Source organism: Pleurodeles waltl, chromosome 3_1 (assembly GCF_031143425.1).
Source record: "Pleurodeles waltl isolate 20211129_DDA chromosome 3_1, aPleWal1.hap1.20221129, whole genome shotgun sequence".
Classification (NCBI taxonomy): Eukaryota; Metazoa; Chordata; class Amphibia; order Caudata; family Salamandridae; genus Pleurodeles; species Pleurodeles waltl.
The window spans coordinates 305,654,082-305,798,260 of record NC_090440.1 but is presented as its reverse complement, the minus strand read 5'-3'; positions in this window follow the sequence as shown (position 1 = coordinate 305,798,260).

The window sequence follows — 144,179 nt, the reverse complement described above, 5'->3', positions numbered from 1 at the left end:
CAGGCAGCATAAATAATGGATAGGTACTGGTCAAGTACATATTATTCAAGAAACAGGTTTCATGGCTTTTCGAGTTACCGGGTGAATAAGACAGTGATAAGCTCTCCCATCAACTGGGAAATTGTGGAGAACCCCTGAAGCTGTGAAAGTAACAGTAGCATATTGTTAGCAGCAACCACAAAGAGAAAGTACTCTTCCAATATTTAGACAATTGACCAAAGATAACCAGGAGAAAATGAAAATAAGAAACTGGAGCAACACAGAGCTAGACGACAAGCTAAATCGCATGTGTAGCAGCCATACAAGTGATTGAAGCAGTGCAGGCAGCTTCCTTAGAGAGGTAAGGAGTTTAAATGCTCACATTACCTATGTCATCCTGGAACCTCACTCAGAATTTAATATACCTAAGCTACTTAATGATCTAGTCTGCCTTCTAAAACTCCACTGCCCTGTGTTCAAAAGTTTCTGTTCTTTACCTGCCAAACCTATGCATGTGAGAGGCTAAGGGGAGTGAGTTCGAGTCTGCTTCTGTTTTGTGATTGAACGTCACACGTGGACTACTGCGTAGATTTCTACCTCCTACATGAGATAAAAGCATGACTTCAGCCTGACACTGCAGTCCTCGAGTGCAGGATCAAACCTATAGCACGCATTTGACATGTGTAAAATCGTTCTTTTCACATTAGATAAGTTGCCTATTAGTAATGTATTGTCACGCAAAATGTGTGAGCAAATAATGTGTAAAGGTGAGATAGGCAAAATATTTAAAGGGTATGTTTCTTCAGTAACAAGATACAAAAGCAGTTTTTTACCCATAGGCCGTTGCAGCATTTTTTCGATAATTAAATTCTACTTGTTAATAAAAGGCATCATTTTCATAAGGTCACATAGGACATAATTACAGATGCTATCTATGCACCATTTAATTATTCGATAAAAATCCAATTCAGCAATAAACATCGACTTTGGATAAATATGCTGCAGCTATGTTTTTTTTTTTTTTTTGTGTTTTAACTTTTCTCTTCCTGATATTCATGACAGGAATTAATTCAGGATGCAAGCTCTATCTTCTCAAGTGTGAGTGAACAACTTTTTAACAAGCTGCACAATATATTTCTTGAATAGCTCAATAGGGCAGGCCTGTTTGATGTCCCATGACAGGAACACAGGAAGAGTTCATTACATTTCATTCATCCTGGGTTATTTTGGAACAAGGGTAATGTTTGTGGATAGGAAAACGGACCTGTAAGTAGGCATTATGTGGCAAACAGGGTCCTAATGTGAGGAAGGCCTTTGAGGGTGGCCTGTCCTGAAAGCCAACCACAGCTGGTTTTCGAAGGGAGTTCTGGAAACCTCTTAGTGAGAAACTAGAGTTTTACACACATACTTTGGGGTATTGGCCTCTTGAAATATCCCTCTATAAAGATTCAAGGAATTGTTCACAGTTAAATAACCGGAAGAGCTGCAAATTAAGGTTGGTTTTATATTATGGCAGTACTCCAAGGACTGGATTGGAGTTCTCATTAACCACTGGCTAGAAGCCCCACCATCAGTATCTCAGAATCACAAGAGGCCCTTGAGAATACAAAAAGAGGGAAACACTGACATCTGTATCTGCCCGAAGAACACTCAAGATCTTGGACCCGACTACTCCTTGTCCCTTTTGCTTTGGAAATACCCTTTAATGGCAGGCCATCTGGATTTCTGTAGCCCTAGCATTAAAAAGCAAAGAAAGGGCATCTTGGAAGGAGGGACATCAGACCCGTTGGGTTTAAGGCCTGAGTTGGAAGACCTGGCTAGAGACTATGTTTGAGCCTGCCTCCCACCTCTAACTGTGGTCCAGTACATAAAACTGTTTGTATCCAGAACTCAAAGAAAGTGGGAATCCTGGCTATATCAGTAAACTGAGATAGAGAGGTCACCTCCTCCTTTTTTCTAGCATCAGTGTTATCCCAAAAGAACATCAAGAATATTGGGAGAATTTGAGACAATCAAACATGGAAAGTAACTCATACTGCCTTACCAACCTGTGCGGGGAAGAACAGTTTGTTAGTAACTCATTTTTTGGCATTTTGAGTATGAGAATGGCCTCCAGTGACTTAATTTGGTATCACATCGTAACTTACATTTTACACCACCTTTGCATCGTATGGATTTTTTTTTTTTTTTTAACATTTTCCTCAAAAACTAGTAAAAATATAACCTGGTTGGTGTATGCACTTCTTCGTGTTCATTAAATTCTGCTATCTCTAATTTTACATAAAGGACCATATGTACGAACACATTTTCACATAGACACAGAATGGGTAAAACCCTTTGCTACATCTGGCCCAAAATGTCTTGGAAATGTAATTGAGTGTATTCATGATTTTAATTTTTTTCTGGAGCTGCATAAATACTTAGCATGTATTTCTCTGTGTCATGATCTGTGGCTTGAACTGACCTTTCTGTGCTCAGAGTGCATGTGAGGGCAATATTCCAAACTCACTGAAATTCCAAACTCATTCCTGCCCGGTTTATACTGAGGAGGAAAAAGTTTGCAGTGCTGTCATAATGTCTTAGCTGGTTGGCAAAGGGTTCTCAACTCTGGAGGGTACACTACTTATAAGTGCCCATACACAAACAATAGTTTAATCATTCATTGAACTCTCACTTTATTTGGAGGAGGTGGCATCCAGTTTGCAGTTTTGAGTGTATGTTTCCTCGGGATTCACAGTGTGCTTAGTAGGCAATGGGGAAAATTTGTAGCTGCAGCAACCAAATTGCTATGAAAACCCTTGGCGATTGTTCATTCTTTTGAAAATATCTTTGGAAACTGAGGTTGAATACATAACAGCATTCTAACGATTTCAGTCCAGTTTTGGAAACAAATTAATATTTTAAAATAATGATTCTAAGTTTACCTTGAAGGAGTTTAGAGCTAATTTTTTGTTTCACTTTTTCACATCCTTTTTACCCAGTGAAAGGCAAATGATCCACTTCACCTTTATATGCTGTGTGAACGCTTTCCAATGCTCATGTTGTTTATAAGGTAATGGTAGTGTTAAAGGAAGCGAATAATTGCAAACAATATCACATACATGCAGTCCACAAACCACAGACATCTGCGAAAATTCGTTAACTTTGGGCTGGACTTTGGTCAAGTACTACAAGACCATCTTCTGCAGCCACAGCTGTCCCACCACTTCCTACACTGGGACCACCTTCCACAATCAGAGCTGCTGGATCATAACCTCTGGCCTCCATTTCAGAGATATCAATTGAAGCCTGAGGCACATGGCTGTAAGGCATTTCTAATTGCCTACAGAGAGAGAAATGGACTCCCAGTCAGTCTTGAGAAACAATAAAGACTCCCTAAGTGACCACCTCCATGTGACAGAGGGGGAGGCATGTTCGGACCAGTGACATGGACTGAGATAGTGCATAAGGGTCATTCCATCTCTGGTTTCTGAACCACAAGACAGCATCATCCATTGGCAGATGGTTGAGGGACAACTAGTAGCAGTATCCTTCATGGTCAAAACAGATCCTACCACTCATGGTCCAAAACAGATCCTATCAATCATGGCCCACTTCAGTGCAAGGGGGTGGCACTAAACCCTACATCTGTCCTATCAATCTTGTCCCCCTCCATACCTTCCCATGTCTGCTAATCTCGGCCTAAGGGACAATCATTCAATTTAATCCACATACCAGGGACAGGGAAACCGCCTTTAACCCCTTCGCTGCCAGGCTTTTTCCCCTCTTGTGCAGAGCCTTTTTTTTGCTATTTGGGACAGTTCGCGCTTAGGCACTCATAACTTTTTGTTCACATAAGCTACCCACGCCAAATTTGTGTCCTTTTTTTCCAACATCCTAGGGATTCTAGAGGTACCCAGACTTTGTGGGTTCCCCTGAAGGAGACCAAGAAAGTAGCCAAATTTTTATTTATTTTTTTTAAATGGGAAAAAAGGGCTTCAGAAGGCGGCTCGTGTTTTTTCCCCTGAAAATGGCATCAACAAAGGGTTTGCGGTGACAAGATCACCATCTTCCCAGCTTTCAGGAACAGGCAGACTTGAATTAGAAAACCCCATTTTGAAATACAATTTTGACATTTTACTGGGACATACCCCATTTTTACTATTTTTTGTGCTTTCAGCCTCCTTCCAGTTAGTGACAGAAATGGGCGAGAAACATATGCTGGATCCCAGAAAGCTAAACATTTCTGAAAAGTAGACAAATATCTGAATTCAGCAAGGGGTCATTTGTGTAGATCCTACAAGTGTTTCCTACAGAAAATAACAGCTGAAATAAAAAAATATTGAAATTGAGGTAAAAAAACTGCCATTTTTCTCCACGTTTTACTCTGTAACTTTTTCCTGAGATGTCAGATTATTTAAAGCAATATACCGTTATGTCCGCTGGACTCTTCTGGTTGCGAGGATATATAGGGCTTGTAGGTTCATCAAGATCCCTAGGTACCCAGAGCCAATAAATGAGATGCACCTTGCAATGGGTTTTTATTCTATACCGGGTATACAGCAATTCATTTGCTGAAATATAAAAAGTTAAAAATAGGTACCAACAAAACATTTGTATTTCCAAAATGGCCACAAGATAAGGTGTTGAGAAGCAGTGGTTATTTTCACATCTATGAATTCCGGGGTGCCCATACTAGCATGCGAATTACAGGCCATTTCTCAAATAGACGTCTTTTTTACACACTATCTTACATTTGGAAGGAAAAAATGTAGAGAAAGACAAGGGGCAATAACACTTGTTTTGCTATTCTGTGTTCCACCACGTCTCCCGATAAAAATGGTACCTCACTTGTGTGGATAGGCCTAGCACCCGCAACAGGAAATGCCCCAAAACACGTCGTGGACACAGCACATTTTCAAAAAGAAATCAGAGCTGTTTTTTGCAACGTGCCTAGCTGTGGATTTTGGCCTCTAGCTCAGCCGGCACCTAGGGAAACCTAGCAAACCTGCACAGTTTTGAAAGTAGACAACTAGGGAAATCCAAGATGGGGTGACTTGTGGGGCTCTGACCAGGTTCTGTTACCCAGAATCCTTTGCAAACCCTTAAAATTTGGCCCAAAAAACATTTTTTCCTCTCATTTCGGTGAAAGAAAGTTCTGGAATCAGAGAGGAGCCACAGATTTCCTTCCACCCAGTGTTCCCCCAAGTCTCCCGATAAAAATGGTACCTCACTTTTGTGGGTGGGCCTACTGCCCGCAAAAGGAAATGCCCCAAAACACTATCTGGACACATCAAAATTCTAAAATACAAAACTACCTCTTTTTGCAAGGGGGCACCTGCGTTTTTGGTCCTGGGCTCAGCAGCCTTCTAGGGAAACCTACCAAACTCAGACATTTCTGAAAACTAGACGCCCGAGGGAGTCCAGTGAGGTGTGACTTGCATGGATCCCCCAATGTTTTCTTAGCCAGAATCCTCAGCAAACCTCAAATTCAGCTAAAAAATCTAACTTTTCCCACATTTCTGTGTGCGATCACCGCAATGGGACACATTTCATACCACCCAATGTTCCCCTCAGTCTCCCGGTAAAAATTATACCTCATTTGTGTAGGTGAGCCAAGTGCTTGTGAAAGGGAAGAGCCAAAAACATGTCGATATTGAAGGGAGTCCAAAAGGGCAGTTTGCAAAAAAACATTTTTAGGCTGCCAAGTGTAGCAGAATTTTTATCGGTATAGATGAGACAATGCTGGGTGGTAGAAATTTTGTGGTTCCATCACAAAAACGTGGGAAAAATGTGTGATTTCCAGCAAAGTTGGAGGTTTGCAGGGGATTGTGGGTACAAAAACGGCGCGGGGTGCATGTGAAACACACCACCCTGGAATCAGCCAGATGTTTAGTTTTCAGATGTGTCTAGGTCTTGTGGATTTTTCTACATGGCAGCGTCCCAAAGTCCAAAAAGTGCAGCCCTCACCATTCCAAGTGGGACGATTTTGAGAGTAAGTCAAGCTCTCATGGCCCAAATGTAAAACTAAAACCCAAAATAATCAAATGTCTTCTTGCTTGCTGTGGGATAAGATGTTTTAGAGTGCGGGGAGAGCTGAAAGACTATTACCCCCGTCAGTTGAGGTGGGGGCGTAACCAGGCCCATACTGGTTGGTAGCCACCACCCAAATATTTTTTGTTTTTTTTTAAATCCCTGGCATCTAGTAGACTTTCTGCCCCCCGGGTTGTGGATCAGGGGGAATTGGCCCATCTGCCCATTGGTGGGCAGAACAACTTTGGTCCCATTTATTTGGGGTGGGGGTATGGCCATACCCCCACCCTCTTATTTAAAAAAAAAAAACTTTCCTGGTCTCTGGTGGGCTTTCTGCCCCCCCCCCCCCCCTTTGGGGGCAGATGGGCCTTCCAAGAATAGGCCCATCTGCCCCCAATGGGGGCATATATGGCCAATAGTAATGTGCCCCCATGGGGAGCGACCCTTACCCAAGGGGTTGACCCCCCCTAAAGAAAACACACGCATACACACACACCAATCCCTGGTGCCTAAGTGGTTTCTGCCCCCATGTGGGCAGATTGGCCTAACAAAAATCATCCGATCTGCCCCCAAGGGGAGCAGAAATGGTCTAAATACAATTTGCCCCCCAGGGGAGAGATCATTGACTAAGGGGTCTCTCCCCACCTCTAAAAAACAAAACAAAACATTTTTTTTTTTATCCCTGGCGCCTAGAGGTTTCTGCCACACCTGGGGGCAGATCGGGCTATTAACAATAGGCTGATCTGCCCCCGTAGGGGGGGCAGAAAAGGCCTGAAATAAATTTGTCCCCCCCAGCGGAGCGACCCTTGCCTAAAGGGTCGCTCCCCACCTCTAAAAAACAAAACAAAACAATAAAAAAAAAAAATCCCATTTTTTTTTATCCCTGGTGCCTAGAGACTTCTGCCCCCACTGGGGGCAGATCAGCCTACTAACAATAGGCCGATCTGCCCTAGGGGGGGCAGAAATGGCCTAAAATATATTTGCCACCCTGCCCCCCACCCGCCTGGGGAGCGACCCTTGCCTACAGGGTCGCTCTCCTTGCGTGACATTAGCGCAAAAAAAAAGATCCCCGGTGCCTAGTGGTTTCTGCCCCCCATGGGGCAGATTGACCTAAAATTGGCTGATTGGGGGGGGCAGAAATGGTCTAAATACAATTTGCCCCCCAGGGGAGCGACCCTTGCCTAAGGGGTCGCTCCCCATCTGTAAAACAAAAACAAAAAAATCCCCGGTGCCTAGTGGTTTCTGCCCCCCTTGGGGGCTGATCAGCCTAATTAAAATAAGCGGATCTGCCCCCCAGGGGGGCAGAAATGGCCTAAACAAAATTTGCCCCCCAGGGATACGACCCTTGCCTAAGTGGTCGCTCCCCTTGCGTGAAATTCACAAAAAAAAAAAAAACTCCCTGGTGTCTAGTGGTTTCGGCCTCATAAAAATAGGCCAATCTGCCCCGAAGGGGGGCAGAAATGGCCTAAGTATAATTTGCCCCCTAGGGGAGCGACCCTTGCCTAAGGGGTCGCTCCCCACCTCTAAAAAAAAATATTAAAAAATAAATGATCCCTGGTGCCTAGAGGTTTCTTCCCCCTCCTGGGGGCAGATCGGCCTAATAAGAGGTGGCAGAAAAGGCCTTCAAAATAAAAGCCCCACTGGGGAGCGACCCATTGCCAATTTCCTGTATTGAATAAATCCCTGGTGTCTAGTGAGCATTTCAAAAGCCGGATTGCTTTACAATCCGGCTTTTGAAATGATCTGAGAGACTTCAAAGGGAAGGAAATTCCTTTCCTTCCCTTTGAAGCCTCTCAGGCCTCCTCCACGTGATCGGAGGAGAAATGCTGAGCACTTCTTCCAGAGCGATGGGAGGAGGCCTCTGTGATAGCGCGTGATCGCGCGCTGACGTCACAGGGGGGCTGGGGGGTCAGGGGTGGAAGGGGAAGGGCTTCCCCTTCCATCCCTGCCTTGGGGGGTGGGAGGGAACCCCACAGAGGGAGCGCTAGCGCTCCCTCTGGGCTCTGTGCCCAGGACGTAATGGTTACGTCCTGGGCACACGAGCACTGTGCCGCAGGACGTAACCATTATGTCCTGGGCACAGAAGGGGTTAAAAAGAATCAAGTTGTGTAAATAGCTTATTTTAAGCTATAAAGAACATGCTAGGTTTGTGGTCGGCTGTGGGATAGTGTAGATAGGAGATAGAACTGTTTGCAATATGGTGGTAGGAGAGATCTGTCAATGGAAAGAAGATATTGCAGTTAGAGTGGGTGGTGGGATAATGCAGCTTGCGGGTGAGATAGTTGTGGTTGGGCTGGACGGCAGGAGGGAGCTGCTGTGGCACAGGCATTATTTTCACAGTAGATGTTTTGTGTTAAATTATATTTACAAGGACAGTGTTAAATATAGTATCATCATAATACATATTCCCATGAAAAATCCATGTCATGATCCAGATCTGTATTCCATTGCGAGTGTCATGCTGCTGTTCATCACAATCATGGATTCATCTGTAGAACCAGGAAACTTGTCACAGCTATTTATAAAACACAGGTGTATGTCATGCCCTTACAATTGTGCAGCACTGTGTTAGAAATGGGGTCTTTGGTTGGCAGTCAGGTTACCACCTATCCAAGCAAGGACCCTCACTCTAGTCAGGGTAAAAGAGAATCACCCTCAGCTAACCCCTGCTTACTCCCTTGGTAGCCTGGCACGAGCAGTAGGCCTAACTTCAGAGTGCTAGGTGTAAAGTATTTGTACCAACACACACAGTAACTTAATGAAAACACTACAAAATGACACAACACAGGTTTCGAAAAATAGGAAATATTTATCTGAACAAAACAAGACCAAAATGACAAAAATTCACAATACACAAGTCAAGTTATCAATTAAAAATCAAAAAGAGTCTTTAAGTAGTTTCCAACACACACTAACACTGTTAGCGTGAAAATGTACCTTGGGTGCGTCAAAAATAACCCGCACGGGCGAGTGGGCATCAAAAAGGGCTTGTGATGCGTCGATTCCACTCACAAGCCGGACCTTGCATCGTTTCTCCTTATGTCGGGTCAGGACGCGTCGTTCCTTCTCTCTGCAGGAGAGCGATACGTCGAGCCGGTCAGCACTCTTGGGTCCGGGCTGAGCCTGCGTTGTTTTTACACTCCCAGCGGTACTTGCGTCGGAAATGCAGCCACATGATGATCCGAAAACCACGCAGCGCGGGATGTGATCTCCCATCCTCCATCAGTAATGCTGCGTGTCATTTCTCCAGCTCCGTGCGTCGATTCTTCGGTCGCGTTATATCGATTACAGCCGTGAAGCCGGTGGCGCATCGATTTTTCAGCCGCAGATCGGAGTCACATCGATCTTTTCCCCGCATGGCATCCTGTACCTGGATTTCTTCCTCTTAGGCTGCCAGCTTCTCCTTTCAGGGTCCCAGGAACTGGATGGGCACCACAGGGCAGAGTAGGAGTCTCTCCAGAGACTCCATGTGCTATCAGAGAGAAGTCTTTGCTGTCCCTGAGACTTCAAACAACAGGAGGCAAGCTCTAAGTTAAGCCATTGGAGATCATCACAAGATGGAAAGCACGCAAAGTCTAGTATTCGCCCTCTTACTCTGGCAGAAGCAGCAACTGCAGGATAGCTCCACAAAGCACAGACACAGGCAGGGCAGCTTTTCTCTTCTCCAGGCAGAGGTTCCTCTTGGTTTCTAGAAGTGTTCTAAAGTGCCAATATTTTCCTAGGAAGTAGGCCTACTTCAAAGCAAAGTCTCTCTTGATTGTGAAATCCTTCCTTGCCAAGGCTAGGCCCCAGACACACACCCGGGGGCTGGAGACTGCATTGTGTGAGGGCAGGTACAGCCCTTTCAGGTGTGAGTGACCACTCCTCCCCACCCTCCTAGTACAGATGGCTCATCAGGAAATGCAGACTACACCCCAGCTCCCTTTGTGTCACTGTCTAGTGTGAGCCCAACTGTCAAACTGACCCAGACAGGGAATCCACAAACAGGCAGAGTGTCAGAAATGGTATAAGCAAGAAAATGCTCACTTTCTAAAAGTGGCATTCTCCAACACACAGGGGGTTATTCTAACTTTGGAGGAGTGTTAATCCGTCCCAAAAGTGACAGTAAAGTGACGGATATACCACCAGCCGTATTACGAGTTCCATAGGATATAATGGAGTCATAATACGGCTGGTGGTAAATCCGTCACTTTTCCGTCACTTTTGGGACGGATTAACACCTCCTCCAAAGTTAGAATAACCCCCACAATCTTTTATTCAACTTTACCAAAAGATGTATTTTTAAATTGTGAGCTCAGAGACCCCAAACTCCACATTTCCATCCGCTCCCAAAGGGAATCTACACTTTAATCAGATTTAAACGTAGCCCCCATGTTAACCTATGAGAGGGACAGGCCTTGCAACAGTAAAAAATGAATTTAGCAATATTACACTGTTAGGACATTATGGGGGTTATTCTAACTTTGGAGGAGGTGTTAATCCGTCCCAAAAGTGACGGAAAAGTGACGGATTTACCACCAGCCGTATTACGAGTCCATTATATCCTATGGAACTCGTAATACGGCTGGTGGTATATCCGTCACTTTACCGTCACTTTTGGGACGGATTAACACTCCTCCAAAGTTAGAATAACCCCCTATGTCCTACCTTAACCATACACTGCACCCTGCCCTTGGGGCTACCTAGGGTCTACCTTAGGGGTGTCTTACATGTACGAAAAGGGAAGGTTTAGGACTGGAAAGTAGGTACACTTGCCAAGTCGAATTTACAGTTAAAACTTGACACAGACACTGCAGTGGCAGGTCTGAGACATGAATACAGAGCTACTTATGTGGGTGGCACAACCAGTGCTGCAGGCCCACTAGTAGCATTTGATTTACAGGCCCTGGGCACCTCTAGTGCACTGTACTAGGGACTTACTAATAAATCAAATATGCCAATCATGGATAAGCCAATTACATATACCTTTTGTAAAGGCACACTTGCACTTTAGCACTGGTTAGCAGTGGTAAAGTGCCCAGAGTAACAAAAACAGCAAAATCGTTGTCCAGCACACATCAACAACCTGGGAAACAGAGGCAGAAAGTTAAGTGAGACCACGCCAAGGATGAAACGTCTAACACATGTCCACCCCAGCTGAAAGTGGCGAGCAACTACCCAACCTCATGGGAGTTCTCATCACTAAGGCGGAAGAACCTGGACAGACCATCAGCATTGGCATGCTCTGTACCAGGACGGTGTTCCACCATAAAGTCTGTCCCCTGTAGGGAAATGGACCACCTCAACAGTTTTGGATTCTCACCCCTCATCTGTATTAACCATCTGAGGGGCCAGTGGTCAGTCTGAACTCGGAAGTGAGTCCCAAACAAGTAGGGTCTTAGCTTCTTCAGTGCCCAGACCACAGCAAACGCTTCGCGTTCTATGGCACTCCACCTAGGGAAGTAACCTCCTGCTAATGAAGGCTATGGGTTGATCTAGGCGCTCTTCATTAAGCTGTGAGAGTACTGCTCCAATACCAGGCTCTGAGGCATCCGTTTGCACAACAAACTCCTTGGAATAGTCACCTCCTGTAGTATCCTGTGAGACCTAAGAAGGCTCTCACTTCAGTCTGGGTCTTGGCAGGCTCCCAAGCCAGAATTGTGTCAATCTTTGGCTGTAGGGGTGCCACCTGGCCACTCCCCACCTGGTGTCCTAAGTACACCACTGAACCCTGCCCTATTTGGCACTTGCTTGCTTTAATAGTGAGGCCTGCCTTCTGTAGGGCCTCTAACACTCTCCAGAGGTGTTGCAGGAGTTCCTCCCATGTGGAACTAAACACAGCAATGTCATCCAGGTAGGCGGCACTGAACTCATCCAGCCCAGCCAACACCTGGATGCCCAACCTCTGAAAGGTGGCACAGGCATTCTTCATCCCAAATGGCATCACTTTAAACTGAAAGTGTCCCTCTGGGGTAGGGATTGCTGACCTCCCCTTGCCCCCTCAGTTAAGGCAATCTGCCAGTACCCAGATGTTAAGTCAAATGTACTGAGGTACTTGGCAGCTCCTAACTGGTCAATGAGTTCATCAGCTCGTGGGATGGGGTGTGTGTCATTCTTGCTGACAGCATTGAGTCCCCGGTAGTCCACACAGAACCTGAGTTCCGGAGTGGCACCAGGTGCAGCAGCCTTTGGGACCAATACCACTGGGCTGGCCCAAGGACTGCTGGAGTGCTCAATAACCCCTTGGGTAAGCATATTGGATACTTAATCCTTAATGCATGCTGTCACCCTGTCAGTCACCTTGTAAACTTTTTGTTTAATAGGTGTACTGTCCCGAGTGTCCACATCATGTGTGTGTAGGAAAGTACCATCTTGCCTGGCATGTTACCCCCATATTTCACTGTATATATGTTGTTTTAGTTGTATGTGTCACTGGGACCCTGCCAGCCAGGGCCCCAGTGCTCATAAGTGTGCCCTGTATGTGTTACCTGTGTTATGACTAACTGTCTCACTGAGGCTGTGCTAATCAGAACCTCAGTGGTTATGCTCTCTCATTTCTTTCCAAATTGTCACTAACAGGCTAGTGACAATTTTTACCAATTTACATTGGCATACTGGAACACCCGTATAATTCCCTAGTATATGGTACTGAGGTACCCAGGGTATTGGGGTTCCAGGAGATCCCTATGGGCTGCAGCATTTCTTTTGCCACCCATAGGGAGCTCTGACAATTCTTACACAGGCCTGCCACTGGAGCCTGAGTGAAATAACGTCCACGTTATTTCACAGCCATTTTACACTGCACTTAAGTAACTTATAAGTCACCTATATGTCTAACCTTTACCTGGTAAAGGTTGGGTGCTAAGTTACTTAGTGTGTGGGCACCCTGGCACCAGCCAAGGTGCTCCCACATTGTTCAGGGCCAATTCCTCCGGCTTTGTGAGTGTGGGGACACCATTACATGCGTGCACTATACATAGGTCACTACCTATGTATAGCTTCACAATGGTAACTCTTAACATGGCCATGTAACATGTCTAAGATCATGGAATTGCCCCACCAATGCCATCCTGGTATTGGGGAGACAATCCCATGATTCCCCAGGTCTCTAGCACAGACCCGGGTACTGCAAAACTGCCTTTCCCGGGGTTTCACTGCAGCTGCTGCTGCTGCCAACCCCTCAGACAGGTTTCTGCCCTCCTGGGGTCCAGCCAGGCTTGGCCCAGGAAGGAAGAACAAAGGACTTCCTCAGAGAAGGTGTTACACCCTCTCCCTTTGGAATAAGGTGTCAGGGCTGGGGAGGAGTAGCCTCCCCCAGCCTCTGGAAATGCTTTGATGGGCACAGATGGTGCCCATCTCATCTCTGCATAAGCCAGTCTACACCGGTTCAGGGATCCCTCAGCCCTGCTCTGGTGCGAAACTGGACAAAGGAAAGGGGAGTGACCACTCCCCTGACCTGCACCTCCCCTGGGAGGTGCCCAGAGCTCCTCCAGTGTGCTCCAGACCTCTGCCATCTTGGAAACAGAGGTGCTGCTGGCACACTGGACTGCTCTGAGTGGCCAGGGCCAGCAGGTGACGTCAGAGACTCCTTCTGATAGGCTCCTTCAGGTGTTACTAGCCTATCCTCTCTCCTAGGTAGCCAAACCTCCTTTTCTGGCTATTTAGGGTCTCTGCTTTGGGGAATTCCTTAGATAATGAATGCAAGAGCTCATCAGAGTTCCTCTGCATCTGTCTCTTCACCTTCTGCCAAGGAATCGACTGCTGACCGCGCTGGAAGCCTGCAAAACTGCAACAAAGTAGCAAAGACGACTACTGCGACCTTGTAAAGCTGATCCTGCCGCCTTCTCGACTGTTTTCCTGGTGGTGCATGCTGTGGGGGTAGTCTGCCTCCTCTCTGCACTAGAAGCTCCGAAGAAATCTCCTGTGGGTCGACGGAATCTTCCCCCTGCAACCGCAGGCACCAAAGAACTGCATCACCGGTCCTCTGGGTCTCCTCTCAGCACGACGAGCGAGGTCCCTTGAACTCAGCAACTCTGTCCAAGTGACTCCCACAGTCCAGTGACTCTTCAGTCCAAGTTTGGTGGAGGTAAGTCCTTGCCTCCCCACGCTAGACTGCATTGCTGGGAACCGCGTGTTTTGCAGCTACTCCGGCTCCTGTGCACTCACCGAGGATTTCCTTTGTGCACAGCCCAGCCTGGGTCCCCGGCACTCTAACCTGCATTGCAGAACCTCCTGAGTTGTCCTCCGGCCGCTTGGGACTCTCTTGTGCAACTTCGGGTGAGCACTGATTCACTCCACTTTGTAGTGCCTGTTCTGGCACTTCTGCGGGTGCTGCTTGCTTCTGAGTGGGCTCTTTGTCTTGCTGGACGCCCCCTCTGTCTCCTCACGCAATTGGTGACATCCTGGTCCTTCCTGGGCCACAGCAGCATCCAAAAATCTTAACCACAACCCTTGCAGCTAGCAAGGCTTGTTTGCTCTCTTTCTGCACGAAAATACTTCTGCACGACTCTTCACAACGTGGGACATTCATCCTCCAAAGGGGAAGTTTCTATCCCTTTTCGTTCCTGCAGAATCCTCAGCTTCTACCATCCAGTGGCAGCTTCTTTGCACCCACAGCTGGCATTTCCTGGGCATCTGCCCACTCCCGACTTGATCGTGACTCTTGGACTTGGTCCCCTTGTTCCACAGGTACTCTCGTACGGAAATCCATTGTTGTTGCATTGCTGGTGTTGTTGTTTCTGGCAGAATTCCCCTATCATGACTTCTGTGCTCTTTGGGGAACTTAGGTGCACTTTGCACCCACTTTTCAGGGTCTTGGGGTGGGCTATTTTTCTAGTTTTCTAGTTTTCTTACAGACCCAGCGACCCTCTACAAGGTCACATAGGTTTGGGGTCCATTCGTGGTTCGCATTCCACTTCTAGAGTATATGGTTTGTGTTGCCCCTATCCCTATGTGCCCCCATTGCATTCTATTGTGACTATACATTGCTTGCACTGTTTTCTATTGCTATTACTGCATATTTTGGTATTGTGTACATATATCTTGTGTATATTTGCTATCCTCATACTGAGGGTACTCACTGAGATACTTTTGGCATATTGTCATAAAAATAAAGTACCTTTATTTTTAGTATATCTGTGTATTGTGTTTTCTTATGATATTGTGCATATGACACTAGTGGTACTGTAGGAGCTTCACTCGTCTCCTAGTTCAGCCTAAGCTGCTCTGCTTAGCTACCTTTTCTATCAGCCTAAGCTGCTAGACACCCCTATACACTAAAAAGTGATACCTGGGCCTGGTGCAAGGTGTAAGTACCCCTTGGTACTCACTACAGGCCAGTCCAGCCTCCTACAGTGTACACAAGTGTGTGACTCCTGGGATCAGGGAGAACAGTGAGACAAACTGTCCCAACATGTGGCAACAGTCACCTTGCTGCTCCTCAGTCAGGGAGGGGGAGCGAATCACTCCCTCCACAGACCCATCTTTTTCTCCTGCAGACAGGAGGTCACTCTCCTCCTCTACCCCATCATCTGTCGCAAGGATCATGGACAGTTCAGTCCGCTCAAAGTGAGGTTTGAGGCGGTTGACATGCAGGACCCTTAAAGGGTTCCTTGGAAACTGCAAGTCCAATAGGTAGGTGACTTCATTCTTGCACTCCACCACCTCAAATGGCCCAGTCCACTTTTCATGGAGCGCCCTAGGCTCCACTAGTGCTATTACCCACACTTTCCGACCAGGTTGAAACTCGACCAGAGTGGCATTTCCGGTCGTATCACCATTTCATATCCTCCTGGCTTGCTTCCAGGTTCTCCTGAGAGAGACTCCCAAAGCGGGCAGTCTGGTTTCTCAAACCAGCATGTAGCTAAATACATCCTTGGGGGGTTTACTAGAAGCTTTCTCCAAAGCCTCCTTTACAAGACTCTAAGGTCCCCTCACAGGGTGGCCATATATCAGCTCAAAGGACTATACCCAAGTCCCTTTTGAGGCACCTCCCTGTAAGCAAACAAAGGCATGGCAAGAGGACTCCCACTCAAGTGCTCTAACAGGCCCTGAATCATGCCTTTCAAGGTGCGGTTGAATCTCTCAACCAGACCATTACTTTGGGGGTGGTAAAGTGTGGTGAACTTGTAGGTCACCCCACACTCCTGCCACAGAGACTTCATATACGTGGATATGAAGTTGGTACCCCTGTCAGATACCACTTCCTCTGGGAACCCCATACGGGTAAAAAAAAACATCAGTGCACGACCCACCATAGGGGAAGTGACTGACCTCAGAGGAAGGGCATCTGGATACCGGGTGGCATGGTCACCAACACCAGGATGAACCTGTTGCCCAAGGCTGTCTTGGGGTCCAAATACCTTTGAAAAAAGACACCCTTCCTGTGTTGCAACAGGGAGAAAATAAATTGCCATGCAGGTATGGGCCAAAGCTTAAGAATCAGTATTTATGAGGTAATAATCTACATGACATAATTTAACAGGGGAGATTGCAGAGAATTGGGCCATTCAAAAGTAGGCAGAAGGTCAAATTGTACTTTTTATGTTCACAGAGAACTGGGATCTTATCAGTGACAGACCAAATCAACAAAAAGGAACTAAAACTATCCAGAAGGGCATTCTGGCCAAGAACAAGCCAGATTCTCTCAATCCTCTCTACGCCTAACCTCGACTATCATGTAGACGATACTGTGATTCCACTGCAAGTCAAAGACTATGGGAGATGGATTTTGCAGGAGCCACGTCGCCTCTGCTGTGCAGTAGCCAACATATGTTAGTCTCATCAATATGACGTATAGTAGTAGAGCGTTATTCCGAGTTAGAGACCATACATAGAGTATGATGTCCTTAATACAAATTCGAACAAAAGCTAAAAAATACTCATCACAGTTCCATGCTTATAACAGTTTTATACATTCTTTACTATCCCCTTTCTTTCCTCAATACAAACACGAACAAAACCTGCCGGCCGGCCTCGTGACAACATGCATGAGGTCATAGTGGCATAATGGAATGTTGCCTCGAGGTCGGCATTATAACATTTAGCTACGACATCAAACTTGCCAGCAGAGCTATCTTTAGTCAAATCGTTTAGATTTTAAATGTATGGTTGTAACACTTTTCAACACAGATTGAAGTTCAAGATTTATTCTAAGCCAGGTACATGTGTTGTATTAATCAGGAAAATCTATACTAGACTCTTCAGTGTGAAATGGGCCAAAATTAGGCTGACCTAGAGGTTCATATGACCACACAGGGTTGAAGAATGTTCTATTACTTACCGGTAATCTTCATTACTCCTGGTCCTGTTGTCCTCGTCCCATTCATCACAAATTGGAGATAACTATCTCCACGACAGAAAAAAAGAAAAAGAGGAATGCTGGGATATCCCCTCCCAGCCCCTCCCTCTGGTAGTACATAAGCTGTACTCACCCAGCATTCTGCCTGCACTACCAAGCCCTCCAACAGAAGGCCAGTGGCACAGGAGGATGGGATGGGCGTGATGAATGGGACGAGGACAACAGGACCAGGAGTAAAGAAGATTACCAGTAAGTAATAGAACATTACCCCCAGGTCCCTCTAGTCCTCGTCCCATTCATCACTAATTGGAGAATAACCAAGCAGGCAAAACCAGCCTTCTGCAAAAACCGAACAGAGCCAATCCAAGACCTGAAGAAGGGGAACCAAACAAAATACCAGACAGGGAGGCACCCCAACAAACAGAGAGATCCCCAGGCCACAACCGAGGCTGAGTGCAAACCAAAAAAGAAGTGAATAGGCCAACCCAAGAAGCAAAGGAACGGCTGCCAGCAGCATGGAAGCACACAAGGGGAACAGACAAAGATGGAGCCCAGAAGACCAAAAACAAGCGAGAAGACCAGCAACAGAACCCCTCAAAAGAGGAATACCAGAAACCCCAACAGCCAATGCAACACACAGCACTGGAGAGGGACCCAAAAAAAAAAAAAACACTCACAAACTAAACCTTCCCAGGCAGGACCCAGCAACAACCAAAAAGGCCAAGGCAAAGCCAGGAAGGAAGAGGCTGACTGGAGACATCCAAACCTTGAAAACCCAAGGTAGGAAAAAGACACAAAGCAAGCAACGGAATCAAAGAAAGGCAACCACAAGAACAAGGAAGACCCAAAGCACAAAAAGCACCCCAGAGGCAGAAAAGAAAAGACGGGGACCCCAGACTCACAAGTGCACATGCCCCTTGTCCCCCCCAACTGAAGACAGTGCCCATGAAGAGTGCCACTGAAAACAACCAAAGCGGAACAGCAGACACCTCCTGAGACCCACGGGGTCCAAACCAAAGGCACAGAGCACAAAATACCACACAGTGACAACCCTAAAACTGGGAAGCCCAACCAAATCAGCCCAGGCCAAACAACAACCAGACAGAGAGCTGCTGCAGGCACAACGTGGAAGGAAAGGTAAACCGCGAAGGCCAAAACCACCAGCAACCCCATGGGCAGGCAAAACCCCAACCTCCGCAGGAGAGCACGAACCAGCAGACACTACCCGAAGGACATCCTGGATGCAAGGTAGAAACAGGGCAACAACGCACCCGGTGAAAAGAAGCAACAGAGACTAGTGCCAGGGCACCTACAGGGTCCCTCAGCCCCCAAAACCCTGGGCACAATAGGAACAACAGGGGAAGCAGACCCAGGAGCAAGCAGAGAAACAAAGGGAAGATCACCCCAAGCACACAGCAGCAGAGGCATGGTAGAAATTAACCAGCACACAAAAGAAGGAAACCCCAGACAACGGGCAACCTCCAGGCAACAGCACCACCAATAAAAAAGAGGGGAGAGGGATCAGGAATTACAGCGCCTGGTAGACCCCAAAAACCACTGGCATGCCTGAGGCAGAGAGCAGGACCAGAGGCCAAGCAACGAAGCAGACAACCAACTGCCCCAAGCATGACCAGCGGCAGCAAGGGCATCCAAGAGAAGGCCCCCAAAGAAGAACCAGAAACAACAATGGTGACCACCCAAAACAAAGAACAGGCAGGAGCCAGGGCAGGGCCCGAAGCAAGGAAACGCCTCGCAACAAAAGACATCCCGAAAACAGGCCAAATAACAGCCGCAAAGCTGCAGGACATACCAAGAATAAGAAGGAAAAAAAACCTGAAGCGGAAGCAACAGAGAATCCAGAGGTGACGAAGAAGAAACAAGCCAACACCCAAAAAAAAGAATGGTGAGGGCAGAACACCAGCCACGAAACCCCATGGCCAGGGTCCAGAAACAGAGGCACCAACCCTGGATGGGGACCACTGCAACAGCCGGTTCTAAACAAAAGACCCAGCCAAAAACAGGGAGCAACAGGAACCAGGCCAAGGAGCCCCACACAACTCCAAAGGAGCATGCCAAGGACCACTCGGGACAGGGCAGGAAAAGAGCATCACAAGGGGAACCACCACCCCTGAGAACACCAACTGTGGAGACCGAGGAACAAGACAGGGAAACCCAAGAACCGGTACCCCGTCAAACAGTACCCCAAAAAAGAGCCCCACAGCACCTGAGGAAGACTCCCACGCTGAAAAGCGACACCGTGCACAAACAGGGCCAGAAAAGCCTGCGAGGCCAGAAGAATGCAACCGAACACCCCACACCGTACCAAAGCAGACAACAACCAAGCCACAGGAGGCCACAGAAGGGAGCAACACAATGCAAAAAGGCCCAAAAGCCAATCCGGAAGCATAGGCAAAGAGCATATCCTGCGGGGGACGCCAACATGACAACCCCCCGCAAAAAGTAGACCGCAGGCAGGCTGGGGAACCCCGCAAGACAACCCCCCCCCCAAACAGGAACAGGAGAAGGACCCGAAGCAAGCAGGAAGAACCACCGGGAATGCAGATATCGAGGAGAGACACCAAAGAAAAGGGTCTGCCAACTTCAAGAAGACCCAGAAGCAGACCCACCACACTGGCCACGAAAGAACCAGCCATAAAACAAACACCAAGCGGGAGCACAAGTGTCCCACAGAGCACAACTAGTCATGAGAAAGGACAGGCCCAAAAAAGAGATGGCAACAGAGAGAGACAAAACAATAGCCAACACCGGAGTAGAACCCCAGGGCACGGCTCAAGAGGCAGGAACCAGAACAACAAGGCTGTGTACCAAAAAGAACAAACAGTCTAATTAGGAAGGAACCGCAACCAAAAACAGACACAGGCCAACCAGAACTCCAACTACACACCGGGAGGGAGCACAACTGGAACAGACCAGGACAGAAGACACACAGCAGAACCAAGGCCACAATACCGGCCATGGGAAAAAAAAAAGAGGCAGCAGCCGGTGAACGCCCGACAAGAGGGGAAAGGAGAAAACAAACAAACACCCCCAAAACAGAAGGAACAGTCCTCCATGCAAGCACCTGAAAAGGAACCACTCCTGGGGCAACTTCAGAAAGACAAGGAAGCGAAACCCAGACACTCCAACAGCAGGGAACAGGGACCCTGAAGGAGACAGAGTCCCGGAAGGAACATGAGGGAAAGGAGGGGACACTGACAGAAAAGCCAGGACCCTCACCACACAGAGCGCCAAAGCAAGGCCAGGAGCCACACAAACCCGGTGGGACGTGGGGAAGGCCGGAAAAAGAAAGAAAGAAAAATGAAGGGGCACCACAACAGGCACACCAGCCACCAACAAAAACCATTGCGAACAAAGCAGCGCTGGCAAAACCAGCACAGAAGTAGCGGAGACAGCAGATCACAGGTCCAAACATACCATGGCAAGCCAAGAGCCAAAGGCAAGCATAAGCAGAGGGCCAAACACAAATCAATACCCCCCACTTCAAAAAACTGCAAAGAATGCAGTGCAGCCGGCACCAACCGAAAGAGCCAGCCAAAACTACTACAAAGAACTGCCAGCCCAAAAAAACAAGGGGGGTGCGGTAACAGACCCCACACACCCAAGGGGGATGGCACAAGGCCAACGCAACACTCAGTGCAAACCTCCCAAAACAAAGAACTGGGAGACATCACAAACCCAATAGGCATGGCAAAAGAAACTAAAAATGGTGCGCGGAAGCGCTGCATCCGGAGAGGTGGGGGGAAGAGGTAACGTAATGTGGTATGAGTGGAAGCCATATCCAGGAAATGAAGCACCTGGAGGACGAGACCGACCTGGACCAACCTCCGAGCCCCGTGGGGGAAGGGGCGCTGGCGCGGGGAAGTCACTGCTGCAGTCCATCCCAAAGCACAAGTGGCAGGCCAACAGAACGAATAAGCAAATGGAAAAGAACAGGGGGACAAAAAAAATGGGACCCCACTGGAGCCGTCCCGCCAGGGAGAAGGTATGCACAAAAGAGAAAGCAACAACATCGGTCCCCTGGCACCTGAGAAGAGGCGTCATCCCAGTGCTGCAGCACAGCGGGGCCGCAGCAGACACCGACAGGAATACGGCCAATAGAACAGGAAGAAACCGCCAAGCGGTACTCACGCCAACAGCTGAGCCAAAAGCATGCCTCCCCCCATGCTCGGCAAAACAGCATCCCAAGCAGGAAGTCAGGCAAGCGTCCGGCTGCCTGCCACCACTGCAAGGCTCCCAGCCGCCCAGCTGACCGGGAGACCCTGCAATCAGACTGCCACCACCAGAAAAAAATAAGGGACTGAAACCCACAGCATCTCGGGGGAAGTGCAGGACCCAAGCGGCGACCGGCAACCTACCATCCCACCACAGAGTCCCGAAGGACAACATCCTAGGACACAGGGGCCCGCCCAGTGCCCACAGCAAGAGAAAACACAGCCACAGGGAAAAACAAGCATTTACAATGCAACGGGTCTCACTTTTGCTCATGTTAGAGCTGATCGCGTTGTAAACTCCTAACCTGACTTTTCACCTATCGGGCAAAAGTGCATTTATGTACATAACCCGAAAAAGTGAAATTAACTATGTAAAGCGCTCGACTTCTGCCAAGCGAGATCGCGCTCGTAAATTAGAGAAAAAGAAGTCCACGAGCCCGATGGAAAACAGCGAGCCTCGCATGTTTTTTGTACTTGGTCGCTGCGCTCGAGGAGGGCTAGCCACCGGAAAAGGCATGACGTATGCGTGCCTTCGACTAATGAAAGCAAGCAGATTTTATTAGGCAAGCCCACGAACCAATAAAAAACACTGACGTGAAGTTGACAGGGCTCCGAGCCCTTTTCTAAATACTAAAGCGTCTCGCTGCGATACGCATGCGCGAGCGCATGCAACACAGGCTCGACCCTAAAAATGGCAGTGCCCCCACCAGAAGCCCAGCAGACTGCAGGGAAACGCGGAAGACAGCAGTCGTCCAAGCCCGGCAGGGACAACATCCCCAAGTCCTCGTCCTGTTGGAAGACAGAAAAAAAGAACAGGCGGAATGCTGGGTGAGTACAGCTTATGTACTACCAGAGGGAGGGACTGGGAGGGGATATCCCAGCATTTCTCTTGTTCTTTTTTCTGTCGTGGAGATAGTTATCTCCAATTAGTGATGACTGGAATGAGGACTAGAGGGACCTGGGGTAATTAGTTCTATTGCACAAATTTGCGCTCTTGATAAGTAACTCTTCCGAAGCTCATACGTTTTCCAGCGTATCGGTTTGCAGTACTTCATCTGGTAAGAAATGTACAGGTTTTATTGGGCTTGCTGCGTTATCTCTCAGAGACTGAAAAGCTAATATGCAAAGACTCCACGAAGTTAAAAGCGTCCCTCAATGGCTAGCAAGGTGGTTGGATTCTCTGAATGGCTTCATTTAGGCCGGGTTCAGGGCATGCAGGACCAGCAAGCTAAAGTCACACTCGGCTCCACATGCTCAGATGGCCGGCTGTAAACCTGCGTTGGAACAGTTTGCAAATATTTAAATCTCCAACTGGGCACTGTTGCTAAGAAATTCTTTGAAGTCATAACGTGTCAGTTCTCAGGCTAAGATGTCAACAAAGTCATTTACATATGGTCACACTTTTCTATCTTTTACAGGTACTGATGAAATGCCTTCAGTAACCCGACCCGAACTGCTTTTTAGAGGTGTGTGAGTTGCAAAGTTTGCCGGCTTGTAACTTCATAAGCTCTCAAGCATAAAACAAAAAGAAATGACACAGCTTCAGCAGGTCTCTGCACTTACTGGAAATGTTTCCAGAAGGGACACCCCTGGTAATTGGTGGACTGACAACGCGTCTCAGCCAGCCACTTCCCGGCTGCGTCCTCACTCTGCTACTCCAGCTCACCACAGCTTTTCCTGGCCTGCTTAGCCATGAGATGCATCCTGCCACATCATTATTCCATCCTAGCATTGCAGCCCCCTTGAAGAACCCAGACTACACTCTCTTGGACAACTTGCTGGGTGATCGTAGGAGAGCTAATGAGAGCTACAAAAGTATGCCCTGTGCAAGTGACCTTCTAAACCAGGACAACACCATTGTAGGGTAGTCGGAGGTGGGGAGGGGAGGTTTAAACCTTGCATAAGATTTTTGGTTGATTTGGCAAACAGTTTTTCTTGCTTACCAAGGACAATGATTCCCATTTCATTGATGAAGAATACATTTCGACCACGCATACTATTGTTTGGACTTTGATTCCTGCAAATTAGGTAGAGATAATCAGGCACAACTCTTTTTACTCCAATAGCAGAAGGGTATTTTAGATCTCAGCTCCCAGGAGACTGTAATTAAATCTCAAGTCCGCCTGTTTTGCACGAGAAGCCAGCCATTCTGATAGTCTAACAGCAGACAGGCAGGTGAAGCAGCATAAAAAACACCCCAGCAGTTACCGAAGGTGCTGAGGAGCTGGCATCTGCTAACGTGGAAATTATATTTAAATCCAACAGTATCCCCGGGTAAATGGAAAACAAGCCTTCTCTTGCTCTCCGTTCAGGAATTCAAACGTCTTCAAGGTCGACAACTACTACGAAGCCATTGGCCACTAACATGGCACTACATAGAGAAAAGCAGAATCTATATTGATGTACTTTGCAAGACCAATCATTAGCTGTCCCAAAGTAACCTACAATCATTTTTACTAGAAAGTGGCCAGACCATGCTTTTAGAGTATCACGTTGAGGTAACTAAAAGCTCATAAATTACTGTTTCAAATTCCTAACATGGTAGGTGTACTTCCTTAAAACAACACATAGCTGAAGTATCAGAGTCCATCTGAATTAGAGCCAAGTATATGTTGAATCATAAATAAAAGCAGAGTCTCCGTGCTGTTGTCTCAATAAGAAAAAGAGGTTCACCCATGGGAAATTAGAGGCAAGCAAAGGGTCTGAGAAGCTCCATCTAATCTCAGAGCTCCAATTCAAGTCAAACGTAGACATAACAATGTTTGCCAAAGCTAGCGTTTATTTAATACTCCTTGTCAGAAAAAAAGAAAAAATGGGAACTAACAAAGAAATATTGTCCTGAATCCCATGTAAAAGAGAAAAATAATTTGCAGCAAATACATTCCAATAAAGGTTAATTTAGGAGCAGATTGGATTCTTGCAGGTATGGTTCACAGAAAAGGCCTCTCTCACAGCTTGAGCTTCAAATGCTTTGTTAGTGATACATGCATAAGCTCTGGATGTTGACCCAAGAAAGGGAAAATATTAGCAATGCACAAACTGCATTAGACATGATTTGTGGTGGCATTTTCAAACCCAATTATTCTGCTGTGAGGCAGTTCAAGGTTCACTACCATGTCCCCACAAAAACACCCACGTTTCACTGATGAGGAGTTGAGGGTCATGGTGGATGAAATTGTCAGGGTAAAGCCACACCTGTTCGGAGAACAGGTCCAACAAACATCTATTGCCAGGAAAATGGAGTTGTGGCAAAGGATAGTCAACGGGGTGAATTCTGTAGTTAGTTATCCACGTGGGGGGAGGACATCAGGAATAGGTGGAATGACCTCAGGGGGAAGGTACGTTCCATGGCATCCAGGCACCAGCTTGCGGTACTGAAGACTGTCAGTGGGCCCCCTCCTTCTCCCTCTACTTCATCATTTTGGGAGGAGAAGGCCTTGGACATTCTGCATACTGAGGGCCTGACAGGAATTCCTGGGGGAGTGGAGTCTTTTAAGTACCCACAAAATACATATCACCCAATTGTCTAGTCCTGCATCATCCCTCACCACCTAAACCCACCCCAATTGACAAACCACCCACTACAACCCTGTCATAATCAACTTATACCACTCTGCGGTATGCCACATGTCCACCAAATTCATGTGGCCCCACAGCCCTTGGAAATGGCAAATGAGGTACTGTCTAATTATAGCACTACAACTCCCAGAATCCAATATCCAAATTTTCAAAACCTGGACACTGCACTAAATATTAAATGTCATGCATGTTAAACCAATTTTCTACCTACACCATCTTGATTGTTCTAGTGTTGAACAGTACATGGCAATGGCAGCAATGCAATGACTCACTCACACTAGCAGTCCTAGCAAAACACATCTATAGCTGCTTGCCCAGTTAAAATGGCCACAGATTAAAGATCCCAACTAGAAATATACTCACCTGGTTTGGAAATTCAGATGGCTGAGTGGATGCACATTTAGTACATCCTGATACAGGTCAATGTCCAATGCTTACTTACAGACAGTGTTCCTACAAGGATACCAATGTGCATTGTACAGCTCTTATGTGTAACATATATCATGGCAGACAGTTCACTAGGTAACAGAGGTGTACAGCCATGTCAATAATCAGATGATATCAGATGCTATCGGCAGTACAAATAGTACCAACCTAGTATAACAACTATATAATGGAGCATGGAATTCAAGTCACAGAGTTGTATGTTGTACTAAGTTATTCTGTGCAGCAACTGTCATTGTCATTGCTGGGGATCATGTTAAGGCACTGACTGCATCTCACACAACTGCAACAATTTAACCTGAACTCTGTCTTTCACTCCTTCCACAGGTAAACTTGCCATTTTCACCATGGAGAGGACACCAGAGACTGTCACTACCCCTCTGGATGAAGGTCCCAGTGAAGACAACACCCCTGGATGTTTGGACACTGACAGTGACCCTGGCCCACCTGGGACACCTGGTCAGTCAACAACTGTAAGTCTTACCCTGCCCACATCAACTCCTCCCAGCCCTGTTGCATCCACATCACAGGCAACCATTTGCCAACAAACCTGTATCCCAAGGACTGTTTCATCCATTGTGTGCCCGACAGTACAGGTACCTGAGTCTCATCTTGCAACTCCTGCCACCACTGGAAGTGGGCACACTGTGCCAGGGGCACAGGCACGAGGGGGTAAGGTGTGTGGTAGGGACACTATGGGCCAGGTGATGTGGTCCCAAAGGGACAATACTGACCTGAAAAAAAAATCTCCCAAATCTTGGGGGCGTACCAAAGTTCCCAAGGCATGATGGGTGAAGTGATCATCATGTTGGGGGAAATCCAAAAGCTGCAGAGAGACAACCACCAGGAAGTCATGCAGCAGTGGCAGGCACAAAATGCCCACTTGGCATCCATTGCAGGGGCACTGAGAGACATGAATACCACACTGAGCAGGTTTTGTACTGAAAATCTGGCCCCTTCCACTAGCAATGAAGCATCAGGCCCTTCTATAACTGTGGTTTCCAGTGGAATGGAGACCCTGCCAGGGCAAGGGCATGCCTCAGACACCCCACCCTCTGTAGCTGAAGAGTCCTCCCACAAACATGGATGTCCACCCAGCACTCCAGCAGGAGCAGATGCCAAAACCAAACCCACTGCCAGGAAGCAAACCTCTCCTGACTTTTACCCCTCGTGTGCCACAGATACACCCTGTTGATTGTTCTGGAACCAATCTCCATTTTTCTGTGGTGCAAGGATACTGGACTTGGGTATCCTGATCATGTAGCCACTACCCTCAAAATTCCAGCCACCATGACTAAACCCATCACTGTTTATTTTGTGTGTTTTTTACGTAAATAATCACATATGTTGTTTTTATTTCCACAAAAAATAGCATTTAAGCACGGACCCTGTGTATGTGTCATTTATCATCCATGTGCAAAAGTTATGCATGCCAACTGTAGTCTGAATATGTCCCTCTGTATTGTACACACATTGTTATGGACATCAAATGTGGACTCCATCAGCAGGAGACTCATTACAATAGGATAGTAGCAGGACAGATTCCCAAAAAGTTGTAGAGTACAACTACACACAGTCATTGGTAGATATGCAAACAGCACATAGAGCATGACTAAGAGTAGCATCAGGATGTTTGCTAAGGTGTCCCACAGTGCTAAACCACAGGATAAAGAAGTTAGGGTCATGTTAGTCTACCAACAAGGCAGAAGGCACGCAGATTGGTCCTTTGGGTCACCTGGTAAAGCCTTATAACATGCCCATACCATAGTTTCCAAATATTTATATCCCATGATACAGACAGAGATCAGTACAGATGTTGCCAGTCCTGGCATCTTTCACTTACATTGGCCACATATCTGTAGGCTTGTCACTCACCTATGTCAGTCCGCACAGACATGCACATTGGTCTGCAAATTAGGAATACTCTGACAGCTAGGTTCAAGGTAGATTATGTACAACAGAAACCATTGTGATGGGAGATACTATGGTCCTACATTTACACATTTGTCAGACACATATCCAGACACAAATTACACAATTTGACAACCTCCTGTACCCTACAGGTGAACTTGACCGGAAAACACATTACCACCCTTGTGTCCTGACAGTCTAGCAATGTTGGTTATACTCCACATAATCAAGACTAATAGTACCTGGTTTCAGCCATGTCCACTTCTCATGTCTGTCTGTAATTCCCATCTATTTCTGACACTATCATTTGCCAAGGATGATGAGACAAACACAAACTAGGAAAATATGTGATTGAAAGAGAAAAGGGATAGGACAAAACAGAATACACTCCTCAAATCAGAGAAATCATGTCCACAAGTGTGACTTTCAGTCTACATGCACAACTCACTCATAGGCATTAGAGCTACCTACAACCCCACAGATGATGCAAGAAAGGAGGTGACATGCTTCTCATCAACTTCAGATTACAAAATTATATCACAACATTACGTCAACTTCACATACCTTTTAGTCAGCTGAAGTACTAATTGATGAGATCAGCCCTGGAGTCTCCTGCTTCATCTTACATACCTTGTTGGGTGAGTAGAGGAGAGTACCTCCTGATATGTCCAAGGACCTAAAGCTCGTCTTCAGGAGCCCAAACGTCTGCTCAATGACACGCCTTGTCCTACCATGGCCCTCATTGTAGTGGACATCCCCTGGTGTGTTTGGGAACCTCACTGGTGCCAACAACCAAGGACGGTTTGGATAGCCAGAGTCACCTGTGAACAATTTGGTAGAACAACACAAACATCTATGTGGGACATGCAACATTGTGATGTCAGGAGACATACATTGCAAACACACATTTCATTTGTAACTTACCAACCAGCCAGGCCCTCTCTGTATGGAGTTGTGTCATCAGCAGTGGGACATTGCTGTTCCTCATGATGAAGGAATCATGGACTGATCCTGGATACTTAGCACTGATTTGTGAAATGTACTGGTTTGTCAGACACACCACTTGAATGCTCATGGAGAGGTAGTTTTTCATGTTGCTATACACCTGTTCATTGGTACTGGGGGGAACCAAGGCTCTATGGGTGTCATTTATGGATCAAACCACATGTGGAATGTGTCCCATTGCATAAAACTCTGTCTTCACATAGGCTAAATCCTCACGTTGGGGAAACCTGATATAGCTGTCCAAGGGTTTCCACAATGCACACAGTACATCCTTCAAAACCAGACTGAACATGGGCTGAGACATCCCTGCAGTGAGGGCCGCTGAATTCTGGAAGGACCCAGTGGCCAGGGTGTGCAGGTCTGGTAGTGGATAGTACACTGGTGGTTGTCTTCCTCTCCTAAAAGCATGGGTAACTATGTGAAAAGTTGTAAACATAGTATGTGACACGCAGCATGCACACATCATGTAAAGTTAAATAAACAACTCACACATATCTGCTGTTGAGGTCAGTTGCAATCTCTAACATCTACAGTACAGCAGATAGCTATGCATCCGATGAGACCCTCCTTGGTGCACTTTCCCTCAACTGACTATTGAACTACACTCACATATTCATCCAATACTTATGTTTGTAAGTTCTACCGACTTGACATGTCATACACATATTGTTGCACATTATCTATATTTTCAAAGCACATAAGCACCTCAGAGTAGGTGTGCATTGCGATCACCAAATGTCCTCAAGTTATACAGCATGTGTTGCACAGATGTATAAACATACATCTAAACATGAAGGCAGTACTTACAGATATGCTGCACAATATGGGGTATATTTTATGACACAGATTTTAAAACTCATCTATACATGAAATGTGCTTAAAATGGCAACCACCTGACCTACCGTACTGGACATGTGGAAGTGACCTAAGTCCACTAGCGAAAGACGTCATGTCTGTAGGCAGTCACAACCACTGTGGAAATTGCATTGGAAGACATTGGTCTCTTTGGCGGACTTGGGCCAATGGCGAGGTTTGCCGACGGTGACTGTCATGTACGTGCAAGATGTGACCGCCATCTTCTGGAGTATGCTCACTCGACTCCTGACACTGCTGTCAGTAAGACCTCCACTATCTGTGCTGCGGTGTACTGCATCTGGGAGCTATCATGCCACATTATGTTGGTGATAGTGCCCCAGCCTTCACCCCGGAACAGCTGGATATGTCCGTAAAGGAGGTCCTATCCCTGTATGAACAGCTGTACGGTACACCAGAGGAGCAAGTGAGTCCAATGCAAAACTAATGTGTGATAGGTGTGGTGTATGATGGTGTACCTGAAATGTAAAGTAGTGTAGGTGTTGATGCATGCAAATGTTAATTTGTAAATGAGTGTAAGCCGAGCGGATTGGAATGTTTGCCTTCTTGTTGTCAGTGAAGTGTTCTGTCCACTACTAATGGTATGGTGCATGTGGACATGACTTTTTCCTTCATGCAGGTCAACGCCCATCAGAAGAAGGGAATTTGGCATGCCATTGCCAAACCAGTGCAGACCCTGGGGATCGACAGCTAGTGGAGCACCGACTGTAGGAAGCAGCGGGAGGACCTGAGACGCTGAGCACAAAAGACAGAAGAGGCTCAGCTAGGGATGTCCTCCCAGTGAGGGAGGGGTGCCCGTCGGACCTTGACCCCCCCCAATGGCCCCCATTTTGGTGATGGTCTACCCTGAGGTGGGTGGGTTTTTGTGGGCAGCACATCAGCCACAAGGGGGTAAGTACTGAATGAACTAATGTACATGCCTCTGCAAGTTCAGTGTATGATGTATAAGTATCTCATCTGTGACAATGTGGTAAGACATAGAGGTAAAGTGTCACTTAGGTAGACATAGTATTCCAGTTGGCAACATAGAAACACAGATGTGGCCATAGTATTGTGTATGGGGACTTGTTCATAACCTATGTCAACCAAATAGTATGACTGCATGCGGAAATGCAGATGTGACCATGTCATGTGTGTATTTCTACTCAGCCATACATATGTGTAACCAGCTGTGTCATCCTACCTACCTAGTCTTCCCAAGTCAATTTACCCAATTAATCGGTTGTATAGCTCTTTGGTCTCTGACCACTCCTGTTCCACTGGATGTTGGTGTATGAGAAGGTAAGTGGCTAGTTTGTTGATTTTGAAACCCATGTATATTGTCCATGTTACATAGGGCAATACCATAAATATATGACTGCGACAAAAACTATTTCCTGCCTACATCATGTGTCAATTGATACTTCATGCATATTGTAATGTTGAAACCTCTTGTTTGCCAGACTTACCTTGGTGAATCTCAGGCTGTTTGGACAGTTTTAATAATAGATCTGCTCATTTCTGCCTGACTTAATGGTAGCAGGTATTCCATTTGGCATACACATGTTGGTGTTATGGGATGTGTTGTCGTTCATTTTTCTTGACTCTAGATGTTTGTGTCACTCAGGTTTACCTTAGTAATTAGTTGTGTAAGTGTTAGTTCTGGACTAAGGTAATGAGAATCACATGTCTTGACAGTTGTTAGTGATGTAGGTGTTAAGATGTTGTCATGGGGAGGTTTCTAAACAGCATGTATGGTGGAATGCTATGAGCCCCTCATGCACATTGTTTGATGTCCGTTGTATTGGTGTGGTTACTATGCTCCCTGTGGTTGTCTGGGGATGTGTTCTGTGTGCTAAGCGGGCCTCTATTGCAGAACACAGAATAGTTGTCTATGTGTAAGTGAATTAGATAAGTGGGTCCATATTCTCTTTATTAATCTTTTCATAGAATTTAGATAGATGTTTCAATGACATGCCGTCATTTTGTTAGGCACACTGTTTGGTTATGCCATGTGTAGTGCCTTCATCTGAGAAGTTTGGCATTGTGGAAGTAGTGCACAGAATTATGCTAGGCATGTGTTTGGAAAGCACCTGGCTGTGTTGTATTTGAAGTGAGATGAGTTTACTTTCATGGAACATGACTACTGGTGATGGACTTGGCATGTATGGAGAAGGGGGAGGCATGGTATTGTGTCATCAGTAAACTGCATTTCTTTGAATAATTTGTTGATAGACAGTGATGATCTGTATTGGTAGAGATTTTAGATGAAGCCAATTAATCTTGTGCATGATGCCTTTGAGTTACTGGTGAATTGATAGGATGGTGATGTATTGGTCAGATGGTTGGCTTATGTTGTGGGTGGGACTGAGGTCATATGAGAATGTCAGAAATATCTAGGTGTGACATTATGTGGGCTCTAAATTGTTTCTACTTAGGGCTTAATTTGATATAGATGTGTTGTTACTGTTGTGTATGTTGTAATGTATGTGATGAACCTCTCGCTCTCTGTTTCTGTGCATCAGCATTGATAGGCGAAGGAGACAGGACACAACCCAGTGGGAAGCTGCTGGCCATGGGATCGGGAGTGCTGAGACCACTGACACCAAGGGACCCAGTGGCCCAGAGGGTGAGTGGAGTACCACGGGGAAAGGCAGGATCCACGTTTCCATCATTGGAATCATCTTCCAGTGGACACTCCCTGGCGGTGGTTGACTCATCTGGGACCACTCCAGCACCACTTCAGTCCACCACCCCCCTTAATACCACTGCTCTTCCTGTAGCTCTCCACCCCGTTGGCTGTGCCAGCTTACCCAAGAGGATGGGTGTCTCCTTTGCTGAAGGTACCTCTGCCCCTGCCAGCCCTCCAGTGAGGTCCATCTCTGTGGGTCAGTTGACCAATGTGAATGCCATCCAGGGACTTGCAACTCAGATATTACAGAGTAATGCATTCCTGAAGAGCATTCCAGGTGCACAGGCTGGCCTACAGAGATCCTTTCAGGCTCTGGCCTACACACTGACGGTGCCAGTCCCCCTCCACCACCTTCTTCCCAAACCTAATCCATTCTTCCCTGACCCAGCCAAAGCACACAGATAGACAGGCATCCATCCACCACAACATCCAACTGTAGCTCAGACAAACACAAGCACCACCAGGATGCACACAAGCAACATACACCTGCACACACAGAAACGGTCACTACCTCCCTGACACCCCACCACCTTCAGCATCACCAACAGCACATCTGACACACCTACAGACACTACACCAACATTCACTGATCCAGCCACCACACCAATCCTACTCACAGACAGCACCACAGCAGACCCTCAGACATCCATCCCAGTCACCAGACCCGCAGACATCACAACCACTGACACTCCTACATGCAGCACATCCACCATACCTGCAGTCACCATCCCAACAGACACTCACCCACCCACCACGGCATCCCCCATCACCTCCACCCCTGCAATCCCACACACATAAATGCCCTCACTCACCCACCAGACACTCACCACCCACAAGCATACCTCCCACACACACGCACCCACAACAACCACAACGACTCATCAGATAATCACTCCCTCACACTCCACTCCGAAAGCCCCTTCTAATGACAGTCCCCGTGTATCTAAAAAGGTGTTCCTTTCATGTTTTGTCCTTGTCCCTATTCCTCTACCCCTGTGAGAGCCGTAAATGTTTTGTTTCCCTCCCCAGACCCATCCCTTCCCTCTCCCAGGCCTTCCCTATCCCCTGCAACTGTCCATGCCCCTCCCCCATCAAGAAGTCTACCTCTCTCAAGAAAACACAACCCTCCACTAAGCCTAAACCTAAACCCCTCCTCTCAGGACCAATCCCAAAGGACCACCTCCCAAGCTTAAGCCCAAAGCACCCTTCCTCCCGATAATCCCTGAGGTGCCTGCCTGCCCCCTTGATGCCCCTACTTGCGGAGCACACAGACGTGCATCAAGTGCATGTTGCTGTATTTCTATTTGGACTGATCTATGGTCTTAGACATTTTCATATTAAATATCACTTTTAATACATAATTGGACTAACTAGTTGCTGGTTTTAATGTTACACATTTGTCCTGCATTTCTTTTCTTAGGGCATATTTGGGAATGGCTAACATTGTTTGCGTGTGAGTATTTGTGTGTAAGTGGTGCTTGTGCCACCTGTTTTGTCTGGGAAGCTTGTGAGGGTGTGTGCAGTGCATTTGTCCCCCAGTGATGGATGTGTGTTGATTGATGGCCATGTGTATGTTGGGGACATGTTCTTGTCATGGTTTTGAGTGGTGTGTGTGTTGAAGTGTTTGTTGCAGTATTGTGTGGCTTTGTGTGCTTTGACTGTGTGCATGTGCGTTTGGCGAGTGTTATGTCAGATACAGTGTGATGTGGGTTTGCTGGGTATGTCGAATGCTGCATACCTGTATGATTGTGTGATTGTGTGTATTTGTTCCCTGTTGGTGGTACATTGTGTTGTATGTGTGATTTGTCAATATGTAGTGTCTATTGTGGGTGCTTGCCAATGCATTGATTGTGTTGCAGTTGTGGTGTTGTGATGTTTTATAGTGTTGTGTGTAACTGTGCTGGTGCTGTGTTTCTGGGAGTAGGTGTCTGTTTTTGATGTGTATGTGTGATGGCTGTCGTGTGTGTACTGTGTATGTGCTTGTGTGTATGTGGCTGTCTGTGAGTGTGCGTGTCAGTGTCAGGTTACGACGGACGTGTATATATCACCCTCGTCCCCCTTTCCTGATTGGTATGCTGTGTGAGGGTATGAACTTTGGCAATTTACGACAGTGACAGTTAAGTGTGTACTCACTGTTGCAGTAGTCATCTTCAGCATTTGTTCTGGTGTCTCTGGGCGAGTAGGAGCAGCGAGAAAGTGTGTAGTTCGAGTTCCATGGTGTCTCTGGACGAGTATGGCTTTCTGAAGGTGAGTGTCTCCTTTTATGCAGTTGGTTTCTGCCTGGGTTTCCATGGTGGTGCGACTGTTGTGGAAACCTTGGCGTTGTGCAACCTCGTTATCTGTCCGGCAGAAACAAAGTCTCTGTCGGCCTGCAGGTGGCTACCATCGTCCGTGGCAGCCAGACCGCAGTGGCAGTGCCAGCGATGCTTTGGCTGTATTCTGTTGTGAATACCACCATGGTCATAGTATGGCAGTCTTCTCCGCCAGTCTGTTGACGGTGCGACCATCAACATGGTGGTCTTAGGACCTCCAAACTCATAATGAGGCCTAAAATATGTTGCTGCTTGATGGAGGCCATATGGTGCACCCAAGAACTTTAGTGGACCAACCAAAATGTTCAAAATGGATTGAATCACAATTGTATTCTGCAAAAAGTATGCACTTTTCACAAATACAGTATGGACTCAGCTACAGTAGAGAAAGTACAACAGACGGAAGAAAATATTACAATATTTTTTAAGGTTCTTATTTGTGTATTCTCTGTGACAACTGTATCTCTCATAACAATAGCTCACTTATTTCCACATTCAACTTAGTCATTAAGGTGGGAGAGATTGGTAAATGCAACACTATATAGTCCTACCCATGTTTTTAGGTCTCACAGTTTTAGCTCTCTGCTGTTGGATATCCTATTGTGGGTAATACTTGCAGTGGACAACCCATTACTTACCATTGGTTGGATTGCTTGACAATCGCATTTGCTTGATTCATATGCAATTGTTTCCTTCCTATTCTTGTATTAATCCCTGACCTGGACCATAGCTTCTTTACCCTGCTCTCAATGGGATCACTTGCCTCAAGCCATTGCTCACTTTGAATGAACACCTTTTTGCTAGCTTTACTTGAGTGACAAAGCTATTTATGGATTATAGGCATTATTATTGTGGGTTTCATCTCTTGTAAGTAGTTGGAGTTTCTATTTCTGGTCACATACCCTTTCATTTTTACTGATGATAGGATATGTATAGACCAAGATGTAGATCCAATGGATGATAAACCGGACTCTGAAAGCTCCCAAAGCTTCTGTTTGTAGCACACTGTACATGCTATTTGTGAGGCAAAAATAGAAAGGACAGTACTACTGTTACCAATAGTATGGAGAAAGCACTGGAAGCTTAGTGAAGAGAAAAAGTAACAATTTCTGAGAGAAAGTTGCAGGGGTTGGACATGTTTTAAGAAAATCAGCACGCATACAAAACATTTTGTGACTAATTCTTCCCATTTTCTGGAATGAAAACTGAATGCAAGGACATTCAAGGTCATGGCTGAAAATGGTATAGGTCCCAGCCTGAAGAAAGTTTGCTAAATTAAAAAACTTCATAGGCATAATAAAACATTAATTTAGGCCTACTGAAAGTCAGTTGATTTTCTATTCACAATTGATGCCAAAGATTTTGATGTCAAAACAAAGGTTGCACTGACCTTCTGCTAAATATTGAGAACAGGACAGAAAAATCTGAGAATAAGCAGCAGCCAAAGCTTGAACAACAAGCATGGATGATAAGATTAATGGAAGATTTTCAGGGTGCCCTTATAAGACAAATATCATATGTTTTGGCATATGTGTCAGGCATAACCTGAATACACACACGAGTGTCATAATTTTTCATGTAACGCCTTATTTATCTGTTTTGAAATAAAAAAAATCTTTAGGGTAATGCAGATTAGGTCATGCACTAGTAGAGTTCTGTTTGAAGGCAATTGATCAGGATAAGGGTCACTTACGTCTTAAGTAATTGGAAGTTATTGGAAGTACTAGAGTTTCCCATAGGGATCCTCCTTACTTTCCCTTCTTTTAAACATTTAAATCCTATATCTACCGAGTTTAATTAAACAACATTACTTCGAAACTAAAAAATCTGCAGGTGACATACAGTATTATCTTCCACTAAAACAGGTTGGACAACAAGGGCCACTGATAACGATAAAAAGCCCACTTATAACATGGGAAGCTTTCAATAGCTTCTATTGTACAGGAAAAAGACAACACATAATGATGGTCCTCAATCTCAGGGGCAGGCTCAATCCATCACTGAAATTAAGAAATCTGGGTATGATATTTGACATTGAGCTCTAATTCTCTGTGAAATTCAATGAAGTGCTAAAGGACCCATGCACCAGTCCAAAATCCTCCTGTTGCTCTGAGAAGACACCGATAATTGCCAACATGGCTAATGCAATGTAATGTAAATTGGGTTTCCAAAATTGGTCACTGATACGATTCTTCCTATTCAGAATCAGGCAGCCAATCATACAAAGAAACTGCTATGGAGTGATCACAATAAATCCTAATTTACTTTACTCACCAGGGGAAACAAGAATCAATGTCAAGGGCACCTGCAGTATGCACAATGTATTTCCTAATAAGTGACCAGACTATTTTCAGAAACTGGACCTCAACACTGCCCACCCAAACACTTCATTAAATTAGCACTCTTGCAAGTCTCCAAGATTTCTACAACAAAAGGATGACTAAGATTCATAGAACCTAGGTGTAGGAAAGGCACGCCAAGAACCTTATCAGGCTACTTCTGAGAACACAATGGAAACATTTGCTTGGAAATGGCTGAAGATAGAACGTTTCAAAGAAACATTCGCTGACATAAACTTGTGGAAAAGAGTAATGTTAAATTAGAACTAGGCTAGCCCGCCTGATGCTGTGCTCATGCCCACCCACACACACTACACGCCAGGGAGAGCTGGGAGGAATCAGGAGTGTTGCATGGAGACCTACGGGTCCTGGAGCTGATGAGACACTGACGAGGTAACCACTGTCTGAGTCCCATTTGCTTTCTGCCTGTGTCTTCCTCACACTGCTGGGAGTACCCCTCAAGTGAGTTTCTTTTGGGTCAAAGTTGCCGGGACATGCTGAGACTTTTCAATGCTGTACTGCCCGCCCACTAACACTGAACTCAGCTCTCTCGCCTCATTCATGGAGATGGGCAGTTGCAAGGGGGCAGTTGGGGGTGTGCAACAAGGCAGTGGGGGAGGGAGGACTGCAGGGTGGCGGCGGATTGCCAGAAAACACTGCTTTATGCTATGCAGGGTGTTCCTTGATGCAGTGATCCTGCAAATGCCCACAAGGGTCCTGTTTCTGGCTGAGTGTGTGGGCGGTGGTGGTGGTATTTGTATGCCAAGGGGGAGGGAAGTTGTATACTTCTTATGCTTCTACCGCCACAGTTGCCGTTGCCATCTGGCTGTATGGTATTTTGGACGTTGGCATTTGCTGCTACTTCTACTGCTGTCGCTTTTGTCTCAGCTGATGACGGCTGATGTCCACCAATGTCTACCAACACCTACCGACACCTACTGCCGCTGAACTTGTCCTCAAGTCCCGGTGAGTTTTCAGGTAAATAGCTTGGTATTCTTGGCATCTTGGGACTTTTTTTTAAGATCCACACTGAATACAGACTACTTGCCTATTTGCCTATCTGTCCATCTTGCCACCTTTATAATCGGGCTGTGATTGTGACTTTTTGCTGTTTCCAACTGTGTCTTTATTCAGATACCTGCATTATCTGTGTTTCCTGCACTACTCGCACTATCTGTATTTGGTGTCTTGGATACTGGTCTTGGTCTGAGGCCTGGTTATTATATCAGCCATACCGGTTACATCATGGGAAAATGAAAAGTTGCGATGGGGGCACCATGGCCATTCAAGCCCACACACCCGTACAACTATTGCCAACTGTCTGGTGACGGCTGTGGATGCAGTCTTAACAAGATAAAACAGGTGGAGGACATGGATAGTTTACCATTGGCTAAACCTCTACCTCAAGTAACATCCCTCACCCAGGATCTGAGCGCTCCTAGCCCCCTTGCGGGAGGTGCCAACACATATGGGGTTCTGCACAAGCTAGCTCGGAGGATGGAAGGGATGCTGCTTTAGCCATAGCTATTGTGGCTGGTAATGACCTCAACAGTTTAGTGTGTTCACCCAAGCTAGAATCTGAGCCCGAAGCAGTTGCAAAGGATGTCGCGCCCACAAGTGCTGCGATTACTGCAACATTGTCTTTAGTCATGACTCCTTCAGAAGCAACTTTTAACCTTGCGCCAAATTACTTTAGCAAACATTCTTAGCTTGGCAATTGATTCTTTTGAATCTACCAGTGTCTTAAGGAATAAAGTAACTCACTAGTTGAATAACAATATGGGCAGCCGGTGGAACTTATAATGAGACTCTTTAATCACAGCGAGTGGGGGGCATAGGCCAAATGGAGTATCAATTTCTGGGAGGCAGAACGTCTATAAACCTGGGGTCACAGGCAAAGTGTTGGCCATAGCAAGAGATGGGATGGTTAAACCAAGTCCAATTAAAATCTGCAGCAATGCAACTCCAATGCAGGCAGCAATTCCACTTTAACCTTCCCTAGATTCCTGCTCTAGCAGACCTGGACAGTAATTAATGATTCTTGCCAAAAGAGAGGTGCATGTGCTGAAGAGATAATGGCTGGGTCGGTTAACTGCTCCAGAAATAGAAGCCCATCGGGCCGCATATCATCCCCCCTAAGGTTGCCATTCCTGGCCCCTGCCTGCCTAGCCACTGGTTCCTCTCATAATAAGATGATTTGTGTTGGCTCAAAGTGGGAGGTGGCCGTGGACCTGTTCGGAGAGGAGTGGGTGTGGGCTTGGTCCACAAAAGGTTGTTGGCTTGGATGGATCTTTGCCTGCTGTGTACCATTCTGATGAATGTCAGAACACTGCCCAAGAAGGGGGAGGTTCACCACTTTCTTGTGTGGACATCAGGGATGATGTGGGCCCGAACCAGGCTGTTGTATCAATGCTTGATGAGGTCGGTGATGTGGGTATGGGTGAGGTGGCAGCACACCTTAATACATGCACCAGGCTGTTATATTGGAACATGGTGGGCCTGGCATCAAAACTATTGTGCCATGAGTGGTGCATTTATCGACACATATGATGTATGCATATTTCAGGAAACTTGGTTAACTGCCATAGTAAATCGCTCAGGGTTTGTGACATATAGTAATTTTACTGGGTAGCGGTAAGCTAGCAGGATGTTTGATAATTTGGGTCAACACTATTCTTATGTGCAGTGTTAAGGCAATCGCGTTGGACTCCCTGGATCTGTTGTGCATTTCTTTGACCACTGCAGGAACTGCTCCATGTTTCATTTATTATGTCTATCGCAGTTCAACTGCTAGCAAATCAGACTGGAGTAATCCAAATGCTAGTGGTTCATCTAACTGGTCTCTTGGATGAGGCAGCCAAGATTGTAGGGGGTGACTTTAATTGTCAATTTGAGCCTTTAGATGCTCATGTAGAATATCACTTAAGTGAAGAAGATAATTTATGGCAAACCTGTAAGATAGCTATCCCCCTATCAAAAGTGGAACTCCCTGGCCCTCCAATTTAAGTCTTTAGTACTGAATGAAGGTTTGAGTCCGTGCAATGGTAGTCCAAGGTTGGATAAAAAAGGCAATCACACATTCAATAGATCACATTCTACAAGTCTAATTGATTACTTCCTACTGATCTCCGGCTTTGGCTCAAGTTCATCAATATGGAGGTTGTCTCTCGTTAAGACAGCGACCATATTGCCCTCATCCTAGAACTAAGGAGCTTTGTTGCAGTTGCACAGTCAGAAGCCAATGAGCCTTTTGACAGAAGGCTAATTCTGGCATCAAATAAGCACAGGGTAAGATGGAGTGCTTTACCACATTCCAGGGACTTGAGCTCTGAAACTTATAAAGCACTCTATGAGGCGATTGGGGATCAGATGCCATTATTAAATACACGTAGAGAACAGAGTGCGATCTTGATCAACTTTAGTCTTATCCATGCTAAATTGTTTTTCAAATTAAAACATCATTTTTATGTAGAGGCCAGCCATGCAGTTAGGAGGCCTAGGGCTCCAACATGGTGTAATGCAGTTTGTAGTCATGCCCGCACGGTGTTAACAGGCACAGTTAAATTAGGTGACAGACTACCAATTAAGGTAGCCAGAAAGGCATACAAATTTGCCACACATGCAGCAAAAAGAGAGTGGGAAATCAGGAAATGGGAGGGCCTCCTCACAGCTGCCAAGAGAAAAGATTCATGGGTGTTTTGGAATATTATCGCAACAGGCTCCTGTAACAGGCTTATCCCAGTGGAAAATCATATCCAAATGTCAGATTGGGTTGCACACTTCACTAACTTGTATTCTCCAGAGGAGCACTCCAACTCTTTTGATCTAGCTAACAGCAGTGATGTTCTAGATGGTCACAATGACTCTCAACTATTAGATCACTAGTTCTGGTTAGTGGCCCACAAGAGAACATAAGCTTCGCTCTTGAAGAAGTAAGTCAGGCGATGAATAAAATTGAGTGGCACGTAGCCCTGGGACTTGATAAAATCCCTGGGGATCTCTATTCAGATGAGGTTGAAGTATGGACTCCTTTCTTCACTATCCTCTTTAATGTCATTCTGAAAGGGGCCCCAGTTCCAGTACCTTAGGCCAGAGCAGATATGGTTCCTATCAATAAGAAGGGGTCCAGAGAACTCCCTACTAATTACAAACCTATACGCCTAATAGACAGTGCCCAGAAAGTTTTCTCTAGAGTCATCCTGAGTAAACTTCAGAACTGGATGAACACTGTTAATATACAGGCCCCCCCTTCAAGCAGGCTTCAGAAAGTGCACCGGTACTGTTGACCAGGTGTTCCGCCTTTAACTTTTATTCTGGAAGACTGTACAGCTGGGGGGTGGTCACGTGTATGTGGTGTTCGTGGACCTTAGATTCACTTTTGACCTTGTCCCCCACTTGAAGCTATGGCAAATTCTGGCAGATATGGGGGTTCTGTTCTAACTGATGAACATGATCATAAGGCTGCATGAGAATAACTGAGCTTAAGTAAGATATGGGCAGAAGGGAAAGCTAACTAATGGCTTCCCAGTCAATAAGGGTGTCAGGCAGGGGTGCATTTAGGCCCCCACTTTATATTCTTTGTTTATAAATGACCTAGTGAGACATGTAGATCATTGTGAGTCTCCTGCTCCCTGCCTGACCAACACCAGGGTTCCTGCCCTGATGTTCTCCAATGATATGCTACTCCTCTCGAAATCCCCAATGGGCTTACAAAAAATCTTCAACAGGTATTATAAATTCTGCAGAGTGAAAGGCCTAGACATTGATCTCACAATGACCAAGTATATGGTCTTCAATACTTGTTGCGCCACTCGTACGAATCCAAAACTGCAGGGGTGCCCCCTTGGAGCATGTCCAAACCTATGAATAACTAACTGAGCATCTCAAATGGCAGTCTCACATATCAAGGTGTGGTTTGAAAATGGATCAAACTTCTGGGGCCTGCTGAAAGCATATTGGGCTTCCCTGTTTCTCTGGCATTGCAGGTTAATTACCATTGGGTGCTAAGATCTGCCTTGCATAGAGCTGAGCTCTGGGGGCAAAGTGAGGAATCCACTTTGGTCACCATAGAGAATCGCTTCATGTGACAATTTGCCTCCCCACAAGAACACCCTTGCTACCGCTATGGAAGGACCTGAGGCTCAAATGCATTTCTGACATAGCAAGGCTACAGCCCCTGTTGTTCTGTAAAAGGATCTGAAAAATACCAGAACTGAGTTCCTATTAACAGTGGTTGTCTGAAATACCGTGCCTACCGGGGGCAGATAAACTACTGTGGGTCTGGCATGTGAGGTCCAGACTAATGACCATTGGTCTTGAGCATCTGCAGACTGCCCCTGACACAGTATATTCAATTTCCAGAGAGTAAATTAAGAGGGCATACTTGCTGCATTCAAGAGGTTTACTCCTTTGTCGATCCAACTTGGCATTATGATGCAGCCCTTCCTTGTACAGAACGTTGATCCTCCATTGGAGCAGTTTATGGATTAAATAGAGCCTATTAATGCAAGAAAGCTCTATCTACAGTTCAGATATGGGACCCTTCCTCTTGTTTCATTCACCGCCAGGTGGGGTCAACCAGAGAATCATCCAAATGATCACTGCTCATTTTGCAATATTTGGCAAGAAACTATTGAGCATGATTTATTCCTTTGTCCCATTTATCACAGCATTAGTATGAAATGGTTGGCCCCACTCTGCCGTAGATTTAATGTGAGGGAATTCAAAGTAGCCGTAGGAATAATACAATCTAACACCAGGCAATCTGCTGTGTTTGCGGTGTTGAGATTTTTGATGCTGATGTGGAGGATTAGGCAAACAGCACTTTAACGTTAACAATGCAATGTACTTTTAAGAAATTTATTTAGCTGTTTTAACTTGGTTTTAATTTTTTTACCAGTTTTTCCTGTATCTTGTATAGTATTTTATCATATGACATGCTATGGATTTTATTATTTTTCTATCATATCATAATTTTTTACATATGTATTAGTCTTTTATATGTTAATTAATGGGGAGATTCACCAAAGAAAGATATTGGTTGGAATAGTACCTGTAAGACATAAGTTTGTTGGTTGAGGGAGCTGTGAGCCCTTCTCAAGCAACAGCTACAATACTTGTCAAGGTAAGCCTCACACAGTCACCTGTTCTTAACCCTTTGGTAGCTGGGCACAAAAACCGCTAGGCTTAATTTAGAGGCAAATGTGTAAAGTATTTATGAAGCACACAAACAGTAATAAAGTGAAAACCCAAACAAAAGAACCAGAGGTATGCAATTTCAAGGATTCCAGGTAAACATACCATGTAAAGGCACAAAGCGCCGCTCATGGCTATCTGGTCGTGCGAGATCAGGTGATAGTCCAGTGTTAGGGCAAATCACAATGGAGCATAGGATGGATACAGGGACCAGTTTAGTTTCGCTGAAAAAGTTACCTTATAAAGTTCTGTTCACATTGAGGATGCAGCAAGGAGCAGGAGAGTGTTGCGGATGGTCATCGCTGTAACAAGAAGAGCAGGCTGGCATTGTGGAAGGTCATAGAGTGGTTACAGAGTGAAGATCCAGTTGGGTGTCATTGATGGTTGTTAATCTAAATTCTCATTGGCAGCCACCAGAGACTGTTGATGCTGTAGTGTGAAGTGCAAATCCTGCATTGCTGGTCGTTGCTGGTGGTCACTGTAGTCTGAAGTTTTCCATTCACCTGAGCCTTGCATTGGTGGGCAGCAAGATCTTGGTGAGAACAAGTTTGTTGATGGTCTTGAAGTGACCACAACTTAAGGATGTCTCCTTTTCTTCAATGGAGAACTCAACTGATGTCACACTAAGGGTCTAGAACCTGGGAGGCACCTCTTAGGGACCAGGAACTCACTCTTGCAGAGGCCAGTAGGACTTGGGCAGGCACAGTTGCAGTAGCTTCGCCGGCTAGTTGCAGTGAGGCCTCTGGAGGTTGCTGTGCCACTGTAACTCATAACAAGAGGTCAGTCAGCTGACCCTTGGAATCACTTTGGCCTGGTGTCACTCTTCCTTCTCAGACAGCAGGGCAGGCCACAGTCAGCTCAGCAGTCTTCTGTCACCAGGGCAGTTCTTCTGTAGTGCCCACAAATCCAGGAATGTACTGGAGTAGGTCTGGGAGTTACATCTTGAGACCTGGTGCTCTTGTGGAACAAGCTTCTGGAGTCCCCCATACACACAAACCGAGACATGTTTGGAATTTCCTGTCTCCCTGCCCTGGTCCTAGTCTATCTAGGGACATCAAAGGCTAATGTAAAGTTCTTTCTGTGTCGAATGAGGCATCTGCTTTGAAATGCAAATGGGGATGTGCACAGGTCTGACCCCCCCAACTTGGCTTGAAGGCCCATTCTGTCAACACCAGTCCTCATACTGTGTGGCTATTTGAGAGGAATACACAAATGCCAAGGGTCAACTACACCTAGTCATGTGACGCAGGAAACAGGCTGCCGGCAGCAGATGGTTAAGGCAAGAAAAAGCCAACTTTTTAAAAGCAGCATTTTTAGAATTGTGACTTAAACTTTACAATTTCAAATTCCTCAGACTCTAAAAATAACATTCCAACCTGCTCACAAGCAAAAGCTATCACTTATTAAATGTAATATGGTAACCCACTGTTATCCAATGGAAAGATAGGCCATGCAATAGCAATAAAATGAACTTGAGAGTTACTACCAGTGCATCTAAAACTTACAGTTACATGTCCAACCTTTTAAATACAATTCACTCTGCCCTATGGGCTGTTTAGGGCCTACCACGGAGGTGACATATATGTATTAAAAAGTAAGGTTTAGGACTAGCAAAATGCTTGTTTTGCCAGGTAGATATGTGAGTTTAAAACTGCACAAATAGGCTGCATTGTCAGGGCTGAGACATCATTAAGGTGCTACATAAATGCCGCAGGTCCAGTTAGTAGTTAGCTGTGGTTATATGGCATACCACTTTACTTGGGAAGTTTAAGCAAATTTAATGTGCCAGTCAGGTGTAAGGCAATTGTCACCATGTTTTAGGGAGGGAGTGATCACAGCACAAGCATTTTAGCACTGGTTAGAGTCCTATGGCCATCTGAAATGAATTCGGCAGGATGAGTGAAGGCAAAAGGTTTGGGGGGGGGGGGAGATCACACTAAGGCAGTCAGGTTTAACAATGCTGCATTATCTGATAGCACGTCACAAGCAGAAATTTGACACACTCCCCAACAAAGTCACTCTCCGTGCTTTTGAAACTACCATCCTATATTCTCGCAACAGCGGTAATGGACAGGATGAATGGAAATGGTGGATGTAAGGGGCCATGCCCCGTATTCAAATGTATTTTCTAACAATAAAAATATTTGTGCGATTTTGCTTTGACATGCTGATTCTACAAAATACTTACAATTTATAATGACAGCATCATTTTCAATCCTGCGTTTGGTGTTACAAAGTTGTTTAAAAAAAATCTTGATTTGTCAACAATACAAGAAAAATCGACAGTCCGCGAGTGCCGTCCTAAACATGTCATTGTAATTGTTAAATTCATGTATCCTAATACTCTCGTACTCCTTCACTATTACTGGCTCTCACGGCAGACACACATCAGAGTGTAATGAGAGAATGTAAATCTTGCGCCGTATGAAATAGCATTTGAAAGGCTGTCTCATACTTCAAAAACAGAAATGTAATATGCAGTGTAAAAGAAAAATGACAAACAGCTTTCAGTGTAATTAAATATCAAAATAACCCTGTAAAACTGATTTGTTAGAGACATTTATCATGCTAGCATTTGTACAGGTAGTAAATATGATACGTCTCCTTTCATGTTTGGCTACACATAAAGGAAGCAGAGGAACAATGAAAGATAAGACGCAACAGTAACTCTGTGCAGTGCAAACAAATCTAGTATGTTCCTGGTAAAAGGACGCTCATAAAGTGTACTATGTATAACTAACTGCTGGTTAACCTTTGCATTTTTATGAATTGGAAGAAGCACATTTATTAGTAGAAACCAATCAAGTCAGTCTATTTACACATTAGTTAGATGTTTACAGGCATTCAAATGATGGATTTAGGCATCCAATTCTGCTAAACTAACCACATTTGAAAACATGCTGTATCATAAAAACATGAAAGATCCCAGGACAGTAGTGCCCTATAGAGTACAACAGGTTACCAAATGAGTATTTGATATTAATGGCGATACATAACAGATCATGTTCCTGTTTTCTAATTTATTAATTTACTTATGACTCAATATTTCAGCGATAAATGTATTGATTGTGTAAATGTTGATATAAATGTTTGTATAAGACCATGACATGAACGAATATATTTTATGACCCACTCTTTGTCGAAAGTTAATGAGATGAATAATTCTAATGAAGTATTACACTATAGGTTAAGAAAACATTTCCTTCATTTTTATAAGGGTCAACTTGAGACTCAACACACATCTTTGTATCAATGCATTAATATGAGCTTATTGACACTTAATTTTAGCATTATGCTTATCCTGGAAGTAGCACGAGGGCTAGTCTGTAGTGGGGACATCATTGAGAGGCCAAATCTATGCGCTTTAAGGAGCTGCATCTATCACTAAAACTGTCTATTCAGTCTGTCTAATATTTGCTCGAGCGGTTATGCGCTTCCATTATAATTCTCTGCTGTTCAACAAGAGGGAGGATTTTTTATAACTTAATCTAAATAGGACTATATCATGAAGCATATGCACTTACAAGGGATAGTTTCTAGACATATATATTATGTGTCTCACTGGGCTGGAAGCTCACGTCCTTTTAAGCACACCAGAATCTCATTCAACCACATTATGGGGCATGCTTTATCACTGAGTTCTCTTCTAACCTGGGACAGTAGTCCACCATGAGCTTCTTTCAATTAAGAAGCTGCAGTTTGGAGTAGAGTATAATATCTCACCCAAGGGTTCTGGTAGGATACGATTGCATAATGGAAGAATATTGAAAGAATAAAACAAACAGGCATCTAGCTAGTAATCAGAACCTTATTCTGATTTTACAATATTTTTTTTTGTAGTTTACGAAAGCTTTATTGGAAATAGAGTTAGCAAAGGGGTAACAATATCTTGTAAAAGGATTAAAACGTATTCCACAGTATAATACAGAGAAGTACAGCAGATAAAAGATCAGCATTACATGTATAAGTATATTATCAACTATAGGAAAATAAATAATGGAAATGAAATGTACCTTATTAAAATTGCCTTTTATGTATTGTATTTTCCAAGAAATGAAGAGATAAGGATAGAACGAATGAAAAGAAGATGAGAGAGAGAAAATAGTAAAGGAATGAATAAGAAAATAAAGGAAAAATAAAGATGTATATAGTAGAACAACAATTACCAGTGTCAATGATTATCTGAATAACAAAACAATTGCCATATACTGAAAAACTGTAATCCAAGCAATTTAACATTATCATTTGTCACGAAATATTATTTCATGGTGGCTGGAAAACAAAATTATTGTTCAGTGTCTCAGTAGACTGACGACATAGATAGGTAAAAGAGGTGACCAGAAAGAGTCTTTTTGAAGAAATTGCTGTGTGGAATTAACAGATGCTCTGTCGAGTCTATGGTGATGACAAAGTAAATTCCACCATCCACCAAAGGTAACATTAAAGGCATCTTTCCAGTTGGAACTAATAATTTGAAATGCTAAAGCAATAAGCAAATCAACAAAGCTGCCCATTTTACAGGTACCAATCCAAACAGGCGAAGAGCTTCCCAAGAAAATGTTTGCGATTTCGAAAGGAAATTTGATATTATATACAGAATTGTATTACATATCTTGTGCCAAAAAGAAGCAATAGTTGGATGGTGAAAGAATGAATGCATATAGGTGGCTGGTGTATCAGTGCAGAGGTTAGATAAGGTTGGATTGTATTTGGAGCAAGAGAGAGGAGTTAAAAATAGCCTGTGGTAAAAGTAATCACAGTTTGTGCATTGCTAGCATTGCAGGATGTATGATGCATTTGTGACCATATGCAGTTCCAAGTTTGAATAGAGAAAGAACAATGGAGATCAGATTACTATAGAAGTCCTAATTTATGTTTAGGACAATTTGGAAGTTGATAATGAAGGTATATCTAAGAGGTCTTAATAGGAGTAGAGCGAGATAATTATTTTAAGATTGGTATTTTAACATGGAGATGGCGGAAAGATTACATTTAGACTGGATTTCAGAAGAAGAGACAGGCTGTATGTAGTGAAATAGTTGTTTGACTTGTATAATTACTTTAGCTACCCATTCTTTCCAGAAAAGGGTAGGACTGGATAATTAAATATTTTTATTGTGCGAAATGGAAAGTCGAGAAAGGCATGTAACCATGGTAAAGGTTTGGTAAGAAATGGAAAAGTGATTGATATAGTCTGTGTAATTGGGGGAGATGTGAACAATGTAGGAGAATGTGAGAGATATGCAAGTGGCTGAAAAGGAAATGAGGAAATCAGAGTATCTTCCAATCAACCTCAAATCAATGAGTGAATATTACTAGAGGAGTATATATAAGATAAAATTTGATTTAGTAAAAAAGAAGAATGATACTGGTGAAAATTAGGAAAATTTACTCCACCTATTTCTTTAGAGCTACACAGGGAGGATGAAGATTTACGTGCTTTCCATCCATTCCATAGTAACTTACCCAATGTATTATTAAAAGGTGTAAAGAATTTCAGATGGATTTTAACCAGCAACATGGACAAATAGAAATAAACCACTGGGAGCATCATCATTTTGACTGATTCCAACCTACCCTACCAGGATAAATACAAGGGTGACATATGAAGGATTTTTTTTAAGAAGATCATCCAAATTAATCTGAATAGTGCTTGAAATTGAGGAGGTATATTTTTGATCCCTAAGTATTTTATATAATTGGGATTCCATTTGATGTCAGTTCCTGTAAACATATTCTTGAGACAAAGTTTGTTCAAGGGAAGTACTTCAGATATATTAAAGTTTAATTTATAAGGGATCTGCTAATGCAGGTAATGACATCTGCTGATTTGAAACATATAAAATGATGATAGCTGCATAAGCAGTAAATTTAATTTGCAGATCTGTATCAATAAAACCAGTAAAAGAAAGAGAATGTTGCAGGATATGTACGAAGGCTTTCAGGGATAAAATGAATAGTAGCAGTGATAATGGGCAACCCTGCCTAGTACTGCGAGGGGAAAATAAGAAAATTGGATACCATTTACAAAGATCGAAGTAGATGGGGAAGAATAAAGTATATTTTGTATTTTGAAATCCCAGGACCTAAACCATGCCATTTAAGTGTTTGCATCTTCAAGGTAATAGTGGCCAAGGGGGTTGAACTTTTAGAAGCGAAATGCAAAATATTTAATAAAGCTCTGGAATTATCAGTAATGTATCTACCCTTAACTTAACAAAACTAGTTTGTTCTATTCCAGTTAGATCAGAAATACTCTGATGAATTCAAAGTGCTAACAGTTTCGCAAATATCTTGCATTCCTGATTAATAAGAGAAATATGCTGATAGTTGGAGCAATAGGAAAGATCCTTGTCCTTTTTAGGAATAAGACAGAACATTGCTTCAAAGAAAGTGCCTCAAGCGTCATCGGTATGAAAGTATTGATAATAAAATGAATGCAAGTGTGAAAGGAGAATATGGGAAAAACAAAGGTAAAATTCAACTGTAAAGCCATCATTGTCTTTAGGGAGTTTGGTCAGAGCCATCTTAATATCCTGCAAAGATGTTTCTTTATCTAGAGAAGAGAGATCTTTGATGGGGTCGGGCTGGAAGAGAATCAAAAAAGGAGTCAAGAGTTGCCTCTGATGGGGAGGATTCGGGTGTATAAAGATTTTGTTAAAATCAGAAAAGCACTGTAAGATTTCATTATCCCTTAAATGATTAATACCCTTGCCATCTATGATATTTGGAATTTTTGATTTTTGGGATTTGAATTTAAGATAGTTTGCAAGCAATTTGCCAGCTTTATTGTGCCCACCACAGAACTTGGAATTGGTCATCAAGAGCGTACCAGAAGCTTCTTCAGTTGATTTCCTATAAAAAGGTAACTTAGCTTGGATAAGATATTTGAGAGTATCACTATTATTTGAAGTATAATATTTATGTTCAGGTTGTTTAATCCCTTTGCTGCCAGGCGTTTTCCCCCTCAGGTGCCAGGCCTGTTTTTTTGGCTATTTGGAGCAGTTCGCGCTTAGGCCCTCATAACGTTTTGTCCACATAAGCTACCAATGCCAAATGTGTGTCCTTTTTTTCCACCATTCTAGCGATGTTAGAGGTACCCAGAGTTTGTGGGTTCCCCTGAAGGAGACCAAGAAATTAACCAAACTACAGCAAAGATTTTGTTTTAAAAAAACAAAATGGGGGAAAATGGCTACAGAAGAAGGCTTGTAGTTTTTACCCTGAAAATGGCATCAAAGGGTTTGTGTGCTAAAATCACAAGCTCCCAAGCTCCCCAGCTTTCAGGAACAGGCAGGCTTGAATCAGAAAACCCAATTTTTCAGTACAATTTTGGCAATTTTGGCATTTTACTGGGACATACCCCATTTTTACTATTTTTTGTGCTTTCAGCCTCCTTCCAGTTAGTGACAGAAATGGGTGTGAAATCAATGCTGGATCCCAGAAAGCTAAACATTTCTGAAAAGTAGGTAAAGTATAAATTCAGCAAGGGGTAATTTGTGTACATCCTACAAGGTTTTCCTACAGAAAATAACAGTTGAAATAAAAAATACAGAAATTGAGGTAAAAAAACTGAAATTTTTCTCAACGTTTTACTCTGTAACTTTTTCATGCGATGTCAGATTTTTAAAAGCAGTATACTGTCACATCTGCTGGACTCTTCTGGTCGCGGGGATATATAGGGCTTGTAGGTTCATCAAGAACACTAGGTACCCAGAGCCAATAAATGAGCTGCACCTTGCAATGGATTTTCTTTCTCTTCCGGGCACACAGCAATTCATTTGCTGAAATATAGAGTGAAAAATAGGTATCAAGAAAACCTAGGTATTTCCAAAATGGGCACAAGATAAGGTGTTAAGAAGCAGTAGTTATTTGCACTTTTCTGAATTCCGGGGTGCCCATACTAGCATATGAATTACAAGGTATTTCTCATGTAGATGTCTTTTTTACACGCTGTCTTACATTTAGAAGGAAAAAATGTAGAGAATGACAAGGGTCAGTAACACTTGTTTTGCTATTCTCTGTTTCCCCAAGTCTCCCAATAAGAATTGTACCTCACTTGCGTGAGTAGGCCTAATGCCCGCATCAGGAAACGCAACATGGACACATCACATTTTTACATTGAAAACTGACGTATTTTTAGGAAAGTGCCTAGCTGTGGATTTTCATCTCTAGCTGAGCCAGCACCTAGGAAAACCTATAAACCTGTGCTTTTTTTTAAACTAGACACCTAGGGGAATCCAGGATGGGGTGACTTGTGGGGCTCTCACGAGGTTCTGTTACCCAGAATCCTTTGCAAACCTCAAACCTTGGCAAAAAAATACTTATTCCTCACATTTTTGGTGACAGAAAGTTTTGGAATCAGAGAGGAGCCACAAATTTCCTTCCAAGAAGCGTTCCCCCAAGTCTCCCAATAAAAATGGTACCTCACTTGTGTGCGTTGTGTAGGAAAGTACCATCTTCCTTGGCATGTTACCCCCATTTTTACCTGTATGTCAGTTTGTTTTTGCCTGTATCACTGGGATCCTGCTGGTCAGGACCCCAGTGCTCATAGTCTATGGCCTAATGTGTGTGTCTGTATAGTGCTTGACTGTGTCACTGAGGCTCAGCTAATCATAACCTCAGTGCTTATGCTCTCTCTGCTTTTACGTTTGTCACTGTAGGCTAGTGACTTTATTTACCAATTTCAATTGGCACACTGGACCCCCCCTTATAAGTCCATAGTATATGGTACCTAGGCACCAGGGGCATTGGGGTTCAAGGAGATCCATATGGGCTGCAGCATTTCTTTTGCCACCCATAGGGAGCTCAGACAAACCCTTCAACAGTCCTGCCATTGCAGCTTGTGTGAAATAACGCACCTGTTATTTCAGAGCCATTTTCACTGCACTTAAGTAACTTATAAGTCACCTATATGTCTAACCTTTACTTGCTGAAGGTTAGGTGCAAAGTTACTAAGTGTGAGGGCACCCTTGCACTAGCAAACGTGCCCCCACATAGTTCAGGGCCATTTCCCAGGACTTTGTGAGTGCGGGGACGCCATTACACGTGTGCACTACATATAGGTCAATACCTATGTGTAGCTTCACAATGGTAACTCTGAATATGGCCATGGAACATGTCTAAGATCATGGAATTGTCCCCCCATTCCAAATCTGGTATTGGGGAGCCAATTCCATGCATCCTGGGGGCTTCACGATGGACCCCCAGTACTGCCAAACTAGCTCTCTGAGGCTTGCACTGCAGATGCAGCTGCTGCCACCTCACAGACAGGGTTCTGCCCTCCTAGGGTCTGAGCAGCTCAGTCCCAGGAAGGCAGAACAAAGAATTTCCTCTGAGAGCAGGGTGTTACACCCTCTCCCTTTGGAAATAGGTGTTACAGGCTGGGGAAGGGTAGCCTCCCTCAGCCTCTGGAAATGTTTGAAGGGCACACATGGTGCCCTCCTTGCATAAGCTAGTCTACACCGGTTTAGGGACCCCTTGTCTCCTGCACTGGCGTGAAACTGGACAAAGGAAAGGAGAGTGACCACTCCCCTGTCCATCACCACCCTAGGGGTGGTGCCCAGGGCTCCTCCAGTGTGTCCCAGACTTCAGCCATCTTGCTTTGCAAGGTGTGGGGGCACTCTGGAGGGCTCTGAGTGGCCAGTGACAGCATGTGATGTCAGAGACCCCTCCTGATAGGTCCATACTTGATAAGGTAGCTGTTGGACTTTTTTGCTTATGGAGGGTCATCCCCAATCTTTTTGCCTCCTACCTCCTATTTTTTCTGACCTGTTGCTGTTGGTTTTTTAACTCTGAGCACTTTACCACTGCTAACCAGTGATAAAGTGCATATGCTCTCTGTGTAAATTGTATGTAATTGGTTTATTCATGATTGGCATATTTGATTTACTAATAAGTCCCTAGTAAAGTGCACTAGAGGTGCCAGGGCCTGTAAATCAAATGCTACTAGTGGGCCTGCAGCACTGGTTGTGCCACCCACATAAGTAGCTCTGTAATCATGTTTCAGACCTGCCATTACAGTGTCTATGTGTGCAGATGTAACTGTAAATTCGACTTGGCAAGTGTACCCGCTTGCCAGGCCTAAACCTTCCCTTTTTCTACATGTCAGACACCCCTAAGGTAGGCCCTAGGTGTCCCCAAGGGAAAGGTGCAGTGTATGGTTAAGGTAGGACATGTAGTAATGTGTTTTATATGTCCTGACAGTGAAATATTGCTAAATTCGTTTTTTCACTGTTGCAAGGCCTGTCCCTCTCATAGGTCAACATGAGGGCTACCTTTAAATCTGATTAAAGTGTAGATTCCCTTTGGCAGCGGATGGACATTTGGAGTTTGGGGTCTCTGAGCTCACAATTTAAAAATACATCTTTTAGTAAAGTTGATTTTAAGATTGTGTGTTTGAAAATGCCACTTTTAGAAAGTGAGCATTTTCTTGCTTATACCATTTCTGTGACTCTGCCTGTTTGTGGATTCCCTGTCTGGGTCAGTTTGACAGTTGGGCTGGTTGCACCTCACACTAGACAGTGACACAAAAGGAGCTGGGGTGTAGTCTGCATATCCTGATGAGCGATCTGTGCTAGGAGGGAGTGGAGGAGTGGTCACTCACACCTGAAAGGGCTGTGCCTGCCCTCACACAATGCAGTCTCCAACCCCCTCGTGAGTGTCTGGGGCCTGACCTGGGCAAGGCAGGATTTCACATTCAAAGGAGACTTTACTTTGAAGTAGGCCTACTTCAAAGGAGAAATTGGGTATAAGAAGGGCACCCAAAACCACAGACTTGAGAAACACTTCTGGAACCAAGAGGAACCTCTGCCTGGAGAAGAGCTGAATAGCTGAGGAAGAAGAGCTGCCCTGCCTGTGACTGTGCTTTGTGGAGCTATCCTGCAGTTGCTGCTTCTGCCAGAGTAAGAGGGCAAAGACTGGACTTTGTGTGCCTTCCATCTTGAGAAGAAATCTCCAAGGGCTTGGTCTTGAGCTTGCCTCCTGTTGTTTGAAGTCTCAGGGACAGCAAAAACTTCTCTCTGCCAGCACCTGGAGTCTCTGGAGAGACTCCTACTCTACCCTGTGGTGCCCATCCAGTTCCTGGGACCCTGAAAGGAGAAGCTGGCCGCCTAAAGACAAGAAAATCCACTCACAGAGCGCCGTGCGGGGAAAAGATTGACACAAATCCGATCTGCGGCTAAGAAACGATGCTCGCAGGAAATGCGACCAAAAAATTGACGCATGGAGCAGGAGAAACGACGCGCAGCATCGCTGATGGAGGCTGGGAGATCACAACCTCTGCTGCAGGATTTTCGGATCATCGTGCGGCTGGATTTTCGACTCACGTACCGTGCAGAGTTATTTTTGACGCACACCCGCCCGTGGAGGGTTATTTTTGACGCGCACCAAGTACATTTTCACTCTAGCAGCGCTAGTGTGTGTTTAAAACTACTTAAAGACACTTTTTGCATTTTTATTGATAATTTGACTTGTGTATGGTAGATTTTTGTTGTTTTGGTCTTGTTTTGTTTAGATACATATTTCCTATTTTTCTAAAGCTGTGTTGTGTCATTTTGTAGTGTTTTCATTCAGTTACTGTGTGTGTTGGTACAAATAGTTTACACCTAGCACTCTGAAGTTAAGCCTACTGCTCTGCCAAGCTACCAAGGGGATAAGCAGGGGTTAGCTGAGGGTGATTCTCTTTTACCCTGACTAGAGTGAGGGTCCTTGCTTGAACAGGGGTAACCTGACTGTCAACCAAAGACCCCATTTCTAACAGTAGCCAGGGCTGTTTAGGGTCTCTCCTGTGGGTTCTCTTCAGTTTCTACTAGCAAGTTTCCAGCAGGAATCCTCTGCAACTACTACTTCATCCTCTGACCTCAGATCAACCGCAGCCAGCTCCAGGCACCACTGTGGCAGCAACAAAGTATCCACAAGGCATACTTTTCTTCTGCAACTTCAGCTCCAGCCAGCAACTGTAACATTCAGCTCCAGCCAGCAACTGTAACAGTTTCCATGGTGTGCATGCTCTTAGGACTCCCTGTCTTCACCCTGTACCAGAAGGTCCGAAGAAATCTCCTGTGGGGTGACGGAGTCACTTCCCTGCTCATGCAGGCACCTTCCAAAATGACAACCGTTACTCCAGGACTCCTCTCACAGAGATAAGCATGCTCCAAGAAATACAGAGGGTGGACCCCATCGACACAGACTGTCCTGAGGTCCTGATGATGCAATTTGGAGAAGGTAAGACCTTGCCTTCCCTGAGAGCAACAGTACCCCTGTGCACGGCATCTTCTTCCCCTTCTGAGGCCTCTGTACACTACTTGTAAAATTCCTTCATACACAGCCTGGCCCATGGCCCCAGCACTGGATCCTGCGACGCTCAACTCGCTGAGTTGACCTCCAGCGATGTGGGTGCCTTCTTTGCAGGGCTGCAACAATCGTGTTTTGCTTCTCCTTTGTCCCCGTGTCCTGGGACTCCCGTGGGTGCTGTCTGGCATCCTGAGGGCTCTCTAAAGCGCTGAGAGTCCCCCTCTTGCTCCTCACACAGAGTTGAGGCCCCCAGGTCTCTCCTGGGTCCAGCCAAGGCCATTTTGACACAAAACGCACATTTGTCGTAACCAAGGCTTATTGGCGACTTCCAACACAAAATCACATCTGCATACTGTGTCACCCAAAAAAAATACCTTTCTTTTTGGTAACATTGAGTATTGTTTTTACTTGTGTATGAGTACTGTGTAACTGTAAGTGGTACTGCATGAGCTTTGCATGTTTCCTAGTTCAGTCTAAGATGCTCTGTTAAAGCTACCTCTATCAGCCTAAGCTGCTAGAACACTACTACATTTCACTAATAAGGGAGAACTGGACCTGGTATAAAGTGTAAGTAACCAAGGTGCACACTACAATCCAGGTCAGACTCCTACAGGTAGGCCTATTGCCTGCAAAAGGAAATGCCCCAAAACACTATGTGGACACATCAAAATTATCAAATACTAAACAACCTGTTTTTGTGTCAGGGGGACCTGCGTTTTTGGTCCTGGGATCAGCAGCCATGTAGGGAAACCTACCAAACCCAAACATTTCTGAAAACTAGACAGCCGAGGGAATCCAGGGAGGTGCGACTTGCGTGGATCCCCCAATGTTTTCTTACCCAGAATCCTTAGCAAACCTAAAATTTAGCTAAAAAAATCAAATTTTTCCCACATTTCTGTGTGGGATCACAGCATCAGGACAAATTTCCTACCACAAAACTTTGCCCTCAGTCTCCCGGTAAAAATGATACCTCACTTGTATCGGTGGACCAAATGCCTGTGACAGGGAAGAGACCAAAACATGTGGAAATTGAGGGGGAACCAAAGCGGGTTCAAAAGGGAAGTTTGACAAAAAATGTTTTTAGGTTGACAAGTGGGGCAACATTTTTATCGCTATAGATGAGGCAATGCTGGGTGGTAGGAATTTTGTGGATTCCTGCAGATTCCAGGAGGTTCCATCACAAAAATGTGGAAAAAATTTATGATTCCCAGCAAAGCTGGAGGTTTGCAGGGCATTTTGGGTAAGAAAATCATACGGGTGCATGTGAAGCACACCACCCTGGACTCCTCCAGATGTTTAGATTTCAGAAGTGTCTAGGTCTTGTGGATTTTTCTCCATGGCAGCGTCCCAAAGTCCAGAAAGTGCAACCCTCACCATTCCAAGTGGGATGATTTTGAGAGTTAGCCAAGCTCTCATGGCCCAAATGTAAAACCAAAACCCAAAATAATCAAATGTCCTCTTGCTTGCCGTGGGATAAGATGTTTTAGTGTGCAGGGGAGAGCTGAAAGACTGTTACCCCTTTCAGTTGGGGTGGGTGCCTAACCATGCCAATACTGGTTGGTAGTTTTTTTATTTTTTATTCCCTGGCATCTGGTAGACTTTCTGCCACCCCAGGGTGTGGATCAGGGGTAATTGCCCCATCTGCTCACTGGTGGGCAGAGCAACTTTAGCCCCATTTATTTGGGGTGGGGGTATAACCATACCCCCACCCTCTTATTTTAAAAAAAAAATCTTCCCTGGTCTCTAGTGAGCTTTCTGCTCCTTGTGGGGGCAGATGAGCCTTTCAAAAGTAGGCCGATCTGCCCCCAAGGGAGGCAGACATGGCCAACAGTAATGTTCCCCCATGCGGAGCAACCCTTGCCCAAGGGGCTGTCCCCCAAACAAAACACACACATGCACACACACCCATCCCTGGTGCCTAAGTGGTTTCTGCCCCCCAGGGGAAGATCAGACTAATTGAAATAGGCCTCTCTGCCCCCAAGGGGAGCAGAAATGGCCAAAAATAAATTTGCCCCCCAGGGGAAAGATCCTTGCTTGAGGGGTTGCTCCCCTTGCAGGAAATTGATGCAAAAAAAAAATCCCAGGTCTCTAGTGGTTTCTGCCCCCTTGGGGGCAGATTGGCCTAATAAAAATAGGCCGATCTGACCCCAAATGTCCTAAATACAATTTGCCCCACAGGTCGCTCCCCATGCATAAAAAAATAAAGTAAACAAAAAATATATATATCCCTGGTGTCTAGAGGTTTCTGCCCCCGGGGGCAGAAAAGGCTTAATTATATTCTGCTCCTCTTGGGGGCAGATTGGCCTAATAAAAAATAGTCTGATCTGCCCCTAAGAGGGGCAGAAATGGCCTAAAAGTAATTTTTCCCCCTGGGGAGTGACCCTTGCCTAAGGGGTCGCTCCCCACATATAAAAGAAGTAAAACAAACAAAAATAAAATTCTCCCTGGTGTCTAGCGCTTTCCACCCCCCCCCCCCTCCCCGGGGGGCCGATCAGCCTAATTATAATGATGGCCTAAAAATACTTTGCCCTTTTGGGGAGTGGTCCTTGCCCAAGGGGTCACTCCCCTTATGAGTAAATACAAAAAAAAAACTCCCTAGTGTCTACTGGGCAGCAGAAATGCTGAGAAAGACATCAAAGCAAATGAAAGACCTTTCCTTTCCTTTGATGCCTCTCTCAGCCCCTCCACGTGATCGGAGGAGAAATGCAGAAGGCAGCACACATAGAAAGAGGGAAAAACAGGGAGAAATAATGTTATTTCTCCCTGTTGCACCACCCGTACTCCACCCCTGGGGTGGCGTAGGAAACAGATGCATTCCCAGGTTCACGAAACCTTGCAAATCTGGGAATGCATTAGATTACATGGGTGTTATATGGGAACACCCACAGCAACACCCATGAAAACCCCTTTCACACAGAGTAATGCATAAAAGGGGGCATATCTACAAGGCCCTGTAAAGCTCTGCAAAGTGGCTTTATGTCGCCTTGTAGATAGGGCCCTGCAGGCTGGTCCACCTGTGAGTCAAAAAAAGTGAGCACCGGAGGCACAGGACACTTGTAAATGAGGCCCTATATGCCAGCCTTTTTGTCGGAAAATATGAAGCTCATTCCCCCAATCTTACTGACCAAATTAAGACCCTTTTCACAACCTTTGAGTCAGACAGACCGATCTTGGTAAAGCCTGCCAAGCTATTTTTGTACTAACCTTGTTATTTATCATATTTACTTGCTCATTAACATGTGCATCAGTACGTTTACCCTCAGTACCCTTTAAAATGGATTCGTATCATAATGCAGAATATATTGTCGATACTGTATACGGTGTCACTGACTATTACGTCTTTAAGCGTAAATATCTTGTGCTTGACAGCTCTTGGGAAGGAGCGTCTTGCCACGTTGACACTTTTCAGGTTGTTGAATCGCCTGCGCGCACTCAGAAGACTCGAACTGAAGTGCTCAATAAGCCCTCATCATCTCCCAGGAAAAGCAGAGGCGACAGAAGCTGATGTCAGGAAGGAGAGGAATGATTGTGCGCCTCAGAGTACCCTGTTACCGCTGTTGGTCTTCAAACTAATGATCTGGGCTTGTCAGGCCATTCAATGCATAGACTGGCAGCTCTTGAAGCCTGAGAAGAAGAAGTACTTGCAAGGTTAAAAGGCAGACTAATTATGTTATATTTCACCTCATGTTGGAAAAACGCAGAATACATGCACTTGCACAAGTGCATTTTTAAGGGACGCTTAATGGCCGTGGAATCCTAAAGAAAAAAAGCCGGGCTAGTTTTGAAATCGTTGATATATCCCAAAGTGGACAAACAACAGCAACGAGATATTTTCTGTAAGATTTCAGCATGCCTTCATACGGGTTCTTTTCAACAACTGAAAAGTTGGTTTCTTGAAAACAATAGAAGAGAGTCATCCCTGTTCCAGTTGTGAAATGATAGTGAAAGAAATGCTAGCCAGAAGCTAAAGTGAGCCGTCCAGGCATCATCCGGCACTTCAGCCCTGCTGTGTTATGCTTACGAGTGCTGAAGTGTATCTCAAAACAAATGCTTGTCATATATCGGGCAAAGTGTGTCTCGGTGGCTACATATGGAGCAGGCATGTGGGGGTATGTTCAGGTCCCTACGTTACAAATTGCTGAAAATTCCGCCACTGCTTAAGAGTGCGGTGTCATTCTTGTGCCATCGAAAATTGCAACAGTGGCGTAATGAAAGTGGAGGGCGCACCCCCTTCAGACTCGCTCAGGCTAGGTGCTGTGCTGGGGGGGGGGAGGGGCTCCTGGAGCTCGGCTTCCACTCGCTACCGGGGCCTTTGAAAGCCACTGAATTGGCTTTGCAGTATCAAGATAACTTATAAAACTTCGCCGTCTTTTATTGTGACATAAGGTCAGGCTTAATCAGTCCATCATAAAGGATTTGTTTAGCCCTCGATTTGGGGTCTTGGAATTCCATGGTTGAAAAACACCAAAACCTAGGTATCATGATGGGGAAACCAGATTTGTTCGGCGATCCATTAACTTTAGTTGGGATGGGCAAACCAGAGCCTAAACATATTGGGGGAGGTGGAGGGGTGGGGGGAAGGCCATCAAGTTGAATTTAAAAGTACTACCGACACTCAACTAAAATGATCTCCCTCTCTGGGCTTACAGTCCTATTTACTGAATAGCTGAATATACTGAATATACAGGACTACCAACAGAGATTCTCGTTGACTAGATTTAGATTCAACATGGTTGATTTCTTTTGCCATTTCCTCACGGTAACGACTGGTCACTATTGTTAGGCACATGTCCACACTATTATGTATCAAGTCAAGGTCTATTCCATGTTTGTGACTAGCCTGGAACTTGCTTTAATCAAGCCTCTATTGAGAAGACACCAATTTAGAAATTGCGTCCCAGCATTAACTTTTCTTCAGAAACTAGAATCAGCCAAAGCATGTTTTGCCATTTACACGTATTTACTCAACGTCCTGCATATTAGGAAATACTTTGACGATTTGGATGGGACGTTACTGAGTGCATGTTAAAATAACCTACATTTTAGGTTTTTATTATCTGATCAGTTTTAATGTGCGCTGTGTGTAGATTTACTGAGTATTTTAATATGTTGTACTTTGATATTTTTAGCTGTATAAAAAGCGAACAAAGTTTTGAAAAGAAAGAGTAATCAGGTGGTTATGTATGCTCTTTCTAGTATCCTGCATAGAGCTCAAAGGCTTAACAAAACAAAGTTGAATGTATAAGTAGACTGAGTTACCAATGAGAAAACACGTTGAGGCATTCATGTTGGGTTGACTGCAGGCCCTTAATTGCTTGCACGCACAACTTCTTTGCATGGATACAACCCTTTGTATTCATTTGTACCGTATTCCGAAGTGATCCTAATTTAAGCAGTTTATTTGTAAAGCTTTTAACTGGCAGCTTACACTGGATTTTACATTCCATTTATGTTTTCTATGGCTAATATGTCATTTGCTAGGAATTGCAAGTCAGAATGGCTTCCTAAAAATAAATTACCTCCAACAAAAAAGATATATTTGTGTTGATTAAATACCTATATTACTTCTATGTGTCTCATATGTTTCTGGTTAAAGGCGGTAAACACCTAATAATGTCTTTGCAAGCAAGATTTTTACCAGGGGTTTTTCATCTTACCTTTATGTCCAGCACCCAGAAATCAGTTTAATTCCTGCCTTCGTCACTGGTTAACTAATTTCTATTTATATCCACATGCCAGCTAGTGGTAGTAGTTCTCAATTTATTTAACATATGAAATCAATTGTTCATGCTTCTGAAATTGGAACCAATCAAGGGGCCGGATGCCTGCTTCTTGGAGAAACAGCATTGGCAAAGACAATAGGTCTTGCCTGCACGAGACCTATTGGCTGGGCAATGTGTTTTAGCCATGTTGTACACCAGTGTGGCTGCTGTTCAGCATGGTTAAGAGTTAGTGGTGAAGGGTAGGATGGGGTAAATTGGTGTGAGATAGATTCGAGTAGGGTGGGGTGAGGTACACTGGATTAGATTGTGTTAGATTGTAGTAGAGTGGGCTAGATTAGTTTTGGGGTAGATTGGAGTGGAGTAGAGTGTGGTACATTAGAGGGGTAGATTGGAGTTTTATGGGGTAGGTTGGAGTGAGATTGATGGAGTACAGCTGAGTGCAGTGGGTTGATCTGAGTGGGGAAGATTGACATGGGGTAGATTGGATGAGCTAGAGTGGGAAAGAGCTGGGTAGGTCAGAGTAGAAGGTTAGATTGGAGTGGAGCGGAGTAAATTAAAATGAAGTGTGGTTGATTTCAGTGGAGTGGGGTAGATTGGAGTTGAGTAGATTGGGGTAGAGTGGAGTGGGGTAGATTGGGTTCGATCGTAGTGGAGTGGGGTGGACTGAGGTAGATTTAATTGTAGAGCAGTCAGGTAGATTGGAGTGGGGTGGGGTAGATTGGGGTGGGGTAGATTGGGGTGGAATGTGGTTGGTAGATTAGAGTGGGGTGAGGTGGATTGGGGAAAATTGTAGATTGCAGTGGAGGGGTAGAATGTAGTGGAGTAGACTAGAGTAGATTGATGTGGAGTAGATTGGGATATGGTGGAATGGGGTAGATTGGAGAGGAGTGGGATAGATTGGGGAACTGGAGTGGGGTTGACTGAGTTAGACTGTAGTGGGTTAAATTGTTGTGGAGTGGAGTGGAGTAGATTGTGGTAGATTGGAGTAGATTGTGGTAGAGTGGAGTGGGATAGAATGGCGTGGTAACTGGACTGGAGTGGGGTAGATTGGAGTGGAATGGGGTATATCAGAGTGGAGTGTGGTTGTTTGGAGTGGAGACAGGTATATTTAAATGGATTGAGGTACATTGGAGTGGGGTGGATTGGGGTTGATTGCAGTGGATTGATGTAGATTGGAGTCGAATGAGATAGAGTGAAGGAGTGTAGATTGAGTGGGGTAGATTTTAGTTGAGTGAGATAGATCACAGTAGAGTAGAGTGGATTTGGGTACATGGGAGTGGAGTGGGGAAGATTATAGTACAGTGGAGTGAAGGGGTGTAAAGTGGAGTAGCATATAGTGGAGGGGCGTAGATTGGCATAGAGTGGAGTGGGGTGGTGTAGAATGTAGGGGTGTGACAGAGTGCAGGGACGTGTAGTGGAGTAGTGTGTCATGGAGTGTCATAAAATAGAGTTTCAAGTCCTAAAGTGGAGTGGAGTGTCTTGGCAGAGTGGCACAGCACAGAGAGGAGGGGCACAGAGTGCTGTAGAGTGGAGTGGTGTAGATTGCAGTGGTGCAAGGTGGAGTATGCATTGTGTGGTAGCACTCTGCCATTACAGACAAACACATTTTCATTTGAAATGACCATTACATTTGCACGGTTATACAGTTTTACTGTGCACAAACAGTAAAGTGTGGAAATGTCATCACATAGGCCCTCATTCTGACCTTGGCGGGCGGCGGAGGCCACCCGCCAAAGTCCCGCCGTCAGGTTACCATTCCGCGGTCGAAAGACCGCGGCGGTAATTCTGACTTTCCCGCTGGGCTGGCGGGCGGTCGCCTTCAGACCGCCAGCCAGCCCAGCGGGAAAGAGGCTTCCACGATGAAGCCGGCTCGGAATCGAGCCGGCGGAGTGGAAGCTGTGCGACGGGTGCAGTTGCACCCGTCGCGTATTTCACTGTCTGCACAGCAGACAGTGAAATACATGTAGGGGCCCTCTTACGGGGGCCCCTGCAATGCCCATGCCAGTGGCATGGGCACTGCAGGGGCCCCCAGGGGCCCCGCGACCCCCCCTACCACCATCCGGATCTCGGCGGTCCGACCGCCGGGATCTGGATGGCGGTAGTGGGGGTCGGAATCCCCGCGGCGGTGCAGCAAGCTGCGCCGCCGCGGAGGATTCAATGGGGCCGCGGTACACTGGCGAGACCCCGCCAGTGGTGCCGGTCCGACCGCGGCTTTACCGCCGCGGTCGGAATCCCCATTGGAGCACCGCCGGCCTGTCGGCGGTGCTCCCGCGGTCCTCCGCCCTGGCGGTCAAAGACCGCCAGGGTCAGAATGAGGGCCATAGTGTATTGATGTGTTTTGATCATAAACAAATATTTGTTTCCACCGCACTTCAGAATTACAACAAAAACAATTTACTTTCTTAATTTGTATGTATTCATTTTTCTTGTGTGCTAGAAAAAAACTTTTGGTTCCAAAGCAAGATTGTCACAAAAATGTTCTAATTTTAAAGTCAGGGAAAGAAAATCAAACACCAAGCTGTCTCGGAATACAGAGATTGACATTTAACCTCTACCTTTGAATGCACAGCAAGTGTGACAAGATAAGAACAGGATTTAAAGGCCTGCTTACAGAAAACAAGCCCTCTGGGTGATTTAGTAAACAAGCAATCCTTCACTGGACAGACAAACCCAAGCTGAACAGCCTAAACCAAATAAAATCAGTAAATAGAAAGCAAGCAATTGTAGGTTACAAACCACAAAGCCAAAATAGAGTTTCAAGTCCTAAAGTGGAGTGGAGTGTCTTGGCAGAGTGGCACAGCACAGAGAGGAGGGGCACAGAGTGCTGTAGAGTGGAGTGGGGTGGGGTAGATTGCAGTGGTGCAAGGTGGAGTATGCAATGTGTGGTAGCACTCTGCCATTACAGACAAACACATTTTCATTTGAAATGACCATTACATTTGCACGGACATACAGTTTTACTGTGCACAAACAGTAAAGTGTGGAAATGTCATCACATAGTGTATTGATGTGTTTTGATCATAAACAAATATTTGTTTCCACCGCACTTCAGAATTACAAAAAAAACAATTTACTTTCTTAATTTGTATGTATTCATTTTTCTTGTGTGCTAGAAAAAAAACCTTGGTTCCAAAGCAAGATTGTCACAAAAATGTTCTCATTTTAAAGTCAGGGAAAGAAAATTAAACACCAAGCTGTCTCGGAATACAGAGACTGACATTTAACCTCTGCCTTTGAATGCACAGCAAGTGTGACAAGATAAGAACAAGATTTAAAGGCCTGCTTACAGAAAACAAGCACTCTGGGTGATTTAGTAAACAAGCAATCCTTCACTGGACAGACAAACCCAAGCTGGACAGCCTAAACCAAATAAAATCAGCAAATAGAAAGCAAGCAATTGTAGGTTACAAACCACAAAGCCAATGGTCAGCAATGATTAGAATGTATTTCAAGGAAAACGTTCAGAATGTTCCCAAGAAATCATTAGCAAACTAGACAGCTGTGCTGTCTGGTAGGCTTCGACCTAAAACAAATTTCTGTGTAAGATAAAGTCATGTTTTATTTCAATATTCTTTCACATAAGGCACTCTCATTATTATCCTAGAATATGTGTATCACAGAAAGCAGTAAATGATTAGAGATTCATATGACCTAGTTACAGAAGCAAACAAAATGTAAATATAAAATGAATTTGACAATGCTCAAGGGAATAATTGCTTTGCTCCCTAAACCCATACCTAACTTGAGATAATAAGACCTAATCTGACTCTACATATGACACAATCATGTCTTTTTGTCAATATGGCAAGTGCATGACACATTGAGAACCTTAAACGCACTCCTGCATTAGTTCATTATTAGTACTGGCTAGAAAGAGGTTTAGGGGCCCACAACAATTATGTACCTGCAACATCAGAGATTATTAACTTGGAAAGAACAATTTATAGCCTTCCTCAAAGCTAATAAACAAACACCTTGTTAGGTAAATACAGTTGCATTGGGAAACTCTAGCTATGTGAAAATGGCTCTTTTTGCATGATCACCCCCAATTTAATGTTGACTGCAGATGCTGGTTTCTTTGTGACTCTGTGCAATCGGTGTTTACTAAGCAAGCCCCAGTGTATGTATTCTGACCCCACAACAAGCTGCAAATTATTATTTTGCTAATCATATTTAACTTGCCTATGACTACCTACTATGGAACAAAGTGTACCTAGCGCAAGTAAGCTAAGCATTATAAGTGGACATTGTGCCACCCGTTATAGACACACTGCACTAATGATTGCAAGCCTAACATTGTAGCCTCGCTGTTCGAGTTTTAAACTGCAAATCCAACCTGTGAAAATAACCGCTTTAGTTGTTGCCTAAGTTATGACTTTGGCATAACTCTGTAAGGGGTTCTCTCCCACCCACCGGACATATTAGAGAACTCAGTACAAAACACCATAGGTGAGTGTGAAGGACAAATCATTGTAGCCCCTTAAGACACTATTCAATGCCTAATTGACATAGTAGTATTGCTTTTGAGTTACTAATAATCCTGCAAAGGGATCAGGGGTGCAGTGGAAACAGCAACAACCTTATTTCATTATTGGTATTACCACACACGTTGTACTAAGCAGAATGAAATTAATGAATGTAAAGAGTATTTATTACTACAGAAATAATCTGTTTCACAGTACATCTAAAGGAACCACACAGAATATTATAAAAACAGACCGGAGACACATTACAAGCAACAAGCAAAAAAAATTTAACATTTCCAGCATTGCTAAAACCATCATTAAGATATTATCTAGAGCCTAATACCCTATTGCCTAATTCTATATGCTATACCATGAGAGCATGAAAGGCAACAAAACTTGCAGCCTAGAGATACTTAGGGAGAATGGATGCACTGCATACCTTTTTGACAGTAAAGACTGTAGTTATAAGTGGAAGTGTGAAGACAGTGTTCCCCACGAAGGGCAATCACCCACTGCGATAGAAGTTAAGTGTTCCTCCTCCACAATTGGGCTATATTAGCTGCAAGTGTCAGGCAAGATATGTCATCTGCGAACTGTGAAATGCACTGCTGGTAGATGAGATCAACTTTGTCACAATCTCGGGTGAAAATCTGGGCAAAGGACTTCTTTTTAAGTGGGCTAATGACAGCCCTTATAACCCAAATCTCTATCTGAGATTGGAAGATGCAAGCTAGATTGTGCACATAAAAGTATACACTTATGACCTTGGTGTTATGGACACATAGAGCTAAAGAACGTCAATTCAGTTCACTTCTTTGGTGCAATATCTATATCTTTTGTTATGTTCCTTGACTTAAGGAGAAATCAGCATTTGACTCAGATGAATGTCACCTTTGAGTTTGTATCGGTCACTGATCAAAGAAATGGACAATATCATATTTCTAAGGAATGATAAGGCCTGGTGACAACGGTGCTTTTATACAGACACAACAATGATTCTGCAAGAATAGGGAACATGGCAATGTCCATGGGCTAAGATGGAGTCTGGGCCTAGCTACACTGGAGACTGATCCTAAAGACTTTACATAACTGGCAACCCCAAAACTTCCTTCTGATTATTGAAAAGGCAACCTAAGTTGACTTTACTGCCCTTAAGGCAGGGTGCATGGTATGTAAAAGTAGGACATGTAAGTGACTCAAAAAAGCCTCAAAAGCTATTTTCACTGTAGCAAGGCTGGCTGTTCCATAGAAGAGGATTGGGTTACATTATTACATTTAATAATGCTAATTCTGGTTAGGAAACAGCTAGAAATATAATTGAAAGAGTCTTTTTAGTTGTTATTCCATACATAATTTCATGGTAAAATCACATTTTAACGGCTATTAAGAAACATGTATTTTTATAAAGCTAACCATTCCTTAAATGCCTCTGGAGGATTACTTATATGAACTCAAACTGTCACCTGGTAGTTGAATAGCACCCATCATGAGGTATGAAAATTACTTGCAGAACAGGACAAAAGACTTGTGTGAGGCGAGGTGTTTCTCTTTAGCTGGAAGGATTGCAAAAAAGAGCCGAGGAGGTGATCGAGAGAAGAATTTACGCAAATTAGAGTCAAGGTATATATTTTACTTAGACACTAAAGAACCAAATGGATTGAATATCAATGAGGAATTCTAGATCCATCTGTATTAACAAAAGAACAGTAACAAAAATAATCTTAACCAGGACCTGTTGGGGTATAAGTAGTACTACACATAAGACATAAATTCAAGAGCTTATAAATAAGCCTACAAGATATACGGTAGAAAGATAACATGTGTGAACTCTCATAGTATTTAAAAGAGGAGGTACAACTCAGTTCAGGCATTTATATCAAGGCTAACATAGGAGCACGAATTAGAATTATAGTTACATTTACATGAGCATTCACGTTAAATAGTGGCTTTTGCCTAAGGATGTTCACTAGAATAAAAGTGGTAGAAATTTCACCAATTATATGTAGTCCGGTTCAAAAAACAAAATATAAATGAATGAAGACCGGTAAGTCTATTTATTAATCTTATTAATCATATGAAGTAGGTCAAACAGCTAGCCAGGCATTTTTGAAAGGCATAGTGCAATTCTAGTAAAAGTGGCAAGCAAAATTCAGATTGCCTTTACAAGTTCAATGAGAGTATAACACGATCGCAATGGATAGCGTGTGAATGAGATAAATGCAGACTTTGAAGGAATATTCGAAAGGCTAAACCATTACATTGTATTACTATTATATACCTATCAACATCGTTTTATGGGAGGTGGAATGCTTTTTGTTAACACAAACGAGGAATTCACACAAGCATGGATTTTGTGATTATTTTTGCAAATGAGGTTAAGTATATCAAATGTAAAAAGGAGTAACATAATGTTGTGAGTTTAATCGTAAGGTATATGGTTGGGAACGATGTCATATGACTAACAATGTGATCACATGATATATAAAGTGAAAGCAAAATGGCGAACAAGAAGCTGATGAAGGCGGAAACGCCGAAACATGTTCTTTTGTGCAAATAAATCTTGCTGAACGAATATGCCCATGGAGTGCCGTCTCTCCTTTTAACAAGGGAAACCAAGTGTGAAGATAAAGGCGAGTTAGCGCGCGCCACCAGACGAGCACCGCTGGCGGTTAGGAACAGGACCGGCACGCTAACTTGAAGTGTTCGATATATATATATATATATATATATATATATATATATATATATATATATATATATATCACTTTTGTCAAAGCATGTGTGGTTTCCCTGGGGGCTGCAATCGTCCCCCAGGAAAACCAGACCCACATATAAAAGTGATATATATATATATATATATATATTGTTAGATCTGACAGCCTTAGGGTGGTCACCCCTAACTTTTTGCCTGCCTCTTTCAATTTTTTAGATACTGTTTTTGCTAGTTTTAAGATTCTGCACACTTTACCACTGCTAACCAGTGCTTAAGTGCATATGCTCTCTCCCTTTAAACATTATAACATTGGAACATAACCAATTGGATTATTTAATTTACTAATAAGTCTCTAGTAAAGTACACTATACGTGCCCAGGGCCTGTAGATTAGATGCAACTAGTGGGCCTGCAGCACTGATTGTGCCACCCACTTAAGTAGCTCCTTAACCATGTCTCAGGCCTGCCATTGCAAGGACTGTGTGGGCAGTTTTACTGCTAATTCAACTTGGCATTTAAAAGTAATTGCCAAGCCTAAAACTCTCCTTTTTCTATAGATAAGCCACCCCTTAAGTACGCCTTAGGTAACCCATAGGGCAGGGTTCTGTGTAGGCAAAAGGCAGGACATGTACCTGTGTAGTTTACATGTCCTGGTAGTGTAAAACTCCTAAATTCGTTCTACAATGCTGTGAGGCCTGCTCTCTTCATAGGCTAACATTAGGGCTACCCTCATATAATGTTAAAGTGGTAGCTGCTGATCTGAAAGGAGTAGGAAAGTCATATTTAGTATGGCGAGAATGGTGATACAAAATCCTGCTGGTGAAGTTGGATTTAATATTACTATTTTAGAAATGCCACTTTTAGAAAGTGAGCTTTTCTCTGAACTTAAATCCTTCTGTGCCTTACAATCCACTTCTGGCTGTGTTCAGTTGACAGTTCCTTTCATACATCTGCAATTTGAATGGGTCTTCCTGGGCTGGGACTGGGAGGGTGGAGTTCCTGACACTTACATGTCAAAGGACAGTAGCCTGCTCTCACACAAAGGACTGCCACACCCGCTACTGGGACCCTGGCAAACAGGATTGAACTGAAAGGGGACCTTGTGAATGTCTAAGCCACTCTTTGTTGGCTCCCCCACTTCAAAGGCACATTTGGGTATTTAAACAGGGGCTCTGCCCCTACCAACTCAGACACTTCCTGGAGAAGAGAACCTGAACCAGAACCTGCATCCTGCCAAGAAGAACTGCCCAAAAGACTCACCTGAATGCTTTCTGTGAAGGACTGCTGCCTTGCTGTTGCCCTGCTGCCTTGCTGCTCTCTGGCTGTGGTGAGAAGTGCTCCCCAAGGGCTTGGACAGAGCTTGCCTCCTGTTCCCTCAAGTCTCAGGACCAAAAAGACTTAACCTCTGCAAGAAGGACTCCTTATGTGGCAAAAATCAATGCACAGCCTGCCAGAAAGCCAGCTTCAAGCAATAAGTTGCCAAGATGCTGGCCCTAGGGGTTATTGAGATGTCCAGCAGTCCCTGGGCCAGCCCTGTGGTGCTGGTACCCAAGGCTGCTGCACCCGATGCCAAGCCAGAACTCCAGTTCTGTTTGGACTACCGGGGTCTCAGCTCAGTCACACGGACTAATGCTCACCCCATTCCCCTGAGCTTATGAGCTCGTAGACAGGTTAGGCACTGACAAATTCCACAGTACTTTTGATCTCACATCAGGGTAATGTCAGATCGCCTTGACTGAGGGGGCTGAAGAGAGATCAGCATGTTCCACACCTGAGGGCCATTACCAATTCCGGGTGAGGCCCTTTGGGTTGAAAAATGTTCCTGCTACCTTCCAAAGGTTGGTTAACGGGGTTGTAGCTGGCAAGGATGCCCTCTGCGCAGCCTACCTAGACGACATAGCCATCTATAGTTCCAGCTGGGAGGAACACCTGCTCCACCTCAAGGACGTGCTGCAGGCTCTGCAACAGGCAGGCTGGACCATCAAGGCTAATAAGTGTCAGATTGGGCAGGGTTCCGTGGTGTACTTGGGACACCTAGTAGGTGGTGGCAAGGTGCAGCCACTCCAGGCCAAGATTGAAACTATCAAGGCCTGACAAACACCTATAACACAGACAGAAGTGAGAGCCTGTTTGCAACCAGTTGTCTTGCAGTTGCAGTTGCAGCTTGTGTCTTCAAAGCAATGCACATACTTCAACTGACGAGTTTCAACTGTAGCTTTTAGGCAGCAATGAAAAAGTCAAGTAAGTCTTGTGATTATGTTCCTGCTACAAAAGGATCAGACTTTTGTCTAGTGGCAGTTTTGGTGCCATAAAGAAGTTCAGAAGGTTTATATGCCTACTGCAAAGAGCAAATCTCTATTTTATGTAACTAGCTGAGTACATTAGTAAAGTCAGCCATTACCTGCACTATAATACAAAAGAAATGTATGTGTGGGGGCACCTATGGAGAGATGAAGGGCACTTTTGCTGGGTGTTAGTGAGGGAATCCGAGGAGGAGGACATGGGAGTGGGAGCACCAATAATGATTGTTGGACAGGGCGCTGGAGGTGGTAAAGAATGTGACTATTGGTATGTGACAAGGTGTTTTTTGAGTGTCTTGTAAGAATGTGCTGATTGAGGGAAAAAGCGAAGGTAAGGTGACCTCAACTGTTGCACATATCACACACATAGCATCAATTTTGTGACTGTCTACGTAGTCTAGTGTTTCAGAGCAACAGTTTAGCCAGTAGCAGAGATGGCATCTCGTTGGATGACTGCTGCTCAAGCCCTCACTCAGGTTATAGAGGACAGCTCTGACATAGGATCAGAGTCTGAGACAGCAGATACTGAGACAGCATCTGAGGGATAGGACAATGGTGCAGACTCTGGGAGTGATTTTTCAGTCAGAGGAGTTCCATTCGATAACTCCTCTTCCAGTAATTATGAGGGAGGTGATGAGGGCAGTCCTGCTGTCCTTTCGCAAGCACAGTCTGTGCAACACGACAATAGCGGGTTAGCCCAACCCAGAGAGCAGGTGCATGTGGCGGCAAGCACAGAGAGAGAGAGTGCTGTCTTGGGAGCTCCCCAATTTAGTTCAGCTCCAAATTCCACCGCCCAAATCATATTGTGGAAACATCAAAATTATCTATCACAAAACAAACTGGTTTTATAAGGCAGCCACCTGTGTTTTTGGTCCTGGGCTCGTGGTCATATAGGGAAACATACTAAACCAAGACATTTCTGCAAACTAGACATCCGGGGGAGGTGTGACTTGTGTGGATTCCCTAAAGTTTTCTTACCCAGAAAACCCTGCAAAGCTGAAATGTTGAATAAAAGCTCTATTTTTTCTTGCATTTCTGTCACACAAACTACAGGAATATATGCTGGGATTCACAAAATTCCTACCGCCCAGTATTTCCCCACCTGTTCTGATACAAACACTACCCCACCTGAGTGCCTGTACCTAGTGCCTGCGTCAGTTATGGATCACCCCAGGGTCAACAGTTGCCCTCATGAAAGGACCAACATTGACCATTAAGTGATCTATTCCTGTCGCGGGTACTAGGCCTACCCACACAAGTGAGGTACTATTTTTATCGGGAGACTTGGGGAACGCTGGGTGGAAGGATATGTGTGGCTCCTCTCAGATTCCAGAACTTTCTGTCACCAAAATGTGAGGAAAAAGTGTTTTTTGGCCATATTTTGAGGTTTGCAAAGGATTCTGGGTAACAGAACTTGGTGAGAGCCCCACAAGTCACCCCATCTTGGATTCCCCTAGGTGTCTAGTTTTAAAAAATGCACAGGTTTGGTTGGTTCCCACAGGTGCCGGCTGAGGTAGAGGCCAAACTCCACAGGATGGCACTTTGCAAAAAACAGCTCTGTTTTCTTTGGGAAAATGTGATGTGTCCACGTTGTGTTTTGGGGAATTTCCTGTCGCAGGCGCAAGGCCTACAAACGCAAGTGAGGTACCATTTTTATCAGGAGACTTGAGGAAACGCTGGGTGGAAGGAGATTTGTGGCTCTTCTCAGATTCCAGAACTTTCTGTCACCGAAATGTGAGGAAAATGTTTTTTTGTTGGCCTAATTTTGAGGTTTGAAAGGATTCTGGGTAACAGAACCTGGAGAGAGCCCCACAAGTCACCGAATTTTAGATTTCCCTAGGTGTCTAGTTTTTGAAAATGTGCAGATTTGGTAGGTTTCCCTTTGCGCCGCCTGAGTTAGATGCCAAAATCTACAGCTAGGCTCTTTTAAAAAAACACGTCAGATTTCAATGTAAAGATGTAATGTGTCCATGTTGCGTTTCCTGTCGCGAGCACTGGGCCTACCCACGCAAATAAGGTACCATTTTTATCGGGAGACTTGGGGGAATACAGAATAGCAAAACAAGTGTTATTGCCCCTTGTCTTTCCCCACATTTCTTCCTTCCAAATGTAAGACAGTGTGTTAAAAGTCTTTTTGAGAAATGGCCTGTAATTCACATGCTAGTATGGGCACCCCGGAATTCAGAGGTGTGCAAATAACCACTGCTTCTCGATAACTTAACTTATGTCCATTTTGAAAATACAAAGGTTTTCTTGATACCTATTTTTCACTCTTTCTATTTCAGTAAATGAATTGCTGTATACCCGGTATTGAATGAAAACACATTACAAGGTGCAGCTTATTTATTGGCTCTGGGTACCTAGGGACTGTGATGAACCTACAATCCCTATATACCCCCGCAATCAGGAGAGTCCAGTAGACATAACGGTATATTGCTTTAAAAAAACTGACATTGCAGGAAAAAGTTACAGAGTAAAACGTGTAGAAAAATTGCTGTTTTTTTCAGCTGAATTTCAATATTATTTTATTTCAGCTGTTATTTTCTGTAGGAAAACCTTGTAGGATCTACACAAATGTCCCCTTATTGAATTCAAAATTTTGTCTACTTTTCAGAAATGTTTAGCTTTTCGGGATCCAGCATTGGTTTCACAGCTATTCCTGTCACTAACTGGAAGGAGGCTGAAAGCACAAAAAATAGTAAAAAATGGGTATGTCGCAGTAAAATGAAAAAATTGTGTTGAAAAATTTGGTTTTCTGATTCAAGTCTGCCTGTTCCTCAAAGCTGGGAAAATTGTGATTTTAGTACTGCAGACCCTTTTTTATGCCATTTTCAGGGGAAAAACCACAAGCCTTCTGAAAAAAAAAATGTTGCTATATTTTAGCTAATTTCTTGGTCTCCTCCAGAGGAACCCACAAACATTGGGTACCTGCCGAATCCCTAGGATGTTGGAAAAAAAGGTTGCAAATTTGGCGTGGATAGTTTATGTGGACTAAAAGTTATGAAGGCCTAAGCGCGAACTACCTCAAATAGCCAAAATAAAGGGCTCAGCATTAGGGGTGGGGGGCCCAGGGTTGGGGGGCCCAGCAGCTAAGAAGTTAAGGGTGATAATTATAAGAAAACATAAGTTTAGGTCTGATGAAATGTTTATTGTCAAATTTGCAGTTTTAAAACTATATACTCAGGCTACATGGAAGGCCTGAAGACCAGCTATGCTTTGTCACTTATGTGTTGGCACAATAGATGCTGCAGTCCATTGATGTACAGAGTACCATATATTAGGGACTTTAAGGCAAATTAAATATGGCAATCAGGGGCTAGCCAATTTTATGGATTTAGGGGTCAGAGCACATACAGGGGACACTGAACGGCAGTGCCCTAGTGTTCAGAGTCCACCCACCAGCAATGAAATTCCATGTCGGGGGGTGGAGGAGTGGAGAAAGGGCATTTTCTTACATTGTTAGTCTTGTACTTATCTCTAAATTTTGCTTTGGTGGAAGTTGTTTTTACTTCTTCTGCAGTACTCAATCACACAACAGATGTACATCATTGTATCATGATACACTCTTTTCCAGGCAATGCTTCTTTGTTCTCAGGGTTCCATCTGCATACTGCACTTTGCAAAGAATCTTAAACTCTGGCAGCTGATAGATGATTAAACGAGTCATCTCTGTGAACAAATATTCAGGGAAACTATAGTGCAAAAGCAACATATCTAAACTAGATGGGCTTCCACTAAAAGTAGATATACAGTATTTCTGAACAATTACCATGAGGAAAAATATATATAATGGCTCAATATATGGAAAACATGTTCAGTGATGTTATGATCTGTGTCAGTGATTAAAGTTCAGTTGAAGGGCTTCGTCACTGGTAGGCATGAGTGGAGGACAATAAAACTAGTAAAATCCTGCATTGTCCCTCAATCAAGCCCTATTTGGTGATCATTTTGCTATCCGTGGCATTATGTTAAATATTGCAGAGTTGCTTAGATACCTATAAATATAGAGGATAAACCTTGTTTCTGATCTCACAAGTCAACATACAATACAAAAGGGTTTTTAAAATGCTGGCATTTTTCTAAGATCCTACATTCTGTGTATGGTTAATGTCTTTATTTGGTAAGAACCCTAATCATTTTTAAATTTTCTTGCCTTATTTTTTTCTGCAAATGCTGCTGTTTCCTAAGTAATGCCTTTTCTTCCGCTGAGATTAACTTAATTCCTCTGATGCCAAAGGATCTCCTCAATCATCATTCAGACATTCATTTGCACTTGGACATTGCCGGCTGGAAAACAAATATAGGAGTTTTTTTGATACATTCAACGGGAACTTTGGAGAATGGTCTGGCAGTCTACCAGGTAGGTATATACTCGGCTGCCTCAGCAAGCTATCAGTGCCTTTAAGGGAGCTGCAGCGGGGGCAGCTCCCTTTACAATTCTGAAGGTTTTTCAAGTAGGCATCATGTTAAAGTCATCAAAAAAGCAACAAAGGAGGGGCATGAGAAATGGGATATTCGGAGAATAACTCCATGTTAAAGTCCCATCTCAGCAAATGTATTTCTACTGAGAAAAAAATTCCTATTGCAGAAGATTCTTTTAGCCGTACAAAAAACAAATGTCCTATTGAACGTGAAGTTTTTTCTCCTAGGGCATTTTCTGCCTGCACTGCTTTGCATGGTGGATACAGGCATGGAACATTAGTTACAACCCCTTTGTGAATGGGCCTGAAGGTCAAAGGTGGCAGCTGTATCAGGGTGTAAAGAGTGTTTGAATGACACTAAATGAAGAGGGGGACCACACGTTTGGCAAGGCAAAAACACCACCAATTTATGGCAATGAACTTCCTCTGCCAAACTCTAAACGAGGCCCAAAGAATATGGAATTGGAATTAATGAACACGGTATGTATAGCATAGTCTATCCTTTATCCATTTCTCTTTTCCTATCCATATAATTTCCTAACTCATGTTTCCTGCAATCCTAATTTCTTTGTTGTGATATAGTAACCTAGCAAGAAGTACATTTTATGTCACCCCTTCATTTAATATTCAATCAGGTGACCTCCTTAATTATACAAGTTTTCATAATCTGTATTTTGGCGACAAGGATTAAACTACTGAAAATACTTTTCACTTCGGTTTTCAATTAGCTGCTAGAAGTACTCATCCCATCCACAGCACTGCTGTTGAATAATTATTCTAACGTTGTGCAAGGAATACATTAATCCATTTTTCTAACTATTTCCCAGTTTTGGCCTATTGTTCTAAACCTGGACATTTGACTTACTATACTCCGTTTCAGGCTCTCACATTAATTACTGAAGCCCAAATCTTACAGTTTAAATTTAATCATTGTTTTCTATTGATTGCTACATGAATGCCATAATTTACTATTTCACTTTGCTATCTATATATGCGTACAATATATATGTTCAACTCTTTTAAAAATACAGGTAGATTTGATATAGAGCAAAGATACGTTGTCAATGTCTGTGTATTTGTGTGGCTATGTGGATCTATGTGTAGTGTAATGAGAAAGAGTTCAAGGGACAGCAGTGACATGTGCCTTTCTACACAGCAAAGGGCTATGCTGAATCTCCATTTAATAATGAAATTGCATTTGGAGATGTATATCATTTCTTTTAAACGTGTATTATTAGATTGAATATGTTATTATCTATATGGCGCCCATAAATCTAATGCCATGGCACATGTTTCCCAAGCCTATTCAGCCTTTACCTTAATCAAAGAAAGTGCTTGGTCTTGCTGCAGGACATTATCTATTTTTATAGATATGTCTAGGTCTTCATCTACATTTCTTCTGGTACAAAGTCAAACTATTTTGCTTGAAATAGCTAGTTAGTTACCCTAGCAATTCGCTGAGCCATTCTTGTTAAAAGTATCTTGTGATCAGCAGTGAACTGTGAGATTGTTTGGTATGACTCATAATTCCTTTTTCCCCTGCAATAAATAAAGCACAAATATTCATTGAATTCCAGGAATTTGTAGACTTTTCGTCCACTTTATTTTTGAATACCTGAATTGTAATAATAGTCATTTGTTCTCAAAATCATTTGGAACATTAATATACCCTAAATGATGTGTTCACAATATTTCCCATTCTTGAGTCCTTGCTTGCTGTTCTCCCTTTCCTGCAACTTAATATTTTCCTGAAAACCTTCCCCTCGAACCCTAAGATCCACAGGAATTGTGGACCACAGCAAATATTCTCTCTGTTTTTTTGGCCTTTTGCTGTCTGTGATGCTCACTCAGTCTCGCTCCCTATGAACTCTGTAAAAAAGATTTGAGCGTGCTAGCCACCAGTTCTTGCCTTTTAAAACAAACTAGGGTAAGAGCCCATGGACTGGCTGCTCATGAGCATGTCCGAACACAGGTGTGTTTTGATTGAGTGGGACTGTTGTCCAGCTCAATCCAGTATCAGCACACAAGTAGTCTGTTGACAAAGGCATCCTTCATGGACTTGTGATGAACAGTGCAGGTCTTATAATGTCAGTGGCCATTCGTAGTGCAAGTCTTTAGTGCTTCAATGAAGAGGGTACATACTTCACTATATTGTACATTATGGGTAAATCTGCAACAAGGAACAGTTTTCCCATAGTTTGGTCTAACAACAAGAGTTTTTGCACCTTTCTTATGGAATGCACTGACTACTAAGTCGAGAAATAGTGTTAGTATAGTCACATCTGCACTACTTGTGTTATTTAATTTTTTTTCTTCATATTTCTCTGACTCCATTCTCAAATAGATTCATGCATTTGTTCAACCAGCAGAGCCAAGCTAATTACTTTGCTGGTCATCAGGAAGATCAAACAATTCTCCACACAATTGTGATATTTGATCATGATTCTGCCTGTTCGAGGCATAGGAAGGATGGAAGAGAATTTTCAGGTGCTAATTGATTCTAACACTGTACTGGGCATCCCATAGAGAACAAATGGGAGAAGGCCAGACATCCTGAGCAAATCATAATGAGGACTACCCTTTGAAGCTTTGGAGGGAAGAGGCCATGCAGCTGTGTCCACTAAGGGCATGTTTTCAGGTACTCAGAGAGGTCTTTCACAAGCCCTAATAAGGTCACTATGTTGTACGAAATATCCCGATATACTGTGGGGGGTGGAATGATCACTTGTCATTCCAGAAATTTGAAAAGGGTCATACCTTCTCAAGCATTCCACCCCCACTTAAAAAACTCTGCCCAGAGAAGTTAGAGAGAGAAAGAGAGAGAGTACCACTGTCTAGAGTGTTCAGAAATGTTGGACTTGGAAAGAATGGGACTCTATGCATACATCTCTCCAATAGCACTGGCTGTCTTACACCACTAAGGCACAGTAGAGAGATAGACCAGCTAGGGGACATCTGGAGGAGGCCAATTCCCCCAGAACATCTGAGGACTGAGCCTGCAGAGAAGTAACTTTCATTAGATGACTGCCCTTGCCTTCTATCATATTATGGGTGCCCTAAAAGCCATCAAAGGAAGCCATGAGACCTGAAGAGTGAAAGAAGGGAGGGTATTCTGTTTTGAGGGCTGTAGCATGCCTTTGAAGGTAACCCCAGGCTAAGGAGAACACCAGGAGGACCTGGACAAATGTTTGTGGCCAGGAGCTAAAGGGCAGGGAGCTAGTCCCTGAACTCTCTCTCAACAGAGGGGGGTCAAAAGTAAAATTATCCTAAAAGCTAGACAATCAAACATTTATTGAGCATGGCAAATCAATGGTGAGGGTCCTGAAGTGCTGGAGCCATATGCCGCTGCATGGAGGTATTTTCTTTAGTTCTCTTCTGAATTGCTGGAGTGATGGTGCAGTCCGGAGGTGCAGGGGGAGGTTGTTCCAAGCCTTGTGTGTCAGGTGCAAGGGGAGTACCTGAAAGGGTCTAGGAGTTTTTAGTCTTCTAGGTATTGGGTGAGTTGCTGGTTGATCGCTTTCTTGAAGTCTTTTGCTGGATAGGGGATCAGCAAGATGGGCTGGTTGTTCTTTAATTCGACTGGGTCAGCAGATGTTTTTTTTCCTGGAGGGGCCTCACTTCACTGTGTTTCCAGACCTCTGGCAAGGAGGATGCAGTGATGGATATATTTATGGACCTTCTTGAGCTCATCGCCATTTGTCTTGCTTCCGAGGTTGAAGACGTGGTGGGGGTTAGGGTTCATGAGTGCTCCCGAGTCCACAGAGTTCATGATAGGGATAGTGTCTTGCTTTATGAGGAGTTCCCAGAGGGTGAGAAGATGTTCAAGGTTTGTGTTTGTGCGTGTGACCGGGTTGATGGTGTCCGCAGCTGAGGGCTAGCATTCAGACTTTTTGTAGATGTCTGAGATCTTGCTGTTGAAGAAGTCCGCAAAGTTGTTGCACAGTTTCTGGGAGGGAGTGATGTTGTTCTTGGTGGCTGCAGGATTGTTGAACTCCTTCATGATGATGAAGAGCTTTTTGCTGTCGTGTGTGCTGGCTTTGATGTGTTCTGGTAGTGCGTTCTTTTCCTTTAGTTGCTGGAAGTTCAAAAGTAGACACTCCTGGTGGGCAGAGGCTTGCACCAGGAACACCTAGTGCCAAAGGTCATCACAAATGGTCCAATTGAGTCAAAGAAAATCCCTTGTGTTCAGGCCATTGGTGCTGGGCTGGAAAGAACTGCTGCTGGTCTGTGAATATTTCCCTAGGGTTTGCAGGTGCTTGAAGGACCAGCATGTGTGGGTCCTGCTCCCTGCTAATCCCATCATACCCAGATTTTGACACAAGAATCAATTGCTGCTGGGAGGGACCTCTGCATGGTGTCTCCTTCATATCCAGGACCTACACGGAATGTAGAGAAAAAAATAGTGCCACCATGCTCTTTCCCAATCTGTCCCCGGGGCTCCCACTGCTTCAGGGAGCAAACCTGAGTGAGCACCACCATGAATAAACAAGCTGCTCCTGGGCCCCAGAGCCTTGGTAGTGCCAAACCAATGTTTCCTTTCATGCTATCCTGTGCCTGGTTTTGGAGGGGGTTGGTACACACTCCAGGAGAACATGGATGTGAGAACATGGCGTACACCAGCTTCAGGTGAACCAAGCCGTGTGAGAAGCAACAGGAACCACAAGGGGCTGGGGGCTTCTCCCCTTGGCCCTAACAGAGCCAGTAATAGGTGACCATTTGACTGGACACAGTGGTGGCAAGAAAGTAGTCAAGAGCACTCCTTAATTAAAAAGAAAATGGAGAAAAAAGAAAAAGGCTAATGTGTGCCCTTGCTCACCAAGGATGTGAGACCATCCTATAGGTGTATGTGGCTTGAAAACAACTGTATAATTTATCTGGTAGTGTCGCAGGAGAGCAGGAGGATTTCTGTTTTGTTTGGGGGGCTTTCTGAAATACATCAGAAACCCCCCCACCCTCCAGAAGCCCAATTACAACTGTTTTGAAGTTACTATAATTTCTCTAGGGGGTCGAACTGATGACCCTGGGTGATGTTATTCTACATTTAAGATATTCCTGGAGCTGAGGTTTTTTAACTTTAATAGCTTCAGGGTGTAGGGATCTATTGTTTTTCAGCATGGGTAAATGAGGTTAGAATTGTGTGGTCTGGTTTATAATAATGTACCTGCTTGTATTAATATAGTGATACCATGCCAGAGCCTATAGACCAGTGTTTGATACCTTCATCCAACTATATTGTGTCTGGTATATGTAGGGGTTATTGTGGTTTTCGGGTTCAGGGTTTGTTAGGTGTGTGAACTCTTATGAGGTTACCACCTGCCAACTTACATACATTAATGTGTAGCATTGAGTATTGTACACATTTTATAAGTTAAAATACTGAGTAGACAATGCTTTACTGGGTGGCCACTTGTGCTTGCCTGCTGACTGGAATACCTATAGGGAGTCAAGTGCTCCAACAAGGTATTTGGTTCCATGTCGATATAGTTTGCAAACTTCCTTCTTCCTAACTAATAACCCATTTTCTCACACTCATTATTTATTTCTCCTTTCTCGTTATATGTAACAGCCAGAAAATATCATTAATTCCTTTCAGATCAGTTTCAAATTTACTATTTGTCATGCTTCATATTTCTTATTATATTGCAAATATTTTCCCTTCTGTACTGGAAGAATAGCACTTCATCAACTTGAGTTCTAAGCTCATATGCTTCTACTTCTGATTTAAGACCAGATATACTACTACTTTTTCTACCAATTTTTGATCAGGACATCCCTACCTTCGGGTTTGGCTGCCATTGTCCATCCTGATCTTTAAATCTAGAATCTCTTTACATTTGTCTTCTACTTCTTTAGTCCATTTTTAACTGTTGTCTATCCATCATTCATTTCACTACTAGTAAGAGCCTTTTTAGAATACCATACTCTATACATATTAGTTTCATAACATTTTTTGCCTTCAACTGTTTTTCCCCTAGTCATTTCAAACTTATCATTCCATTTTCTTGAACCTTTTCCATTATCCAGTTGAAGTTAAAATACCTGATAATCATTTTGATCAATCAAAATCCTGCATGATGCCATTCACTCTTAGCTACCCGTTACCAGATCAATCCTTGAATCATGCCCGTATCAGATCAAGACTTACGAGAATAAAGGCTAGATCACTGTGCCCTTTCAATCGCATAATCATCAGAGAAACACAAGAAATGTCACCAAACTCATAATGAGGCCCTTAGCTTCAAGTCGATCATGTCAATGTTACACACCCCTACCTCCCACCTTTGCATTTTGCCAGCCTGATATTAGCTTTTGCATGTCCCAATGAAACTCATATTTGATCCTCCAAAAAAAAAGTTTATTCTTCTCTCTCTCTGAATAGTTGAAACGGATGATAAATGAAAGACCCTCAATATTTTCCTTGGGATTGACATTTCAGCCCAAGTCAATTTGTTTCATGCTAGATAGATTACTCAATCACAAAGAGAGACAGATGTCAACAGAAACTCTTGTACAAACTTAAACCATTTAGACTTATACACAACTTTTAATTAGCTATTCAAGTATGATGATATTGTGTTTAAGAATGGCAATGTTGTGCTTACTCGTCTTTCAATGCAGATTTACACTTTGTTGCAGGGATGAATACAAACACTTAGAAATGTGTCCAAACCTGCCCACCTCTAGGAAATACTACATAAAACAGTCACCATACCCTTGAAGCCATATACTAAAACTCACCCATGTAACTCTCTCTCAGAAACTAGACATTCAATGGAGGAAAAGGTTCATTCTCACACAGTCTTTGTCAGGAAATGTTCCCAAAATATGAAGTGCCCTTACAATAATGGCTACCTTTCTCAGGATCATTAATATCAAGTTGAAACCCACAAATATTGATTCAAGTTCCCTACTCCTACTATACACCATGCACACTTACTGATAACTTTGGGGGGTGATTAGTCTGTTCATCGTTTAATATTAAACAGGTCTCAGATTTTGATCTGAAGAATCTAAATCTCCATGGCTATTTTTATAATGTTTTCAGTTTCAGTTAAAATCAGTGTTCATTGGAATATTAGTGAAGTCTTCAAAATAATTTTAACACACCGTTAAATCCATCAAAGATTATGCACATAGAGCCCATGAAATGCAGTTGTTTTGTTTGCAGGCTTCTTCAGGACCTGCATTCTCAATATGCTTGTGGACATGATTCAGATACAATTGCATTGTGAGAAAAGTCTTAATTAAAATTATTCAGCATGTGTCAGAAAAATAAGAGTCATGGAACAAAACATGACCATAAATAGCATGGAATAAATATATAATTTAGCTACCTTTCATCATGGCATGGTAAGGTAAGCCCTAGGTTGCCCACAGGGCAGGGTGCAATGTAGGTAAAAGGCACGACATGAACATGTGTGTTCTATGTGTCCTGGTAGTATAAAACTCCTAAATACATTTTTACACTGTTGTGAGGCCTGCTCCTTTCATGGAATAGCATTAGGGCTACCCTCAAACACTGTTTGAGTGGTAGATCCTTATCTGAAAGGAGTAGCCAGGTCATATTTAGTATGGCCAGAATGGTGATACAAAACCCTGCTTAATGGTAAAGTTGGATTTCATATCACTATTTTAGAAATGTTAATTTTTGAAAGTGAGCATTTCTCTACACTTAAATCCTTCTGTGCCTTCCAATCCAAGCCTGGCTAGGTTTAATTGACAGCTCCCTTGTGCATTCACTCAGACAACCCCAAACACAGGATGCTCAGTCACACTTGCACACATCTGCATATTGAATGGGTCTTCCTGGGCTGTGAGGGTAGAGGGCCTGGCACTTACATGTAAAAGGACAGTAGCCTGCCCTCACACAAAGGACTGTCACACCCCCTACTGGGACCCTGGCAGACAGTATGGAACTGAAAGAGGACCTTGTGCACTTCTAAGCCACTCTTTGAAGTCTCCCCCACTTCAAAGGCACATTTGGGTATTTAAACAGGGCCTCTGCCCCTACCAACTCAGACACTTCTGAGGTAGACACTCTACTTCATCAACACTTCCTGGAGAAGAGAACCTGAACCACAACCTACAACTTGCCAAGAAGAACTGTCTGGCTACCCAAAGGACTCATCTGACTGCTATTCTGAGAAGGACTGCTGGCTTGCTGTTGCCCTGCTGCCTTGCTGCTCTCTGGCTGTGCTGAGAAGTGCTCTCCAAGGGCTTGGATAGGACTTGCCTCCTGTTCCCTGAAGTCTCAGGACCAAAAAGACTTCATTCCTGCAAGAGAACTCCCTGTGTGGCGAAAATCAACTCACAGCCTGCAAGAAATGACGCACAGCCTGCATTGCAGTGAGAACATCACTGCACGCCGAACCGGAACGACCTCGCAAGGAGAATATCAACGCAGTGCTAGCGTAGCAACTGGAAATTTGACGAACGGGCCACAGGATCAACGCAAAGACAAGCCGGAACAATGCAGCCAGACTTCCTGAGAGGAATCAACGCAGCGCCTGCCGTGCAGTATAAATTTCCACGCAATGCCCACCGGATCGACGCAGCCCCGGTGAATTAGTCCTGCAAGCGCCAGATTTCAACGCATCATCCCCGGGACATCTGAAAACCCCACAACCCAAAGAGGATCCCAGTCTACGTGATGAAAATTGACACAAAGCCTTCCCTATGTGAAAACTCAACTACACATCGTCTGTGTGCGCCAGAAAAATCAATGCACAACTCCCCATTTTCCACACATTTTCTCCTCTGCGGTCCCTTGCAGAGATTTGGAACACAAACCAGGTACTTTGTGCTTACAAGAGACATTTGTTGCTTTTAAAAGACTAAAGACACTTTATTTCATTTTTAACGTGATATTTCAACACACACTTATTGCACCTTAATCGTTTTGAATTGCATCTTATGAGATAAATATCATATATTTTTCTAAACAGTGTGTGGTGTATTTTTGTGGTGTTATACTGTGTTATTGCATGATTTATTGCACACATACTTTACACATTGCCTTCTAAGTTAAGCCTGACTGCTCAGTGCCAAGCGACCAGAGGGTGGGCACAGGATAATTTGGATTGTGTGTACCTTACCCTGACTAGAGTGAGGGTCCTTTCTTGGACAGGGGGTAACCTGACTGCCAACCAAAGACCCCATTTCTAACACCAACCATTTTACTTTTCCTACATTAGAGGACCTAAGGCAATCCTGTATAATCTATTGGTTCAGCTTGTTATACTCAGAAGTCCATATCTTGTGCCATAGCAAGATCGGTTGGGTTTTAACTAGGTTTAAAATTAGCGGGACCTCTAATTCTGAGTGGCATATATGTGATGGACTACTCTATGGGAGAGAAAGATACTTCAGGAAGGCATTCTCTATCAACTGTAGGGAGACATTGTTCACATGCCCCCAAAGGCCTGCCCAATACATGGCTGTTGACCTACATTTGGCCTTATACACTATTCGTATCTCCCTAAGGGGGTTTCTTACCAACCTTGCAAGCATAATTGTGTAAGGCTGCAATAGTTTTCTGGAACTGTAGCCTTCCGGTTCTAATTGCTATTTGCCATGGTCCTTTTACATCAAACATGATCCCCAGATGGGAAAAGGACATAACGTAATCAATTCTGGTGTTGTTTATCATAAGACTGGAAGTTTTCGGTAACACTTTCCTGCACCTCATAGCAAATGTCTTTCTTTGATTAACTAATAGCCTCAGTTCCTCCATATAGGACACAAAACATGTTAGAAATTGTTGCAGTGCAAGAGGGGTTTGGGCCATTAGGACCACATCATCAACATATAAAAGGGAGGGGACACGCCAGGAACCTATTTGGGGAAGGTTGTTACAATTGGCAGATAATACGTTACACAGATTATTAATGTATAAGGAGAAGAGAAAGGGTGCCAGAACACAACCCTGCCTTACACCCCTCTCTATTCCAAATGTCTGGGTGCATATACCCTTGAGTCCGTATCGCACTCTGGTGCTGCATCCATGATATGTTTCCCTGAGAAACTGTATGATCTGTAAGTTCACCCCCATGTTCCCCATGATAGCCCACAATTTGCTTTAAATTACGCAGTCAAAGGCAGCAGTTAAATCAACAAAAACTACAATCTCCCTTGTGTAATAGTAGTGTATTTCTCGATCAGCATGCTTAGGTGTAGACTCTGTTCCACAGTGCCTACTCCCTCCTGGAACCCGTACTGTAAGTCCTATAAAACATTCTTGCCCTGGGCCCATTCCTGTAGTCTGTTCAAGATAATGCAGCCTGACACTTTTAGCATCAAATCTAGGAGAGAGATAGGACGGTAGCAAGTTGGACTATGTCTATCTCCCTTTTTGAAGATTGGGACAATAATTGATTCCCTCCAGGATTTCAAAAGGCCAACTTGAGAACATGCATTCAGGACTTGAGTAAGCAGTGGCCCCCAGAGCGTTCTGTTGGCTTTAAACAGATCTATGGGGATGAAGTCCCGGCCAGGCTACTTGCCGGCTTTGCTTGCGTTCAGGGCAGCAATGATCTCATCGAAGGTGAATGACAGCTTGATAGGGAAGGCAACAGGGGCAAACAGATCACTATCGGACACAGCATCTACTGCCAGCCCTGACCTGTTAGTAGGATTGGAATAAATATTAGAAAAGTGACTAATACAGTCTCCCTCACTAATGGCTATTTCAAGGCATGGACCGGTATCAGGCTGGAGGTAGGGTGAATGAATTGCCCGCCAAAAAGCTGCAGGGACTTCACTTGTGCTTGCTTCATGCAGTTTCTCCCATAGATTTTCTTTAAAATAAATTCTGTCTGTGTTAAAACACGCTTGTAGTTTTTCCTAGCCGCCCTGACTTCGTTTAGACAGCGTTGCCATTTTTGTAGTGCTAGTTTCAGTGTTCTATGGGCCTTGGTACAATGTTCATCAAACCACCCTCTCATCCCGTTGTTGCTGCTGTCCCTACCTGTAATTATTAGTCCCTCCTTAACATCCCCAGCAATCTTTTAGAAACTCTCAATGATATCCTCGGAGTCAGAGCCCAGGCCTAGACAACTTTCAAAATCCTGCGTACAACCAAAGTCCAACTTTTTTAGAAATTCTTGGGGATCAATCTTTGACCAGTGCAAGGTGTACCCGTTGAGCCTGTTAATATCCATAGCTTCCACTGTACAAGAGTTAGGAAGTGGCGCTTGGGACAAAAAATCTCTTGATGCCACGTCCAGGTCTATGCTCAGGGGGAAATGGTCACTGCACGCAGTTGTGTGGGTAATGAAATTTCCAGCCCTTGCAACGTGCCTGTGACCAATATGTAATCTATCACTGAGTTTTTCTCATGCCCACTGAACGTAGGTGTGAATGGGATTGGCGGGCAGCAAATCTAGTTACAGAATGTAAGGTCAATATTGAATATAAGATCATTCAATTGTTCCCCACAGGTAGAGTGTGTAAAGTGTGAGTGCCCAGTGTTCTCTCTTTTACCTAAACCACAGGCATTTTCTGAAGCCCTAGAGCAAACTTCCGTATTGAAATCTTCCCCCCATAGAAATACCAAATCATGGATTTTTTTTATCCTGAGAGCTTCAATATCCCTTTTTAGGAGAGTCAAGACTGTTTTTAACTCAGCTTTTGGGATGTTGTTATAGAAGTTAATTAAGGCCAGCACCCGTTTTGCTGATGTTTCAACAACAACGATGTGATGGTAGGGTTGAGGAGCCAGCATAGTTATACTAGCTGCTCTCAGGGTATTTGAAACATAAGTACAGATCCCTCCCTTTGCTCTACCAGAGTTGGATGGTTCCGCCAGGGGACGTTTGGTTCTGAAACCATTTAGGTAGATTGGGTTTACTGCCCATGTTTCTTGTACACAGACTACGTTGAAGCTATTAACAAAATCACACCAGTCTGCTATTGCAGCCTTAGACATTAGACCTGCCACATTCCAGAATGCTATCCTTGTATTCCCCTCAGGAGCAGTGCGCTCCCAATTGACCAAGTGGTCCTGAGTCAGTAGATTGTGTATGTCCAGGACGAGGGGGAGGATGTTTTTTCGAGTCAGCAGTAGGAGAAGCAGGCGAACCAAGAGTAGTTATGTTGCATGGAAGGGGTACTAGATCAGGAGGGATCTCTGATGGTGCAGTGAGTCAGTCATTCTTATCTAGATAAGAAGAAGTGTTTCCTAAAAGGTTGGTTTTGGGGAGGGGGTGGGGGGTGGGGTGTTTTTGGTTTTGGGGAGGGGGGTCAGGGGTTTTAGGTTTTGGGGTGGGGTTGGGGGGGTGGGGCGTTTTTGGTTTTGGGGAGGGGGTGGGGGGTCAGGGGGTTTTAGGTTTTGGGGTGGGGTTGGGGGGGTGGGGTGTTTAGGTTTTGGGGCGGGGTTGGGGGGTGGGGCGTTTTTGATTTTGGGGAGGGGTGGGGCATCAGGGGGTTTTAGGTTTTGGGGCGGGGTTGGGGGGTGGGTTGTTTTTGGTTTTGGGGAGGGGGTGGGGGTCAGGTGGTTTTAGAATTTGGGGCGGGGTTGGGGTGGTGGGGCGTTTTTGGTTTTAGGGAGAGGGTGGGGGGTCAGGGGAGGGGGTGGGGGTCAGGAGGTTTTAGGTTTTAGGTTTTGGGGCGGGGTTGGGGGGGTGGGGCGTTTGGTTTTGGGGAGGGGGTGGGGGTTAGGGGGTTTTAGGTTTTGGGGTGGGGTTGGTGGGGCGTTTTTGGTTTTGGGGAGAGGGTGGGGGGTCAGGGGGTTTTAGGTTTTGGGGCGGGGTTGGGGGGTGGGCTGTTTTTGGTTTTGGGGAGGGGGTGGGGTCAGGGGGTTTTAGGTTTTGGGGCAGGTTTGGTGGGGTGGGGTGGGGCGTTTTTGGTTTTGGGGAGGGGTTGGGGGGTCGGAGTTTTAGGTTTTGGGGTGGGGTTGGGGGGTCGAGGTGAGGGATGTAGGGTCAATGGTGCCTATTAGTAATGCTTTTATCAGGAATGCCTTTACAACGAAAATCGTTAAGGCATTTGTGGTAAAATCATTAGTAGTAACAACGAGGTCGGTGTTCCGACCTCGTTGTTAAGGCACTAGTTGTTTTGGAAGTCGGTGTTCCGTCGTACAACCGTTAAAACTGGGGCCCCACATTTTTTTAACATATCTGGGACTTTCCTGTGGCCCTCCCTTGGTCTTACTGGGGAACCTTCATTCTGAATACATTTAGAGGCTCTGTTCGGAAAGGAGGTCAAAATATCGTCACAGTTAACTTTGGAGGTTGTCTATCCTATCCATTACACAGTTACTTGCTGCATGCTTCTGCTGTTTGTGTTTTCAACTGGATGCCACCCCAGACCCGCCCTCGTTTGCTTTCCTTTTGCCCATCGTAGTTACTTATACCCGAGGGTGATTGATTAGGTATAGAATAAGACAATATGTGTCCAGAATCTATAAAAATACAAAATCACTTACAAAGTATGCTTAAAAATATATGTCTGGTGGGTGGCCCAGACTGGTCTCCTTCGGGCTCCGACGGGCAAGGATGGGCCCGCCATTGGCCTGGCCTTCGCCTGCGCGCGTCCTGTGCTGCGGTGTGCCCCACCGTGCTTTATAGCGCTCGTTGGTCTGGTCAAGTGGGTGCAGGTGCAGAGGAAAATGGCCACCTCCTGGGGCCACAAAGCAGTCTGGGATATGTAGTCCCTCTTGGAAGTCTCTAGCGTGTCCCACACTGCGGTGTGTCCCCACGAGCTATAAGGCGCTCATTAGTCTGGTTGAGTGGCTCTGTGTGCAGAGGAAAATGGCCACCTCCTCGGGCCACAAAGTAGTCTGGGATATGTAGTCCCTCTTGGAAGTCTCTAGCGCATCCCGTGCTGGGGTGTACCCGCATGCACATTATAGCGCTTGTTGGTCTGGTCAAGTGGGTGCAGGTGCAGAGGAAAATGGCAGCCTCCTGGGGCCACAAAGCAGTCTGGGATATGTAGTCCTGTTTGAAAGTCTCTAGCACGTCCCGTGCTGTGGTGTGCCCTCACACGCTTTAAAGCGCTCGTTGGTCTGGTCAAGTGGGTGCAGGTGCAGAGGAAAATAGCCGCCTCCTAGGGCCACAAAGCAGTCTGGGATATGTAGTCCCTCTTGGAAGTCTCTAGCGATACCCGCACTGAGGTGAGCCCCCACACGCTTTATAGCGCTCGTTGGTCTGGTCAATTGGGTGCAGGTGCAGAGGAAAATGGCCACCTCCTGTGGCCACAAAGCAGTCTGGGATATGTAGTCCCTCTTGGAAGTCTCTAGCACATCCTGCGTTGCGATGTGCCCCCATGCACTTTTTACTGCGCTCGTTAGTCTGGTCAAGTGGGTGCAGGTGCAGAGAAAAATGGCCGCCTCCGGGGGCCACAAAGCAGTCTGGGATATGTAGTCTCTCTTGGAAGTCTCTAGCGAGTCACGCGCTGCGGTGTGCCCCCACGCAGTTTATAGCGCTTGTTGGACTGGTCAAGTGGATTCAGGTGCAGAGTTAAATGGCCGCCTACTGGGGCCACAAAGCAGTATGGGATATGTAGTCCCTCTTGGAAGTCTCTAGCGCTACCTGCACTGAGATGTGCCCCCACGCGCTTTATAGCGCTCCTTGGTCTGGTCAAGTGGGTGCAGGTGCAGAGGAAAATGACCACCTCCTGTGGCCACAAAGCAGTCTGGGATATGTAGTCCCTCTTGGAAGTCTCTAGTGCATCCCCCACTGCGGTGTGCCCCCATGCGCTTATAGCACTCATTGGTCTGGTCAAGTGGGTGTAGGTGCAGAGGAAAACGGCTCCCTCCTATGGACACAAAGCAGTCAGGGATATGTAGTCCATCTTGGAAGTCTCTAGCGTGTCCCGAATTTCAGTAGAAAACTGTTGATGTTATAGCTTTCCAAGTTGGGGTGGTTACTTATACCCAAATGCAAGGAGTTCCCTTTTGACCTCTTTTCCTTTGTAAATTGGGGTGGCAACTTCAGGTGAAGGAGACGTATTCTAGGGGTCCACTGAATGCTCTCAGTTAAGTTTTTCAAATTGAAAACATTTGTTTAAGGCATCCCTCTTTCCTTTAAGGTCAAATGTAGTGGTAGCAACATGTGTCCTGCTTAATCAATATTCATTAAGCTGGCTAGTCTGTGACTCATTGCGATTCCTTATTTTGAAAACTGACATATTAGTTCATAGGTCAGTTCACAAAATAAGTTACTATTGTCAAAAGGCTGGTGTGCAAATTGTGAATGCTTCATGCAACCAGATTTGTAGTACATCTGGCAATTACCAATTAATATCAAATGTGTGTTCTTGTGTACTTTTCCCCTTTTGTCTATATGGGCACCAAAAGGCAACAGTCATGCCACTTTTCAAAGTAAGCAGCATATTTAACAACAGTTATGAACATTGTCCTTGCAAGATGATTACAGACTTTGTGAATGCTGCATGTTGTTTGCATGAAATATTTTCTGCGGCTTTTCAGACGTACTTGCAAAGCACTTTTAGCAACTGCATGCTCCTGAAGCCTTGTGAGTTTAATTTGAGTATTAGATGAGTGCAGTATATAATGTCAACCACATATTTCCTGTAAAAGAATGGAAAATTGTACTAAGTGCTTTAAATGTATTTTCCTTCCCAAGAACATCCCTAATGCTTTTAAATCAGAGATCTTAATGTAGTATAACTTGAAGGAATAGCTGTGGTTCTTAAAGCTCGTGGACTGGACATAATAGATTACATTCTATAGCAAAAGACAAGAAGTGATTCTAAATTCACCTTCAAGAATCTGGTAATTTGTGATTAACAATAAAATACAATTTTTAGAATTCTACTTTTAAATATCCTACTGAGAAAGATTTTGCATAGTGCATATAATTTACCATACAATAGAGTATTTGAGGGAAAATAAATGAGTTTCTTCTTCTGTAACATGCAAGTAAAAGCCAAGGCCTTCAGCATCCTACTAATCTAAAGATTGTGCTGACAACATGATCCATCTGCAGACTGGAAAGAAAATGGAAGAAAAGCAGAACTCACGAGGACATCTTGATACTGAAGTTCCTATATATTCCTAAAAAATACAACTTCACCACTGGGTTGGATTTTTTATAAACACTAAAAATAGGTTTTGAATTATTCCTTATTCTGGGAACTTGTTCAAACCCAAAGATAGCAGAGTTATAGTTTTATTCTGAACATAGTTTTTTTCAAAGGATAGCTACATTGAAAATTGCTTCTGGGGACTAGTCACTGTCGGTACATGGCAACACTAAATTCCTGCATGTACCACTTTCAAACACCAGACACTCTACCTAATGACCTATTTAATACTTAAAATTAGGGTTCTTTTGTGTCCAAATTGTTACTATAGCAAATTAACCTGCAGGTTTAATCAACAAGGGTGGTTTGGAGAGAAAATATAGGACCAATACATGTGCTTCCTGGCTAGTTTCTAATAAGCCAAATAGTGTGCAGTTCCAAGAGGTGGTTCCTAAGGACCAAATTCAGGTCCACAAAAAGGAAGAACTCTTCAGGAAATAATGATCCCCAAGATCACTTCAAAGTCAACATGTGTATTATTTGGGTGTCTCTACCTGGGATCAGTGGCAATTCATCAGGATTGAACTGTAGTATTCATAACCTGCTGTTATGAATATAGAAAGCATTCCCTCTTACCTTTACTTTATACTTTAAAAGTTGTAATTGTTTTAATGTTCCCAAATGGCCTAGTGCCACTTGCATGTTAAGAAAATATATTGCTGGGACATAAAACTGCACAACTGTGGCTGTACTGGGGTAAAGAGTTTGTCAATTAAAAATAATCGCTAGATGGTTGAGGCCAACCGCTACACAATTGAGGCCTGCAACACACAATCCGCTCGAGGGTTGAGGCCTACAGCACATAAACAGCTGTGTGGTTGAGACCTTAAGTACAGCCACACAGAAAATGGAGGGATAAAGGTAAGACAGAGGATTTGTGGTCCATACATATTCTAAGGAAGTATGATCCTTCATCCTCTATAGGTTCTCCTTAGAGCACCTATAACTAAATTGGAGTCCTTTACTCACACTGATCAACATTAGGCTCAGAAATTACATATTTTACAAATTGCCATATATAATTCTGACTATTGGGGAATTCACAAACATTTCAAGGACTGTGCAAAGAAATATGCACACATAATCAGTTTCAATGTGTACTTCTGCATCAGTAGACTTCTGGGCTGATTCACACAAACATTTAGGAGTATGAAAATTAGTACTACATAAGTAGCCTTTTACATGCCTTTAAAAATTGCCTAAAATGCCTAGATTTATATTAGTAAACATGAAAAAATGAAATAGTCTTTCTATTTGTACTAAATGTATGTGAATATTCTCATTGTATTCCCAGTTTAATAAAAATGTTGGATATTTTTAGGCCAACTCACAAAGATATGTACAATTACATTATAGAGCATTTTAGGAGTTCTTCTTTCCATACTCCAAAATGCTTCTGTTAATAAGCCCCTATGTGTTGTACATTGTCCATTTCATGGCTAGATGTAAATCTCCTAGATGTTATTAAATTTCAATCATTTTGGGTGAAGTGTAATTCTGGGGTTTTAGGACCTCATATTATGGGTTTATTAGCTCATGCTATACTTTTTCGGTGGCCTCAGTCCCATGTGGATATAGATGGGGCAGTCTCCAATAAACTTTCCTAGTTTTAGTCTTTTTTGAATATTGCAATTTTAGCTCTTTCCTGAATCTGTTATTGTTGCATTGTTTAGGAGTATCTGTTTGGAAGAAATTGGGTTATTGGTTGTATGACCTGCATAAGTCTTAGGTCCACAATCACCCTACTGGGCACCAAGCATCCTAAGGAAGCCCTCACTCCAGGAAGAGAGGCAGAGCAGTCCAAGGCCTACTCAGGGGAGGTGGTGTGAACAAGTATTAACTATTCACTGGCACACAGTAATAACACTCAATTAATGATTTTCCAGTCAGTACTTTTTTTTTAAGAAAAAGAGAAATATATTATTACACACACACACACACTCACTACTAAATATTATGAAATAAGATACAAATATGTAAACTGGTAGATGGGAATACCAACTATGACATTGTATAATCACTTTTGACTCCCCAAAAGGGGTCACATAAACATATAAAGTGAGTATATTGGTTTAGTCAAGGAACAAGAGCAACAACCCCCAAGTTAAAATCATCATTTTGTATTTAAAATGCAAAGATCAAAAATAATAATTCTGCATGAATGCACTTCTTAATGCTATTAAAACATTTACACTTTGAGTAGTAACTATTACCATCATTAAGGGGAGCCAATAAAGCATTCACATTGAGTAAAAGCTGTGTCTGAGTATCTTCTATTTATTTTTAACCATAAAACTGCAATTATAACAGCAGCCCCTTCAAGGCATTATATTGTAAGGACATTGCCTTATAACCATACAATTGGTCCCTACAGGACGCATCAATACATGTACTTCCTTTAGCCACGGTGAGGACTTTCAGGCCATACAATACAGAATCCAGCTGTACACATAGCCCCTAGAGGAGGCAGCACTCCAGCTGTGGAGCAAAAGCTCCAGCCTGGAAAGGTCTGAAAAATACAAGGAAAATTGTGGAGAGGTGAACGTTTCGGAGTCCATTCCAACTTAGGGTGGGGTCTACTCAAGTCCATTGTGGGGAAAGAATGCACCTTTCTGATATAATTGGTGGTGACCCCACCATCCGGAGGCCACCAAAGGGGAGAAATAACCACAATTTGTGTGAAAATAGGGCAAAGTGAGCTAACCCCGCAGGGCATTATGGGGAGCTCCTTGCGAGTCCTGTGCATATGACATTAGCAGCTCTCCCTCTGCACCAGGGAGAGCCGCATCTTGGTTTTCTTTTTGGGTTTTCATTTTTTCTGCAGCCTTGCACTGCCAGTTTGTACTTTAGAGTGCTGTTCCCCCAGTTTAGACGATTCTGGGCTCATTTTACTCCTGGTGGCAAGCTCTAGTGACCAGGGACAGTTGAAGCAACCCTACCCACCTCTAAAGTGGTGCAATCCTCAAAGAGCTGGTTTTCCTGGTTCTCCGACCCATCTATCCTCGAGATATTTGTTTCTGGATTATGAAACGTCAAGGGCTTTTCTCCAAACTGGTCCTCAGGGGATGTAATAGGGCCAGACTCACTGGACCTTGGAGAGACCCACTGACTCTGGGGTTGACTGGTAAGAGTTTTTAGTCCTTGGTGGGCATCAGGAGATTCTTTCTTCCAGTTCTCCACAGCGGTACCAGTATCCAACAGTGAAGTATTGAAAAATAAATTGGCAAAATAGAGTCTCCCCCTTGTGCAAGAGTTTAAAGGGGAGAGGAAGGCTCCAGAAGTCAGTCACCCCTTGCAAATTCTAGGTTGCCTTCTCAACTCTCCATCCCTGTCCCGACCCTCCTGCACAGACTTCTGGCACAGTTCAAAATGGTGTGAATTAGGAGTCAAAGATCACATCAGCTCCTAGGGTTTCAGCCCCACCCCTCCCTTCCGACACTACTGGGGACTTTCACACTAGAAGTTCAAAGAGAGTCCCCGGCCCTCTGGTTTGATTCCACTTGTCAGTGTGACAACTGGATGATTGATCATTCCACCCCACCCATTTACTCCTCAGGAGCTGGGTGAAGTATTGTTAATTGCTCCTTTTTTGTGGGGCGTCCATCGTTCCTGGGGCTGGAAAGAAATGTAATTAACTTGGCACAGAAAGTGTAAAGATATCATTTTGGAAGTTATATAATTGATTTTCTCGAACAAGTTACACTCTAATTCAAGATTGCATTGGTGTCTGTTGGCCAAAGGGAAGCAAAACTGTACTCTAAGGACGTTTTCTCACTATGTGTGTAAAAGAGTTTCACTATAGACAAAACAATAAAACACACTGACTTTCCCTATTAGTGCACACAGGCAAGATAAGGCCTAGACCAGGTGAATATCTAATAGTACAGAGACCTCATTGCGCCAGGCTACCTGCATGAGGTTACTGGTCTGTGCACAACAGTGGTCACCCATGCGCAGCCCACACACATGTGCACAGCATGTGCCCACATGTTCACATGTAACCAGCCAAGTGCCCCCTACCCTTGCTGTGTTGCAGGGGCTTTATCTTAAAAGCAGACACTGGCAGTAAACACATGCAGTCTGTTTGCCATTGATTACGTAGGTGAGACACCAGTAGGAAGACTCACCTACAGTAAAAAGTCCCAAACCAGGTGATACAAAAAGCTAAAAATCCGGACGTACTGAATGGGTGGAACCCACTTGCAACACTGTTCCATCTTGATTTCTAGATACACTTTATTTTAAGTTTTTCCACCATGATTGACCTCCAAACCATCTACTGATGGATTGGGCCATATCTGATAGACAACAGGGCCCTGGCCTAGCCAAAGTGGGGCACCACCTTCTCTAAAAAGTTGCACCCATTAGAAAACAAGGCCGTATGCAGAATAATTGATTTTAAAGAGGTTCTGTTGGAAAACAGATTATTGGTAAGGGCAGGTAAGTACCTACAGTTAGCAATAGGCCACTAACCTCCAATTAGGTCCAGTTAGGTCTCAATAAATTAAACCCAGCTCAACCCTTGGTAGTTTGGCAACAAGCAACAAGGCTCAACTTAGGAGACATGTGTAAAGCATTTCAAAATCACGAAACAGTGAACAAGTAAAACACAAAACATGATAAAAATCCAACCACAATTTATAAAAATAGATTATATTTTTATCTTTAAATTGACACCAAAACGATTACAATCGGATCAGGGGAACTGGAGATATGATTTTTTAAAGAATTAATGCTTTCTTTTTAGTGCTTAGAAACTAACAGTGCCCATCTGGTCATCTGCTCACACCTCGACCAGGGCAAAGTCAAAGTTTAAGGATGAACGCGATGGAGTTCTGCTCTGCTACAGCCCGCGGGAGGCCTTGGTCAAAAGTTTACCTTCGAACTTAGTCGTTTTCTTGAAGATTTTCTTAAGCAGGATCAAGTCACCAGTCCAATTCGACCTCCTGAAACTCTTCCTCGGATATGTGTCGCTGGAGCCCTCAGTGGAGATTTTTGCCTTTGGACTTCGTTGTTTTTTTGAGGTGAAAATCCTTCGACTGTGGCAAACCTGAATCTTAATCCGATGTCCTTGGAGCCCTCTTCGGATACATTGCCTGGGAGGTCCCGATCAACTTTCTATATTCAGACTTAGTCACTTTTTCAGGGAATTTCTTCACCGGGAAGAACCTGAAAGTGAGGCCTGTTTGTGGTTGAGGCAAGCCGGCTAGAGTTGCTGCTGCAGGTCGGTCCCTTTATGAAGCTTTTATCCAAAAGTTCTCTGAACTTCTGGATGTTCTTCCAGATGTTCTTTTAAGGTTCTTTTGAGATCCACAGCTCACCACAAGGTTTTAGAAGCTCTGAGATGCTCCTTGATGGTGTGGACTACAACTCCCAGAATGCACCTGGTGCAAGCTCCAAAACCACCACTAGACAGTGGTCAGCTGGTCAGTTTCTTCAGGAGTTGGTGCATGGGATCTGGTTAGCAATTCTTCACCTATAGCAAACAGGGAGTCCCTCCTTGAACCAGTTGAAGCCAGGCAAAGTCCTTCTTGTGGTGAAGCCCAAGTGTGCAGCTGGTGCAGTCCTCCAGACTGCAGTGTCCAAGTACAGGTCAGAGGTCAAGCAGGGCACTCCTTCTTCTTCTGTATTTCTTCCTTGTTAGAATCTGGTAGGGCTCTGAGGTGTGGGTGCAGCTCTGCCAGTTGTATCCTTGCTCCTGGGTGAAAAACAGGGGGAGGGGTCCTGGTTCTCCAACCAGATGCAGGGTCCTTTCCCCTGTGATAAGCACTTCCTGGGAAGTGTGGCAAAAATCTATACGAGGGAGCAACATTCCTTTAAAATCCATCATGGCTGAAACTGATTTTTGGAGGATACATCTGGCTAAGCCCACCCACTGGTGTGACCTCTCCTCATCAGGCACGTTCTCCTCCCCAGGCACATTCCTATGTGCTGAGCCCAGGCTACTTCACACCTCATCAAAGCAGCTTGGCCAGGCTGCCAGAGGCTGGCCAATCAGAGCAAGGCACTGAAGAGCTGAAATTATAAACTTTTTAGGTAGAGTTTAAAACTCTTTACCTGAACAAGTTATATTAAATACAACAATTGCAAGTTGTGGGATTTATTATAACAATTAATTTGATACCAAACTTAATGTATCTGACACTTAAGGGGACTTTATCAATTGCAATAAAGTCTCCCCATTCTAGCCTATGTAGGCTATTCACTACAATGAGGGAAAACAAATTTGGCTTTTTTTACTTCACTAGTGCCTTTTATAAGGCCCCTGCTTATAGTTACATGTCACCCAGCCCTAGGGGCACACATGACACACCTTGGAGGTGACTTATATGACAAAATAAGGTACTTTAAGACTTTGGAACTACTTTTAATTCCAAAGTCGAATTTGCATGTAACTTCAATTTAAAAGCAGCCAGCAAGGCAGGCATGCTTTTAAAATGACACTGGGCAACTGGTTAGCAGTACCCAGGGCACCATCAGAGCCTCGAAAACACCAGCAAAAAGTGTAAAATGGTGGCAAAAAGTCAGGGGTCCTCTGCAATCAGCCCTGTTTTCTCACAGGGTCACTGAGAATAAATAAACCTACAAGAATGAACCTTCGTAACCTTAGCAATAACTCCTGGTGTAAATCCTTTCTCTTGACAATAAATTATTTTATTGTATCCTTTTGTAAAATGTAACAGTGCATTTGTAGATATATATATATATATATATATATATATATATATATATCTGCAGTACTGTTAGACAGGCAAGATATCAAATTGTTTAATGACTATGGGGGTCATTACAACCTCGGCGGTCTGCATGGCAGACCGCCGAGGTTGCGGCGCCAGAATACCGCCATTGCTGGGGGTATGGCTGGCTCCCTATTTTGACATTTCCACTGGGCCAGCGGACGGTAACAGAGTTACCGTCCGCTGGCCCAGCTGAAAAGTCACATCAACATTGCCGCCGGCTCGTAATTGAGCCGGCGGCAATGCTGATGTGCAGCGGGTGCAGTAGCACCCGTCGTGCATTTCACTGCCCGAAATTCGGGCAGTGAAATGCACGACGGGGCTCTGCCTGGGGGCCCCTGCACTGCCCATGCCAAGTGCATGCCAAGTGCATGGGCAGTGCAGGGGCCCCCAGGGGCCCCCTGAGTCCCCTTACCGCCAGCCTCTTCCTGGCGGTGCAAACCGCCAGATACAGGCTGGCGGTAGGGGAGTCATAATCCTTGCAGCGCTGCCCTGGTGGATTATCACCGCCGGGGCTAAAATGGCGGTATACCGCCGGCCCCGGCGGTACGCGGTCCAAATATGCCGGGAGGCACCGCCAGCCTGTTGGCGGTGTTCCCGTCGTTTTGGCCCTGGCGGTCAAAGACCGCCAGGGTCATTATGACCCCCTATGTGCCATCAACTTTGGTGAAGGAAATATTTTGTTTCTAGGTGTCCATTTTAAGGAACACACAATTCTGATCATAATGTACAAAGATTTGTTTGTGATCATTATTGGACTTGTCCGCCTTAGGGTGGTCTTCCATCACATTTTCTGCCTTCCTCCTACAATTTTGCTCATGTCATTTACACTGGCCTTAGGGCTCTGCACATTTTACCGCTGATAACCTTTCTTAAAGTGCATGTGCTTACTACTTAAATCATGGTAACATTGGCTTATCCCCAAATGGCATATTTACTTTACTTATACATCCCCGGTAAAATGACACCACATATACCCAGGGTCTGTAAATTTAAAGCTACAAGTGAGACTTTAGCACTTATTGTGCCACCCACTTAAGTAGCCCTTAAACATGTCTCAGGCCTGCCCTTGCAGCCTGTGGATGTAGTTTCTACACTGCTATTTCAAATTCACAAAATCAACCTTTTGTCTTGTCCAGGTCTTACTTTTTAATACATATACGTTATCCCTAGTTTCGGCCCTGGTCAGCCTAGAGGGCAGGGTACAGTGCATTTAAAAAGTAGGATACGTAATTTTAAGTTTTATATCGCCTGGAAGTAAAAAAACTCTTACATTAACTTTTTACTTCGGTAATGCCTACCTCCCCTACAGGATAACATTAGGGTTACCATATTTAATTCAATAGGCTGTAATTTCCAGTTTGGTGTTTTTGAATTGTAATGCAAAATCCTAACTTATGGTGAAGTCAGATTTGAACTTGCAATTTTGAAACTGCCACTTTTAGAAAGTTGCAATTTTCCTGTCTTACCCACTTAGTACATGTAGCCTGTCTGACTGAGTGTAGCTTACAGTTGGGCTTTTTGTATTCCTCCTAGACAGCCATGCACAATAGACAGCTTAGGTGCACCTGGATGGGCCATCACTGGCAGAGTTGCTCCACAGGGAGGAGCTGGGACCAGCCCTACTTGCACTTGAATAGGCTGTGACTTGTCTCTGCACACAGTGTGGCATACCTCCTTTAATTAGTCTGGAGGTAGGGCAGGGAAGGCAGGATGCCTGAAGACTTCAAAGGGAAACCTCTAGAAGCTTGTCACCCACTTGACTGGTACAACTAGGTTTAAATAGTAGACCTCAGACACCAACTACCAGTACTCTTCTGGAGAAGGATTGCTGTGCTTTGACAGCTCCCGCCAAGTCAGAACAAACACAAGACCGAAACAGCTCTCGCTTACTGGGAGCAAAGTAACAAAATAATGGCAGAAGCAGAAAAGTATTATATGTTTTTTTTTTTACATAGGAGAACAACCTCAGAGTAGAGTACAGCTACCCTTAGTTACTTTATTTGCTATAGCATAAGTTTATATAACTTTTCTAAAGTGGTTTAAAGAAATGTCAGGTTATGTATGTTACTTATTTAACTACGTTAGTTGACATACCACATTCAAGAGGCTTGGCCTATCACTACATGATAAATTTAACTACGTTAGTTGACATATCACGTTCAAGAGGCTTGGCCTACCACTACATGACATGTGTGGTGCGTGGCTGGAGTCTTGAGTATGAGCTTTGTTCAGAGAAAAAGCTGCATATATTGACCCTTGTCACATTGTAATGTGTCTACTACCAAAATAGTTTCTTGATGCTTTCCTTAGAGGAACAACTGTATTTTTATGACAATTAGCCTACTAGAAGGTGGGGCATATGGTGTGGGACTGACCTTTTCATTCAGATTTTTGCTTAAGCAAACACTATGTAGAATACACCTGGTCTATCGGTACATGATATGTGTGGTGGTGTATTTGACTCTTTGGGCTGACCTTTGTTTAGAGACAAACTTGTAAATCCAAGAAGCAGACCCTATTAAGAGGTTATGTAGCTACTGGGAAACTGGTTTGTTCATGCATACTGTTAGACCTGACAGTCTTAGGGTGGTCTTTCCCCAAACCTTTTGCCTTTTACCTCCTGTTTTTTCTGTATCTTTTTGCTGGCCTTTTGACTCTGAGCACTTTACCACTGCTGACCAGTGCTGAAGTTCATGTGCTTCTCCCCTAAACATGGTAACATTGGTGTTTCCAAAACTGCCATGTTTAATTTACTTGTAACTCCCTTGTAAAGTGGTATACCATATACCCAGGGGCTGTAAATGAAATGCTACTAATGGCCCAGCAGCACTGATTGTGCCCCCTACACAAGTAGTCTTTTACACCTGGCCTACCATTGCGGAGCCTGTGTGCAGTTTCACTGCCACTTTGACTTGGCATTTAAAATATATTTCTAAGCCTTAAACTCCCCTTTTATTATATATAAGTCAGCCTAAGGTTGGCCCTAGGTAAACCATATGGCATGGTGCTATGAAAGTAAAAGGAAGGACATGTACTTTTAAGTTGTACATGTCCTAGTAGTGAAAAACTTCCAAACAAAGTTTCCACTACTGTGAGGCCTACTCTGCTCATAGACCTGCATTTGAAACTGCTTAATATACTTTAAAGCTGTAACTCCTGATCAGACAGGATTAGCTTCATCATGTTTCACATCACTGGAATGGTAATGGTAAATCCTCTTTACTGGGGTAGTCAGATGTAACTTAACTATTTTAGAAATCCCACTTTTAGAAAATGAACATTTCTCTGCACGTACTGCTCTGTGTGCCTTGCAGCCTGTCCTTGGTTCATTTCTGGGATAGATGACAGCCACACTGTCTAGACAGCTACAAACACAGGAGGGGTGGGTGTGGTAAAGGACTCATCTGCATTCTCATGGGCCTTCCTGGGCTGGAAGGCTGTAGGGGAGCTAACACTAACATTTCAATAGGGAAGTACCTGTACCCACACAAAGGGCTGATTATCCCATTCTGGTTGTGTGGAGCTGAACTAGGAAGATCCCTGTGCACTTCATGGAGCTACTTTGAAATCACCCCCACTTCAAAGGCACATTTGGGCATATGTACTATGTTTCTGACCCTATCAAATCAGTACACTTCGGGATTGGGAAGAACCCTGCTGGAGTAAAAATTGCTGTGCTGTAAGGATTGCAACTTTGCCTGGACTGACGGTTCCAAAGAACTGCTTCTCTGCTTTGCTGAGCTGCCCTGCTGATCTCTATCCTGCTGAGGACAAGAACAGGACCCACCCTTCTTAACCTGAGTGACTCTAAGGACTTGATGGCTTGACCCTTGTTCCCCTGCAGTCTCAGGGACATCAAAGACTTCCTTGCAACTCTCCCGGTGCATGTGCCATCTGTGAGTCCTACCCTTTTCTGAAATGCCCCCTCCTGTCATGGCCTCGGAAGTGGGTCTGCAGCTGAGCTCTGCAAAAACCAACACATCACCTCAAGTGTGTGAGCAATTTTGCTGTATCTCTCCTTCGATGCTGACAAAGAGGCCATTTGACAACAGCAGATCCATAGCCTACACTGGCTGACGATGATGCTCTGTACGACTCAACAACGATGCATCGCATTCACTTCAGTGAAGCCCAACAGTGATGCAGTTGCCCGACTGAGTGGAAAATTCTGACGCGTGGTGCCCTCAACATCAACGCTTTGCTCCATTGAAGGTACTGTTTAAGCAGATCCTGCATGGGTTCTGCAGCCGGCCAACCCTCCATCATGGTCAGCCTGAACTTTTGATTTGCACCAGTCCCTCGGGACCTCAAGTAACCTTTTGACCCCTAGTGACTTGTAGGCACTATTTCAGATTTAGGACCTGATTTAGAGTTTGGCAGATAGGGATTAATCAGTCACAAACATGGCAGATATCCCAATATCCCCAGGTATTACAATTGCATTATAGTCTATGGAACGTGTAATACAGTGGATTGGATAACTGCCATGTTTGTGACAGTGTAACCTCTCTGCCTATCTCCATATCAAGACCTTAATCTTTGAAATTTCAATCTCGACTTTTACTGATTGGATTTTTTTCATTTTAGTCTTGTTTTACTCAAATAACAAGTCTCTATTTTTCTAAACCTCTGTTGAGTCCTTCTGTGGTGTTTTCATTGTGTTAGTATGTGTGTGTGTGTGTTGCACAAATACTTTACACATTGCGTCTGACGTTAATCCTGCCTGCTGTGTCCCAAGCTACCAGAGATTGAGCACAGGTTAATTTAAAGTGTCTCTCTGACTTACCCTGACTAGGATTATGGTCCCTACTTGGAAAGGGTGCATAACTCTGCAAACTAGGGACCCAATTCCTGACACTCAGTTTTGTTTACAGAGACAGCTCCACATACCTGAGGTTTAGCCCACTATAATGAGGTGTATCTAGTATGGGGCTTGCATTTGTATCCTAAAGTTTGACACAGCTGTATGCTGCATATGACAGCCTACCAGGACGTGATATATGTGGTGAGTCGTGAAACTCAGGTTTTTTTAAGGGCTAATTTGTATATAATAGAGGCTCTGCCTAGTAACTCCTGAGATGCATAGCAGGGGACTGCGTTTGTCATTCATACAATTGTTTAGAGGAACAAGTCCATGTATATAAGGTTCACCTTGCTAAATATACCTCTTTGTAAAAGAGGCTTTCCCCATCAGCACATGATGTTTGTAGTGTACAACTAGAGTGTTCAGGCAGAGATTCAGCAAGAAGAGATTTGTATGTAAGAGATACACAACCTCTACAGTATACCAAACTATTAAATTATCTGTAAAACATACTGTTGAGTATAAATGTCCAAGATAGTATTTCATTGTCACATAATGAATATTCAGTGAGAGGAGACCCAAATGTTTCTATTAACAGCTCTACACAAACCAAGGATTTTCACTGTGGGGCCTTTAAACTTCAAATTGTTGTGGTGGAACAGTGAGAAACTGCTTCTAATTACCAACACTGTGATCAGCATTATGTTAAAGAAATTAATAGATTCTTTGAAATCATTTGTAAATAACAGGCACTTTGTGAAGCATGTCTTATTCAAATGTAGTAATATCCATTGCAAATTAAACTTTAAATACTACATTTTTTTTGTTCTCAGACAGTGCTCTCACACTGAGTGGATTCTCATACCTAATACAACAACATACACTTGCACAACACTGCCAACATTTCAAAGAAATGTATGTCATCTTTAAGCTATGGAGAAAAATATTGTATTGATTTTGAAGAAACTACACTGTGCCTGCCAGGTTATAATTTATAAAGAGCAGAAACTGTGCACTACTACCAGTTACACACCATTTGTATGCCCTAATATTTAAAAGTCTATGTTACCAAAAATGATAAAATATTAGAGCTATACCTCCATTACAAATTCATGACTAAGTGGTTGTCACATGGTGACATATATCCAGAGCATACCCTATACATATTGAACATCCTACTCTAATACAGTCAACTCTACTTCTTCTAGAAATTGACTGAATAAAAATTAGATATGTGTATGTTAATTTCCAAGGTAATCTCTGTTTGAATCTAAAATGTGTCATTGCACTCTGTCCACTCAGATACAGTTTTCAAATAAACTGTGTCGCGACCTGAACATTAAAGCTGGAAATGTCAGTTTTAATTTTAGTGCCATCTATTCTACACCTGTGTAGAATTAAGGTGACATATTTGTTGCTGTTATCTACAATAAGACTTCATAGTGCAGCAAGGCCCACACTAGGTTTCCATTTTGGATTTTTAATTTTAGCTCAACATCTTTTCTAATGATAACTTTTCACATAGTTTTCCACTAACATGAGTAAATTCTCCACATGCATTTTTTTTCTTGGTAGGCATTGTTGCCCTGTATTCTGCACCTTCAGTTCAGGGATGTACAATCAGAACGTGATGCACTTGTTTTTGTTTTTTTGTACTCATTGGGAGACAGACTGTTTATGCTAGACAAATCAAAGTAGTTGTTCAAAGTATTTTTATTAAATAAACAGCATCCATGCAATCCCCATTAAGAGAAGCATTTTATGCCAGATTATCATGGAATCACTCTGACTGAGATGCAGCCCTGCTGACTCCAACATCCATCCTGTGAAGGAAGATAATTTGTACACTTAGACCGACATACCTAATACCAACGTATGGAGTTTACACCATCACAACTGATCTGGCAGAGGGTACTCCCGCTACGCTCTTTTTAGTATAGTATTAGACACAAATAGAAGTGAGGTAACATTTGTAACAATTAAAATGGCTGAATTGTGTATATTATTCATCATACTAATAACAGTGCCTACAGTAACATGTCTCACCTTTATAATCATCACAGCTCATGCTTCCTTTGCAAGAATACAAACATTTAAATAAATATTTGAAAATGCATTTCTCTGCAAGAATGACAAAATGAAAGGGTTGGCTCTGTTTCCATGGATCCCTTGAGATTCGGACTGTTCATGTTTGAGGTTACCAATAACATCTATTTCCCTGGTCAGTTTAGGGGTTTGGATGTGTACTGTGAGCTAGCCAAAACAATCCAACATTCACGGATGATATATGAAGATATTGTGATGTTCTGGTGGTCACATACACAGTCTTACTACATTCATTGGAACCATATAACTACATAGTCCACAGTCTAAGCATACATTATTTTAATTTGTCAAATGGCATTATTTTGCAATCTGATTTGTTTATATACACAAATCACACTGGGTAAATGTACATTGTTAATTACTTGCATGCATATTACCATGAGTAGCGTGTTCCAAATCAGTCATTTATTGGTAGTTAATCATTTTCTAGAATGTCTAACAAACCCATTAGAGATTCTTGAGCATCTTCTTTAGAATTCAGGGTAAATTATGTGACACCATGAACTATGTCCCTGCAATCACCTGTCGCAGAGTGACAAACATCTGTTTGGGCTTGAACAGTCCTCAGCAGAGCTGGCAGTGTTCTCCATAATGGTTAATCTGCATTTACTCGAATCCCTCCATCACTGGAAGAAGCACAAAGAGGACATTGAGAATTACGTTACAATAACAGTTAACTCAAGATGTATTGGAGAACAGACATCTAATAATTTCTCCTACATTTTGTATTGTCCCTTTTTTCAATACCTTTGATTTTATACTCTCCTGTTTTTGCCCTTCTCTCTCCTTACACACTTTAGCAAAGTTATGCTTTGGCACAAATAATACATGTTTCATAAATTGGGTATTGGCCCAGACAACAAGCATGCAGACTTCTTAATCAGTTATACTCTCTGACAGATGAGCTGTCTACTTTACTTTGCTCTCATAGAAATAAGGTACATGCATGAAAGTGAGCTGACATGTCACAGTGCAACATAACACATTCCCTCTTTGAATCATTTTTGGCCTAGAAAGATGTCGTATCTAGAGACTTATGTATATGATTGCATAAGCCAAACATAAGGGAAATTGTTCTCTATGCACATACTAATCTGTCACTAAGAGGTACCTAACTAACACTGCACCTACCTACTTGTTTTGGATCCTCTATATGGTCAAATCATATTAAAATGTACTCCAAACCACGTTTTTGGGATGTGTGATGAAGTCTATCAAATTTCTCATAGCATCATATTCTAACTCCTTCTCAACATTTAAAGTCTGATGCAGAAAATTCTAAAATTTTTACAGAGTTTTATATTTTTCTCTAAACCTGTTATTCAAGACAAGACTTCTCTTGTCCCTCCAGCTTCTTTACCACTTATTGGCACAGTGGTAAATTCATACCTTGAAGCTCTATCTTGTCTTTATATGCAATTGTAATAATATCCTTATTCTCCAATATCAGCACGTCTGCATTGGACTGTGCACATTTATCAAAATTTTACATGAGGCACACAATATGCAACAAAGAGGTCTTCCATTACAGCTCCTGTAGACTTGTGTTTTAGCAAAATTGTACTTTGCCTGTGACTTGGAAGAGCTGAGTTACCTTTTCAGGATTATTCTTATTCTAATGTCCTTCAAGATAGTTTCATACTCCACATCTGCAGCCTGTTTCATAGTCGTAGTTTGCTCTCTGGTAACATTTCCAATGCTGTCTAAAGAGTTTCTACTTTGCTCATGGAGCAGTTTCTTGAACACTGGCTGACTATTTTAAAGGGGTCAGCTGAAGTAGATCCCCAAACACTAGAACATGATTACCTCTGAAGACAGTATCATAGTCTGTACTGAGAACTTCTTGCATTCTCAGATGAACAAAATCAAGCACTATACTCACAACCATGCTAACTTTATCTTTGAATCAGAACTTTCAGTTTCTTAAGAAACTCTTGATACTTCCTGACAAGCATCAATTGATAACTTATGTCACTCCAGTTTGTTGCCATTCTCCACTGGCAACATCAGAAGTTGATTCAAAGTAACACCTTTTATATTATGTGCAGTTAGTCAACTGGGTGCTGTCATAACACAAGAAAGGTTCCACTTAGTCTTTTTGTGGATATACGTAGTAAGCTTTTAACAAGGAAACTTACTGCCTGGTATACCTGTAGTTACTCTGCATTTAGTTGAGCTAATAAACTGTCTAAGTCTATAATTTAATTGAATCTTGATGTGATTCATAACATTCCACACCTCATTCATGGCAATGACTGCCTTATTTTCAATAATGGGGTGGAGAATTGTATCTTGTCTAAGAGGTCCTGAACTCTGGCTACCTTGTTAACTATATTTCACAATCTCGGCTGCTACTCCCTCCACTTGTTAAATCTTATCATTCAGCTTTTTCAGTAGGAAACATCGAACATTCAATCTGGTCTTTAACTGCATGAAAAGTATTCTCCTAGTAGTTATATTGACATAACAGTCATGCCAAGGTTTAAACAAATGGAGACAAGACAAATAAAAAAGCTCTCTTTTACCTACAATTTGACAACTGAGTTTGCAGTGGATGATGAGGCTTGCTTTATTTGTGTTTCACTACACAACAATTACACCCAGTTACAATAAACATGCCACTTTCAATGTTTTCTTCCAAAATGTTTCTGCATGTGTAGAAATTGATTACTTCATACAGGCTACTATGAATTACTTCATAGAGATTTTCTAAATGGACACTTTCATTTTGGCAGTAAGTATTTAGCACATTTGTTTCCGCAGTCTCAGTACTATCAGGATCAGAGTGTGCAAACTATTCAGTCTTATCAAAAGACTTCAATACTCTGTTACTTGTAGAAGCAAGGCCTAAACTAACTCTGACAATAGATTTGAATCTCCCAAATAAACTAGAAGCACTTCATCTGTCACAAACCTCATGGGAACTTACTTCCCTGTGGGTAAGCATCTTCAAACTAAAACTAAACCATTTCTTTGTGAAACTCTTTTCTATAGAAATCTCTTTCCTCACCTCTTTCATTTATGTCCTGTCAGACTTTGTAATATAAGAGGTGAGATATCGAGCAAAAGCAATGGAATTATGAGCTACAAACTGAATGTCCAAATTTGAATTCCACGTGGACAAAATGACAGGATTGTAGTCATTGATAAGATGTGAAGTCTCACTTCTCCTAATGTTGTATGTAGTCTTTGGATATTTGCCAGTGGCTGACTAATAGCAGGCATGAAAATTGTGATTCTGCCTTTCGAGAGAACAGGTCTAGGAAACCCAAAAAAACATTCTCCTGTTTTCACAATATGTGTAACCGCATATGACAAAACTGTTAGACCACTTTCAAAAAGAAAGTGAAACAGTTAAGGAATATTTTATCTTAATTAGAGATTTTCACAGTATAATCTAGTTAACCTGTACTCTGAAACAGGAATCAGTACTGGGTAATCATCATAAAAACCTCATCTCCTGTTGCAAAAATGTGGAAAGCAGAGAGCTTTAAGCGTTTTTCCCCACACACTAATAAGTTCACCTTTTTTTTTGTATTTTTTGTATTTGATACAAATACAATGCATCACCTATTATATCCCGAGAGAGTAGAGGGAAAACACTGTAGTGCTCAAATGTCTCTTCAGCTTTTGCACAATCACCTCTTTGTACCTGTTCACTATCAGTAGACTTTAAGATGGGTGCCCAGTGAAGTTACATGCTGATCTACAGATACATGTTTGCAGAATATGTTTTCTCTGTTAAGTATTATATGGCTTTCTTTACTTTTTCTATACAAGCCAATTCCTGTCAAATAGTTTTATTTGTTGACATACCATTTATTAGAACCACTAATGGTTCCTCTATTTCTTGACCTATGCCAAGAGTTTCAACACTGTGTTTAAAATTTCATGAATTCACTTGGAGGTAATGTTGCCTTTTTTGTCATCATCATCAAACAAACTTTATTCGACTTTCAACAAGCCATAAAAGTAGTAGCACATTTAGTAATAAATAAGTATAAGAAAAATTATAAATAAATAGGGAATGTAATAAAGCACATCCTTAATTCGTTCAAGGACAGTTATATAAAACTTAGTAAATTTACATCAGTGCAAAATCGAGTTTCGTTACAGTGTTATCCAAAGAGTAAGGAATTTGCCAGAGATTCCAAATGTTCAGTTAAAATTAATCCAGTACACCCATAGACTTCCTTACGGAGAGTACTGTACATAAAAAGTTTGCTAAAATTCCACACATTTCAATAGAGGCTAAAATCTGTAAGCTAAAATACGCGTCACAGCACTTGCGCAAATTAATCGATCTTAAAAAAGGCAATAAGAAACGTTTTCTAGGTATATCGTAAAATTTACAAAAGAGGACCACATGCATTGTGGATTGGGGAGCTTTCGTATGACAAGGACATGCTCTTAAAACTATACTCCAGTCACTCATGTTCGGAAAAGTTACTAGCCGATGGAAGATATCTAAGCGGAATCTTGTGAGAACAAATCGATGTCGAGGATTTACCACGCTTGCTAGGTAAGGCTGGACGGCATCCGTCGACAGAATTAGTTGGTTAGACATTACTGTAGGTTTTTTTTATTCCACTTCCCATCTCTGTTCATCCAAGTGCTTCAGTGTCAGAGCCCTCAATTCTCTCCTGGTTATTTTTCCCAGTGATTGTGGGTTTTGGTAATAGTCTTTGCAACCCATATTTTTAAAAAAGGTCATAATGTATCTCAGCCAGGGAACTCTGACCGAGTGTGTTAGCCTCATGCTGTCGGATAAAATGGCCTTATTTAATCCGGTGTACTCAGAGGTCCACACTTTATGCCATAATAATAGAGGCTGTATCTTAATCAAATCAATTACAAAGTGGACCCCTAGTTCCGCATGGCTAATATATGATGACGTGCTGTTTGGTGCCATTAGCAGGTATCTGAGGAAGTCATTTTCCACCAACTGAATCGCATGGCAGTTGGTATACCCCCAGATACATGCTCCATAAGTGGCCGCCGGGATGCATTTGGCTTTTTTAGATCTTTACCATGTTTGACGGGGAAATCCCCCCTAATTTTTGGGAAAAAATCTTCAAGGCCGCCGTTGTTTTAATGATCTGATTTTTTTGGTTTTCACGCAGTGTGCCCAAGTGGCCTGTTTGTCGAACATTATGCCCAAGTATGAGAAGGTGGGAGCTATCTTCACCTTATCCTCGTGAATAGTGATATTATAGGACTTACTCAGTTTCCTGCCACAGTTTATTAGAAAGGTTTTCGAACGATTGACTGTGAGCCCCAGGACTGTCATGTAGTTTATACAAGTGGTTAGGAGTTTCTGGAGGGCTAGCGGTGTCCTGGCCATGAGTACTGCATCATCTGCGTAAAGGAGTGCAGTAACAGGGCGATTGCCTATTTGTGGAAGGTCTTTGCATTTGCTTATCAATTCACTTTCTTGGTTGTTTATGTATAATGAGAATAGAAGTGGGGCGAGAACGCAGCCTTGACGCACCCCTCTGTAAATTCCAAAGGACCTAGTGCATTCCCCTCTCATCACATACCTTACTCTTGCTCTGCACGCAGTATACAAATCCCTTATAAAATGGACTATTGTTGGTTCGACCCCCATACTTGTTAGAATGTCCCATAACTTCTCATGCAAAACGCAGTCAAATGCTGAGGATAGATCTATAAAGGCCAGGTGCAAATTACCCTCTCTGGTCTTCGTATACTTCCCCACTAAAATAGTTAAATTCAGGGCCTGTTCCACTGTACCTAGTCCTGTGCGGAAGCCATACTGCACTGGGGATAGGATGTTATTTCCTTCCGCCCATGTTTGGAGTCTGTTTAAAATTATTCTCCCCGCTAATTTGGCTGATGTGTCGAGGAGAGAAATTGGCCTGTAACAAGCTGGGTTAAGGCGGTCGCCCTTTTTGTATATAGGTATAATGATAGAATGACGCCATGTTGATGGCGGGCCTTGTGTGCAAATGGCCCTCAGTACCTGCGTCAATAGAGGGCCCCTTAAGTGGGTGTTAGCTTTATATAGGTCGATTGGAACACCATCGGGCCCTGGCGCTTTCCCGGCTTTGCTTGTGTTTATAGCTTCCACTACCTCCTCTAGGGTAAACTGAGGTGATACTGCTAGGTGTGGATCTTCCGCAAAGTCTGGAACCTTTAAAGTATCCAGAGGAACTCTGTCATTAGGTTGGGAATATATCTTAGAAAAATACAAGATCCAGTCCTCTTCCGAAGTTGCAATTTCCATTCTAGGGGTATCATTGTCACCTAGAACAGGAGTATTTATTATTTTCCAGAAGAGGGCATTGTCTTTCATCAGACTAGCTCTGTGTAAGTTGTCCCATGACTTTCCTCTCAAGGCGAGTCTCCTCTTTTTTATGGCTGTCTTGTATGCCAGTCTACAGGTACGTATTTCAGTCGGGCATCTTATGGGGGCACTTAGGGCTTTTTTCAATCTTGTGTGCGCTTTCGTACAATCGTGGTCAAACCAGCTGGTTTCCCTTTTTTTACCCACTGCCCCTCCCGTCCTAGTCGTGAGGGCTTCTTTTACGGCATAGGTTATCTGTTGGAAAGCACTTAAGCATTCTCCTGGGGTCGTATCATCACTGAGGCAATCAAGGAACACTTGGGTATGTTCACGTAATATATGTTTCAATAACATCTGTGGGTCGGTCTGGATCCATCTCAGTGTGTAGCCATTGCTCGGGGCTAGTACAATATCATTTGCCATCATTACCTCTCCCGCTTTAGCCTGTGTGGCAAGAGTTAGTGAAAGTTCCAGGCTTTGAGGGAAATGGTCGCTTATTGCGATGTCACAAATTATGTAATTAGTAAAATAGTGTGCAAAATGTGTTGACATTAAAATATAGTCGATAACTGTGTTGGCGCCCCTTCCATTAAAGGTTGGTTTAAACTGTGGTTCTTTGAAAAATAATTAATTTACAAGAGACAGATTGAATTTTTGGGCCACTGAGTTCATTGCCTCTCCTGGGATGGTATGTGAAAAGTGCGGCCCTATGCCGATATCTTCGGTATCCCAACCGCACACCTTTCCTGTGGGTTCCTTACAAAGATGTACATTAAAGTCGCCCCCCCATATAATGAAAGTCTCACGTCTATTACTTGCACATATTTTCTCTAGGTCCTCACCCATCTCTGTTAAAATTTTGGGGAATTCTCTAGGCGTTGCATTATTATAGAAGTTGATAAGCACTAGGTGCGTGTTCTGATCCAAATTACACTCAATTATTTGATAATAGGTTTTCGTGATTTGCATTTTTGGGTTGTGTAGCCGCGCCTTATTTGAGATATATGTGCATAGGGCTCCCTTTGGCCTACCGTGATTAGTCTGTACAGCTGGTGTATGAAATGTCTTGTACCCATTTATATGGACTGGATTTAATGTCCAGGTCTCCTGAAGACAGATACAAGGAAAATCCTCAATGAAATTCACCCAAAGCTCGTTATTAATCTTATTAGTTAGGCCTGCCACGTTCAAGTAGAGTATGGCTGTTTCCATATATTGATGAGGTTGGGAATGCGCCTTCTCTATAGGTGGTACGGGTGGTACGTCATCTGGGGTATAAGTTATTGGAGGGGGTCGGTTTCCCTGATTCAGATGGGTGTCTGTGATGTTCCTGTCTGGTACCATGTTGCGGGATGCATCTCCCCTGTTCTTAGTTGGCCTTTCTATATTTACATCCGGGGCCAGTTCATAAGGAAAATCTATCTTGTTCTTGGTTAGTCAATCCAAATCTTCTAGTGTTGTAAGAGGTTGAAATCTATTGCTGAGAGGGTTGAAGTCCGGGGTGTTTAGTACTTGTTCATTTACGGATTGTAGATTCCTAAAGTTACGCCCGAAGATCTTGGATAAAAGAAACCCAGGGGTAGCAGTGAAATATCTTGGCAAGAGGCTTGTCTAACGCCTAATTTGTGGATGATACTATGCACCAAATCCGGGGTCCTAAATGAAAGAACCACACAGTCTCCTTCCACTACTTTCTCCCTGTTTCCTATCCACTTGACTCTTCTAGCCATTTTTATATCATTGAAAAGGACCCCCACCCCTCCAGGACCCAAACGTGTTCCTATCCAGTTCAGGGCCTTGTTCCTCAATGCCGGCCACGTTTCCCGGTGTTGATCACATATAGGGGGAACATTTACCAGGACCACGACGTATGGAGTTGCCTCCGGAGGAAGATGTAAATGATCACTTGGTAAGTATGTAGACTTCGGGGGTCTTGTTTCAGTATATTGAGACCTTCCTTTATCTATTCGGGGAGTATTTGTCCTAATTAAAGAAGGAGTGTTAGGTGATATGGTAGCTAGTTTATGGTTATTAGTTGGTACTGGTGGAAATGATTGTGTACTGGTCAGAGGCTTGTAAATAGAGTGCATATGACTAGGACTTGATGATATGAGTGGTAGCTGTGGTTTAGTCAGGAGCTTTGGGAACAAGTGTGAGTCATCAGCCCTATCTAGAGATATGGATTGGGAGTTTTCCTCACAATTTAGATTTGGCAATGTTAAGCTTGGGTTTTGTTTTGGATCGTGTGAGGCCTCTGGGTGTAAAGACTTTATAATTCCCATGCCTGCTTCGACCTTGCACTCCACCACTTTTAAGCGTTCCAACAGGGAGTCCAGTTTGGCCCCGAATTATGTTTTCATGCTATTTATTAGGTCACAGAGGTTGACTAGGAGAGATCGTGTCATATCTACAGGTTTAATTGGAGGTATCTTTCGAGATGACTTCTTTGAGGGCTTTCTATCGAGTATAGATACCGAATCGTACTTAGGAAATTTTTTAGAGGTGTTGTCTGCCTTCTCTGGCGCTGGCTTTCTTCGGCGTTTAGCTACAGGTGAGAGGTCATCTAATGAAAGAATTGAATCTGAGATATTTTGAATGCATCCGTTTTTATCTGTTGCATCTCTATTCAGTGCCTCATTATTGCACCGAGTAGAGTCATCAGTTATCACCACATCAGTTGGAGATTGAGTGGTGTGTTCTTTGGATGTCAGGATTTTCCCCTCTACATTGGAGATTTATTTGTCTATCATACCCATAGTCCCTGAGATGTAATTTAATATGGAAGTACTATCTTTTAAGCTTGGGGGGTGACTCAATGTTGACTCAATGTTGAGTGCTTCCTTTTCCCCATATTTTGTGTTATGTCACTCTAAGTCCGGTGTGGGAAGATTAGGATATGTGTAAATAAGGTACGCTTAGTTAATTGTGTTAATTATGTTACGTACACCAAGAATAGTGCCACCCCTAATTAAAATGATTAAGCAAATTGGCAAAAAGTGAAATATGAGGGGAACACTTTACCGACAGGTAGCAATCTGTTCGAATATAAAATTAGAATTTAAAAAGTAAAAGAAGGAGAAGAGAGAAAAAAAAAATTGCCACTTGTTTGTCCAGCGTATTTTTGTCACCATTCTGACTATGGTTTGAAACAGTTTATTGAATGAATCAGAATACTCTTATACACAGTCAGCTCTTTTAGTTCAGGAGGACTTGGGAAAAATGTCAACCTATTATGAATACCTCTTGCAGGCATGTTATTATCATCAAGGTTAGCTAAGCAGTACTTGCGCACTACTTAAATCAAACTGATCTTCTGTAATTAAATAGAAGGCAGTATACACCACTGAATGAAGTCTTCATCTTCAGTTTTTTTCACACATAACTTTTTTATACTTTGTAGAACGCATGATGGCAACAAACACATATCTTGTTAGGAATTTGAGCAGATGTTGCTTTAAGTTGTGTTATGCCTTTGCTCAACTTGTCTAATTTTATACATGTACTCTCAGTCCAGGATGCTACTATTACATCATATACTTCATCCTCACTTTCAGGTTCAAAGTAAGTTGTTTGAATATCTTCAAAGATATTTGTAATGTACACTTTGTATTGTGAGAATGTTATTCAAAGCTTCTAAATGCAAAGATGGACTTTTTACAACATACAACCTTCTAACGAGATTGTGCAGTTTTTGAGTAATGCTCATATAACATAGCTAAATGATGAACAGTACTGTCACATATATCTTTTGAGAGGCAATCCAGTGAATGTCCTTGTAGCTTTGATATTTCCCTTACTTTACAGGAATTAAGAGTTTGAAAATGTCTGATATAGTGCTTTATAGATATACGTTTGAACATTCAAAGGAATTATCTAAGCTTGTCAATTAATTCTTATGTTACAGTTACTGTTGCATTGTCACTCTTGCACTAGAGCAAGAGGATGTTATTGTAAACGTTCACCCCTTAATTACATAATCAGTATTTCTAGGTACTATTTTTTTTCTTTTGCATTGTTGCATCTTGGTTCACCTCAGATGACCAATCATCTATAGCAGAAGCAAACAATAGCTATTAGTTTGACAGTAGCTCTCTTCATTAAAGTAAGCCCTGCTACTTGAAGCAGTTATACTCCCCACCAAAGATGCTGCAAAAGTTGGCCTTATTGATCTGCTCCTTTCAATGGCATTTGTACATGCCTATCGTTCTCATTCCATTCAGGATTATATTAAATAACTTCCATTTTACTGCAAACACCTTTTTGACAAAGTCTACCTACTCTTCTCTTTATTGGCTTCATTAATTTCATAATAATATTTATGACTCTTCTGTGAAAAATGTTTTGTGGAGGCTTGGTTTTTGTTTTCACGTATGTGAAAGATTCTTTTTCTTAGAAACAATATTCCCCACTTTACCTGCTTCATTTCACACTATTTTTCAGTCTTGCAGGCCCATCTTTTTGGTCACACCTTCATTTCTAAGTCTCTTTTTGCTAATTATTTTTCTAAGAAACATTTGTGTATTCTTACCAATATAATTTTTTCTGTTGGATTCTTTCCTACACTGTTTTGGTTTGTAATCTCACTTGCTTTGCAGTACTATCCATGTTTGTTATTCTGTTATTCTTCTTCTGATGCTTAGTAGGAATTGTCATACATGTTTAACACCTAGAGAATGAGAAAAAAACAACAAAAAACATTTTACATGTTATTAATTGTCCAATAACAACCTTTTTTTATGTTATTTTAAATGTACAAAAAGCTGAAGTAGTATGTTGTAGGTGCTTCACTATAGCCTGTTACTAGTCGCTCCACAAATACCTCAATCTAGTAAATAAAAGTTAAATGGAAAGAGCTTGCAAAAATAATGAACATTTATGTAGAAGAGGCTTATCGTAGAAACGTGGCATGCTGATAATTGATGTGTCTGCTGGGGGGGTGGCATCTTTAGGCTCAGCTTTATTCAGGATAAAAGTTGTATGTAGAAGAGAATGGGCCTTCTAATAGATGATGTGTATGATGGGGTCTGGGCTGTTGCTGTTAACTTTTGTTCAGGGGGACAGCTCTATTCGAAAGAATCTTTGCCTAGTAGGTGATGTGAGTGGTGGTGTGCTGGCTCTTCATGATGAGCTTTGGTATGCCTAAAAGAAGTATGTAGAAGATGTGTGAAAGAGTAATAGATCATCTCTGTGGTGTGAAACTGGCTTGCTGAGGCTGACCTTTATTAAAGAGGCCAGCTTTAGGTAGGAGGCTAGGCTGGTGAGGTGTGTAGTGGGGAACTGGACTCTTAGGACTGCATTTGTTCAGGGAGATAGCCGTACGTAGAAGAGGCTTGGCCTAGTAACAGGCCCTGCGTTTGTTGGGGACTTGCCTCTTTACACACAGGATTGTTTAGGATGAAAAATGTATGTAGAAGAGGCTTTGTGGGTTATTCTAACTTTGGAGGAGGTGTTAATCCGTCCCAAAAGTGACGGAAAAGTGACGGATTTACCACCAGCCGTATTACGAGTCCATTATATCCTATGGAACTCGTAATACGGCTGGTGGTATATCCGTCACTTTACCGTCACTTTTGGGACGGATTAACACTCCTCCAAAGTTAGAATAACCCCCATTGTCTACCACTACATTACATGTGTGGTCGGGGACTGGTGAATTCATGCTGAGCTTTCTGAATTGCACAGTACAAAAAGAGATCAGTGTCACACAACAGAAAATCAGTTACCAGTTATCAAAGACTCTTTAACATACACCTTTCACTCTGAACTGACATTTTCACATGCAGACTAGTACTCTACCACAAACACATGCTTCACCTTAGCCAAGCCACTTCAATGAAGACCTTTACACAGACATCTTTTACTCAGTGTTCAGTCCACAGCCATATACATCACGTATAGGTTAACAAAGCAGGCTTTACATATAGTTTGCAAGCTACACAAAGATTATCATTCATACACTAGTCCCCCACCGCACACATCACCTATTAATTAAGCATGCCATGTCACGATTCGTTCCCTGCCCTCTCCTGCCCATCACCAGAGGGCCAAATTGTGGGACTTTCCAACTCTCTAATAAGTATCCAGACATTCCTCTGCATACGTATCCTGACTTCCAGCCAATTGGACACTTTTTGCTAATTAACATCCATTCCCAACCCATAACGCGTTTTGTGGAAGTCAGTCTCCTCATGCTTGGAGCTCCATTACCTAGAATCCCCTGCTCACTGCTTCATCTCCACCCCTGCCGGCTGAGGATTGGTGGAGGAATTCAGGACACCTGTGGCTGGCTGCTGGTAGCCTGCTCACACCTGATGCATGTGATTACTGTGAGCCCTTCTAAGTCTCGGCTCTCTTCAGCCGAGTGTTGGTCATTATAGCTGTGTTCCGGGGAGACTGACCATTGTTAACTGAGGTTTCTGTGTCGTAGCTTTTTCTTCTTCCTATTACAGATCCTTAGTTATGCTTCCATTGCTTCCTGAGCTTTTGTGATTCTTTTCCTGAGTTCCTGAGCCATAGTTATTCCTTGTTCCTGTTTCCGAGCTCTACCTATTACTTGTTCCTATTCCTGACCTGTAGCTATCCTTGCTCCTGTGCTGTAGCAAATCCTTGTTCCTGAACTAGCTCTCCCTGCAATGCTACTTGACTCCTGAGCCTCAGCTATTCTGTATTCCTTGAACTATTTCTGCCTGTTGTGTTTTCTTGTTTCCTTGATTACTGCACCAGCACTTCTTGTGCTCCCCTGAAGCCTCACCTTCTTTATTTTAGTTTCCCCAGTCCTTCCCCTTCTGTATTTCAGTTCCTATTTTGTAATTGTCCTGCTGTCTTGCTTCTAGTTTCCTTGGATGCTTATTACTTATTTTTTGCCAAGTGTGCCCTTTGTTTTCCCTTCTTTCCTGTTAAGCACTCCTCCTTGCTAGCTACTTGTCTATTGTGGTTGGTTTTAGTTCATTCTTGCTGTTACCACCTTGTGTGTTCCTGTTTGATCATCAGACTCTGCTGCTCAGCTGACAACACAGGTGGTCTTTCTTATCCACTGTGAGTATTTCCTTTCAGCTACTTTTACAACATCACCATACTGGTCAGCTTCACAGACTCTGCCTTTACATTTGTATCCAATATAGCAGTTAACCATTTGTGCAAGTTAGAGGGTGCAATTTTATAGAAGGCCAAGTGTGCTATAGCCAAGGCCTTAAAAATGATCCTTTTCTTTACCAGTAGCCAGTAGCCAAAATAGGGTGATTGAGGCATATTTCGGCAGATTGAATAGAAGGTGAACCGCCATGTTCTGAATCTTTGGCAATTTATAAATAAGGTAGTCTTGAAGTCCTATACATAGGACATTGGAATAGTCCAGTCTTGAAAGAATTAAGGCATGTACCACTGTTTTCTGGGCCTCCCAAGGCAGGAATTTGAGAAAAGTCCTCAGCATCCTTAGAATCAAGCATGCAGGCTTAACCACAGCTGCAATCTGAGAATGAAACAAAAGACGAGTATCAATAAGAACCCCTAAATCCCTAGCCAGCTTGGTAGGAGGGGGAGGTGTAGTACAGCTGGCTGGCCACGCCCCTATTCAGTAAACATATTTAGAGACCCAACCCAGAAGGGGACAACTTCCACAGAAAAAAATATTTTTTTGTTAGAAAAACCCTCACCTACCAGGGTTACCCCTTGGTGGCATGCTTCATCATTGGGTTTCTTCCTGTTCTGCTGCAGAACGAGGCGTGCTGTGACCGACGGAATACGTGGGAGCACTGTTGGTATCTGCGATGTGGATGCTAGAAAAGGTTAGGAGTGGTGGGGTCTTGGTAAGTTAAAAATACCCCCTCTGGATGATATTACTAGTTTAATATGTCTCACAGGGGTGCTATGATTAAAAAGGGGTGTCAGGAGGGTGGTTATATTATGTACCTGTCCTCCTTAGTGGTGTACATGTTTCAGAGTTTACCCCTTAACTCCTCTTCAGGACCAAATTGATCTCCCTAGTATCACTCCTCGGGCGCCTACCACTAGTGGAAGTACTCTTACTATTTACTGGGGTAAGGTGATATATACCAATTAAATTAAATACTACCCATCAGTGTCAATGTTCTGCTGGGCAAATTTTCAGTGTTTATGCTAATTGCATTATAGGTCCTCAGGGAGGGGGGTGTGCTTATAGTCACATGTTCCTCAAAGTGACACTCCCGCCAAAAACCTACTCCTCACCTCACTGTGGGCCGAATAGCGCCCCTATTCAGCCAAGTAAGGGGTATGCTCCAAAAATCAGGACCTCCATCTTTCCTGGGTTGCATTGTAAGGAATTAGTTTAAGCCATCCCATTACTGGTGTCACATGAGCTGCAAAGTTATTTGGCCTCTGGCTCAATGATGTTATAAGTCAGCAGTAGGAGGGTTCATCAGTGTAGGAGACGGCTTGGATGTCAAAGGACTCAATGAGGTACACCAGTGAGGTCAAATAAATATTGAAAAGTGTGGGTCTCAGGGCAGAGCTTTGAGACACTCCGAATTTGATGAGTTTTGCTTCAGAAAAAAAACGGCTAAAGCCAAACAAGTTGTTCCCTATGTTCTGGGAAGGACCCTAACTAGGCCAGTGGCTTCCCATCCACCCAATATGGGCAAGGCGATGTAACAGGATTTTATGCAAGGTCATGTCAAATGCCCTCGAGAGATCTAACAGAATTAGTGTGGCATTTTAACCAGCATCCAGAGTAACTTAGTAGAGTCCATAATCTCCATAAGTGCAGTCTCTGTACTGTGTTGGGCCCTAAACCCAGACTGAGACGAATGGAGGAATTTAGGGGGTTACAAGATAGACATGAGCTGGAAGTTAACTAGGTCTGAAATTAGAAAGTTTATTTGGATCTGTATTGGATTTTTTCAACAAGGGAATAATGTCATTCCTTTTCCAAGGAGGGCGTACTATCCCAGAATGCAGAGAGGTTGGAAAGAGCTCCTGGAATTTTCCATTTAGGGGCAAGCCTGTTCCCAGCCAATCTCATGATGTGTGGGGAAAGTGATTTAACAGGGAGCCGGATGTACTTTTTAAGAAAAAACTTTCAAATTCGTTAATTGTAGGGGGAGTAAACTACAGCAATGTATTCTGAGCTCTAGGAACTAGCAGCCTCTCATTGTTCATGGGGGCCGAATGTAATGCTTCTGCCAAGTTGTCCTGTTTTTTTGGATTTTCTTCTAAAAAAAATAAGTACTTAATTCAGAACATAGAAGAGCAATAGTTTCCAAAGGTGGTGTAGCACCTTTGGGATCAGTAAAGTCTGATACAATTAAAAAAATGTCCTTGGCATTATTATGAGCTTATTCAATTGAATTTGACTTATAGGTGCAGCGTGCTAGTTTCAGGTTCATATGATAAACCCTCAGAGCTGCTTTATATTTGCTTTTATGGGACTTATTGTATTTTTTTCTCCAAAGGCATTCTAACATTTTGTAACACTTTCTTTTTTCTGCTAGTTCACTTGTGAGCCGGCAGGCAGACTATTGTAGGTGTCTGGCTGTTCCTACTTTGGCAACCGGAGTGGCTACAGAGGCAGCCTTGGAGAGCCAATTATTTACCTTACCCTCAGCTGATGTAATATCTCTAGAAAGTGTAGGCTTGGTGGAATCCAGAGTATCCTTCAATAGGGTTCCAGGCATGGTATGTCTGACAATGTCTAGTTCTCCCTTGTTTTCCCTTGACAATCCAAATACTCTTGTCATATCATCAATCACAATCACACACATTTGAAATGACCATAGCATATGGGATATACATTTTAACTTCAAATATGGCACCAATTGGACAACTGATTCCCATTTAATCACACTCGGCAAACACACAGGCATTGCTGATGATGTTGCTTCAGTCTAAAAAACGAGTAATGCCAAAGTAAGCTTAGCAGCAGTTAGGCATGTGATTTCAATAAATTGATATTAGATGCTGAAACATCCTTATCATGTCATCAATCACAATTACACACAGTGAAAATCAAGGCAACTGGGCATAGGATAAGGAACACAGCAAGGATGTTGATTACAAAAATAGTTATTCACATGTAGCCCTAGTGGGCAGATACTGGGGCAGAATTACTAATGCATATACTAACTAACACATACTGTGGCCCACCTATTAGTTTCTGTGAAAAAAGATACATGTACTAAAGTTGGTAAAAAATAGAAATGGCCCTTAATCCCTCCCCAGTGGGAATGCTCTCCAACTAATGGTTAGGGATGCTTCAAGTAGACATCATTTGCATGATTGCTGAAAAAGTGCTCAAACAAAAAGATCACTAAGCTGATCCCAAGTGTAGCATGCCTCCCAAGTTAATAACTTTCAACAGCCTCTTTACACAAGTTCAATAACACAAAAATAAGCAATGTGGAAAAATAACTCAAAATCAAACCCTTGTGTTGCCATACACCAAGCCGTCTGAGGAAGAGTAAGGTAGGGTGCCCATGCCTAGGTAACCTCTCTTTATCCAAACAAAACAAGGTTTGGAAAGTCCCCTCCACTGCTCCTGAAATGAAAAGAAGAAAAGAACATTAAAATTAATGTTCTCCCATTTGTCAATTAAAAGATCATTTCACTGCAAACCAAAAGGGCAAAAAAGCTTTGCAAACTGGAAAGGTTCAGTTAAGTCAGATGTACAGGTAATTTGTCATAGGAATTTAGTCCATAAGGAGATTTGGTATTAAAAACAATGGTGTAGCAGGATTCTATTTTTCTGAGCATAAGGACCATGTCTGCCCCACACAGGTCCATCTTTTCCTTCTCATCCATAAACAATTGCAATCACTACAGTGGGATTGTTCAAAATGTCTACCAACTGGGAAGTGTTTGTCACGATTGGAGGTTGCATGCATATGTTCTAGCACTCTCTTGTGTACCAGATGAATGGTACTATCCACACACCAGAGCCCACATGGAAATAACATAAAGATAACATAGTTGCTACCACATGTAATAAATTGTGAGATTTTCCGGTCTGTATTAATGTGAGGTACCTCATACTCTTTCTGATTCACTGAGTTGGAACAAGCTTTACAATTCCTGCAGGTTGGTCATTCGCACTATTGGCAGTTGTTATGTCACTCCGCACTAAGGTGTCCCTCAATGATCATCTCCTACGATATGTGATTGCAAGTCTGTCTCCTAGCAGATCACCAATAATCATGTCACATGAGTAGAATCCAGTTTCTGGTCAAAATTCTATCCCCAATGGTGGATTTGCTGTTAAAAGTAGTAATACATCTTACGGCACCCCCTCATCAGTTTGGGACTTGGTGCTGGGGCCAAACAGTAGTTCATTCTTTGACCTATTTCTGACCCTCCAAAGAGCCCTATTTAGGAACACTCAGGGTAGCTACATTGTTTGAACCTTTCAATCATGGCATTTTGTTCTCTTAGAAATCCTCCTCCCTGCTACAGTTTTGTTTGGATCTGATCACCCTTTACTGTTATTCACTCCAAAAATATAAAAGCACCCATACCACCTCCTACATGTACCCATTCCTAAACTCCAAAAACATCCTTACCATCCTATCGTACCCACCCCTATATCCAGAAAATACCCTTACCACCCTTAGGCCCTACCCATCTCTATACCTAAAAAATATCCTTGTTACCCGAACCCCCTACTCACCCCTGAACCCTAGAGATAGCCTTATCATCTAATACACTTACCTACCCCAAACCCTAAACACACTGCTACCACTCTATGCTCCTAACCACCCCTGAATCCTAAAACACCCTTATTGCCCAATATCTTTACAAATCCCTAAGCCCTAAAAACACCCTTTCCACCAAATACCCCTGACTCGTCCTGTAAACACTAGAAACACCCATAACTCTCACCCCTAAACCCTAATCCCTAAAAACACAATTACCATCCAAAACCTGTGGCAGTCCATGGAAGGGTTGGACGGAGTGCCCTGCCTGGCATTGTGCTGCTCCCACCCAAGCCTGCAGCTCCTTCCCCCTTCTCCTTGCCTTTCATTGTCCATATCCATGCTCCTATTTACTCTTTATAGCCCTTTGTGGCCACTGCCCTTCTTGTCTGACCTGAACAGTTAGCTTGCTGTCCCATCTACCTCCTCCCTACCCTCTTTTATCTGAGTCCATGCACCAGCCAACTCCTGCCTGCCCTGCATGATCTGATATGCTGCCACTGCCCTCCAATTAACATATTGCCCCTGCCCACTCCATCTGATCTCTGTTGCCCAATTCTATGCCCCATCATTGCTCCCCTGCTTAGCCTCTGTGCTTAGCTTGCTGCCCCTACCCTCCTTTCCCCTGCCCTCCGATCTCTGTGTGCATGTTAGTGCTCTCTCCTTTTTGCTGACCATGTTCCATGGACCTGCCACTGCCCCTCCTATCTACTCTGAGTGTTCTGTTGTGCTGCCAATGCCCCATCCCCTGCCTAGCATAGTCAAATGGCTGCTGCCTGTCCCTGCAACCTCCACCCTGGCTGTCCAAGTTCCATGCCCCTATTCCCTCCCTCCTGTCTTCCATGGTCCATTTTGCTGCCATTCCCTTCTGCCCTCCATGCTCTGTTGTGCTGCAACTGCTCCTCCTGCCTACCCTCCGTGGTCTGTTGTGAAGGCCCTTCCCCTGCCCTTGCTTGTCTGTCTCAAGTCCCTGCCAGCCCCCTCTGACCTCCATGGTTCTTTGTGCATGACTCCACCCCTCCATCATGCCCACTATGGCAGTTGTGCTGCCACTAACCCTCTTGCTTGCCATGCATTTCCTTCTGTGCTGCCACAGCCCCTCCCACCTGCTCTGTGTGGTCAGCTTGCTGCCACTGACCCATTCCCACCTTCCCTCCATTGTCTGTGTGTATGCAATCATAGTTTTACTGCTTCAATCCATGTTTTGTTGCGCTTCCAGTGCTCCTCCAGCCCACCCTACATGGTCAGCTTGCTGCTCCTGCCTTGTCCCCTTGCTTTCTGCCTTCTGTTTTCCATATGCAGGCCCCTATATCCTTCCTCCTGCCTTGTATTGTCCGTTGACATGCCCCTGTCCCTACCCTCCAGCCCTTCATGATCTGTTATGCTGCAACTAGCTCCTGTGTGTCCTGTATAGTCAGCTTCTTGCCCTTGCCTTTTTCCCCTATGCTCTCTGTTGTCCATGTGCATGGCCCAGCACCCTCCCTGTTGCTTACCATGGTCTGCTATGCTCCACTGCTTTCTCACTTGCTCTGTGTGGTGTATTGTGCTTCTGCAACCCCTGATGCCTGCCCTTTAATATAACTGTAATGCTTTTGCCCATCTCCCTCCTGCCTTCTGTTATCCGAGTCCATGCCCCTACTCCATTCCACCTGCCCTCCATGATCCAATGTACTATACTTGCCCATATTTTGAACTTGTCAAGTGGGAGATTTTTAAAAAAAACCTGGGGAATTGGTTTTCCCCATTGAGGTACGTATAAAAAGAGGAGGTTTGAGGCAGGAGACAGATAAAATAAAGCCCTTTCGGGCTTAAAAGCATCAGGAGTCTCTTCCCCAATCTGGGTCTGTTGGCATGTATGGTTTTACTACCACTGCCTGGTCCTTCTGTCCTCCATGGTCTGTTGGACTGCCACAGCCTCTCTTGCCTGTCCTGCATGGTTAGTTTGTTACCCCTGCCCCCCTTACCCCTGCCCTCTATTGTCTGCTGCGCTGCCACTGCCCCTCCCGCCTTTCCATCCTGGTCAACTTGCTCCCTCTGCACCGTCCTCCCTGCCCTCAATTCTTTGACTCTGTGCCCCTGACATTTGCCTCCCCACAGTATTCCAATGAACAACTAGGTTGTGAACATTCTATATTTATTACAAAAGTGTGGCATGCCTGATATCATCTTGATGGAACCAAAACTGCAATACCTATAGCATTACCTTTAGAAGTGATAAAAATGAGAGGGTCTTATTCCCATACAAGTTATGGGTAGTGCTCTAAAAAACTAAAATAAGGACATATTCTTTGAGTTCTGAAACAGCGACAAAGCACTTTAAAATTATTTGTTATCTTTATGTTTTTTATTCAGTTGATAACTTGATTATATGTGACATTACAGCCAGAACTGCAGGCATTGCAACTTGGGGACAAGGTTCAAGTTTCGATGTCGGCTTGACATCCTGTGATTGTGGGCAAATCACTTAGAGCCACATATATGTAAAAAGCCCTTTGCGAATCGGAAATAGCGATTTTTAAGAAATCGCTATTTCTGAGTTGCAAAATGCCATGTAACAAAATTGAGAGTCAGAAATAGCGATTTCTTAAAACTCGCTAATGCAAATTGCGAGGACCAAATACCTAATCGCAAAAATATTTGCGATTCGGTATTTGAAAATCGCAAATTGCGAAAACTGACATCTGTCACAGCCTGATGACATCACAAGCAGGAAGTGAGTCAGCCCAGGCTGTTTCCAGGTACCACACCCACAGGAGCAGTCAGAGAGTCACAGACCAGCCCTAGGGAGCAAGTTTGTGAACAAGCCAGGACCTGACATCAACATGGCCAATGCTGGTAATGGGAAGGAGAAAGGAGAGAGGAAGAGGAAGCTCAAATTCAGTGAGCAAGAATTGGAGTTGCTCATTGAGGAGGTGGTGAGGAGCCATGACCTGCTATTTGGGAAGAGCTCACTCCAGGTACCAGAGAGTGAGAAGCGAATCTCTGGGCTGACATCCAGACCATAATCTGCACAGTTGGGGTTGCGCAGCGCTCAGTGGAAAAGATTCGCAAGAAGTGGTACGACCTGCGTTCCCGTGCCAAGGAAAGGGTGGCCAGCAGGCTAAGGGAGGCAAGGAGCACAGGAGGCGGACCATCCACCCAGACACCCTCCACCCCAATGGAAGACCTGGTGGAGTCAACACTGCTTCCAGAAGCTGTCAGTGGGGTCACTTACATTGACACGTCCAGCACACCCAGCCCCAGTAAAGGTAAGTCCAATAATGATATGTAACCCCACATGTGCATGTACAAATGCCCCCTTAAGAAATAGCAATTAGTGCAAAGCATTGTGATAAGTAGTCCATTCCACATCTTACATGCGGCACAACAATGCCCTATGGGAGTGGTAGTCCACAACCCTGAGCTGAAAATAGCACACAGAATGCAATGTAGTAGAGCGACACTCAGAAGAACAAAACACCCAGTACATAGTGATACGATGTAAGTGTACATTTATTACCATTGTGCCACATTTGGTGATACATACATAAATGACATGCAGCACATTGTCGTTGCCGATTGCTCAGGCCCAGCAGCAGCAGAATGTGCCAATGTGGGGGATGCAGAAACACAGCCTCTGTCCGACTCCAACACCAGCGAGTCTTTGTGTATAGCACCAATCAGACGCAGGGCAAGGGTGCTACCTCTCCATGATTTGAACCTGGACTCCGATGACATGCGTGATGAAGGCCACACTCCATCCCCAGAAGCTAGATCCACCGGAAGGCAGCAGTCTCTGCCCCAGCGCCACCAAACTCCCCGCAGGAGGCCTCATGATGCAGGCACACAGCACACAGATGTAGGTGAGGGCCCATCATTTTTCGGGGGCCTGGAAGCATCCATGCTCAAAGTGCAGCGCCTGCAAAACAAAAACATGAGGGCAATGCACACGCAGTTGCAGTCACACAATTCCAATATGGGGGGGGCTGCACAAGCAGTTGGAGTGTCTGAATACAAACATCTGCAAGCTGCATGAGGGACAGCAAACAGCTGCGGAGAACACCAAGGAACTGACAAATGCAATTAAGGAACTCTGTACTGAGATCAGGCATGAGCGAGTTAGCCACTTAATGGGTATGTTCAGTGGCTTTTGCAGATCTGTAAATCGTCTAGCTACATCTACTGCCCTGATATCACAGAGTGCTGTGGCCGCACAGGTGGAGGCATCACATAGCAGTCGGGATGTTTCCCAGGGATTGGTGCAAATTACCAATGTTCTGGACTCTAAGCTGACAGCACGCAGTGCTACACCCAGCGAACTTGGAGTTGGGGAAACTGAGGAGTCATCTAGCCTCAGCAGTCTTGCAGTGCCCGTCATGGATCCTAGGCATCACAGTGCCAGGCACAGTACTGCCTGTGAGCCTGAAACAAGAGGTGCCGGCGAGGCCACTGCACACTCAAGTGGGATGCATGGTCGTAAAAAGTGACATTGAGGGCACAGGGGACTACCTTCACATGTAGAATTACAGTAAACTATGATGACAATAGTGCGACACTGTTAATGGCTCATGTCTGACTCGTGTATTGCCTTGTCCTAGTGACATGTATGTTACATGAAGTCAAGGTAATAAAGGTGCTAACTACCGGAATACAAGTCAGTGAGGTTGTGTTGTCATAACTTACATCTGAAATGGTTGTGTGTGATGTCAGCACACCTTTGCCTGCCCTCTGCTGCACTGGTCCTGTCTGCTGGCTGGAGGGGTGGTATGGGATCATCATCCTCATCTGAGTCTGTCTCCGATATTTCCACAGGTATGCCCTTGGTGGTAGCTATATTGTGTAAAATCGCACATGTGGCCACTATTCTACAGGTCGTTTGTGGGCTGTACAGTAGTGCCCCTCCACTTTTATGGATGCATCGGAAGCGACTCTTCAGCAAGCCAAAGGTGCGCTCCACAACATTGCGGGTTGCCTTGTGTGCTGAACTGTATATCCGCTCTGCTGGTGTTGCAGGATTTAGGTAGGGCGTGTTCATGTAGGTGCGCACTGCATAGGCACTGTCTCCTGGAAGGAACAGAGAGTATAATGAGTAGCTGAGCCATCTGACGTCACACTGCCATCCATGTACCATTGTAAAGAGGGAAAATACCTAGTAGATAACCTTCACCAAATTCCCCAGCTAGCAGTCTTGTGTGAATCCCGCTGTGGCGAACGATGTACGAATCATGTGTGCTCCCTGGGTACCTGGCCACAAGATCATTTATGATGTAGGAGGCATTGCATATCACCTGTATGTTCATTGAATGTTGGTATTAACGGTTGTGGTACACATACTCTGTGGCCGATGGTGGACAGATTGCAACATGTGTCCCATCTATGGCACTTAGGACGTGGGGGAACTGTGCTATCTGGTATAAATCTATTTTTGTCTGCTGTATTTCCTGTGGGGCGTGGGGGAATCTGATGTACTGGTGTATCCTGCTCAGCATGGCGTTTAGAAATGCATTGAAAAATCTAGAGAGGGCACTCTGTGATACCCATTCAGCTGCTGCTATGACCCCTTGATAGCTCCCTGAGGCTAGCAGATGCAGGGAGCATAATACCTGCACATGGGTGGGTATGCTATTGGTCCTGTGTGTTGTGCTCTGCAGTATTGGTTGTAGCTGAGCTATCAGGTCAAGTATCATGGCTGAGCTCGACCTGTATTTCTCAAATATTTCCTCCTCAGTCTGGTCAAAAAGGGTTATGCGCACTCTGAAAATGCACTCCTGTCTCCTCCTCCCTCTCCTCAAACCTGCCAAGATCCTCATTCTCCTCGCCATGATGTAGAGTGCAGCCATTGTGGAAAAGAGGCTGATGCATTCTGGGTCTCTTTCTATAGGTTTCACCTGGTTACCGCCTGGTTTCAGTTCATGGTAATTTGCATGTGCAAAAGGCCATTCTACGAAAATTAGCAATTTGGGAATTTTTGATACATCGAATTGCGACGTGGTTTAGCGTGTCGCAATGTGCGTATCGCAATTTGCGACATGAAGTACCAAATCTGTGTTTGCGAGTCGCTATTCAGACTCGCAATTTGCGATATGCAAATAGCGATTAGGTATTTCATTTCGCAAAATGCGATACACAAAATGCGACACGCTAAACCATTGTGAATTTTTGCGATTCCTTGTTTTTGGCCTGCGAATGCCTTTCATGCATCGCAGACCACGTTTTTGCATTCGCAAAAGGCCGATTTCTGTGAATCGCACCGTTTGCGAATGCAATTTCGTTTGATACATCTGGCCCTTATTCTCCCCATGCCTAAAACCAAAATAAATGTGTCTGTGTGTAATTTAACTGATGCTCATGTAAAGCACTCCAATACCTTTGGGTCAAGTCTAGGCTATATGAAACAGCAAAACAATAGATAAATAATAAGTGTTTTGCACACTTCTGTCATTGGGATATACTTGGGCTATACTTGGGTGATATTTGTGCTACATTTGGGCTCTTTTTTCTCTGGTGGTCATTTTGGGAGCCATATTTGTTATAAAGCTCCCTAATTTCCTAATTGACTGCAGTATCCTCAATAGAAAATGCTTCCAGTTTTCCACTTCGAATCCATCAAGATGGCGTTCAGATGTGCCACACTTTTGGCATAAATTCAGAATTTTAGCACTCTGGTTGCTCATTAGAACACTAGCAAAGCTGCTGATCAACAAGGATTTAACTGGTAGTCTGCTGCTGGTATTGAAAGTGCATGTTTCAGTCTGCATGTCAGAATGTTTTAATGAAATAGAAGAGGAAGATATTTGAGACCTCCCTTAAAATGTGTCCTGATTTTTCTTTCTACAGCACTAACCATAATTTCTATGACAAAATGAACCCCCTCATTTTGTTCCTTTCTAAATTAAATGTTTTAAGTGATACCAGTTTGATTCAATCAAGATGGATTCAGGTGGGCCACACTTTTGTCAAAAGTGAGACTGTTAGCACTCTAGTTGTTCTTTACTCGATAATCGCAACTACACTGCACATGATCACTAATATGCTCAAAAACCTAAATATCTACATTCCCAATACATGTGGGCAAGCGGGTGATTGTTGTCAGATGTGGCTCTGCAGATGCCTTACAAAAGAAGATGACAACAAACACCAGCTTGCCAGCATTTTTTTGGTCATGTGTAATTTCGTTCTGATTATCGAGCATATAAATGTATCATGAATTTTGTAGTAATCACATGATACAAGTAACGGTTGAAAATGTGGGCTTACATATCTAGGTTTACTATGCAAAGATGTCCGCCACATCTGCAATAGCAAATGTAGCATGCACCATGCAGTGAATTATTGTTTTCTTTTGTTTGTTTCATTAAAATTAATATCACATGATACATATAAATTGAATAACGTGACTAGTGTCCTGACATTGTCAAAGAGCAAGTGCTGAAACGCATCTGCTTGTACGTTTAATGCCCCCTGAGTGCCCATCATCTGTTCCTGACAAGGAAGTGCTTCATATAAATAAGTGAGTTGCACCCTCATGGAATGGATGTTGGGACCCGCTATGTGACGAGCAGCAGCTCTGGAGGAAACTATATATAGTTATATTCAGATATATATATATAGATATATACACACACACACACAAACTTAAATGAACTTAGCTTTAGTGGTAAAGGCATACATGTTCATGCTATATTGGTGGTAAAGGTATTGGTAGGTAAAGGCTTTGTAGTAAATGCATCCTGTTGCAAAGGCAGCATTGTAAATACTGTCTCCCAGCAGCATAGTAACTAACTTAGTCCAGTAGAGAGGACAAAGTAATGAGATCTGTTTATTGCTGAGCTAGGGGGATATGACAATTCCTAAAGTACCATAAGGAGTACCAGTTACTACCAAAGTGACAATCGATCTATACTTTGTGTACATGTTTACCTAAAAATTGATAACTAAGTATTGTGGAGAAATCGAGGTGGCACAGAATATTCCCATAAGATATGATGCAATGAGCACACAGCCTTGGCAGTACACGTTACAGACCTAGACTATGAATCTCAACTCACATTGCAAGGCCTACACGAGGTCAGCACCATTCCCTGAAAGGTCTCTTTTGCAGGATGCTACCTGTATGCAGATACATGTCTGAGGTAGATCATAGTCTCCAACTCTCAAACAGCACGCCTGTGCTCACATGTCCACTCGCAACCAGCCCACAGGTTTTTACCCTTATTGTGCAGGAGCAGCCTTATCCTAAAAGATGGACACTGATGGCACTAACAGTCCATTTATATAGAATGTATGATGAGTGAAGCTCAGGTGGTGACACCCTTTCAAAGTAAAAGCCAAAAAACCGTTAGTGAATTTACATAGAATTTACTATGATTGATGCTCAGGTGGTTCGACTCTCCCACAGTAAAGATCCAAAAACTGTGTAGTCAAAAGCAAAAAATTCCTGGGAATTAAATACACAGAACCCACTTTACTATAACTGCTGTATTGATTTTCATTGTATTTCTTTTCGTTTTTTGGTTCTCGAAGAAGATGGCAAAGGAGCGAAAATTACAAAAAAAAATAAAAAAATTCAGCTGCTGAACATTTTTAGAACCACCTTGCTTTATTTGTATAATACTGAGGCAAAAATGTTGCCTCACATTTCAAGTAAGAGCTTGAGCTGTCAATTTCAATCTTATTTATGAAAGGCTATTTCTTATTTTCTCTCTGGTTGAAATTCTTTGTTGCTCTCATTTTGACTGCTGGGAAAAATAGATGTTTTTCCCGTTAAGGCAGGCGGTTTCCAGGCACACCTTAAATCACTGCACTGCACAGAGTGATCTCTCTCAGCTCATTGACTGCGACAGTTGACCTTGTCTCGCAATGACAATGCTAACCAAGCTGTCACCCATCTAGCAGACGAGAATGCAAAGCACAGGGTGCTACTGTAAAACACGGCTGAATGATCACGTTCAACACATAGGTCTTGTAAATAAAAATCCATTATCATGCAATATTATTCTGGTTCCTCTAATTCCTTTTTTTTCTTTCTTGTAGTTCAGCTATGGGAATAACAGAATGTTTCCTATGGTCACATACTGAATGCACGATGTAGCATTTAATAATGTTAAAACAAAGCTTCCACATAAAGCCCTCTTGCAGCACTGCAGTTTGTTTGATAATTCCTCTATTTTATGTGTATGTGGGTTGTGCCTTTGTAACTAAACTACAGGGCTTCATTAACCCAGGTACTGGCTTTATAGAAATCGCAAAAATCAAAGCAACAGTGCAGATCTGTTTACTTTCACCCAAATATTTTGGTTTGCATATGCAACTGAAATCTCCCTGTGAAAGTCTAGGTCAAAAAAAGAAAATTACTACTTAACTAGAAACAAGTATACTGATTCACCGGTAATTCCTTATTATTCACAGGGTTCAACACGGAATCACCATTAATTCTTCACCCTATGTGATAAGAGGGCTGTTGGAGCATAAACATTATTAATTAAAGTGTGCTACTAAAATGTACGCTTTGGAAAAGCGTGTTTTGGAAAACATGACTACTCTGGTATGTATTTTGTGTGTTTATAATTAAATGTATTAAAAAACAAATAATATGTACCAAGAGGATTAATGGGCTGAAAATTCTGAAATGTTTAATTGATAATGTTTTAGAATTCCTTTTAAAAAGGCTGCATGTTAGAAAAATGCAGCAGCAATTTTAAAATGCTAAGGTTGTGAAATGTTTTCCTAAGCATCATGTGACATGTTCTTTTCATGCAGTGGAAAAGTTACCTTCCAGTGCTGTAACATTTGTCTGATTTCCTAAAGACAATATGTACTCCTGAAACAAAGGCTTACTGACTTTCTGAATAGGCTTATGTGTATCTGCAACAAAATTATTCTACTGCGGAAACTGGTGATGGCAATGAGAGAAGATGGGCCAGTGGTGAATGCAGAAAAAAAAGAAATGATACTTGGGAAACATTGAACAGATGCAATAGGCTCTGACCTAAACCACCCCATCGACTGACCAAAAGAGTTTTAGCTAGTTGCTCTCTAGGAGTTTAAGATAACAGAATTAGGTGATGTAAGTGCAGTCAGTTCTGCTCAGATCTTTACTGTGTTCAGTTGTGCTCTTTATTTTGCTAGTGTAATAATGTGCTGTGTTTAGCTGTCTGCCACTGACAGTTCAGGTGCATTAAGTCCAAACATTACTGAACTGTTCCCTATTGTGTCACTGTTCAATGAAGATGACCAGAAGATGTTCTACTGTTGAAGACATTGCCGCCTGCTGATCCATTTAGGATAGGTATAACAAAAATTAGCATCTATTTTTCTTGCAGCATTTATTTTCCATGCAGATTTTTATGTTCTCTCTTTTATAAACCCAACTACCCTTTTTGGTTAGCGTTATAGTTAGATGATTTTCCATAATAATTTTTGTCTTATTTTCTTTTAGCATGAGGCCCAAACATGCTTATCAGATTAGAGTAATAGTTAACGATGCCACATTCCACATTTTACTGTTTTATATAAATTGACTATAAACAATTCATCTGTGACAACTAAATGTATTCTGTGTCTATCATGTATTTGCTATTGTTGTTATTCTGCATGTTGGTTTAATGATGTGATTAATATGTGTTATTCATGTACTTTTATCATTTGGTCTTGCATTTGGTCTGCATGATCTTGGCATTGCTAATCTAAAGGGCAATAAATGTTTGAACATTACTAAACTGGTGTGGTGATTTATGGCCACATACGTCATGGTGCATATAAATTACTGACCAATATGGAAAGTGATATTTATTGATTTGATTTAGTTGTTGTTAACTATCTTACTCCTATCTGAGTCCAAAGATCCGTGTCGAACTCTAAGGTTAATTGATGGCTACCCTATACGTGTCACCTTATAAATAAACTATCAAAAGAAATAGAAGGCTGAACATGCCCACAGGACATATGTATCAAAGTCTGGGGGGGTGCATCCTGGGCAATGATAATGAGAGCCGCATTCAGTGTTCAGAAACTACCAGTTGATTGAGCAATTGAATATATTATGGCGCTCTCAAATTACCAATCAATCTAGCAGTGGCGATATGGGCAGTGTTTATGGTACTACAGGTAAAGCTACTGGAGCCTATGTTTAATTTAGATTATTGTATTATGGTTTTGATTCAATGTGTAGCACATTACACGTGATAATGACTTCTCAGTTATTATTTTATCTTCTCTATCAAATGCTCACAGGTGTTTAATAATTAAAGTGCGTGTTTGTGTTGCTATAGTTGCACATCACATTTTACGGTATTTGTAAATGTTCCTGGTGATTCAGGATTTTCATTGCAGCGTTTTTCTAAACTATTTAGGGTGCTTTTTGAAATCAAAATGATTTATTTAAGCACAGTAATAATTGTGGAGAACAATTCATATATAGCACAATATAAATAGCACAATCATTGGCAAGCATTTTTAACAGCGTGAGCATCATCCTGCATTAATATAGCTTTTTCCTCCTTCAATCAATCAGTGATTTCTAAAGTGCGGCTAATAACCCGTAGGGTCTCAAGGCACTGTTTGTGGGAGTGCTGCTCAGTCAAAGAGCCAGGTCTTAAGGTCCTTCCTGAACTGCTTCAGTGATGCGGTCTGCCTGAGTTTGAGAGGTAATGCGTTTCATGCCCGGGCTGCAAGGTTGGAGAAGGATCTTCCTCCTGCTGTGCTTTTCTGTATCTTGGGAACCGCTGCGAGGACGAGCTGGGAAGAACGGAGTTGTCTATTGGGTACGCAGAAGGCAAGGCCAAGGTTGAAGTATGCCGGTCCTATGTTGTGTAGTGCTTTGTCAGTGTGGATCAGGAGTTTGTATGTGATGTGCTTGTTGACTGGGAGCCAGTGTGGGTCTCTGAGGTGGGAGGAGATGTAGCTGTTTAGGGGGATGTCCAGGATGAGTCTGGCTGCTACATTCTGGATTCCTTGTAGTCTTGTTTGTGGTTTCTTGGTGATGCCGGCGTAGAGTGTGTTGCCATGGTCCAGTTTGCTAGTGACAAGTGCATAATTAACTGTCTTTCTCATGTCGGAGGGGACCCATTTGAAGATCTTTCAAAAGAGTCAGAGGGTGTGGAAGGATGAGGATGAGACTATATTGACTTGGTGGGTCATGGATAGAGAGGAGTCTAGAATGATGCCCAGATTGTGTGTGTGATCTGTGGGAGTGGGGGTGTTTCCCACCAGGCGTCATTCCAGCGGGAAGGGGTGGAGCCGATTATGAGGATCTCCGTCTTGTCCAAGTTGAATTTGAGGCAGCTGGCTTCCATCCAGGTGGTGACTGCTCTCATCCCATTGTGGAAATTCCTCTTGGCCTTTAGAGGGTCATCCGACAGGGAGAGGAGCAGTTGTGTATCGTCGAAGTAGGAGACTATGTTTAGCCCGTGTTGTTTGATGTTGTGATCCTTGGGGCACTCTGCAGCATTCATCTTTGCGTTCTGACTAGACAGGCGGTAGCCTGACACTCTGGCCCTCATTCTGACCCTGGCGGTCGGTGATAAAGCGGCGGCCAAGCCGCCAACAGGCCGGCGGTCTAAAATATGCAATTCTGACCCTGGCGGGAACCGCCAACACAGCCCGCCAACTTAACACTCCGCCCGCCACAGCGGTACAAACAAACAGCGCGGCGGTTCCCGCCAACAGCCAGGCGGCAGACAATGTACCGCCCACCCTATTACGACCCACCAATCTGCCACCTTTTCCGGGGCGGGAGCACCGCCGATAAGAACACGGCGGAAACAGACTACGAACGGGAAAACGCTCACCTCTACGCACTCCACGCGAGATTCCGGCAGTATGGAACCAGAGTTGCAGGTCATCCCCGCACTCCTATTCCTGCTCATATACCAGGAGCACGCCCGGCGGCGCGGAAGACATCGGTGAGTACGGCACCTACGACACAGGGGAGGGAAAAGATTACCGGCATACACCCACCCACCCACACCCACTACAACACACACATCAATGCATTCCCACAGATCACTGTCACAACCCACAAACCACCCCCCTCCGAAATAATGCAAAGACCAAAAGAAGAGATCTTAAACGGGCAGATATATTGAAATATGTACACCAGTAATCCCAATAAATAAATAAACTATGTACAAAATATATACAGCTACTAAATGTAGTCCAACCACTGTCCGTGGATCACAGGGGTCCTGTGCAAAGGGGCAAGGCCCAGTCCCACGACAAGAACTCCACGGAGAGAACACTGCAGGGGCATCAGAAAGAAAATAGGACAGGCACCTCAGGGGGAAGGGAAGGGGGGGCACCTCAGCCACTTGAGTACACGACGCCAGATCCACGAGGGGACTCCATGACCACTGGGCCATCCTGGGGAGAGCAAAGCCACAGTCCATACAGTCCATACAGTGGGTGGCCTGCCCACTGGGCCATCCTGGGGAGAGCAAAGCCACAGTCCAAACAGTCCATACAGTGGGTGGCCTGCCCACTGGGCCATCCTGGGGAGAGCAAAGCCACAGTCCATACAGTCCATACAGTGGGTGGCCTGCCCACTGGGCCATCCTGGGGAGAGCAAAGCCACAGTCCAAACAGTCCATAACAGACCCCACTGCCACTGGAGGAGGCAAGTTGGCCAGAGGACATCCTGCAGCCCTGCCCGAGATAGATCCTGCCCTGCCACGTCTGCCAAAGGGCCAGCGGTTCTTGCCTTGAAGGGCCCAGTTCAGCGGTTCCTGAGACGGCGGGGCCCAGTTCAGCGCTCCTTGCCTTGAAGGGCCCAGTTCAGCGGTTCTTGAGACGGCGGGGCCCAGTTCAGCGCTCCTTGCCCTGAAGGGCCCAGTTCAGCGGTTCTTGAGACGGCGGGGCCCAGTTCAGCGCTCCTTGCCTTGAAGGGCCCAGTTCAGCGGTTCTTGAGACGGCGGGGCCCAGCGGAGCGGTGCTTGAGACGGCGGGGCCCAGTTCAGCGGTTCTTGAGACAGCGGGGCCCAGTTCAGCGCTCCTTGCCTTGAAGGGCCCAGTTCAGCGGTTCTTGATACGGCGGGGCCCAGCGGAGCGGTTCTTGAGACGGCGGGGCCCAGCGGAGCGGTGCTTGAGACGGCGGGGCCCAGCGGAGCGGTGCTTGAGACGGCGGGGCCCAGTTCAGCTTTTCTTGAGACGGCGGGGCCCAGTTCAGCGCTCCTTGCCCTGAAGGGCCCAGTTCAGCGGTTCTTGAGACGGCGGGGCCCAGTTCAGCGCTCCTTGCCTTGAAGGGCCCAGTTCAGCGGTTCTTGAGACGGCGGGGCCCAGCGGAGCGGTGCTTGAGACGGCGGGGCCCAGTTCAGCGGTTCTTGAGACGGCGGGGCCCAGTTCAGCGCTCCTTGCCTTGAAGGGCCCAGTTCAGCGGTTCTTGAGACGGCGGGGCCCAGCGGAGCGGTTCTTGAGACGGCGGGGCCCAGCGGAGCGGTTCTTGAGACGGCGGGGCCCAGTTCAGCGGTTCTTGAGACGGCGGGGCCCAGTTCAGCGGTTCTTGAGACGGCGGGGCCCAGTTCAGCGCTCCTTGCCCTGAAGGGCCCAGTTCAGCGGTTCTTGAGACGGCGGGGCCCAGTTCAGCGCTCCTTGCCTTGAAGGGCCCAGTTCAGCGGTTCTTGAGACGGCGGGGCCCAGTTCAGCGGTCCTTGCCTTGAAGGGCCCAGTTCAGCGGTTCTTGAGACGGCGGACGGTCTATGGCCAACTGCTAATTGCCTGGTGGTGCCCTCCTGGGCAGCGGGGATGGTGCTCCTTCACTGCCCACCTGGGCTGTGGGTGGTGGGGCCCTCCTGGCCAGCTGGGCTGGGTCCTCCCTGGGCAGCGGCTATGGGGGTGGTGGGCTCTCCCGGGGCAGCTGTGCCGGTTCCTCCCGGGGCAGCGGCTATGGGGGTTGTGGGCTCCTCCTGGGCAGCAGGCCTGCTGCCTGACCTCTCTGACTTGCTGCCCTTGCCCTCCTTAGTCGTGGGCCTGTGGCCCTTTCCTCCCTTTGGAGCTGTGGCTGGTGACTGTCTCTGGGTGGTGTCCGGGGGGGATGTAGAAGGCGGGCTCCTGCGGCGCCCCTTCCGCCTTCTGCTCCTCTTCCCAGGGGGTGGGCTGGCTGTCCCCTTGCTGCTGGGCGAAGATCCAGACATGCGGGCTGGCGGGCTCCAATACCCCTGCACCCTTGTCAAGGGGGCTGCAGGGCTGGTGGTGGCTGAGGTGCTCTTCTTACCCCGACGAGAAGGAGGGGGGGGCTCAGGGTCAGGAAAGAAGTTAGTAGTGGCGAGGAAGAGCTTCTTGGGACAATGGAGAGTGGTAGGTACAGTGGGAATGGGAGTGGAGGGAGAGGATGTGGTTGTAGGTGAGTCACGTTTGCTGTCTTTGGGTGCAGGTGCAGGAGGGATAGGCTGTCGTGAGGTGGATGGCTGTTGGGAGGGTGGGTGGCTGCGTTTGTGTGGTGTGGAAGAGGGGGTGACAGACACAGTGGGAGAGGACACAGGGGACGTGTAAATGGCAGTGGGGGTGGTGACTGCACGTGTGCGGACTGGACTGGAGGGTGTGCTGGTGATGGAAACACTGGCTGATGGTGAGGTGAATGGAGGTGTGAGTGTAGACGTCACAGGGAGGGAGGAGGGAGACGAGGAGGTGGGGGTCACAGAGGTGGTAGTGACTGTTGGCATGTCTGCATCGGAATGTTGCGTGTGTGAATGTCTGCGTGATCTGTGGTGCTTATGTTTGGATGAGCTTCTCTTGGGTGTTGAGGTGTGTGCAGGCTGGTCTGATGGTGTGGGTGGGACAGGCAGAGGAACAGGAGACTGGGAGGAGGGAGTTAGTAGAGGCAGGCAGGAGACAGGGACAATGGCTGCCGTCAGTGCTGAGGCCAGAGCCTGGAACGATCGCTGATGGGCAGCCTGACCCGAATGAATGCCCTCCAGGTACGCATTGCTGCGATGAACCTCCCTCTCCACCCCCTGGATGGCATTCAAAAGGGTAGTCTGCCCAACAATGAGCGTTTGGAGGAGGTCAATGACCTCCTCACTGAGGGCAGCGGGGGTAACAGGGGCAGGGCCTGAGGTGCCTGGGGCGAAGGAGATGCGCGGCTTCCTGGCAGAGCGGGCACGGGGCGAACGCTGAGGGGCTGCTGGGAGGGCGGAGATGGTGCGCTGGGTGGCGGCTGTACCTGTAATGGCGGGGGGCACGGATGGTGCCACCCCCGCAAGGGAGCCCCCTTCCGAGGACGTGTCCGTGTCGCTGCAGGGTCCAGTCGTCCCCGTCGTGGAGCTCCCCTCGCCCTCCGTCTCACTGGTCCAGTCTGACTCTGTGGCATGGCCCTCCTGGGCCATGTGAGATGCAGCTCCCTCCTGCCCCGATGCCACTTCTCCTCCGCCTGATGATGCTGATGCACACAAGCACAGAAAGACAAACAAAAAGGGGGGGGGAGAGAGAAATAAAGGGATATTGAGTACATGGATCTCCGGTACAGTTAGCGGACATGACAGACACAGATGCCCCCTGCACTAAGTTGCGCACTTGGGGTCCGCTACGCATTCCGTGGAACATGCCCTACACGCCTAGAGTTGACAACTGCACCCATGGATGACACGGCCCAGGGATGGCTGTACTGACAAACTACTGAGGGTGGTGGCTGGGGACACAGGGGCTTACGGGGGTGCCCAGCCTACAGATATCGCCCTGGCCTAGGGGGACCCCCAGCCCTCCTCCCCCAACCAGACACCTCCACTGCGCGACAAAAGAGTAGATAATGCTTGTACTCACCCCCTTGTGTCTGCTGTGCTGCCCTCACGCGCCCATCCAATTCAGGGTAGGCCACCGCCAGGATCCGGAACATCAGGGGGCTCAGTTGACGGCAGGCACCCCGCCTACGTTGGGAGGCCATCCCCAGCAGAGACTCGGCGGTCTTCTTGGTCCCGCGGCGGATGTCCTCCCACCTCTTGCGGCAGTGGGTGCCCCGTCGATGGTGGACCCCCAGGGTCCGGACTTCCTTGGCGATGGCACGCCAAATCCCGATCTTCTCATGGGCGCGGACCTATGTGACACGTACAGGGAGGGAGAAATACCACGTTCAAGTTTGTCAGCATTTTCCTTTCCAGTGGCCCAACGCCCCCCATCCCCGCCAGGCCCCCCGCCATGCCCCCCGCCAGGACCCCCCGCCAGGCCCAACATGCCCCCCATCCCCGCCAGGCCCCCCCGCCATGCCCCCCGCCAGGCCCAACATGCCCCCCATCCCCGCCATGCCCCCCGCCAGGCCCAACATGCCCCCCATCCCCGCCAGGCCCCCCGCCATGCCCCCCGCCAGGCCCAACATGCCCCCCATCCCCGCCATGCCCCCCGCCAGGCCCAACATGCCCCCCATCCCCGCCAGGCCCCCCGCCATGCCCCCCGCCAGGCCCAACATGCCCCCCATCCCCGCCATGCCCCCCGCCAGGCCCAACATGCCCCCCATCCCCGCCAGGCCCCCCGCCAGGACCCCCGCCAGGCCCAACATGCCCCCCATCCCCGCCATGCCCCCGCCAGGCCCAACATGCCCCCCATCCCCGCCAGGCCCCCCGCCAGGACCCCCGCCAGGCCCAACATGCCCCCCATCCCCGCCAGGCCCCCCGCCATGCCCCCCGCCAGGCCCAACATGCCCCCCATCCCCGCCATGCCCCCCGCCAGGCCCAACATGCCCCCCATCCCCGCCAGGCCCCCCGCCATGCCCCCCGCCAGGCCCAACATGCCCCCCATCCCCGCCATGCCCCCCGCCAGGCCCAACATGCCCCCCATCCCCGCCATGCCCCCCGCCAGGCCCAACATGCCCCCCATCCCCGCCAGGCCCCCCGCCATGCCCCCCCGCCAGGCCCAACATGCCCCCCATCCCCGCCATGCCCCCCGCCAGGCCCAACATGCCCCCCATCCCCGCCAGGCCCCCCGCCATGCCCCCCGCCAGGCCCAACATGCCCCCCATCCCCGCCATGCCCCCCGCCAGGCCCAACATGCCCCCCATCCCCGCCAGGCCCCCCGCCAGGACCCCCGCCAGGCCCAACATGCCCCCCATCCCCGCCATGCCCCCGCCAGGCCCAACATGCCCCCCATCCCCGCCAGGCCCCCCGCCAGGACCCCCGCCAGGCCCAACATGCCCCCCATCCCCGCCAGGCCCCCCGCCATGCCCCCCGCCAGGCCCAACATGCCCCCCATCCCCGCCATGCCCCCCGCCAGGCCCAACATGCCCCCCATCCCCGCCAGGCCCCCCGCCATGCCCCCCGCCAGGCCCAACATGCCCCCCATCCCCGCCATGCCCCCCGCCAGGCCCAACATGCCCCCCATCCCCGCCATGCCCCCCGCCAGGCCCAACATGCCCCCAATCCCCGCCAGGCCCCCCGCCATGCCCCCGCCAGGCCCAACATGCCCCCCATACCCGCCATGCCCCCCGCCAGGCCCAACATGCCCCCCATCCCCGCCAGGCCCCCCGCCATGCCCCCGCCAGGCCCAACATGCCCCCCATCCCCGCCATGCCCCCCGCCAGGCCCAACATGCCCCCCATCCCCGCCAGGCCCCCCGCCAGGCCCAACATGCCCCCCATCCCCGCCAGGACCCCCGCCAGGACCCCCGCCAGGCCCAACATGCCCCCCATCCCCGCCAGGCCCCCCGCCATGCCCCCCGCCAGGCCCAACATGCCCCCCATCCCCGCCAGGCCCCCAAGCCAGCCAGTGGCCCCAAATCCATATTGAATTAAACTCACTTGTTGGTCTGGAGGACCGTAGAGTAGCGCATACTGGGGGAGGACCCCATCCACAAGTTTATCCAACTCCTCTCCAGTGAAGGCAGGGGCCCTTTCCCCAGGCGCAGCAGCCATTGTCCCTTCCAGACCGAGGTCACAGCAACACTTGCAGTATAGGTCCTCTCCTGTGAAAGTTCAAGTCGCAAGTGGATAAGTAGATAGAAAATGGCGGTGACGTCCGCGGCGGTGCGTACCGCGGCGGTGCGTCCCGCCACCGCCGGCGCCCTTCGCCATTGGCTCCTGAAACCCATAGGCTTCAATGTTAACCAATGCGGCTTTGCGCCGCGGTCTTCGCCCGCCGCCCGCCGCGGTGTGCCACGCCAGCGCATTGACCTCACATCCCATTGTCACACTTCACAGGTCAGGCAGCCGCCATTTCCAGGGCCCACATGGCTCAATTTCAACTGCGTCACACAGGCCTAGGCCTTGCATAGCCACTCAGACACGCCATTCACTGCATAGAGAATCGTATACTGTGCTAGCTGTGAGTACGTACCTGTGGGTTGCTTGACTGTGTGCTCCATGTTGTCCTTCCTAGGCACCGTCCGCTGGGTTGGCCGAGGAGACGGATGAATCCTCCCGTGTACCGACCGCTGGTGGACCTGTCGACAATGGAAGAACGCCACATTATCCTGACCTACCGTCTTAACCGTGCCACTATCCATGAACTGTGTGCCCAGCTGGAGCCCGACCTGATGTCCCCCATCCGCCAACCCACAGGGATTCCCCCTCTGGTGCAGGTCATGTCAGTACTCCATTTCTTGGCAAGTGGGTCATTTCAGACAACCGTGGGAATTGCTTCTGGGATGTCTCAGCCCATGTTTTCGAAGGTGTTATCCAGAGTGTTGTCTGCCCTGATGAAATCCGTGAGGAGCTACATCATTTTCCCTGAGGTGGGCGAATTGGCTACAGTGAAGGGTGATTTTTACGCCCTTGGACATATTCCCAACGTAATTGGTGCCATTGATGGGACCCATGTGGCTTTGGTTCCCCCAAGAGACAGGGAGCAGGTGTACAGGAACAGAAAAAATTACCATTCAATGAACATCCAGGTGGTGTGTTTGGCTGACCAGTACATCTCGCATGTAAATGCCAAATTCCCAGGGTCAGTGCATGACGCCTACATCCTCAGGAATAGCAGCATCCCTTACGTGATGGAACAGCTACAGAGACACCGTGTATGGCTAGTGGGGGACTCTGGGTACCCCAACCTGTCGTGGCTACTGACCCCAGTAAGGAATCCCCGGACCAGGGCAGAGGAACGGTACAATGAGGCCCATGGGCGTACTAGGAGGGTGATCGAACGCACCTTTGGCCTCCTAAAGGCCAGGTTTCGGTGCCTGCATATGACAGGTGGATCCCTAATGTACTCACCTAAGAAGGTGTGTCACATCATCGTGGCCTGCTGCATGCTTCACAACCTGGCTTTGCGCCGCCAGGTGCCTTTCCTGCAGGAGGATGGTCGAGACGGTGGTGTTGTGGCAGCGGTGGAACCTGAGGAGAGTGACGAGGAGGAAGACGACGGGGCTGAAACAGACAACAGGGACAGAATCATTGAACAGTACTTCCAATAGGACACAGGTAACATTTCAAAGATAATTTAGTAAATGTTAACTACTCTCCAGCATCTCTGCTGCCTGTCTATTTGCCCCAGTGTATGATGACTGAGTTTTGGCTTTTCCCTCCCTATTTCAGATCTGGGGTCCCCACTACGAGTCCTGTGCTTCGTTTCCCCATGGACTACAGCTTTGTGGCAGCTGTTTGTTGACTTCACCATGTACAAGGACATATTTGCACTGTCATGTCAATTACAATCTATTGAAATCACAGCCAGACTCCAGATATTTTGGTGCAAAATAGGTGTTTATTGAAGTGCTCAAAATGGGATGGGTGGTTTCAAGTGGGTGGGGGCTATGGTGAAGGAATGTCCATGGCAGAGTCCAGAGTAACAGTCACACAGGTGCATTGTCCAGAGGCCTGTGGAGAGATGGAGCATGGGCAGTTCAAGGATGGACAGGGTGACAATGTGGGACAGTGGGATGACATCAGGTGGTATCCATTGCTGGCGGGGGTCTTGACATCCTACTCTGTCTTCTTGCCAGATCTCAGGGCCCTCTTGCGGGGTGGTTCTTCTCCTGCAGGAGGTGGGGGTCTGGTGGGCTGCTGCTGTGCGGGGGCCTCCTGTCCACTAGCGCCGGCGGAGGTGGTTGGCTGTTCTTGGTCCAGGCTAGTGGCAGGGGCCCTTGGGTGTTGTTCAGTGTCCGCCCTGTTGTTGACGAGGTCCTGCAGCAGCCCTACCATGGTAACCAGGGTGGTGTTGATGGCTCTGATGTCCTCCCTGTACCCCCGATAGTGTTCCTCCTGCAGTACCTGGATCTCCTGGAACCGGGCCAGTACCGTCGCCATCGTCTCCTGGGAGCGGTTGTATGCTCCCATGATGGTGGTGAGGACCTCGTGGAGAGTGGGTTCCCTGGGCCTCTCCTCCCCCCCTGTCGCACAGCTGCCCTCCGAGTTCCCCTGTTTCCCTGGGCCTCTGCCCCCTGGCCGGTGTGCCCACTACCACTGCCCCCAGGTCCCTGTTGTTGTTGGGGTGGTGGGTTATCCTGGGTGCCCTGTAGTGGTAGACACACCGCAGATTGACGCGCCCTGGAGACAGAGGCATGGGCCCGCTGGGTGGGAGCTGTGCTGGTGTTCCCAGAGGGGTTTGGGTCTGTAGTGGCCTGGGCCTGTGTGAGGGGAACCGACTGTCCAGAGGTCCCCGATGGTCCGGGCTGGTCATCGGTGTCCAGGTCGACAGAGCTGCTGTCATCGCTGACGGCCTCTTGGGTGGGGGGTGTGGATAATTCTGGCCCCTCCGCCGCGGTGTGTTGACGGTCGGGTCCTGCAGGGGTATAGAGGTATGGTTATAGTTTCAATGTGTGGCATATGGGGGTATCTGTGGGTTCTCGTGTCCCCAAGTGCTGGCATTCGTGTGTGGGGGCTTTGGTGAGGGTGGCTTGTGGGGGGGATGTGTATATGCATTGGGCATGCTTTGGTGATGGGTGT